Source organism: Muntiacus reevesi, chromosome 1 (genome assembly GCF_963930625.1).
Source record: "Muntiacus reevesi chromosome 1, mMunRee1.1, whole genome shotgun sequence".
Taxonomy (NCBI): Eukaryota; Metazoa; Chordata; class Mammalia; order Artiodactyla; family Cervidae; genus Muntiacus; species Muntiacus reevesi.
This window is the reverse complement of record NC_089249.1, coordinates 203,641,652-203,785,830: the sequence shown is the minus strand read 5'-3', so window position 1 is coordinate 203,785,830 and position 144,179 is coordinate 203,641,652. Positions and strand designations below refer to the sequence as shown.

Genomic DNA, 144,179 nt, shown 5'->3' with positions numbered 1-144,179 from the left:
TAATTTTTGTTCAAATCAACCTAGTATATTTTGAAAGTATTATATCTTTTTATTTTATTTTTATTTCATTTATATTTCTCTAAACAACATAAGTCCATGGGGTCACAAAGAGTCAGACACGACTGAGCGACTTCACTTCTTCACTTAAACAATATAACATCTTAATGTTTTGACTCATGCTTTCATAGTCTGCTTAGCAGTATACTTATACCATTTGCTGTGTTTAAAGCCTTAATTGCGATAGCTTATATTCTCTCATGTCTTATAATTTCAGACTACATGCTTATGTTGGAAAGGATGGTGGAGCTTTATTTAAGGAAGCCTTGTGGGGACTTATTGATTCCCTGGTGGCTCAGACGGTAAAGCGTCTGCCTACAATGTGGGAGACCTGGGTTCGATCCCTGGGTTGGGAAGATCCCCTGGAGAAGGAAATGGCAACCCACTCCAGTATTCTTGCCTGGAAAATCCCATGGACTGAGGAGCCTGGTAGGCTACAGTCCATGGGATCGCAAAAAGTCAGATACAACTGAACGACTTCACTTCCTGGGGACTGGATTGAGGATGTGCCTCCAAAGTTACTTTAGGCTATACTTTCTTCTGCCATGAACATTACTAGATGGGATGATCTGACTGCTTTTGTGCTCAAATACTAGCATCTGTATTCCCAGACCACACAGAAAATGTACATTTTATTTAAAATATGCTTGAGGGTACACCTTTCGTTACAAATTCTCAGAGGCCTTTTACCCAAGTCCTTGTACTTTCTACCTCAGATTAGTATGTATGAGATTTCTCTGCTCATCTCCATAAATTGGCGGATGACTGGCTTTTCCCCGTATAGCTTTCTTCCACCAAGTGTGGGTCTCTTGGGTGGTTCTGGCTTGGCACACGCACTTAGTCTGTTCTTTAACTTTCAAAGTCCCAACATTTGTCTCCTACACCCTACTGAAAATCTAAGCCTCTTTTGTACTCTGCCATCTTGGCTTTTACCTTCTTTCACCTTCTTTGCTTCCTGAGTGCTCAGATAGGGATTTAAAAACATGTTTGTTACAGTTTCCCTTTAGGATGGTCACTATCAAAACATCAGAAAACAACAAGTATGGGTGAGGATGGGAAGAAATTGGAGCCCCTCACCATTTCTGGCAGAAACATAAAATAGTGCAGCCACTGTGGAAAACAGTATGACAGTTCCTCAAAAAATAAAATATTGAAATACCATATGACTCAGCAATTCCACTTCTGGGTATATTCCCCAAAATAATTGAAAGCAGGGACTTGAACAGATATGATCACACCAACATTCATAGCAACATTATCCACAATAGCCCAAAGTAGAAGAAATCCAAGTGCTCCCTGAAAGATGAGTGGCTAGATAAAAATGTACATATGTACATATAATATAATAATATTCAGCCTTAAAAAAGGAAGAAAATTCCGATACATAGTAAAACATGGATGAACCTTGAAGATGTTATACTAAGTGAAATAAAGCCTTGGCAAGAGGACAAATATTGAATAATTCCATTTGTTTGAGGTTTCTCACTAGTGGTAAAGAATCTATCTGCCAGTGCAGGAGATACAAAAGACATAGGTTCAATCCCTGGATCTAGAAGATCCCCTGGAGGAGAAAATGGCAACCCACTCCAGTATTCTTGCCTGAAAAATCCCATGGACAGTGGAGCCTGATGGGCTACAGTCCATGGGGTCACAAAGAGTCAGACATGACTGAGCACAGTGGCGGTGGCCTGAGGTATCTAAAGTAGTCAAATCTTTGGAGACAGAAAGTAGAATAATTGTTGCTAGGGTAGAGGAGGGCAGTGCAGAAAGATCAAGGAGTTGTTTAATGGCTATGGAGTTTCAGTTTTGGAAGATACAGATTTCTGGAAATGGACAGTGGTGATAGTTCCACAATAATGTGACTGTAATTAATGCCAATAAACCATACACTCTAAAGTGATTAAAATAATAAAATTTATTTTATATATATCCATAATGAAAAAAAGTATATTTGACACACATTTTATCCAACATCCAGTATTTCTAGGTATTTTATATCAGAAAAATTTCTAGGTTAGTTGAACTGCTATTGTCCCAAAATAGGGATTCCCTAATTATATTTCTTTTAGGAACTTTGAGTTTTTATTACATGCCAATGTATTGCTGAGACAAATAAGCAAGAGAGCAGAGAAAATAAAACTTGAGGCTTGATTATTAGAGAATTCTTGTTCTCTTTAGTCTTATTTGACTGCTAAGGTAGTTGTATTATATGAATCTAATACGATAACAGGAATCTCAAGACTTCAAAGATGAGAAACAAAGTAGTATCTGACCTCACAAGAAATAGAACTGTTATCAACATGTCCAAGCTCATTCTGCTCGCTGCATGATAGTCCAATAAGTCTGGGAGATGAGGTGTTGAGGCAAGACTTCAACTTTATTCAGAAAATCAGCTGACCAAGAAGGTGACAGACTAACATCTCAACCATCTTATTGGGGCCTGGAGGCCAGGTTTTTATGGATCAGAGATAGGGGGAGGTGAGGAAACAAAGTAAAAATTCTTGCAACTATCTTTTAGAATATCAAGCCTCAGGCAGTGGGATGTGTTCATTTCTTTCTTCCTGCTGTCTACAGGTAGACAGGGTTATGAACAAAGGCACTTAAGTTTAAACAGTCAGGCAGAGAGGGGAAGGGTTCCATGAGGCAGGCCATTACGTATAGTCTAATAACAAAAGCAGCAAAAAACAGGGATTAAAGTTACAAAAATAGATCAGTTTGGAGTCAAAGTTAGTCCTTTCTGGTTACAAACGCAGCTACATGGTCCTTTAGACATAGCTTGTCTTAATCTCTCTGGCTTTTCTATTTTCCCTAATAATTACCCCCTTATTTTCATTTTCTCATGGCATCCATTCCCATCAGCTTGTTGCAACCCATTTGAAGGGACCAAATTCTCTTTACCTCATGAAAATTTTTGATGTAGTATCTTGGCATCTACCTTTCAGAATAAGGGCTATAGATCCTTGACTTAGCATAGGATCCCTTGACTTGATAGGAGTCCGATTTGATGATGATTGTGAGTTCAAACACCTGGTCCAGACATGTTCATTCACTGATAATGAATACACTACTTGGCAATGTGAGGAGCTCCATGGACCCACTCCCCAGCAAAACTGGCAGAAGTTATTTTTAAAAACCCAAATAATTTTAAGTTTCTTGAAATAGTCCTAAAGGCATACAAAAAAGAAACACTCAAGAAAGTCTTCTTAAAATGTAGTAAAAACAGCAAAAATGTGTGTCAGTGGAACCACCACCAGCTCTCTCCAGCCCCCTCCCACCCCATTCAGCTCAGCTTAATGGAAACTGCACTTCCGAAGGGTGCAGCCTCTTCCCCCAGCTCCCAATCAGAGACTATGGTATTTTCCCAGAAGGGCAAGATGTCAGTATTTCTCATACTGCCCCCAACTATGTGGTAAAGGCTAAGGTCTGGCAAAGCACTGCCAAGAGTTGGGGACCCTGTTCTTCCATCTAGCATCCTCTCATGGGACAGGACCTTTACCTTGGATACAGTGAATACTGGAGCCCCATCACACTTGGCCTGTTCACAGACAGAGGTTCCATGTCACAGGTGGCAAGCTGAGACTGGAGCCTACTGTCCTCAGCCTCTACCTCCCTTCCAAATGTCCCAGATCCTGAAGCAGGGGTGTTGCCAAGAGAAAGTAGTGTGTTACTTTCTCTGCTTTGAGCTTCAGAGGAAACCAGAGATTTTGCCCAAGAATAAAGGTAAGTCAAGAAAAGAGCAATTATAGCCCTTCCTAAAGAAACTCACTTTATTTACAACAGTTTGGGGAAGTTCAAGCCTAAGGGCACTCTCAAAAACAATGACAATTGTAGTAAAAAAAAAAAAAAAAAAAAAAAAAACAATTGAGTAGATTTATAGATTCCATTAGAGATATAAGCTAAACCACCATTCAGTTAGTTTACCAGAGAAAACCAGTAAAAGGGACAATTATGAGGAGTCTTTCCAGGGTCAGAACAAATCCTGAAACACTGGCCTCAAAAACTGTCACTAACAACACTCCTGATTTTAATTAGCTCAGTCTGTGAAGCAATTTATGCCCCAGAGCATTATTTAAAGCAATAGAACAGTCAGCTGGCAATCAATGGGGCTTAACAGCTGGTTGTGTTCAGGGAAAGAGACAATCAAAGAGATCTCTGCCAAAATCACTGCCATCCCAGAGTGACTGTGCAGGCTCCACACTCCACAGGCTGCTCCATCTAGCAGCAACATTAGAAGTTTCACAATGTAGGGAGAAAACAGACTTTGTTAAGCTCATCAAGCCAGTCTCTAAACAAATAAGCAAGCAGAAGATCAATAGCAAACCATGGTGTGAAGGGCCAGAGAACCAGTACCTAGTTTTACTATTAATATAGTACCCAAAATGTCTAGTTCCAAAAGGGGAAAAAACGATTGCCAGACTTACAAAGAAAGGAAAACCTACACGTGAGAGAAAATAGCAGGCAACAAAAACTGCCTGTGAGAATAATCAGACACCAGATTTAGCAAGACCTTAAAGAAGCCATTATAAATATGTTCAAAGGAACAAAGGAAACCATGCTTAAAGAAATAAAGGGAGGAGTGTTGAGTGTCTTCTCAAATAGAAAGTATAAAGAAGTTGTTAAAATTAATGACTTTTTCAATAGATTAAAAAACTTTTTTGGGTAAAGATATCATTTGAAAGGACCAAATGGAAATTATAGTTTTTACTGAAAAGTAAAGTAACTGAAATAAAAAATTCACTAGAGGTTTCAACAGCACATTTTAACTGTCAAGCTAAAGAATTATTGAACTTGAATATACTTTTTAGACATTATGCAACCTGAAGAACAGAGAGAAATAGAAATGAAGGAAAATGAACAGAACCTCAGAGAGATGTGGGACACAACTAAGTACATTGATATTTGCAAAATGAGGATACCAGGAGAGGACAGGGAAGAACAAAAGAAATACTTATTGAAAACTCAATGAAAAACATTCATCTACACATCCAAAATCTTGTCTGGTCTGAAAGTGGGGGCCCACACAAACACAAAATGACATCATTTGTCTCCAGGAGCTGTTAGAAAGGGGGAAAAAAAATCCATGTCTGTAGCAAAATTATTAAGTAATCAGCTGTTTTAATTTTTGAGGTAGGTAATAAAAATGTATCTAGTTCACATCAACAAGAATTCTCCTTTAATGTGAATCTTGAGGTTCTATAAAACACTAAACTAACTTCATAATCAAAGATGTATTAAAATCATCAGTGATTTAATGATTAAATACTATCTTAAGTATGAACTTTATTGACTTAAATGTTTGACTAATAGAATATTAATTCATGTTATCTAATAGTAGAGACGATAAGTGTCTAAACTAACTCTTCTACTCCTCTGGGATAGAGCATGCCTTACATGTAGAAATTAAGATTTGAAGGTCTCAGTGACTCCCCTTCCCTAAATTTACTTCTCCTAAGACTTATTACTTCTAGTTAAGCCCCTCTTCCAGATGCAAATGGAAGAAGGACCCTATTTAAAGCTGGATCAATCTTTCACATGAATCCGAGTGAGCTAGTATACCTCCCTAAGGCGAAGCAGAGAAACCGGAAGGACCCTTAGAGTCACTAAGATTGGAAGACAACACAGCTTGGGCAGTGCCTTGATGGTATGAGAGTCAACTTTGATTACTCTTAGACCTTATTTATACCCTGCTCGTGTAGAGGATTTGAAAAGCAAATTACTTTTTCTATTGTTAAGATAATTCAAATTTGTTCAACTTATTTGTCTCTACTTTCACCAACAAAATTTTTAAATGACTGTAATTTTAGGATGACAGAAAAACACATAAAGGAAAAAGTGTTCTGTAGTGAGCCATGTATATTGAAGCTATGTTGTAATTATAGAACATAATACAGTTCTGAGGCTTTTTGATTGAGAGGAAAACAACAGTAGGGATTGGTATGTACGAAGAGAAGTAAATGCTTCAACACTAATGAGTTTAATCATCACATTCTCTCAAGGATTATAAAATTGAGAAGGAAAGGATGCCAGATTATAGAGACCTGTTCTGTTTATGAACAAGCTGTATATCAAGTGGCTTCAAGAATCTGGTATCAGTCAGGCCATAAGAATGTACCCTCTGAATTGCCCTAGTAAAGTGCTGTGGCATTAGCATCTTCACTCCTTTGCATTAATCTCAGCACTCCTACCTTCTGGGGTGCAAGAGTGTGGTCAAAAAGGAAATACACATTATTTGTCAGTAATCCATGAAGTCTGATGGAAAATATGTTTCATTGTAATAAAACCACATTGTGCTAGTTAAAACATCCCGTTTACTTTTGTCTTAAGTTTTCTTTTGGATGAAAGGACACAGAGGAGGGACACCCATGAGACTTGTGGTGGTGGAAAGCACGAGGAAGGCCAAATACTGAGCTCAGCTCTGAAGGAAAAATAAGGACAAGAGGTAGTTAGGGCAGGAGAGGTGTCCAAACAGAAGAAGCAGAACATGTAATGTCCAGAGGGTAAAAGTGAGCATGATTTTTTACTGGGACCTGTCAGTGTATTAGCACTTCTGAAGGATCGAGTGTGAGAGGGAGACATTAGAAAACTCCAGCTATGAAGACATGTGGCTGAAGAAATCACTTAGAGGTTCTCCCCTAATTTAGCACAAGCTGGCAGTGAAGTGAGTTGGGATGATGAGAGAGTTGGGATGATGAGAGAGTCAGAGAGAGCCAGTTGGGATGATGAGAAGTGAAGCAATTCTCGAGAGAGCATGAGGTAGAGATAACAGACCTTGGTATCTTTTGTGAAAGCTCAAAAAATTGGAGTCAAGCATTTATGTCCTGGAATCAAGATTGCTGGGAGAAATATCAACAGCTTCAGAGATGCAGATGACACCAGCCTTATGGCAGAAAGCAAAGAAGAACTAAAGAGCCTCTAGATGAAAGTGAAAGATGAGAGTGAAAAAGTTGGCTTCAAACTCAACATTCAGAAAACTAAGATCATGGCATCTGGTCCCATCACTTCATGGCAAATAAATGGGGAAACAGTGGAAACAGTGACAGACTTTATTTTTTGGGGTTCCAAAATCACTGCAGATGGTGACTACAGCCATGAAATTAAAAGACACTCCTTGGGAGAAAAGTTATGACCAACCTGGAGAGCATATTAAAAAGCAAAGACATTACTTTGCTAACAAAGGTCTGTCTAGTCAAGGCTATGGTTTTTCTAGTAGTCATGTGAGATGTGGATGTGAGAGCTGGACTATAAAGAAAGCTGAGCACCAAAGAATTGATGCTTTTGAACTGTGGTACTGGAGAAGACTCTTGAGAGTCCTTTAAAGGAAATCAGTCCTGAATATACATTGGAAGAACTGATGTTGAAGCTGAAACTCCAATACTTTAGCCACCTGATGTGAAGAACTGACTCATTGGAAAAGAGGGTGAGAAAGGTTGAAGGCAGGAGGAGAAGGGGATGACAGAGGATGAGATGGTTGGATGGCATCACTGACTCAATGGACATGAGTTTGAGTAAACTCTGGGAGTTGATGATGGACAGGGAGGACTGGTGTGCTGCAGTCCATGGGGTTACAAAGAGTTGGACATGATTGAGTGACTGAACTGAACTGATTTATGTCCTGGTGTCTGATTTAAATGGGGAGCTGGTATTCCCATTCCCTGCAAAGGTTGGGGGCTGTGGTTAGAAGGTGCAGTCAAGGTGGGTGCTAGGTGGAGGCAGAGGTCAATATAACTGACATTTCTACAAATGTCTGCTTCATCTTTATAAGGCATAGATTTTGTGACTACTTCTTTCTTTTTTTGGTCTCTTTTGTGCAGAATGGGCCCTTTATCTCTAAATTTTAGCTGAAACATTTGATGAGAACAGCAGAAACAGTCATATTTGCTGCCAGCAAGGCAATTGTCCCACTCTATCAAGGAGTGTCCACAGCTGAGGCATTGTTCAAGCAATTCAGGCCAAAACAAGTTTTCCTGAACTATATAGGTCATCAGAGATTAATAGGGGGAGTAATTTTTCTGTTAAACAGGGGCAAGTATAATTTCTTCACATCTTCTCTTTGTTTGATGCATGTAATCACAGCAAAGCATAAATGATTTTAAATAAGGGAAATATGGATGTTTAAAAATAAGTCTTCTTTAATTGTAAATAAATAGAATTTGTTTTTCATAGTGACTATAGTTAGAATGTGTTTTAGATCTTCAGCCACATCCAGGAACATCTAAGAATGCTGTCTGGGGTCCAGAATTTTTTTTATATATAGCCTTAATGGTAAGTTAATTTGATCTTCATAAGAACTGCCTTGGCTGCTGTCAGAGTGTGACTTAGAATGTCTGAAGTTTGAGAGGAAACAGACCATTTGGGGAAGTAACTTCAGATGATGAGCGAACTACAGCATTCAAACCACATCAATCATGGGGGTGGAGGACTACCGCTAAGCACATATGAAAATAGTTGGGAAGTTTCCAAAGGCATGGGGAAGAGCTATAGCAAGCACTTAATGTTTAGTTTTAAGGGTGTGGTTCTTTCTTTTAAAACATTTGAATTATATTTCCTTATATATTGCACTTTTATTTTTTTAATACTAGCTGAGAACAGCACCACTGGGAAAAGATCTGGGTTGTCTTTGGTTGCTAGAGGATACCTATTCTGTTTGGATAAGAGACACGTGTAATATTGCTTGCTGCCAAAATTATCATCTGCTAGTATACTTTATATAAATGAAAGTCCACCAGTAGAGTTTTTTTTTCCTTAGGAAGGATAACAATTTCTGATATTTACAAATCATCTAATAATATCCTTCACATGCAACAGCAGGGAGAATAAGGTGAAGGAAGCACAAGATGGGAGATGGAGGAAATGAAACTGATGACCTAAAGAATCACAAGATATCCTGATATGAGAAAGGAATGAGAGTAGGGGCAATGGTGGTTGGAAAGGGGAGTGGAAGAACACATTAAAAACTGACAGACTTCACAGTGTGCATGGAGCTAAGTCCAGAGTCAGAAGTTCATTGAAGAAGAGGAGGGGTTGAGTGACGACTGCATATATGATCATGACTCATTTTCCAGTGGGCTCCCCCGGTGACTCAGATGATAGATACAGAATCTGCCTGCAATGCAGGAGCCCCAGGTTCGATCTCTGGGTTGATAAGATCCCCTGGAGAAGAGAATGGCTACCCACTCCAGTATTCTTACCCAGAGAATTCCATGGACAGAGGAGTCTGATGGGCTAGAGTCCATGGGGTTGCAAAGGATCAGACACAACTGAGTAACTAACACTATAATAAATATCATGAGTGACTTCTATTTTAATTTACTCTAAATACATTATTTAAAATTCAGCTTCTGAAATTTTCATAATGTTTTTTTGCTAAAAAGAAAATAACCAGCTTCCACTAACAGATTTATAGATAAAAATGACTAGTTATTTTGACCATTCATTCAACAAAATGTTTATTGGACATCTATATGGACAAGACTCTTCTAGACGCTAGAGATACAACAATAACTAAAATATGGGAAAGAAACCTGTCCTCACAGAGCTTATGAAGTAATGAGCTAAAGTTGTTTTGATATACCACAATGGATCTTCCCAAACCAGGCTTCCCTGATGACTCAGGGGTAAAGAATGTCTGCTGATGCAGGAGACACAGTTTCAATCCCTGGGTCAGGAAAATATCCTGGAGGAGGGAAATGGCAACCCACTCCAGTATTCTTGCCTGAAAAAATCCCATGGACAGAGAAGCCTGGTGGGCTACAGTCTATAGGGTTGGAAAGAGTCAGACATGACTGAGCGACTAAGCATGAGCATGATATAACACAGTATATACATTAAGCAAACTGAATATACTGAATATATAGTATTTTAGATAATGATAAATATTGGAGAGAAAACACCAAACAGGAAATGGAGTTAGGAAAATTATGTGTGTTAGAAATGCACTAATTTTGAAGAGGCCAGCCAGCCAGCCAGCTAAGACATTACTGAGAAGCTGATATTTTTAAAAAGATCATGAAGACTTGAGGAAGTGAACTTTGTGAAGAGCTAAGGGGAAAGCATTCCAGATATATATAAAATAAATATAATATCAAATTGGCAGACATAGTGCCTACCTTATAAGTAAGTACACTAAATGCAAGTGGGTCAAATTCTTCAACTGAAGGCCAGATACTGGAAGAATTTGTATAAAAACATAATCCAATTATATACTGTCTCAAAAGACAGCCTAATTCAAACAGCCAAAAAGTGGAAACCATCCAAATTTCCATCAACTGATGAATGGGTAAGCAAAGTGTGGCACACCCATGCAATGAAATATTGTTCAGTCATGAAGTATAATGAAGCACTCATACATACTACAATATGGATGAACCTTGAAAATATTATGTTAACTGAGAGAAACAATACATAAAAGGCTGCATATTGTATGACTGCATTCTATAAAACATGTGGAATCAACAAATCTATTAAAAGAGAATGTAAAATAGGGTTGACAGGAATTGAGTGGAAAAATAATGGGGTACTGTTTATGATTTGGAGTTTCTTTTGGAGGTGATAAAAGTGTTATGGACTTAGATAGTGGTGATGATCGCACAACCTTATAGTATACAAAAAAACTGAATTGTGTACTTTAAGATCGTGAATTTTATAGTATGCAAATTATGTCTCAAAATAATTACCACTGTTCAAGAGGACAAATAACATAGCAGATTAGACAGAACAAAACCGAAATTCTAGATTTGAAATGAATAATAATTAAAACCCAAACTAATGGATGGTGGGACAGGGAGGGTTGAAGATGATGGAATAGGAAGACTCTGAGCTCACCTCCCGGCCATGATTACATCAAAACTACAAATACATATAGAAACTCTCTCTGAGAATGACCCAAAGACTAGCAGAATGGCTCTTCTACAACCAAGGCTGTAAATAAAGAACCATGTAGAGTCTGATAGAAGGGAAGGAGTGGTTGTTTGCATCTCTAGTGGTTGACCCAAAAAAGGAGGGGAATGTAACAGACTTGGGTATCCTCTCAGGAGAGGAGGGGGTTTAAGCAACATGTTGGGTATTCCCGCCCTGGGACTTGACACCAGGGCGACAAGGCCTCATAGCTGATTTGAAAATCACTGGGGCCTACCAGAAGGCTGTAAGAGATGGACAACAGTTTTATTCTTAAAATGTGTTGTCAATATTTAAGTATACAAAAAAGCGCTTCATAAACAAATAAGTCCAAGTAATGTTCCATTGTTTGTATTACAAGCAGATCTATCTTTTTGACTAAACAAATTCTCATGTCTTTGTCCAGTGAGTCATAATTAAAAGCATTTGACTAAAGATGGTTATATTTATGTATTCTGAATACTGCTACCTCTCCAGCTTTCGCATGCCTTATCATTCTTATCTGTGTCAACCATTGTATGTGTTTTATTCCCTTGCTATCACTAGCTGAAGAAATCATGTGTACTTCTTTATGAAGAGAAATACTGGTTAAAAACTGAGAGAAGATGGTCACGTATTTGTCAAAATGACCTTAGAATTATAATATTGAAGACTAGACTTAGCAGCATACTAGATGAGTAAGGCTAAAGGAAAATGTATCCATTTGTGAGGGGAAGAAAAACCTGAAGACCGTTTTTGAACACTAGTAGTGAGGAACTCGAGTGAGAAAGCTTAGTTAAGGGACATCATAAAAGGGGTATGAACATTTAATGCATTAAAACAGTAAAATTTTACAAAAAAAGGTCTTCATGACAAAGATAACCATGATGGTATGGTCACTCATACCATCACTCATACCAGGCTGGCTTGCTGCAGTCTGTGGAGTTGCAGAGTGGGACATGACTGAACGACTGAACTGAAATGAACTGACAGTTAGCACAGCTAAACCTAGACATTATCATACTAACTGAAGTAAGCCAGATGAAGACAACTATCATATGATATCACTTTGTATGTGGAATCTAAAAAAAAATGTGTTACAAATGTACTCATATACAAAACAGAAATAGACCCACAAACATAGAAAGCAAACTTACGGGTACCAAAGGGGAAGGAGGGATAGATTAGGAGTTTAGGATTAACATATACAAACTACTGTATGTAAAATAGATAACCAACAAGGACCTACTTATAGCAGGAAACTATGCTCAATACTTTCTAGTAACATATAAGAGAAAAGAAGTGGAATACATACATATATATATATGTATAACTGAATCACTTTGTTGTACATCTGAAACTAACACAACATTGTAAATCAATAATATTTCCATTTAAAAGATGAAAAATAAAATAATTCAGATTGGAAATAAGCAAAGTGACCACGTAATTTATCCTTCAAACTGAGACACTGGAAACCAAGGTGAAAATTGTCAGTCATCTTCAGGCTAGACTTGGAACTAACATATTGTCATTTCTTCAATACTCATTAGCCACAGAAGTCAAAGGTTAGCTTGGATTCAAAGGGAAGAAACATCATACCAAGTTAAAATGGAAGAAGCATCAAAGAGCTTGTGGCCATCTTTAATAAGCTACATATGGTCAAAGTGGGCTCAGCGTAACACCAGAATGTCTGTACACAGCCATTCAGTTACTGTTAAACCAAATACTACCAACTGTCCTTACTCAAATCTGGCAACTCAAATTGATATAGTCAGTCTCATGATAATTATCTCATGATAATGTTAATCTCTTGCTATCAGTTAGTCAGAAGAGTAACTACTAGCATCATCCATGCACAAGACATTGGCACTATGTAAACTGCTATGGAATAAAAACATGAACCCAAAGTTCCAACCTTTAAAGGAGCCAAGAATCTATCAGAAGGTAATCATTCTCAAACAGGCACCATAAAGAAAGGGATGTGAATTCATAAGGAATTTGATTCCTAGAGCCCATTCAAGAGTATGTGCAGGCTTACTTATTATTGAAAGAAAAATGTTTATTGAAATTATGTAACATTAGTACATAACTATCAAGTCCATTTAACATTGTGTAATCTTCATTCTTAATATTCCAAGACATTTAGTTATGGTAACACAATTTAGTAAGTAACCACACAGTGTTAGGCCTCTTTTTACTTTTACTCTTAATCAAAGTGAAAGTCACTCAATCGTGTCCAACTCTTTGCGACCCCATGGACTACACAGTCCAAGGAATTCTCCAGGCCAGAATACTGGAATGGGTAGCCTTTCCCTTCTCCAGGGGATGTTCCCAACCCAAGGATTGAACCCAGGTGTCCCTCACTGCAGGTGGATTCTTTACCAGCTGAGCCACAAGGGAAGCCCATTAGGCCTAGGCAATGGTTTTATTTTAAAACATTTTGTTTATCCTTAAAATTAAAGCCTTTGAAAGAGAGAAAATGATGTAATTTGTAAAAGTGAAGTAGCTCAGTGTTGTGCGACCCTTTGCGAACCCATGGACTATAGCCTACCAGGCTCCTCCGTCCATGGGATTCTCCAGGCAAGAACACTGGAGTGGGTTTCCACTTCCTTCTCCAGGGGATCTTACAGACCTGGGGATCAAACCCGGGTCTCCCGCACTGGAGGGAGAGGCTTTAACCTCTGAGCTGTGTGGCACTAATACAAGTGAACTTACAGATCTGGACGTACAAAAGTATTATCTCAAGAGACTGACCCACTTGTGTGCCAGACCCAGGAAGTCCTATAGAGATCATACAGGAGTCATACACACTGTGGAGCAAACTGTGGACATTTCAACAGTTACTTTGACTTATGATTATGGCTATATGAAAAAAAAAAAGATAGGCCCTAAAAATGAATGGTGGAAAAAGCCACTGTTATCTATACTGAGAAAGAACTGGTCTAACCCTGCAGGTAGCAGCTCCAGAGAAGCAATGAATCCTCTCTAAAGAAGCATTAGCTCTAACTCTGTAAAGAATTATGAGTTTCCCCCCTCAAGGAATGCAACAAAAATTAGAAAAACCATGTAGACTGAGACTACAAGGAAGAAGAAAAGACAACCACATGAATTATACCTCAGGAGATTTAAGTTTACAAGCCAGGTTCTCAGAAGTCAGCAAAAAGTAACTATTCATTCTGAAATTTCTAATAATAGCAATGCCATCAGAAACCCCCTCCTCAATAAATCCTCAAACATAATCCATGTTGATTAATCTAAACTAAGATATGTAAATGTGCTACAGTGTGGGCCTCACTGCACGCATTTATCTTGTTCATCCTTTTCTTGACTCAAAGCAGATTACAGCGGAAGCATCACCTGATAGAAATTGTAGAACTAGCTCCTTGTTTGTTTATTCTTTTTGGATGTTGAAATATTCTTATTCAAACTACAAAGTGTATCTCTACTCAACCTGAAATGCAGAAAAAGAGATTAGACTTGGGATAATTTATGTGCTTATCAGTCACTACAAGTGGGATTTGTACGACAAATTCCATCTGATTGATTTCGTATATTTGGTATTCCTGTTTGGTACTTATTGTTATCATTATTATTAGATGTGACAGGTTTGGGGGTTTTGTGTGTGTGTGTATGTGTGTGCTGCTCAGTCACTCAGTTGTGTCCGACTCTTTGCAACCCTATGAACTACAGCCCACCAGGCTCCACTGTCCATGGGATTTCCCAGGCAAGAATACTGGAGTGGATTGCCGTTTCCTTCTCCAGGGGATCTTTCCAACCCAGGGATCGAACCCACGTCTCTTGTGTCTCCTGCATTGGCAGGTGGATTCTTTGCCACTGTGGCATCAAAAACTGTTCTAAAAATAATGAATTTTCTTTTTAGGAAAAATTCAATGAAAAAGAACAGTAAAAGTCAACTACAATCTAGAGATAATTCTGTATGCATTTTGTCACATTTGTTCAGTATTTTAAAAATCTGCACATGTATGTATAGGATCATGTTATGTATTGTGTATTGTATATGTACATGTATATGCATATGCGTGTATGTACTACACCCAAATGGTAAGAGATGGGTTGATTTTAGCATTAAATACACTTAGCAACAGACCCTGTATAGTTCAGAAGACTGTGTAAATCAGATAGGTCTGAATGGAGATGGGGTAGATACTGGAAGATATCTTAGGTTGGGTTCCCTGGAAAAGCACTAAGAAAAAGAATTATGTGTGCAGAAATTTAATTAAGGGGGAGTGGGATGATGCCCCTCTTCCGTCACCTATAAGGAAGTGAGAAAATCAGGATTGGGCAAACAGGGAAATTGAAACAGGGGTCTAAGGCAATCCAGTGGGGAATTTAGAGCTTGAATGTTCCTTCAACAAGGGGGCCAGGCATTGAGAAGTGATAATTTTTCTTTTATTTTGGAGATGTCTTGGCACACTCCATATTACTGGACTTCTAAAACTGATGTGTTGTGCCCTTGAAATTTTGTACAATTTATTTTCCATGTTATAGAATGTGTCTGGAGTCCCCCAACATAAATTCTTCTTGAAACTGAATTAAAAAAAAAAAAGTCACTAATGTCTAGAACACTAGCTGTCTTTCAGAAAATTCCTGGAGAGAGTCACTCAGCACTTAATGGTTCCTTATCATGATCTAGAACTCAGTCTAATAGCCCTGTTGTGTTTGGGAAATAGGGGTTTTCATTCTGGGCAACCAAACATGCAGGGGAAGATCGAGTTTTCTGTTATAATGAGCAAGGTTGGAGGGCCACTGACCATCTCTGCCGTAAAAGTCGAATGCATTTAAATGTGGAACCAAGGATAAAACTGTAGGAGTTAGGAATTACTGCTTTAGAACCAAATGTAAATACCACACATTTTGACAGTGTAAAAATTTTGTCTAATAAATAAACAAATTACACAGAGAAAAGCAAGCAAATACCATATGATATTACTTATACAATGACTCAAAAAAAAAAAAAAAAAAAAACCAAACCCTCACAGATACATAGAGAACAGGCAGGGGTGAGGGGAATGCGTTAAAGGGGGGGAAAAGATAAAAACCTATATGTGTAAAATAAGTCTTGGAGACGTAATGTGCAGTATGGGGACTGTAATTAATAAATAATATTGTATTGCATATTTGAAAGTTGCTAAGAGAGTAAATCATAAAATTCTCATCACAAGAAAAAAGTCTAACTGAATATGGTGGATGTTAACTAGACTTATTGTGGTGGTCATTTCACAATATATACAAATATGAAATCATTATATTGTATATCTGAAACTAATGTAGTGTTTTATGTCAATTATACCTCAATAAAAATATACTGTCTAGTAGGGGAAGTGACTGTATGAATCACAATAAACTGTGGAAAATTCTGAAAGATATGGGAATACCAGACCATCTTACTTGCTTCTTGATAAATCTGTATGCAGGTCAGTAAGCAACAGTTAGAACTGGACATGGAACAACAGACTGGTTCCAAATGGGAAAAGAAGTACATCAAGGCTGTATATTGTCACGATACTTATTTAACATATGCAGTGTACATTATGAGAAATGCTGGAATGGATGAAGCACAAGCTGAAATCAAGATTGCTGGGAGAAATATCAAAAACCTCAGATATGCAGATTACACCACCCTTATGGCAGAAAGTGAAGAAGAACTAAAGAGCCTCTTGATGAAAGTGAAAGAGGAGAATGGAAAAGTTGGCTTAAAGCTCAACATTCAGAAAACTAAGATCATGGCATCTGGTCCCATTACTTCATGGCAAATAGATGGGGAAACAGTGGAAACAGTGACAGACTTTTCTGGGCCCCAAAATCACTGCAGATGGTGACTGCAGCCATGAAATTAAAACATGCTTACTCTTTGGAAGAAAAGTTATGACCAACCTAGACATTACTTTGCCAACAAAGGTCTGTCTAGTCAAAGCTATGGTTTTTCCAGTAGTCATGTATGGATGTGAGAGTTGGACTATAAAGAAAGCTGAGCGCCGAAGAATCGATGCTTTCGAACTGTGGGGTTGGAGAAGACTCTTTGAGAATCCCTTGGGCAGCAAGGAGATCCAACCAATCCATCCTAAAGGAGGTTAGTCCTGAATGGACTAATCATTGGAAGGACTGATGCTAAAGCTGAAACTCCAATACTTTGGCCACCTGATGGGAAGAACTGACTCATTTGAAAAGACCCTGATGTTGGGAAAGATTGAAGGCAGGAGGAGAAGGGGACAGTAGAGGATGAGATGGTTGGATGGCATCACTGACTCAGTGGACAATAGTTTGAGTAAATTCCACGAGTTGGTGATGGACAGGGAGTCCTGGTGTGCTGCGGTTCATGTGGTCGCAGAGTCAGACATGACTGAGCGACTGAACTGTACTGAGGGAAAGTGAGACAGGTCTATGAGACTCACCGGGCAAAAATCCATATTAAGGTAAAAGTGACGGATATGGGATCAGACACATTATATGAACCAGCACTGTAAGCAGGCAACAGTCAAACCTGTGAACCAATGTTACAGTCTGGTTATCTCTCGAACAAGCATGACCTAAGGTAAACGAGGTTAGAGTAACACTGGTGATGTTCCATGTTCTTTAATTGGAGACAGAGAGGCACTCTCCGTGACAGTTCTCTTCTTTAGGCAGCTTCCCAACAGGAATCCTGTTCCTTAAAACACAGTGCTCATAAATACTCTGCAACTGATCTGTTCAGGTGACTTACAGCTAAAAAGTATGAAAGCCAAGGACATGGGGGAAGAATGAATATTACCCTTGTATATATTACCTAGAAAGCAATTCGTCAAAGAGTGTATGGCAAGATCTGTTTAAGATTAGAAAGACATTGACTTGGGATTACAGAATAGTGAAATTAATCTTAAAAGTATGTACTGTATATTGAGAAGAAATTTTATGTGTGGTGAAGTGATTTTGCAATGCAATTAATTATTTTTAAGGAAAATTGATAGCCTCAGTTTTTTTAAATTTTACTTTTTTAATCATTTTATTCAATGTTAATTTTATTCAAAAGTCTTTAATTTCAAGGATCAGTTATAAAGCATACTTTTCTAGGACACATATTTGGTCAGCTAGGTGATCTAGAAGTAGCATCAGTTCAATCATTCAATTCAGTCACTCAGTTGTGTCTGACTCTTTGCAACCCCATGGACTACAGCATGCCAGGCCTGCCTGTCCATCACCCACTCGTGGAATTTACTCAAACTCATGTCCACTGAGTCAGTGATGCCATCCAACCATCTCATCTTCTGTCATCCACTTCTCCTCCCACCGTCAATCTTTCCCAACATCAGGGTCTTTTCAAATGAGTCAGTTCTTCCCATCAGGTGGCCAAAGTATTGGAGTTTCAGCTTCAGCATCAGTCCTTCCAATGATTAGTCCATTCAGGACTAATATCCTTTAGGATGGACTGGTTGGATCTCCTTGCTGTCCAAGGGACTCTCAAGAGACTTCTCCAACACCACAGTTCAAAAGCATTGATTCTTTGGCGCTCAGCTTTCTTTATAGTCCAACTCTCACATCCATACATGACTACTGGAAAAACCAGAACCTTGACTAGATGAACCTTTGTTGGCAAAGTAATATCTCTGCTTTTTAATATGCTGTCCAGGTTGGTCATAACTTTTCTTCCAAGGAGTAAGCATCTTTTAATTTCATGGCTGCGGTCACCATCTGCAGTGATTTTGGAGCCCAGAAAAATAAAGTCAGCCACTGTTTCCACTGTTTCCCCATCTATTTGCCATGAAGTGATGGGACCGGATGCCATGATCTTAGATTTCTGAATGTTGAGTTTTAAACCAACTTTTTCACTCTCATCTTTCACTTTCATCAAGAGGCTTTTTAGTTCCTCTTCACTTTCTGCCATAAGGATGGCGTCATCTGCGTATCTGAGGATTTTGATATTTCTCCCAGCAATCTTGATTCCAGTTTGCGCTTCATCAGTCCAGCATTTCTCATGATGTACTCTTCATATAAGTTAAATGAACAGCGTGACAATATACAGCCTTGACATACTCCTTTCCCGATTTGGAACCAGTCTGTTGTTCCATGTCCAGTTCTAACTGTTGCTTCTTGACCTGCATACAGATTTCTCAGGAGGCAGATCAGGTGGTCTGGTATTCCCATCTCTTTCAGAATTTTCCAGTTTGTTGTGATCCACACAGTCAAAGGCTTTGGCTTAGTCAATAAAGCAGAAGTAGATGCTTTTCTGGAACTTTCTTGCTTTTTTGATGATCCATCATATGTTGGCAATTTGATTTCTGGTTCCTCTGCCTTTTCTAAATCTAACTTGAGCATCTGGAAGTTCACGGTTCATGTACTGTTGAAGCCTGGCTTGGAGAATTTTGAGCATTACTTTCTTAGCGTGTGAGATGAGTACAATTGTGCAGTAATTTGAGCATTCTTTGGCATTGCCTTTCTTTGGGATTGGAGTGAAAATTGACCTTTCCCAGTCCTGTGGCCACTGCTGAGTTTTCCAAATTTGCTGGCATATTGAGTGCAGCACTTTCACAGCATCATCTTTTAGGATTTGAAAAGCTCAGATGGAATTCCATCACTTCCACTAGCTTTGTTCATAGAAGTAGCTATGGTGCTTCCTAAGACCCACTTGACTTCACATTCCAGGATGTCTAGCTCTAGGTGAGTGATCTTACCATCGTGGTTATCTGGGTCATGAAGATCTTTTTTGTACAGCTCTGTGTATTCTTGCCACCTCTTCTTATTATCTTCCACTTCTCTTAGGTCCATGTTTCTGTCCTTTATTGAGCCCATCTTTGCATGAAATATTTCCTTGGTATCTGTAATTTTCTTGAAGAGATCTCTAGTCTTTCCCATTCTGTTGTTTTCCTTTATTTCTTTGCACTGATCACTGAGGAAGACTTTCTTATCTCTCTTGGCTATTCTTTGGAACTCTGCATTCAGTTGGGTATATCTTTCCTTTTCTCCTTTGCCTTTCACTTTTCTTCTTTTCATAACTATTTGTAAGGCCTCCTCAGACAGCCATTTTGCCTTTTTGCATTGCTTTTTCTTGAAAAGTAGTAGCATAAATGTAGTCATTTAGATTGGAGAAGGAAATGGCGCCCCACTCCAGTACTCTTGCCTAGAGAATCCCGTGGACAGAGGAGCCTGGTGGGCTGCTGTCCATGGGGTCGCACAGAGCCGGACACGACTGAAGCGACTTAGTAGCAGTAGTCCTAGTCGTTTAGAAACACATTTCTCTTTGGCCACAAGGTGGCAGCACATGCAAGGATGCCTATTTACAGTAATCCATTTGCATTGTGCTCAGTCCCTAAGTCATGTCTGACTCCTTTGCGACCCCATGGACTGTAGCCCATCAGGTTCCTCTGTCCATGGGATTTCCCAGGCAAGAACACTGGAGTGGGTTGCCATTCCCTTCTCCAGGGAATATTTGTATTTAGTGTATGCTGAAGCTGAAACTCCAGTACTTTGGCCACCTCATGCGAAGAGTTGACTCATTGGAAAAGACCCTGATGCTGGGAGGGGTTGGAGGCAGGCGGAGAAGGGGACGACAGAGGATGAGATGGCTGGATGGCATCACCGACTTGATGGACGTGGGTTTGAGTAGACTCCAGGAGTTGGTGATGCACAGGGAGGCCTGGCGTTCGTGATTCATGGGGTCGCAAAGAGTCAGACATGACTGAGCGACTGAACTGAACTGAACTGATAGTTAATGTATCCTTTGGGGGACATGTAAAGAATGATTTAGAGGTGAATTCCACCTTGTATAATGTAACCAGTTTACATTATTGCTTATTTTATATTTTGTTCATGTTCTTTAGTTCTAGAGCAATGTGTATTTTTTACTCCATAATGCAGGCACTAAACTTGTTTTATAAGTTAAGCTACCTGGTGAAAAATCTATTTACTTTAAGTGCAGTGGGAGAAGACAATATCCTGAATCATGAATCTTATTTGGCCTCTCTTCTGATTTAACTGACTTAGGGAGGGAAACATCTCAAACTGCTGTTCCCTCTGAAACCTTCCCCCTGATTCCACATGGCTCTGTAATTTCCATTGGTCTCTGCTTAGTTTTGGTCAATGAGGTTTTCCATGACTATCTTGTAAAAAATAATGACACAATAAAGTCCCTTCCTCCTGTAAAACACCTTCTCCCCTTACCCTGATTGTTGTTAAAAATCTACATTTATCATCACTCAGTCTACTTGTGAGTTGCTTACTTGTGTTCCCATGTAATGAGATGTGAGCTTCACACAGACAGATTTTGTCAGCTTTGTTCATTGTTGCATCTGCAGCCCCTGGAATAGTTCCTACATATGGAGCACATGTCAAGAAATAGGTGCTGAAGGGGATGCCATGGAGAATGGAGCAAAGAAGTATAGTAAGATGGTAGGTGTACTTAAGGGACTTCCCTGGTAGCTCAGCTGGTAAAGAATCCACCTGCAATGCAGGAGAACTGAATTTGATCCGTGGGTCGGGAAGATCCCCTGGAGGAGGGCATGGCAACCCACTCCAGTATTCTTATCTGGAGAATCCCCATGGACAGATGAGCCTGGTGGGCTGCAGGCCATGGGTTGCAAAGAGTTGGACACGACTAATCACAGCAAAGATGTATTTAAGCAGAACAGGTATTGTAAAAGAGAGTCCTAATCTAAGCTACAAAGGTAGAAGTTTTATTTCTGTTCTGTTCCACTGATGAGGCACTTTTATTATTTTTCAAACTCTGTGGGTCTCGGGTTTCTATTTAATCAATACAGATGATAAAGCCATTTTTACTCACATCTCAACAAAGGTATGAGTCTTCAAACATGTGATGACTTCAAAACTTGTATCTCCAGCCTGGGTACCCTTTTTTCTCTCCACACCTCAGTGTCTACTCCATGTCTCTATTTGATGGTCTCATGGGCTCCTCACATCTAAACACTGAACTCCTGGCAGTTCTGTCTTTCTGGTAATTCAGGTCAAAACCCATGGGTTTGTTCTTGCCTCCTTTCTCCCACATCCTAACTTCTAATTTGTCTGTATACACTTCTAGCTTCGTTGCCTTAAGAGATCCAAACTCTGACCACTTTTCTCATTCTTCACAACGGTCAGCCAGGTCCAAGGTGCTCCCCTACTGGAACAGATGAGTGCAGTAGCTTCCTAACTGGTCTCCTGATTCTTCTCTGTCCCATCAGTTTGTTTTTAACCCAACATCCAAGGTGCCCTTGTTAAATGGTGTGATAACCTTGCCCTTCTGCTCCCAAACACCAGTGGCTTCCCATCTCACTCAAGAATGGTTAAACCAGCAATACCAAGCAGGGATGCCCTCTGACCGAGGCACTTGCTGCTTACTCCTGTGATCTCATCTCATGTCAGTTCTCCTCACCACCCCCACCGCTCACTCTCCTTGTTTATACAAGGTTCCTCTTTGCTCACATAGTAGGTTCTTTGACATTCCTTAAACATGCCAACCAGACTTCTCCAGCAGGCAGCTTAGACCTGCCTGGACCACTCTTTCTCTATGTACCTGCTATGACTATACGCCCACCTCCTTCAAGCTGATGCTCAACTTTTACATTTTCACAGAGGCCTCTCTGATCACCATTACATTTTATGGTCTCCAATAATCACTATCCCCATTTCCTGCTTCATTTTTCTATAATTCAGGCTACTATTACCTAACATGGTGTATTTTCTGTTAATTTTGCCCATTGACTTCCTTTTCCTACTAGAGCGTAAGCTCCATAAAGGGAAACTGACACTTGTGTTTTAACAGAGCACTTGTGATCATGGAAAAGGCTGACAGTCCTCCACTTCCCTCATCTTATCTGCCGAGAGCAACCACAAACAAACATTTGAATTGTCCAGCTATAGTCGTGATGCTTTGTTATAACTCATCATATATGTATACATTTTCCTCATTAGATATGATCCTCTTGTTGTTGTTCAGTCTGTAAGTTTTGTCTGACTCTCTTTGCAACCCCATGGACTGCAGCACACCAGGCTTCCCTGTCCCTCACTATCTCCCATAGTTGGCTCAAATTTGTGTTCATTGAGTCAGTGATGCCATCCAACCATCTCATCCTCTACCACCACCTTCTCCTCCTGCCTTCAATCTTTCCCAACATTGGGATCTTTTCCAATGAGTCGGCTTTTTGCATCGGCCAAAGTATTGGAACTTCAGCTTCAGCATCAGTCCTTCCAATGAATATTCAGGGTCGATGCCCTTTAGGATTGACTGGTTTGATCTCTTTGATACCCAAGGAACTCTCAAGAGTCTTCTTCAGCACCACAGTTTGAAAGCATCAATTTTTCAGCGCTCAACCTTCTTTATGGTCCAACTCTCACATCCATACATGACTACTGGAAAAACCATAACTTTGACTATATAGACCTCTGTCGGCCAAGCCATATCTCTGCTTTTTAATATGCTGTCTAGTTTTATCATAACTTTTCTTTGAAGAAGCAAGCATCTCTTAATTTCATGACTGCAGTCACCATCTACAGTGATTTTGGAGCCCCCAAAATTAAAGTCTGTCACTGTTTCCATTTGAGATATTTTATTTTGTTTCATTTTTATTTCTATCTCCAGCAAGGTGGCTGGATGATGAAAGATATTCAGTAAACATTTTAACTGAAAGGGACTGTATAAAAACATTCATAGTATATAGCTAGAACATAACAGTATATTAAGAAACACACCAGAATTTATAAATATAATGGAATATTTCTTTTTTATTTATCTTCAGAGAAGTTTCACTTTGTTACTGAGTCCAAGCTCATACTTCATGCCACATGACAGGCCAATAAATCAAGAGAGAAGCTGTTAGGGCAAGAAATAGTAACTTTATTCAGAAAGCCAGCAGACTGAGAAGATGATGGACTAGTTTTGCCCAGAGATACCTTGCCTGAGTTAGAATTCAGGCTTCTTTTATGCACAGGGAAGGAAGTTAAATCAAACATTTTTTGTTTCTGGTCAGCCTCTGGAGGGGATGTGTTAATTTCTTCCTCCCTGTAGTCATTCAAAGGTGGGTCTGGTCAGAATGTTTCCTGTGACCTAAACAAAGGTATTTTAGCTTAATGTTCATTACCCAGAAAGCAAGGCTTCCAGAGATGGGCTATTATGCATAAATTAAGCTTATAAGCAGTGTCCCTCTAGTCATTAACTTGTAGTGGTGGTGGTGGTTTACTTGCTAGGTTGTGTGTGTCTGACTCTTGTGACCCCCATGCACTGCATCCTGCCAGGCTCCACTGTCCATGGGATTTCCCAGGCAAGAATTCTGGAGTGGGTTGATTAGCTTGTAATGGAATATAAAGGTTCATCCCTATTACATCTTGGGAGTCAAAAACATACAATTTGCCTTTGTGGGGAGGAACATTTCTTTTGTAATTGCCTTCAATGTCTGAACCAGGTTTTAAAAACCTTATCAATAATGTCACATCATCCTTTGAAGGTAGATTTGTTTTAAGGGCAACTCAATTTGGAGCTAAATTTAGTGAATACAGCACATGTCATCTGGAATCCAAAACAAGTTGTGGTGATAATGTAAGATTTATCTTGTCTCATGTAACTTGTAAACTGGCTCTGATTATAAATTTTTAGAATATATTTTAATGATGATGACTAAAGAATCTGGTGACAAACAGACCATCTAACCTTACTTGGAAGTGTAATGTGTATCTTTGATTTTTTGAAAAATTAGGAACAGTCTTTTCATGCTGCTTGCCCCTTAGACTCTCTAAACTCTTTAGAAACTATTTTTTTCAAAGAGTTAGAGTGAAACAGTGGTAGGCTTAATTACATATTCCACAATGTCAGAGTAAGACATACTAAAAACATACAGACTAGGAAAAAAATAGTCTTGTCAAAATCTTTATTGAGGTCCCGATGATGTTTCTTGACCACATATCCAAGTCATTTCCTGCTGGTAGACATTTCCTGCTGTGGTCACAGACAAGATATTACATATTTTTTGGATTTATGTAACCAAGAGACCTCACATTACTTTCAGTTTTGCTAGATCACTGTACTTGAACTCTCTCAATACTCATTCATTCAATAGACAAAAAGGGAGCAAAAAGGAGCAAAACATAATTGTTAGCTAGAAAACAGCAAGGTATCACATACAGGAGTAATTATTATTTAAATACCTAATTAGAGAAACCTGATTAAAGTTTAAAATAATAATCAACGAGATGCAGAAGTATATAATTAGGTGCTAAAATAAGCAGATGAAAAATTAAGTGCTACAGGAATTCAGATACGTGAGTGCCAAAGATATTGAGATATTTTTAAAAGAAACTGGGCTTGAGCTACAGAGCGGAGAGTTTAAGGGGCAAGCAGCCTGAAAAGCGCAAGATAAGACAAAGGTGGAAGAGCACAGTTTGGGGACACAGAGCGGTATTAAGTATTCATAGAAGACATAGGTGAAGGGTTGAGGGGGAAAGAGTAGTTTAGGAAGCATGTTATAAGCAGGATGGGAGATTTGAGTGCTGTCTTACAAGATAGCTGAGGGCTTTTAAGGAAAAGAATGACCTAGAATTGGTATTTTAAAGATACTAATATGGCTGCTGAGTGAAAAAAATGGATTGAAACAGAGATAAATTGTTTTTAAAAATAATAATATCAAATAAGAAGCTACTGCTGAAATCATCGAATGCCCTCATCTGACTCAACCAGCCAAACATCTGCAACTCTGACTGTGCACGTTTAGGTTTTGTGTCACCATCAGTCAATGCATAGGGCTCCCCTGGTGGTCCAGACGGTAAAGAATATGCCTGTAATGCAGGAGACCCCGGTTTGATCACTGAGTTGGGAAGGCCTCCTTGAGAAGGGAATGGCTACCCACTCTGGTATGCTTGCCTGGAGAATTCCATGGACAGGGGACCTGGCGGGCTACAGTCCTTGGGGTCATAAAGAGCCGGACACAACTGAGCAACTGACACTTTCCCGTTCAGTCAAAGCGTACACGGATGTGTCCTGGATCTATCTACATGAAATGTCTCTAGCACAGACAGTTGTTTTTTATCAAGTGTGGATTCTGACCATCCTCTAACTCTTGGGTCTGTGTTATGGTTAATTCTGTCTACTGCTTGACTATTAAAATGTAAATTAAAAAAAAAAAACTCATCTGTGTTCATTAACTTAGTTGTTTATTAAAAAGAATTCATGGGGATATATCTCCAATGAAATTAATGCACTTATCTTTAATAAGGATATTTTCTAAAATCCTTTGACTTACCATTACTTTTGTGGGACTTAAAAGAAATATTCACAGCCTAAAAGTGACATTTTCAAGTAGATTTTCAATTACTTCATTTTCATGAAGCTATAAATGATTTAAAAGTGGGGAAGTGAGAAACATTTGTGATGTGACCATGAGGAAGGTCAAAATATTCTCTGTTTTATCCAAGCAACTTGTAAACTAGGTCAGTACAGTCCTTGGCTCAGTTATGCCTTTCTTTATACTCAACTTTGACTCCAAATAAATTGAGTTAGCCTATATAAAATACAGGAAGATTACTCAAATGCTCAAAGTAGAAGCAGTAAGAAAAAAATAAAACATGATCCTAGGAAACATAAATCAAGTCAGTAAAACAATGTATGGCAAAAACTACTACAATATTGTAAAGTAATTAGCCTCCAACTAATAGAAATAAATGAAAAAAAATAAAAAGAGCCATAAAATTAACTTGATTATGGTAGTCTTTTCACAGTGGATACATTTATCAAATCATCTTATTGTACAGTAAAATCATACAATTTCATTTGTCAGTTGTACCCCAATAAGACTGGAAAAATAAATAACTAAAGCCACAATACTTCTATATATATACAAAAATAGATGGATGAAGGATCTAAATAGGTATTTCTTCAAAGAAGATGTATAAATACCAATAGCGCATGTTCAGCATAATTACTAATCATGGGAATGCAAATCAAAAGCACAAGGAAATACCACTCACAACTATAGGATGGTAAGTAGTCAAAGAGAATAATAACAAACGTTAGTGAGGAGGTGAAGAAATTTAAACCTTCGCACACTGATGGTGAGAATATGAAATTTGGAAAATATTTTGGAGAACAGTCTGGCGTTTCCTTAAAATGTTACCAAAGAGTTACCAAATTATCCAGCAATTCCAAGAAGACATTTGGAGAGTAATGTGAACATTATGATTAACTTGCTCTTTTTCTGGAGAAATGACAGGATCAGGCCTTCATAGAGTATTTGCTTCTCTCTCTCCACTCTAAAGGGCTTCCCTTGTAGCTCAGTTGGTAAAGAATGTGCCTGCAACGCAGGAGACCTGGGTTTGATCCCTGGGTTGGGAAGATCCCCTAGAGAAGGAAATGGCAACCCATTCTAGTATTCTTGCCTGGAGAATCCCACGGACAGAAAAGTCTTGCGGGCTACAGTCCATGGGGTCGCAAGAGTCGGACACAACTTAGCGACTAAACCACCACCACCACCCACCACTCTAAAGATCTTCCTCAATTCCTGCAAGTATTATAGAGATCTCTATAGGAAATGTTTAATAATTCCACTTGAGTTCTGTTTTCCCCTCTCTTTGAGATTAAGAAATATACATCCATTTAATATAAAGGAGTGAAACTTTACAGATTTTCTTAAAAGGTACATAACATAATCAAACCACCATTTGGCTACCATAGCTATTGGAAATGAATTGCTAAATGAACAGAAAAAAATGTAGGCTAAATAAGGACCTGGTAATATAGTTTCTGTTTCAAGAGACAAAAATTGTAAGCATGTTAACAAAGCTAATAACTTTGTTATTAATAAGGCAGAATAACTGCCTTAGCATTCAAGGCAAGAGAGAAAAATAAAAGAATTATAATTTATAAAGAACAGAACCAAAATCTCTTGCTAAATTTAGAACTTACAGCATTTTGGGCATTTTATATTAATCTCTTGTTTACAATATGGTCTATATAAGTAAGTCTATGATTGGTTCGTTTTTTGGTTTTTTTTTTAAAATTTTTAAAAATTTTTTCAAGGTATAGTTGATCTACAATGTTGTGTTAGTTTCAGGTATAGAGCAAAGTGAATCAATTATGCATATATCCAAAGTGAGTCAATTATACATATATCCAGTTCTTTTTAGATTCTTTCATTATTAAATGAAAGATACTATTCAGGAACTCTATTTCCTTCTAGTAAGATAAACTGTGCCCATTATGAAGAAGGATATTTTAGTACATTTACCATATTGTTAACTTTAACAAAATGACATGTTAATGTCTGTATTCCTAGACCTCTAGGCCTAGGATACACCTTTTTGAGTCTTGCCTCTGCTTCTACATCAAAGTAACTGACAAGCTCTACATACATTCTTTATTTCAGTTCCATCTCCCCTGCACTGCAATATGTCATTGGCATAAAAATAGACACCTAGAACAATAGAACAAAACAGAGAGCCCAAATATAAACCCATGCATACATGGTCAATTAATTTATGACAAGGGAGCCAAGAATATACAATGGGGAAAGGTCAGTCTTTTCAATGAATGGTGTCAGAAATACTGGACAGTTCATTTCAGTCACTCAGTCATGTCTGACTCTTTGCAACCCCATGGACTGCAGCTCGCCAGCCCTTCCTGTCCATCACCAACTCCCAGAGTTTACTCAGACTCATGTCCATTGAGTCAATGATGTAATCCAACTATCTTATCCTCTGTTGTCCCCTTCTCCTCCCGCCTTCAACCCTTCTGAGCATCAGGGTCTTTTCAAATGACTCAGTTCTACCCATCAGGTGGCCAGAGTGTTGGAGTTTCAGCTTCAGCATCAGTCCTTCCAATGAACATTCAGGACTAATCTCCTTTAGGATGGACTGGTTGCAGTCCTTGCAGTCCAAGGGACTCTCAAGAGTCTTCTCCAACACCACAGTTCAAAAAGCATCACCTCTTTGGTGCTCAGCTTTCTTTATATCCAACATCCATTGGATCATTGAAAAAGCAAGAGAGTTCCATACAAACAGCTACTTCTGCTTTATTGACTATGCCAAAGTCTTTGACTGTGTGGACCACAACAAACTGTGGAAAATTCTGAAAGAGATGGGAATACCAGACCACCTGATCTGCCTCTCGAGAAATCTGTATGCAGGTCAAGAAACAACAGTTAGAACTGGACATGGAACAACAGCCTGGTTCCAAATCGGAAGAGTACATCAAGGCTGTATATTGTCACCCTGCTTATTTAACTTATATGCAGAGTACATCATGGAAATGCTGGGCTGGATGAAGCACAAACTGGAATCAGGGTTTCTGTGAGAAATACCAATAACCTCGGATATGCAGATGACACCACCCTTATGGCAGAAAGTGAAGAGGAACTAAAAAGCCTCTTGAAGAAAGTTAAAGAGAAAAGTGAAAAGGCTGGCTTAAAACTCAACATTCAGAAAACTAAGATCATGGCATCAGGTCCCATAACTTCATGGGAAATAGATTGGGAAACAAAGGAAACAGTGAGAGACTTTATTTTGGGGGGCTCCAAAATCACTGCAGATGGTGATTGCAGCCATGAAATTGATAGACGCTTGCTCCTTGGAAGAAAAGTTATGACCAACCTAGACAGCATATTAAAAAGCAGAGACATTACTTTGCCAACAAAGGTCCGACTAGTCAAAGATGTGGTTTTTCCAGTAGTTATGTATGGATGTGAGAGTTGGAATACTGGACAACCACGTGCAAAATGAAACTGGTCTCCACCTGGCATACTCAAAATGGATTAAAGACTTGACCATAAAACCTGAAACCATAAAATTCTTAGAAGAAAAGTGGTAAGCTTTGGGACATTGGTCAGGGCAATGATTTTTTTGATTCATAAAAAGCAAAAGCAAGAAAAGCGAAACTAAACAAGTGAAACTATATCAAAGTAAAAAGCTTCTTTCTATACAGCAAATAAAACTATCAAAAAAATGAAAAAGCAACCTATGGAATGGAAGAAAATATATCCAAAACATTTATGTGATAATGATTTAACATCCAAAAAAAGTCCATAAAGAGCTCATGTATCTCAATAGCAAAAAGCAAGCAATCCAATTTAAAAATGGGCAGAGGATCTAGACATTTTTACAAAGAAGACAAACACATCGCCTAAAAGGACATGAAATGGTGACCAACATTACTAATCATCTATAAAACACAAATTAAAACAAAGTGATATTTCACTTTCACTTTGATTTCTATCTCTGGTTAGAATGGATATTATCAGAAAGACAAGAAACAGCAAGTAGTGGCTGGGAATCCTAGTGCCCTGTTGGTGGAAATGTAAATTGGTGCAGTCACTGGAAAACAGAATGGTTGTTTCTCAAAAAATTAAAACTAGAATTACTCTAAGACCCAGCAATTCTCCTTCTGGGTTTCTATTTGAAGGAAGCAAAAATAAGAGCTCAAATATCTGCAGCCCCTTGTTATTTGCAACATTACTTACAATAACTAAGGCATGCAAACAACCTAAGTGCCTATTGATGGATGAATGGATAAAGAAAATGTGGTATATATATGCACAATGGAATATTATTCAGCCATAAAAAGAATGAAAGCTTGCCATTTGCCACAGTATAAATGAATCTCAAAGGCATTATACTACTGAAATAAGTCAGAGAAGAAGAATATTGTATAATTTCACTTATATGTGAATCAAAAAATGAAAAAAATGACCACATAATTAAAAATACAAAGAACAGTTCAGTGATTGTCAGAGGTGGAGGTGGGAATGGGGTAAAATAAGCAAAGGTGGTCAAAAAATACAAACTTTCAGTTATAAATAAGTTTTGAGATACACTGTACAGTCGAGTGACTATGGGTAATATTACTGAATTGAATAGGTGAAAGTTGCTAAGAGAGTAAATCTTAAAAGTCCTTTTTATCATGAGAGAAAATATTGTTCCCGTGTGTGGTGGTGGATGGTAACTAGACATACTGTGGTGATCACTTTGCTATAAATTATGCAAATATATATATCAAATCACTTATATAGTATAACTAAACCTAGAACAATATTGTACATCAATTATATCTCAGCTTTAAAAATGCACTGTCTTTAGCTCTTACATTTCTTACTCTCCAGCAGTTTACAGTCTGGTGTTTTATTTTCTCATGGATGAGTTCTCTTTGTAGTTCCTGTGGATCGCAGCCCACCAAAACAAGGTAAGTTACCGAAGTGTTTAATCAGCAGATAGATTATGCAGTTCAGTGCACCCTTCACTGTGAAGAATAGACGCTTTGGCGTAGTACACAGGGAGATCAACATGATGGTATCATGAGATACTAGCCCCCCACCATAAAAAGAAAAAAGTAGTCTGGCTCTTAATTTGTTCAAGCTAATGATAACTCCCAGTTTTAGGGAGACCGGAAAACAAATAATGACAGAATATGGCAACATTAAAACTGTCTTAGCATTACTATAATTTGTGAAAATGCCAAATTATAAGCTTATACTTTATAGACCTTTTGAAAAAGAATTTTTACATTGTGAAAGAAATAACAAAGCAATTTCTACATGGTTTCTACTGCCTGTTCCTGTGTTTAAACTGAGATACTTCCTCTACTATCCACGTGATTTTTTACCAGCCCCCAGTGCTACTTAGAACTGTTAGAGGAGCTTATCATATGATCAGAGAATTGAGTCAGTTATTTAGAAATCAAACTTATTTCCTATAAAAATAATATTATGCTTGTAGCCTATCTGACTCACAGTGTGCTCAAATATAGCAGTAATAACACTGTTGACTCCAGCATTGCATTCCAAGCCCTCTCAGGGGATATGCAAAATGAGTTCTAACTTGGGTTGACAGAGACCACATCCCACTGATCTAAGTCTTTTGAACCATTGTTCAATCACAGGATGATTATTAGGACCTGGATAAAGAGTTCAGGGGCTTCCCTGGTGGCTCAGATGGTGAAGAATCTGCCTGTAATGCAGGAGCCCTGGGTTCGATCCCAGAGTTGGGAAGATCCCCTGGAGGCAACCCACTGCAGTACTCTTGCCTGGAGAATCTGCATAGACAGAGGAGCCTGGCAGGCTACAGCCCACAGGGCCGCAAAGAGTCGGACACCACTGAGCGACTCAGCACAGCACCGCAGAGGCTGGGGTGAAGGACAGTGGAGAGTGAGGGTAGTCCTCTGAGGTCCTTCCTGCAAGTCAGCTTCTAAGTGCATTTCTCATAGGGCCCTCTAAGGACATTTCTGAGAAGGGCCCACTGATTCCCAGTTCTACTACACTGACCTGTCCCTCCTTCCCGTTGACTGTCTCCTCCCCCAGGCCACTGCCCTGGAAAACTGAAGTTATTCTCTAGTCTCCACATCTGTGGAAGTTGTTCTTTGGAGCAGAGGTTTTCTTTTTTTTTTTTAAACTAAGACCCACAGCAATAGAAGCATTTTACATCATAAATAAATAGATATATTCTTGTGACTCAGCTGGTAAAGAATCCGCCTTCAATGTGGGAGACTGAGGTTCGATCCCTGGGTTGGGAAGATCCCTGGAGAAGGGAAAGGCTACCTGTTCCAGTAATCTGGCCTGGAGAATTCCATGGACTATATAGTCCATGGGGTCGCAAAGAGTTAGACATGACTGAATGACTTTCACTCTCACTACATGTATTTATAACTGAAAAAAGAGTTCTATGGAACAAAACTCAACATACTATGTGATGTGCTCAATGAGAATTTCTGTTCCATTCTGGTGTATTAAAAAAATGTTAGTCATAGCTCACTAAACTGATTTCATGACTGACTTATAGGTTATATCCCATTGTTTGAATAACTCATTTTAAGGTTTAAAAATATATATATTTTAAAACATCCCACCCTCACCTTCTCCCACGGAGTCCATTATCTATGGTGAATCAGATCACTAGCCCAGGTGGGATGCATGAGACGAGTGCTCGGGCCTGGTGCACTGGGAGGACCCAGAGGAGTCGGGTGGAGAGGGAGGTGGGAGGGGGGATCGGGATGGGGAATACGTGTAACTCAATGGCTGATTCGTGTCAATGTATGACAAAACCCACTGAAATGTTGTGAAGTAATTGGCCTCCAACTAATAAAATAAAATTAAAAAATATATATATATATATATATTTTAATAATAATTTTTTTAAAAGTTTGAACTAACAAGGGAAAATTCACAAAATTTCTAAAAATGTGACTCTGCAGGTTTGACTCTCTAGGTGTTGAAGCTCGTTCCTACTTTTGGAAAATTCTCCACCTCTTGATACCTGAGGAGGCAGGTTTTTCTCCTACTGCAAAATAATCCCTCTCCTCTACCCAAACACAGCCTTTCTCTGCCCGCTAGAAGTGAGGGATAAGTACAGCCTTCCTCCTTGGGCTGAAGCATGAGTTCATCGGGCAGCCTGAATTACTCTTGGCCACAGACACCATGTTCGACAGTGTACACTGTCTAGTGCTGGGTAGACCTGTGTGTGAGATGCTGCATCCAGTGTCTGTCTGGAAGAACAGCAGTGTCTGCATCTGCATGGTGTTTGGTGGTGGATTTTAGCCACAGTCATGCCCAGGCTCCTTCAATTCTTGCCTTGCCTATGTCTTATTCTCCGCTGTACTGACAGTTCTTCTCCTGTTTAAATCTGCACAGTGTAAGTTGATTTCTCTTGTTTGAAATCAGTTGTAATAATTTCCCTAAGGTTTAATTACATTGGGGATTTTAGCTATACTTTATGCAAAAAAAGAAAAAAATTCTGTCTTGGCAATTTTCAGCAAAATCTGCATTAGAAGTCCAGGAAAGATAAGGTTGGGGAATTCTGAGATGAAAGTTTAACGGGGAGATTGAGAATGTGGCTTGCTGATGAGACATTATGTTGAGGAAGAATGCACCTTGGAGGTTTCCACTTTTCCTTTCCATTTAGATTCCTCATTATTTTCCTTCTTATTGAAAAAAACTATGGAGTTACTAAAAGACCAAGATTCAAAGTCATAGGCAAAGAAAAGAAAGGAAGCCTAGTTGCAGCATTGGGGAATAAAAGCAAGCCATCATGGTGACTTCCAGAGACAGACTTTCACATGCAAGAGGCCAGTCCCGGGTACATAAGAATAGAGAACTATACAGGAAGCTAAACTACTACCCATGAGCATTCATCTGGGTATAAATAATAATGATTCTTATTAAATAATATAAATACTTAAATAATTAAAATTATTTTATTGACAGGCTGTGATATCTGGTTTAGTGCTTCCCAATCAAGAGTTAGATTAACAGTATAAATTCTCTGGTTGGTTCATCCAGATGGTACTCAATTTCTGTACAATTTCTAGTCAGTAGGACTGAAACAAGGAGTACCCAGGTATTACAAAGATGCAGGTTGGTTGGGGCAAACACTCATTAAATTCCAGTGCTGCTCTTATTTGAAACATTATGTTTTGGCACTTCAGCCATCCTTACTGCACAAGAGATTTCAGACTAAATGTTTTGTGTACAACTCTAGTACAGATGTGTTGAAAACTTTAATTCACACCCCAGATATCACCAGACTACCAAATCTGCACTGGATTGACACACAAGTGTAAATGTGATGACTCTTTATGCCTCCTCCTAAGATGAGTGAGCACAAATACGTTTTTGTGAGCAAATAAGTTCTTATGAAGTATCTAAGGAAACACACTTGAAATACCAATAGATTCACAAAAACAACAACAAAAAAGGATGATGCAACAAACTTACATTTAAACTTACATTTCATTTAAACTTAGACTAATTTATCTTTGGTAGTGAACATATAGGTATAATTAATATAGATATTCTTTTAATGTCTAAATATCAATTTTAATATTAAAAATTTGGAAAGCTAATTTCACTGCATTGATCTCATGAATTTTCATTAAAAATATGGACTTAGACATATTTTATTTATTTTCTTAGAAAATTTTCTTTTCTGAGGCCTTTTCTTCACCTGCATTGTGATAATGAGTTATAGATATAAGGCAGAGATTTGTTCATATAGACTTATGTGCAGTAGAGATTTTTGAACAGGATGAATAAGTGATCAAAGGGTATTACCTGTCATTTCAGACTTGAGTATGATTAAAGCTGTGCTGCCTTCAGTTGACACAGTTCTGAGATGTGAAGAAAGAGATCTGTAGGGGCATCATCTAGTTTATCCAATAAAGTATTAATGTGTTAGAAAAATAATTCTTGCTCATGAATCAATGCTAAAGGTTGCTTGAGAAACTGACAAATAATGTATCTTCACAAATAGTCACATAATCAAAATAAGAAGGAAAGTACCTAAAACATTTCAAGTAAGAACAAACAGTTTTATAGCTTTAGTCTTTGACCCAACTGATAAAAAATAATTAAGGGCTTATCAAAACTATATGACTATTTAAAAATCATGTTTTTGAATGTTGCCTTCATTAGGAATGGTAAACTCAGAATCTAAACCTATTTAGAGTCAATGAAAATGAAAATGAATTCTGTTTCTCAGTTCAGTCGCTCAGTCATGTCCCACTCTTTGTGACCCCATGAACCACAGCACGCCAGGCCTCTCTGTCCATCACCCGCTCCTGGAGTTTACCCAAACCCATGTCCATTGAGTCGGTGATGCCATCCAACCATTTCATCCTCTGTCGTCCCCTTCTCCTCCTGCCTTCAATCCTTCCCACCATCAGGGTCTTTTCAAATGAGTCAGCTCTTCATATTAGGTGGCCAAAGTATTGGAGTTTCAGCTTCAGCATCAGCCCTTCCAATGAACACCCAGGACTGATCTCCTTTAGGATGGACTGGTTGGATGTCCTCACAGTTCAAGGGACTCTCAAGAGTCTTCTCCAACACCACAGTTCAAAAGCATCAATTTTTTGGTGCTCAGCTTTCTTATTTATAGCCCAACTCTCATATCCATACATGACCACTGGAAAAACCATAGCCTTGACTAGATGGACCTTTGTTGGCAAAGTAATGTCTCTGCTTTTTAATATGCTGTTTAGATTGGTCATAACTTTCCTTCAAAGGAATAAGCATCTTTTAATTTCATGGCTGCAGTCACCATCTGCAGTGATTTTGGAGCCCAGAAAAATAAAGTCAGCCATTGTTTCCACTGTTTCCCCATCTATTTGCCATGAAGTGATGGGACCAGGATGCCATGATCTTAGTTTTCTGAATGTTGAGCTTTAAGCCAACTTTTTCACTCTCCTCTTTCACTTTCATCAAGAGGCTCTTTAGTTCTTCACTGCACTAGGCAGCTATTAATAAGAGCTGTTGGTTTCACTCATGTATTGTTTGGACTGGCAAGTTGGACCATGTAGCAGCACTCTTCACACCAATGCTCAATCCAACTCCTGTCTGCTCTGCTCACCAAAGCAGGGCCAAGTTATTGATACTGGGTAATGGTCTTATTTTAAACATTTTTGTTTTGTATTAGAGTACAGTTGAACTACGTATTTATTTTTGGCTGTGCTGAGTCTTCCTTGCTGCACTGCGGTGAGCAGAGGCTCCCCTATAGCTCCTGTGTGCAGGCTTCTCATGGCAGTGGCTTCTATGTGGAGCGTGTGCTCTAGGGTGCACAGACTTCAGTAGTAATGGTACATGGGCTCAATAGTTGTGGCACATGGGCTTAGTTGCTCTGTGGCATGAGGGGTCTTCCCGGATCATAGATTGAACCCCTGTCCCCTGCATTGGCAGGCAGATTCTTTACCACTGAACCACCAGGGAAGTACTGATTAGAGTTGCTTTATAATGTTTTGTTCATTTCAGGTGTACGGCAAACTGAGTCAGTTCTTTGCCTATGTATTATACAGCTGACCACTGTGGTTATGTGAACACAGGATTATCACATCATATATCCTAATACTTTAGTCTTAGTCCTGAGGCTGGTGAAGGAGAGAGGCAACCAGTTAGGAACCTGTGGGGTAGGGATGATGGAGGCCAGGGTTCAAGTCTTGGAGAAGGGAAAAGAAGGCAGGTTTCCTGGGATGTTAGCTTGGTCCCTGAGCTTAATCCAAGGCATGAAACACTTTGGTAATAGTGTTATAAAACAGAACCAAAAGCTTTTCAATATAAAACATGAACTAACTTGTACATATGTGAACTAATTTGTATAATATGAAAACATTATACACAGTCTCTGATATTTCCAGTTCAATGAAAGTCAATAGTAACTGCTTTTGCACTTCCTAAATACTTTCATACATTGATGGTGAGCATGCCAGTGATACAGCTGGTTTGGAAATTGGCAATATCTGGAAAAATCACAGATACATTTACACTTTCATTCAGCAATCTCATTTCTAGGAAGCTATCGCAAAGTCACACTAGCAAAAGTATATACTGTGTATACAGACTCATTAACTGTAACAATATTTGTAATGGCAAGAGATTAAAAAACAAGTCTATCAGTAGAGAGTGAGTTGAGCAGGTTATGATAATAGCACACAGTGGAGTATATGCAAGCACACAAAAAAATGATTTCTAGATAATGATAGCTTATAACCACAGGGATTATTAGGTGAAGGAAGCAAGGTGGAGATAAGTGTATACAGTATATACAGATACCTTTTATCGTCAGTAGAGATGTGCTATTTCAGGACAACTAGATGTTATGTTTATCTTGATGAACTACAACATAAAGTATATAGCATCACCTAACATTGTTATAACATGTTATGTTATGTTATGTTATAAGTGAAGCTGTATAGGCAGTCTCAGCCAAAAATGTTTAACCTGAATCCCATCACGTCCTTAAATCTAGTTGTCAGCTTATTTTAAATACAGGGGACAAAGAACATGATAAAGGAGATATGGGGAAGCATCATACCAGTGAAGTTAGGACACCCTGCGAGACCACTGGCCTGTTGTCTTTAACTAGGAAATGTCTTGGGCAAAGATACAGAGGTTATGATGAGGTCTATTCAGATTAGAAGAGAACTTGGAGCTTGAGTTGATTCTAGTTTAGACCAATTAACTCTAAAAGACATTTTGGAAGCAATTAAGTATGGAATAAGTATTAGATGGCACTAAAGAATTGTTAATTTTGTCTCATGTAATTAGGGTACAGCAATTAGGTAGGGAAACATTCTTTTATCAGATATGCAGGCATCCAGAGGTATTTATGGCAGAAATAGTCTATGTCATCTGTAATTTAAATATTTCAGGAAAAGAAAAAAACAGTTGAAACAAAATCGGCAGAATGTTAACATATATGAAACCCAGGTGATGAGTATGGAGGCAGGGCGCAGGCAGGCGGCCTTGTGAAATCAAGTACCCCTAAACTGAGGTACCCTGCTGAGTTTGTGATTAATGTCTCAATCAAAAACTTTATTCTCTTTCTTGCTCTGACCTCTGTTCCTCTCAGGATTGAGGAGTCGCAAAGAAAAGGGAAGGCTGAAAAGTAGGACTCTGCAGGGCCTTCCTGGGTACAAAAGCCCCTCCATATCCTCCGTTTCTTGCTTGTAGAGAAAGACTTTGGTCTCCTAGGTCTTCCCCAAGTTCTGAGGAGTAGACTCAAGTAATTACAAATTAGAAAGCTGAGGGAATGCAGAAACAAAGGAAAAGCACTTAAGCAAGAAAAATACGATAGCTTAAAAAATAGTTCAGCAATAAGAGTCCTATTTCCTCCTGAAGGGATATGTATGGCAATCTGATACATATATTTGAGTTTCTGCCAAAATTAATGCCTTGCCCCCCAAATAGAGGATGGGAACTACCATACTGACCAAAGCAGTAGATGCCAGACTGACTGGAACAAGAAGGTTCATTAAAATTCCCAAAATATCACCCTGTTACCTCACTACCAACCGTCAGAGGAAAGCCCTTGAGTTGATCAGATACCCTTCAACCTTCCCCGCTAAGTTTGACATTAAAAACCCTTCCCTTAAAGTCGTCAAGGAGTTTGGGGCTTTTGATCATGTTCTTTTTGCTTGGCTCCCTGCAGTACATACTGAAATTTTCTTTCACCACAACCAGTTGTCCTTAGATTGGCTTTGCTGCGTGTTGGGTGAGCCAAACCAAGTTTGGTTTGGAAACAAATTTTTTTTTTTTTTGCATTATTTCTCTTTTTCTATCTTGATGTATATTTGAAAGCTTTCATTTAATAAAAAGCTAAAAAGTAAAACCTAAACAAAGAAACACCCGCTGAGGTGACTTCCCTGGTCCCCTCTCTCCTCCTCTTGGTGGCTGGGGGTAGGCAAGAGCTGGAGTGGCTGCCTGGCTTTTCTCACGGAAGGCACTGCCTAAAGTCTGTGGAGTCATGCTGGCTCTGGACAACACAGCCACCCAGAGAGAAATCATTACTATAATTAAGCCACTGGGGAATTTTTTTTAAATTTTAAATGTTATAAATTTGCAGATGTGTCAAGAAATTAGATCTACACTCTGAACCTCAGAAGTCCCACTCACCCCTCCCTCACCTACCAGACTAATCTTAGGCTTTATCAGACATGCAAAAAATTGGGGCCCTTGAATAACTCACTGCAATATTCAGAACATTGTTGTTTCTTAATAAAAGTTGCCCAAGAGTTATTTTGATTTATCTCACTAATGATCAATTGACCTGCCTCAATAAAGGTTCAGTTCAGTTCAGTCACTCAGTCGTGTCCGACTCTTTGTGACCCCATGAACCACAGCACGCCAGGCCTCCCTGTCCATCACCAACTCCCGGAGTCCACCCAAACCCATGTCCATTGAGTCAGTGATGCCATCCAACCATCCAATCCTCTGTCATCCCCATCTCCCCCTGCCCTCAGTCTTTCCCAGCATCAGGGTCTTTTCAAATGAGTCAGCTGTTCTCATCAGGTGGCCAAAGTATTGGAGCTTCAGCTTCAACATCAGTCCTATCAATGAACACCCAGGACTGATCTCCTTTAGGGTGGACTGGTTGGATCTCCTTGCAGGCCAAGGGACTCTCAAGAGTCTTCCCCAACACCACAGTTCAAAAACATCAATTCTTTGGTGCTCAGCTTTCTTTATAGTCAAACTCTCACATCCATACATGACCACTGGAAAAACCATAGCTTTGACTAGACAGACCTTTGTTGACAAAGTAATGTCTCTGCTTCTTAATATGCTGTCCAGGTTGGTCATAACTTTCCTTTCAAGGAGTAAGCGTCTTTTAATTTCATGGCTGCAGTCACCATCTGCAGTGATTTTGGAGCCCAGAAAAATAAAGTCAGCCACTGTTTTCACTGTTTCCCCATCTATTTGCCATGAAGTGATGGGACCAGGATGCCATGATCTTAGTTTTCTGAATGTTGAGCTTTAAGCCAACTTTTTCACTCTCCTCTTTCACTTTCATCAAGAGGCTCTTTAGTTCTTTTTCACTTTCTGCCATAAGGGTGGTGTCATCTGCATATCTGAGGATTTTGATATTTCTTCCAGCAATCTTGGTTCCAGCTTGTGCTTCCTCCAACCCACATCATTTCTCATGATGTACTCTGCATATAAGTTAAATAAGCAGGGTGACAATATACAGCCTTGACGTACTCTTTTTCCTATTTGGAACCAGTCAATAAAGATGGTTTATATTAAAATAGAAATGAGGCTACACTGAGGACTCAGTGATAAAACACTATGTAAGTGTTTTATCTTTTCCAAGTAGTGTATTTCACCAACACTGAGGAAGTTATCATAAACAAAAATATCTGGACATATGCAAACTGTTTTTAAAAATCCATGAATAAAATATGAGTGTAAAGTGTCTTCCTGGCCGAATTCTGACTGGCAAGAGTTTCTTGGCATAGCTTATTGTCTGTAGCAGAAATGATAATTAAATATTTAATTTATTTGGGAATTGTTCCCCAGACTATTATTATCGAATCACTTGTTTCCTACTATAAAAATTTTATACTTCGCGAAGTGTTTAGTGTATCTAAGACATGTGATAAAGTTAATGCCTCCCACCTCTCTAACAACAAGACTCATCATCTTTAATGTTGAGTTCACTTCATGTATCCTTGTGAGGAATAATATTGTGGGCAGTAATTGTTCATGAATACAAACAAATAGATTGCAAGCTTCCCATTAAAAAAAAACAAAAACATTTCTGATCAGAGAGTAAAACACTAATTAAAACCTGAGCAAAAGTCTGTTCTTTAACAGCATTTTAAAGGGAATAAATCTTCTCCTCAGCATTTGTCACCCTCCTTTCAGCATCTTTCTTCCTCACACATTCTACTCCATCCCCACCCTTCCCCGTATGCCAGCTGCAGTGTAGGACTCGGTGCTTCTTGGCACAGTGCAAATACCTGCTGTGGTATTTTGGTACCAACGTAGCATCATCTGGTGCCCTTCAAAACCTCTGCCTTTTCCCCCAGACCTCCCGTATTTTAAAATGTAGCTGCTGTACAATTTCATCAGAAAACATGGACACAAGTAATTGATCTGCACAAAGTCAAAACATTTAACTTACATTGGTAAAACCCTATGGGCGTCAAGATGAGCCATGACTCATCATATGGAGCTTTGTTCAGTTTTACTTTGATCTACTCACTAAACAATTCATCCTCAACATAACTAAGGCTACAGAGGTGGGTAGGAGTGGATTAGAGAGGAAAGTCAGATCAGAAATGAGAGAGGGGTAGAGTAGAGCATTTTTAGACTGAAGGTAAGCAGAATTTTTCTTCTACATGGATTTGTATTTAGTCACAATAATTATTTTCAAATTACATTAAAAAATAATTTTTTTTTATATTTCCTGAAGGAGAACCTGAGAAATATTGCATTGTCCTTGATCGAAAGTAATGTTAACAGAAATGTCTGGACTATGTGTGTATGTTTATTTCTCTTTATTTTAATTAAGCAATAAGCTTACTTGTAATTACTGTTACTGTCTTTCCCCCATTTTGTAATAATTAACATTTATAATTAATGACTATATCTATCTTTACTTAGCTGTCTTTGACATTATTTGAAGGTGAATCAACATCCCTAGAAAAAGTGAAGACAGATTCACGGGCTGATGTAGAAATACACACAGCACTTCTAGCTGTCCTGAGATGATCACTGACTCCTTCTTTTGTTGTGGGATTTCAAGCACGGAATTGGCTTTAGCCGATATAAATTTTGGCAACATATGTTTTAAGTTTTCCTAATAAATCAAACTGCCTTACATTTATGGTGCCAAATATTTTCTCAACTCACATATATCAGTAGTTACTAACAGTTTTGTTCCATGCCCTGTGATCATGTTTGGAGATCCATAATATGAAAAATCAGTGTAACACATAAGTTTTTCATGAAGTTAATCTGATTTATTCTCAAAGAATGTCTTTTATTATAATGGTATTCCTTTTCTTTTTAATGCTGAAATAAATTGTTTATGAAACAATGGTGACAGTAGATAGTTGTTTTAGTGTGAGTTTAATGTTTTTAATTTTACATATTAAAAATATGGCACACCTATGTTTCTTTACTCATTTTCCACTAGAGAAGGACAGATTTTACTTGTATTGGAATTCAAAAGTTTGAGACCAACTGTTACATATTCTATTCTCTGCTTCAACTATTGTTTTCTAGGAGGTGTCTGATTCAAACTTGAGTTAGGGAAAAAAAGCATAGAATGTCAAAGATGCTTTTCAAGTTGTAAACTAACTTCTCAGTTGTAAACTACTGGATACTAATACTTTTCTTTAAATGGAAAGGTGTTTCTGAATTGAAAAGAGCACTGTTTCTGAATAAATTTAGAAAGGATTTTCTTGATCTACACAAAAGAGTTTTAAGAACCTCTCATTCTTTTAAGCTCTTCACTGTGACTTCAAAGTAATCATTTTCAGATTAATAAACCAAAGTCTGCCTTGGAGTTATAGTTTTTTCTTTACTAGGAAGTCTGAGGTTATCTAGAACCCAGCTGGAGAACATGACTAAAGAAGGAAAAGCTGACAAAGTGAGGCAATGCTTAATTATTTCAATATGTGCAATTAACCATTTATACACACTTCTGAAAGGCGGAGAGCTGGAATGGTGGTATCTGCAAGGAAAAAAATATGTAATTAAGTACCCTTCAGTTTATCTTCGGAGAAGGTAAAGGCACCGCACTCCAGTACTCTTGCCTGGAGAATCCCAGGGACGGGGGAGTCTGGTGGGCTGCCGTTTATGTGGTCGCACAGAGTAGGACATGACCGAGCAACTTAGCAGCAGCAGCAGTTTATCTTCAGTAAAATTTCACCATTGTATAAAATTGTTATTTTTAACTACCTGTTGCCTCTCCACTTCGCCCTACTCCCTTTTAGAATCTTTAGTTTGATGTTCTGATCATTTTTTAAAGGATCTCACTGGAAAAAAATAATTTTATCCTTTTTTAAAAATGTGGTTGTGAATATGGACTTAGCTCTCACCTCTAACAGTACTTTTGGAAAATTTTGTAAAAAGCACTATCAAGGCACTCTAAGGACTGAACTTTAGTATAAATGTCAATACCAACTTACTAATATACGTTTTCAAAACTACTTTTTGTATAACCGCAAACTCACTTTGTGATGTTTTATGAACAGAGAGTTCAAATATTCCTGCATCTGTGAAATTCATGAATATCTTTTTCGTCGCCTGTTTCCCTGTTCCCTGTCTATCCTCCCGCCCCCTCCCGCCCCCTCCCGCCCCCCTCTGCTGGCGACTTTAGTTTTCCTTTTCTTTAATTCTTCCCCTCGCCTCTGTAGCCTCTAGTTTAATTTCCTTTATTGACCATTTATGGAATGAATGAACTCCCCGACCCGGTTCCAGGAGCCTGGCTGCCCTCTGCCCCATGCCGTGCGGCTTTCCTCCTGGGATTCGGGTCGCTGCACACCAGCCAGGGGAGGACGGGCCGAGGAAGCTGCTCCAGCCACCGCGGTCGGGGCAGGGTTGGCCCGGCGCCTGGAGGCGGGCGGGAGGCGATCCCCTCCGCCGGGGCTTGGAGGAGAGATGCCCCAGCTCAAGAACCTAGAAGGGGAGCTGCGATCCGCGTAGGAGGCAGCTTTTCCAGCGGGCGCGGCGGTCACCTGGGAGAAGCGCGGGGGCTCATCTTGCCCGAGGGGAGCCCAGAGGGCGCGGGGCCGCTGCGTGGGGCACAGCCGGGGCGGCGCTTCGGGCCCTGGGGTCACACAAGACCTGGGGACACCCTGGACGGAGGCGTGGCCCCGACACCCTGCTCGGTTCTGCAGCATCCAAGCGGAAAAACCGCTGCGTATCTCAGTCTTCGCCACCCCAGCTTCTGTCGGCTGGAATTCAGCCTCCAAGTTGCCGGCACCGGAGAGCACCTGCCCCCGAGGGTGGTGGGGTATGCGCAGGAGCTTGAAGGGCACCACGGACTGATCCAGCCAGCCCGAAGAGAACTGGTAGGTGCCGCAGAACTCCGCAGGGCGCCGGCCGCCGTCGGGGTTCAGACGCCAGTGTGTGCCGTGCTGGCTTCCTCGATCCCCGCCGGAGGCCCCTGAGCTTATCTCACGCTCTAACTGCTCCTCCGCCGGGTGGCCTAGGCCTTATCCCCAGCATTCTTTGGAGCAACTTCTGTGCAGAAGACTTTTCACTCAGTTTCGCAAGAGTTCTTCTCCCTGCCATAAAGGTTGGGGCGAACTGCAGGTGCTAGCCCGCACACTGGAGATTGGTCTCCGCAGAGAGGTGCCCCCGAGAGAGCAATGGCAGAACCGGGATCTGGGCTGCCTTCTGGTCTTGCGGCCCCCACGTTCCTGCCCTGGCTAACAGGACTAGGGGCTGGAATGGTCTTCCTGAGCTTCTTGCAGAAACTCCGGTACCCTTACTTCTGGAGTGACCTCTGGTACTTGCTGAAGGTGGTTCGCTGTGGACTTTGGACAGAGAGGCACAGACAGCAAGGGGAGCTAGTCACTGTCCTGGATAAATTCCTGATCCAGGCCAAGAAGCAGCCCCAGAAACCTTTCATCATCTACGAGGGAGACATCTACACCTATGAGGATGTGGACAGGAGAAGTAATAAAGTTGCCCATGTCTTCCGGAACCATTCCCAGCTAAAAAGGGGCGATACTGTAGCTCTGCTGATGAGCAATGAACCAGATTTCATTCACGTGTGGTTTGGCCTGGCCAAGCTGGGCTGCGTGGTGGCCTTCCTCAACTCCAACGTTCGGTCAGTCTCCCTCCTGCATTGCATCCGCAGTTGTGAGCCACGGGCCCTCGTGGCGGGTGCAGGTAGAGTATGCGAAATGGTCTGCTTGAGCAGAATGGCAGCCCCGCCTCCTACCCCTCACCCCGACCCGCACCCCCCTCCCCCATTTCTTTTGTTAGAACCAATTAGCAACTAGTATCCTGGGTATGTGATGAAGTGTGGATGTTAAGGGTACAAGTGGTTTAATTTCCCCTTCCCTCACTTCAATCACTGTTGTAGATGACTTCTTCAGGACAGCTTCTGAAGAGCTTTACTGAAATCTCAGACTTTTCTGAAATATTATTTTAGCAAAGGGATGGGATGAGTCTAAGGGGCATATTTTGCTGTTCTTGATACCTTCAGTGAGTACAAGAACACAGAGAGATAGAGCTTGGTAAGTTCTAAATTTTGTCAGATCTGACAAAATTATCCGATGTGAAGGAAGACGGTTCTGTTTCATTGTTGAATACCTTCTGCCTCTAATAGTAGCACTATCAAGGTTGACTGCCTTTGCAGAAGAAACATGTTTAATTAGAAGTGCATGAATTCCTGTCTTCATGCCTGCTCTTATTCTGCACCGCCTGCAAGCTAGGATTTGCCTGGTAAAGTTGGACTCCCACCTCCCAGCCAGTGGCAAGCTCTTGGCAGACTCTCAGTCTCTTTCTCCCCCATCTCCTTACCCCACTGGTGCATCATTTTATTTTTCTTTCACTAAGTGCTGACCTTCTTCCCCTCCCCTTGGATTTAGGCTTTGGATATGTATACTGACAGTGAACTACAAAGAAAAGTTTTTGGTTGAGTGCCTGACTAATGACGAACCTAGGATGATAAGTTGCATAACAGGGGAAGTGAAATATGGAAATTGATAACTTATTTGGTATAATCTAAGGGGTTTATGCATATGCTTCTTTCATGAGGATAGGAAGGTAGAGGATCATGGCAAAGATCTTAGTGAAAGTATTTAAGTATTTTAGGTTAATAGATACATTATGACACCTCATATGGACTTCTCAGATGACACTAGTGATAAAGAACCTGCCTGCAAGTGCAGGAGACATAAGAGATGAGGTTTCGATCCCCCGATCAAGAAGATCCCCTGCAGGAGGGCATGGCAACTCACTGCAGTCTTCTTTCCTAGAGAATCCCATGGACAGAAGAGCCTGGTGGGCTATAGTCATATGGAATCTTTAGATTAGATTTATCTTTAGATAAATCTTTAGATTCACAGAGAAATATGGGGGGGGGGAGGGAATCTACATTTATATACCAATGATTTATAAAGTATAACACTGTCTGTGTACCCTTTCTTATATAATAATTGTATATCACATGAAAATGAGTTAGCCAATATATAGTTCAAGAAACAAAAAAAGCTATTTATTCAAGGCTTTCACTTTTGCTTGTTTCATTTATCCTTCCAGCTCAATTTGTGACTAGATGAAGAAGCAAAATGTTTGTTCTTTTTAATTTTATGATCATATTTTTAATGGAAAGGCATTTTATTTTAAATATAGCAATGTGTACATGTCAATCCCAGACTCCCAAGTGTGTCTTATTACTCTTAAGGACTGATTTTATCTTAAATTACTGGAGTGGAGAAACTGGAAAGCATCTCTTGTGGTTTCTTTTTTTTTTTTTTTTTTTTAATTCAACAGTCATATCTTCCAAGATTGAAATTCAACTCGTCACCTTGAAAAGACGTTAGCTAGTATGATAACATTTCTTTGAACTGTAGCAATAAGTAAAGTAGTCACACAGAGGTTCCATAACATGGTGAAGCAATGTTTACCTCTTGTGCCATGGGCAGTAATAATATGAATAGAGCAGGGAAAACGATCACAACAGTTCATCTTTGGATATATTCTGACATTTTAGTTGCTCATTCTAATTTAGATTGCAGTTTCTGGAGCAAATCTAAACCTTAAATTGTGCAAAGAAATTAGTAAAGCCATAAATTCTCTCTAGAAGAGCAAACTAGAAGGGCCGCAGTATCTCGGAAAAGATTTCTGTGGCCGTGATGTTGAGGTCAACCTGAGAAGCATCCCATATCCTGTCGCCTGAGGGACTTTTCCTGAGGTGTGTAGGGCTGTTTAACTCTCAAAATAGAGTTTTCAGACTTCGGTGTTGACTGAGCTGTTGCCCATTTAGGACCAATTAATTCTGCAGTTTTACTTGTCCCAGCTTTAGCTTTGCTTGCCAACAACTAATTGCATTGTTTCCTTGTTTTTGTTTTTAACATTACCAGACAAGTTTTGTATATGAAAGTCACATTGGGATGCTGGAATTTTAAGCCAAACATGTTTAATTACTTTGCTCAGTAAGTAGGTACCTGGAGAATTCAACCTTAAATCCTACTAACAGTTCTTTATAGCACACTTCCAAAATATATAAATAGCATATGTTTCTTTCAAAAATGGGACAGTTCCCTTTTAATTAACTACTAGTTTTGTTGTTTTGTTTTGTAAGACAGCATAGCTTCCTTCAAAGTCACTTTTCTGTATTTGAAGCTCTTACCCTAAAAACTGTATTCTTGGCATCTTGAGTCTAATCCATGAACAATATATACATATAGTTTTTAGAACTTTACATTTCAGAGTTCTTAAATTCTCATTGGATGTTTCTAATGGAAATGTACTATTAAATCCTTATATCTCCAGCAAGAGTGTATGGAAGTGGAAAGACCAGACAGTGGTTTAGATAAGCTGGACAGCCCCAGGCCTCACTTCTGACCTGCCACTTCTTAATTGTGTGGTTGAAAAACAATCCTCAGCTGCTTTGAGTGATACTTTGCTTTGCTGTGAACTGGTGATAATACCATCTCCTTCACAGTGTAATTCTGAGGATTAAATGGCAGAGTTTTGGTAAAGTGACTAGCTGAGTCACTAGTGCATACGAACTAAATCCTTGGTGAATTGAAATAATTGCTATTATCATTGTAAAGTCATTGGAGGCTTTTACTAAGGGATTTCATTTGAATTTTGATGCTACATTCTAACTTGGTATTAGCTGCAAAAAAGACTAGTAAATCATCTGTTTGGTCTAGGACCTTTAACACTTTGCTATGTTTTAGCAAAATTCATAAGTTATATAAAACCAGTGTCAAACAAGTGTTATAGGCAGGCCAGATAATGTCCATGGTGGTCCATGGTGGTAGATGACATTACAATCATGACAGTTGCCTGATAGTTCTGTCTCCAGGATAAGAATAAACGTTATTCTTGCTCTAGTTGTTGCTACCAAAGGTCAATGTTGCCATTTACTCAAGGCTGACTATGTAAAAGGTATACCCAGTACCTCTTGAAAGGCAAGCGCATAGCTATATTTTAGAAACTGAGAGGAGAAGAAGTGCTCCTAGGGTCTAGGTGCAGAACAGACCCAAAACCTGGTCTCTCATCTAAGGCTCTGCTGTGTTATACATTATGGCCCAGTGGTTTCTGAGGCTGTTAATCCCCTTTTGCTATAACCATGAAAAAAATTGCATTCCAGTTATATAAATATAGGAAAATAAAAAGTTGCGTTTAGGAGAGGCAGCATAGGAACAGGAACCTGGATTTTCTGATGTTGTGCACACCTCTGTCTTTGTCCTCGTTTCTGCTCCTGCACGTTTCCTCATCTCCATCTTTCCCCTTTCTTGTCCCCTCCCTCCAACTCTCCCTCTGCCCTGCTGCTTTCCCGTAGCTCTCTCTGTCATCTTTCACCTGGTCATCGACTTGGTTTCAATATTTTCCCCACCAATCCTCTTGCCTCAGGCACCATGTGCCATGGCTCTCTCAGTGACTTAGTGGAATGGTAAAGATGTGTTTGCCAGATCACGTAGAGGTACTTGTGCAACTTGGAGGAATTGGCCAAGGGCTCAGATATAAACTCTTTGAGCTGAGGAAGTTTGTTCTCTTTGCTGCTAAATTCTTAGAACTTAGTTTAAAAGAGGTGCTCAATAAGTATTTACTGCCTAGATGAATGGATAGGTGATCGAATGACCTAATGAAAAACTTTAAGGTACACAAGGGGCTTTCAGTAACTCTTCACTTACTTGCCTGTTTTTGCCCGGGAATTGTCCCTGTGCTGTTCTTCTGGTGGCTGATTTTGGCAGTAGATATATCAAAGAGTTACTGGTTATGTTATTTTATATCAGTGTGGCTAAATGTTAGAATCATGACTCCCTGAAAGTCAAACCATTTTAAGCTTTGTAGTCTTTAGTTTCTAGAGTTAGTATCCACAAAATTTCAGATTTACTTGCATTTTTGTATTTTCTGGGCTCAGCAGTAAAGAATCTGCCTGCAGTGTAGGAGACGCAGGAGACATGGGTTCAGTTCCTGGGTTGGGAAGATTCCCTGGAGAACGGCATGGCAAACCACTACAGTGTTCTTGCCAGGTAAACCTCATGGACAGAGGAGCCTGGTGGGCTACGGTCCATGGGGTTGCAAAGAGCCAGACACAGCTGAAGCGATTGAGCACGCATGCATGTGTGCGTGTATTTTGCACTCTCTGCTTTCTCAGTGTATCACATATTAAATCCTTATAATTGTAAGTAAATAACTGAAAAGTATATATTAATATTCCCCTGGACCTTGATACTTTAGATTCAACAGTATGTCGTGTCTCAACCTTCTGGGGAGGATTTTGTTTCTTTTCACAAGAAGCACACTCTTATGTCGGTTCTCTAAGCTTAAAATAATGCGTGCAACATTGCCCTGTCCGTATTTGTGATCTGTTGCATTCACAATGTGCAGGGACAAATGTTCCAGTTAACCATCAAACCATTGTAATTCTCCAAATGACTTTCAACCGTAAAGATATCTCCTTTTCAAAGACCAAGAGAAATAGTTGGAGGAAAAAATAAAAACCCTTTAAGTTCTATAGAAAGTAAGATGTATTCAGATAGATGAGATGTGACTCATGTGAACCTGTATTATTTTATCCATGTACTATGCTAGCCTCAACATATCTATTTTCATTTTCAAGGCATTTCTATACTTTTATGTAGAGTAGAATGAATGGCTGTTTTGCCTTTTTTTTTTTCCTCCCATTTTAGACTCAGCTAGGTCAAGGATTACCTCCATTCCGAAAATATTTATATATATATATATATATATATATATATATATATATAACTAATTTTGATTGTTTATGATTTACTAGTTGGAAAAGTTAGTGTTCTAAGCATGATTATTTTCTTCACTGATCGTTAGGATACCGACCCTGGAGTTCTTATGTACAGTTTATGTTGAACACATGTTTGCTATAAGGGAATGAAACTTGAATACTGACAGGAGCAAAAACAATTTAAAGAGGGACTGTGCCTCCTCAGAGAAGTAGCAAGGCTGAACTGGAAAAACACACATCTGAGTAATAATTATTTATTGGAAATACGATGTGTTGAAATAACAATAAATGAAGTATTCTACATTTTACTTTCTTGCACAATTTTGCCTATGATAAATATACTGTCCATACCCTAAAAGATGTGGGGACAGCTGAAAATGAAACCCAGAAACCCATTTACAAACTTGTGTGTACCCATTCAAAGCAGTTAATAAAATTGCTTCAGGGAAGAATATGTTATCATGAATGATACACTTATGCACTTCCTAGGGCTATTATTATCCGTAAACTATTATTTGTAAAAATAACTGACACATTGTTCATGATGAGATGAGTGTCTGGCCTGATGAGAACTATTGTTATCTACATCATTATATATGTTGCTTTAGGACACAGCTTACTTAACTACCTGCCCAGGTGTTCTGTGAGAAACCCATTGACCTGCTGTCAAGCAGCAGATTGGTAGTTAAGAGCGTGTGATGAGATCTACAATTTCATTTTGGTTTCTGTGTAAATATTGCTTTGCACTATGGAAACCTCATGTTAACCCTTTGTAGTTGAATTGCATAATAGTTTTTAGTAATGCATAAAATTTTAAAGTTAAATGTTTGCCAGTGTTTTAAGAGCTATGAGCAATTACCTTTGAAAATATCAGTTCGTTTTATGTAGAATAAAGTAATTTATGGAGTCGGAAACAGCAACCCACTCCAGTATTCTTGCCTGGAAAATCCCATGGACAGAGGGGCCTGGCAGGCTACAGTCCACGGGCTCACAAAGAGTCGGACACAACTGAGCCACGGAGCCAGCACAGGATAATTTAAAAATAATGTCTGTAAGTCAGACAGAGAAACACAGACGTCGTATGGTGTCACTTATATGTGGAATCTAAAAAGTGATTCAAATAGATTCAAATGGACTTATTTACAAAACAGAAACAAGCTCAGAGACATAGAAAAGAAACTTACGGTTGCCAAAGGGGAAAGGAGGGAAGGGATATATTAGGACAGTACTATATACGAAGCAGCTGATCAGCAAAGTCCTGCTAGCACAGGAAACTACACTCAGTATCTTATAATAAGCTATCATGAAAAAGAATATGTATGTATGTATGTATGACTGAATCACTTACTGTACACCAGAAACTAACACAGCGATGTAAATCAACTATACCTCAATTAAAAAAAAAGTTTTTAATGCAGAATGAGTAACATAATTCACACTAATGGTATAGTCAGGGGATATATTACATTTTTACTCTTTGATTTCAGGGTCTCAGAAATGTGAATGAAACGTAGCAATGGTATAGCAACAAGAAATTAATTTGTACAAACAGTCCTAAATGTTTATAAGCAGAGATCATAATTTACCTCTTTTTATGCTTGCAACCCCACATAAACCTGTGCATGCGAGAAACAGTGTGTATTTCTTGGAAGAATCTATTGCTTTGAAAAGAGAGATTCAGTTTTCTCCTGTGTTGTAGACTTTGTTAAATCTCATAGAATTTTCATCTGTCTCAAATCTTTATGGTAATTTGCTGTTAATACCTGCACCTACAGTGAATCCCATGCGTCGCATTCCATGTCCAGCACCTATGGGTTTCTGCCCGGTGCAGCTGGTGAAGGGGTCGAGCAGGACAGCCTTTACTCTTCCGAGGTGCTTACAGTTCTGTGGCTCTCAATGGTGGGACACTTCACTAAGAGTAAATCTTCATGAAACACAGCCAAGTCTTCATGAAGTATTTAAACAAAAGCTATATTTTTTGGCAGGAATAAATATTTTAAATTTACTTTCAAAGTGACACTAAAATTTGCCATTTTATCAAGAAAGCCTGACAATGACAAGTAAATAATGATCCATTATCCCCTACAAGATTTTTCGTTTCTATCTCAATTTTCACTCTCCTCATCCATATTTCCTACCACTATTAAAGAAATAACTTGTTTAGATAAAATTCTGTTTGTTAATTCTAAATGTCTCATGTAAGTCAATTTCATTATAATGTATGAAGATTAAATTGTATCTCCTCTGATTCCTAGGAATCCACTCACTTCCTTTTTCTTGTAAAGGTCATCACTCTTAGTAAATACTATTCCTTTTTCTTGTAAAGGTCATCACTCTTAATAAATACTATGATTTTTTAGACTTTACAGTTCCAACAAAGATTTTGATCCACAGTTAATCATATTGTAGCTTTCTTGGCACCTATTTTGCCAATTTATTACACATATTATTAAGAACATATAAAATTTGTCTTGTTAATTTACAGTTCCAGGTGACATATTTGAAGTTAAGGGAATGAAATGAGTCAGTTCAGGCTTGTACTTATACATTCAAAATGCCAGAAAGAATCATTTAAGCAAAATCTAGTGCTAAAAATTAAGAGAAAATACAAAGTACAAATCATTTGCTTGTCTTGCTTTTTCATTTATTTATGACTCATCCTTCCCCCAGCATTCCTTATGATTTTTTCACTTCTCTTTCTTACCAAAGCAATCAGTATACAGCAATATGCTGTGTATGCTCAGTAGAAAAAGATTTTCCTCTGGAATCTGACATCTTATTTTATTTTGATTTGTTAAAAAAGTAAAAATTAACTCAAAAAATTTCAATCACCAATTTGCCTCCCCAATCCTAACATATAAACTCCTTACCATTTTTCTGTGTTTCCTTAGTTTTCTTATGAGTTTCCTAGTCCAATTTGATGTGTTTATCTTGCTGCTTCTTTGTAATCAATCTGGATTATAGATTTTGAGGATGTAAATCATGAGTTTTTTTCCAAATGTTTTGTATTTATAGTAGAACTAAGTCAGGGCTGGCAGATGGCTTTTTGAAAGAACCAAACACTGCTTTACATTTCCAGAAATGTTTAATGCAGCACCCTGAATTTAACTTTAAAATAGAATATATCTAGTGATTATTTTTTAATTCTTGTTTAAAAATTATTTTGAAAATACTTAGATGGACAGGTCCATAATTATGTGGACTTTACCATTCTGACCAGGGTATATTTTACATTTAGTTGTATTTTTTATCATTGGCTTCATTTATGAGGTAATATATAGACTTTAGAGTTAGTTAGACTTAGGTTAGACTAACAGGTCTATTCACCAACTTGTGACCTTGGTTGAGTTAGCTTCCCAGGGCTGCTGTGATAACATGACACAATCTGGGTAAGCTTAAAATACAAAAATTCATTCCCTTTCAGACATGGGGACTAAAAGTACACAATCACAGTGTCTGCAGGTCCATGTCCCCTCTGAAGGGTCTAAGGAAAAAAATCTTCCTTATCCTCTTCATAACTTCTTGTGGTTGCTGGTGATCTCAGGCATTCCTCACGTTAACTCCAAAAGGCCACTGCTTAATGTCCCTGTGGATGTTGACATAGATTTTAAGATAAATAATGTAGCACTCAGAAATCCCATTTATCTCAAAAAGTATGATGTGTTGTAGGACCATGAAAATAAAGCTGCAGCACCCATGTAGAACAGGAAAGTGGTTAAAGATCCATCTTAAAGGAAGGGAGCATTACATTTTAAAAGAACTTAAAGAATATTGAGAACTGTTTGTCTGTCTACTCTGGGGGGAAAAAAAAAATGATGCCTGACTCGCTTATACATCATCCAGGAATGATGATGCCCTGCTTATTTTGTGTCCCATAGAGTGCCAGGTACCCTCACACTAAATATTTTCTCCTCAAGGATTTGCACCCACCTTCCAACTCCCTCCTTTTCTACCAGTATTGTCCTCCTGGAGAGATGACAGGTTCTCCTACATTGAAGATCAGATTAAGAAGGTCTAGTTCAGTCTCCCAGAGTACCTCAACACAGTCTCCCTGCACAATCACTCTTTGGTTATCTGTACAGTAGCTGATTCCTGAGATGAGTATCCCTTTGCCTTTCTCAAGCCTGGATTTCAACCCAGACCCTTGAGATTGTGAAGACCCCTAAGATCTTCAGGCCGAAGACACCCGCGTTTGCAGTCTTCTAGTCTTTTATCTTCTTGTTTTGCTTGATGCTGGTTCTAATGAGGCCTTGGATCCCACTGCTACTGTGCACTGTGAATCCTGCCACCTTTTCTGGAAAGCATTCTTTTGCTTTCAAAGACCTTTTACCTTTAATAATTCTGATCCAGAGGAAAGAGCATCTCTAATCTCCTCCTTTAACTTTTCACTCTGCAATGGCATCCAAGGCAGCCTCTTGTGAATCCATAATCTGGAATCTTGTGCTTCCGGAGCAGTCAGATGTTTCTCCTGGATTGTTGCATTACAGTGGAACTGAGGAGTGACAGACAGATGGCTTTTTAGAATAATGAGATACTGAGTTGTATTTCAGAAAGAATGTTCAGGGCAGTGTCCAGAATTTAAATTTAAGGCAAATTACAGAAACAGAGTTTTATTTAAAAATTGGGGGGGGGGGGGGAAACACAGCCTGGATAATGGGATCTCCAAATTGCAGTTTGAATTGGGTTTTTTGCATTGATGAAATCAGGTAATAACTAGATTTTCCTTTAAATTGGTCATGTTGAAACAGAATCATAAAATGGCTAGGATGTTACTTATCCACTGTGAAAAGGAAGTTGGCATTGTATTTGCATTTCATCCCTGTTCCAACAGGCAAAAGAATGCACAAGGCGAGTGGTTTGAGATTTATGTCTTATTTACTTATTCCTAATCCTTTGGTTTTTAGATTTTCTAGAAACTGTAGAAGACATCCTTCCAAGCCTCCCAGAAGGTATCAGCGTTTGGGCAATGAAAAACTCTGTTCCACAAGGCATAACTTCACTCAAAGAAAAACTGAGCGCAGCATCTGACTGTCGGGTGCCACGCAGCCACCATGCCGTCTCAAACCCCAAGACTCCTTATCTTTATATTTTTACTTCTGGAACAACAGGTATGATCCATTTGTTCTTTAAACTTGAAAAGAACACAGTGTATTATATTTGAAAAGCAACCGGTTTGGACAAATCTGTGCCATGTGTAGCTGTAACTGAGCAAAGGACTTGAGTACCCAAGGTACAGAAGGCCAAACTCTGATAGCAGGAGATTGCAGAAAAATAAGGGTTTATTGCAGCCCACCAAGCCTCAGATCCACTTCAACTTGACCTTTGAGTTGGGGGTTTCTTAAAGGAGAAGAATAAAGAAGCTAGGGTTAGTCATCATCTTGTAACAGTTCTGTTGACAGTTTGGGGAGTCAGGATGTCTCTGGTTTACAACTCTGGCCAGGTGGTCCATGGCTTGAGGGTCTGTGAGCTCATCTTGCCCTGGAGAAACAATCTGTTGACAATATCTATGATAACCACTTTAGTGCTTTAACTATGTCATCAGCTACAGCAATTTTAGTCATCTGACTCTGGTTGATTGCTGTTCAGTTCCCCAGGGATTGAGGTCAAAGGGGACAAGAAAGGGAACAAAGCTTTAGATAGAGAGTTGGTAAAAGAATTTGGTTTTAGTGGGGCTCAGTTTCATAGCTACCAAAAATCTGAGAAAGCATGTATCCAAGAAGACCTGGGTTTCTTTAGGTCTTTGAACTCTCAAACTTGGATGGAAAATGTAATTACTTTACCTTTAGCTTGGCAAGTCACCATGTTCACTTGGCCGTTGTTGCAAGTGGAAAGATTTTGAAGTTTGGTAGTACAAATGGCACTGGAATATCTGAAAACTTGATCCAGCCCAGTTACTCAGAGTGTGAAATTTGGACTGCTTCTTTGGCAGGATCTTTGCTAGCTTCCCTTAGATGCCTGATATATAAATGAAAAGATGTTTAAATGTTTGTAATCATCCTTCTGAATTAAAAAAGCCATTAGTCTACTTTAAAACAGGTTTCTGTATTCTTGTATAAAATGTTGGTTCCTAAACACAATCCAAGTATAGAGCTGCCATTTAAATACCTGTAGTAAGCTCTCTTGGTTTTCCTTGGGTTGACTGGAACATGTGAGAAACAAGAAATCTTGAGGTCTTTGTATGTTTGGGGGAGGTTACAAATCAGAATCAAGAAACTTTTATCAGGTAAACAACACACACACACACACACACACACAAAGAGTAATGAAACTACCTGGGAATTCAAAAGAAATGTTAAACTTAATTGATTCTGAGAAAAATTGAATGGTATTTATGGTAGTTTGAATAACCTTTGGTAATTGATTTGAAGATGACCAGGAGTTTAAATTGAGGTGTGTTAAAAGCAGGGTACAGTCCATGGGGTTGCAGAGTCGGGCATGACTGAGTGACTTTCACTTCACTTCAAAAGTATTGGTACTTATTTCTTATGCACAGGTAGTATTGTAAGCAAAACTACTATTGCCTAAGTAAAGTTTTCTTACTTTGTTCTTTCCTTTTTTCTCTTTGGAGGCTAACAATAATCTCTTTTATACTGGAGATGTGTTGTGCTTGTTGTTGTTGTTGTTGTTACTTTGTTTAAAACAACTCTGATAAATGAACTGGGAAATGCTAATATGTATCAAGTTGTCAGCACAAAGATGACCTGACTTGGCTTTGAAAGAAACAATGAAATTTTGGAAATTATATCTTTGAAAACTTCCAACAGAAGTTACTTGACAATTTGTCTTTATGCTGTTTTCTTATAAAAAGTGACTCTGATCTTCAAAACAGTCTTTACCACTCTCCTCTCCCCGTAACCCTCCTCACCCCAAAGAGAATAGTGTGGAGCAGACTATTAGCAGCTCCTGTTCTTGAAGATTAAAACCAGTGTTTGATACATTTGCACAACAGGCTGAAAGCAAAAGCACTATTAATTTTTTACTTGATATTTATTCATATTAAAGTAATACGGTACAGAGATGAAAATGCTCATAGTTTTAGAAATATTAGAGAAAAGTACCCTGCTTACCATTCCCAAACCAATTGCATTTGTTTTTTTTGTTTTTTTTTTTTTGTCATTCAGTCGCTAAAGTCGTGTCCAACTCTGCAACCCCATGGACTGCAGCGTGCCAGGCTTCCGTGTCCTTTACCATCTTCCGCAGTTTGCTCAAACTCAAGTCCATTGAGTCAGTGATGCCATCCAACCATCTCATCCTCTGTCACCCCTTCTCATCCTGCCTTCAATCTTTCCCAGCATCAGAGTCTTTTCCAGTGAGTCGGTTCTTTGCATCAGGTGACCAAAGTATTGGAGTTTCAGCTTCAGCATCAGTCCTTGCAGTCAATATTTGGGGTTGAGTTCCTTTAGGATTGACTGGTATGATATCTTGCTGTACGAGGGACTCTCAATAGTCTTCACCAGCACAGATCTTTCTGTAGTCATCTCCATATATCTAAATAGCCTGAGAATTTTATTGGGTACTTAATAGGTGCCCCCCAAATATAGGTGCTGCTTGTCCACAATGGAAGATGAAAATTTTATCTTCTTTCTTTACCACTCTCTCCCTCCAACTCAGACTTTTTCCTCTGGTACAGATACTGTCTTTCTCTGACATTACTCTATCTATTTTTTCATCATAAATATTGGTTTGATAGTTATCAGTATCATAACTATTTCTAGCTTCCCTCCATAGTATAATAAAATTATATTTATTTCCTTTCAGGTAAAACCCTCCCCAATCTGGAATTGATCATTTGTTGTTTCATTTGCTTGCTTGGCTTTCTCTACATCTATGACCAGTCTATACCCATCCTTCTATCAAAAAGTAACTCACCTTTAGACATTGAAAAGCTTGTCTGTATTTTGTCAAGCCTATGTTCTTTTTGTTGTTGTTATATTTTCTTTTGATTGGGGTATTGTTGCTTTAGTTCCTCTTTAGTTCTTTACTGTAGAGGAACGAAAGAGCCTATTGATGAGGGTAAAGGAGAAGAGTGAAAGCCGGATTAAAACTAAATATTAAAAAACTAAAATCTTGGCATTCAGCCCCTTTACTTCATGGCAAATGGAAGGGGGAAAGGTGGAGATAGTGACAGATTTCCTCTACTTGGGCTTTAAAATTACTGAGGATGGTGATTGCAGTCATGAAATTAAAAGAAACTTGCTCCTTGGCAGGAAAGCTGTGACAAAGCTAGACAATGTGTTGAAACAGACATTACTCTGCTGACAAAGGTTCATATAGTCAAGGCTGTGGTCTTCCCATTGGTCACATACAGTTGTGAGAGCTGGACCATAAAGGAGGCGGAATGCCAGAGAATTGATGCCTTAGAACTGTGGTGCTGGAGAAGACTCCTGAGAGTCCCCTGGACAGCAAGGAGATCAAACCAGTCAATCTTAAGGGAAATCAACCCTGAATATTTTTAGGAAGGATGGATGCTGAAGCTGAAGCTCCAGTATTTTGGTCTTTTGATGCAAACAGCCAACTCATTGAAAAAATCCCTGATGCTGGGAAAGATTGAGGGCAGAAGGAGAAGGATCAGAGGATAAGATGACTGGATGGCATCACCCATGCAATGTACATGAACTTGGGCAAACTTTGGGAGATGGTGAAGGACAGGGAGGCCTGGCATGCTCCAGTCCATGGGGCTGCACAGAGTCCAACACAAGGAGCAACTGAGCAACAATAACTACATAGTTGCTTTATATTGTTGTGTTCATTTCTGTTACACAGTGAAGTGAATCAGCTGGATGTATACATATATCCCCTCATGTTTGGATTTCCTCCCCATTTAGGTCACCACAGAGCATTGAGTAGAGTTCCCTGGGCTATACAGCAGGTTCTCATGAGTTTTCTGTTTCATACATATTAGCATATATATGTCAGTTCTTGATCACATCTTTCCTAAAGCTTTCCTCCCTATGATTTCAATCTTGACATGTCCTGGGGTTTGTTTCTCACATCACCCTGAGAATTCCCTTCAGACCTTCTTGCCAATCCCCTGATTCTTAGATTCTAAATTTATTTCCTTTATTTACTTTTCATTTTATCACTGCACTTTTTTTAGCAGCTGCTTATTAGTAGGTAAGTTGAAGTTCTCACATGCCTGAATGTCTTTTTGTTTCTACCCTTACCCTTGTATAGAATTCTAGGTAAGAAATGATACTGGTGCAGGGGTTTGAAGGCATTGCTTTTTTACCTTCTATCTTCCAGTATATGTATTGAGAAGTCTTTTTTTTTTTTTTTCTGCTTTCATGTCCTTTACGTCAACCTGGTGGTGTTTTTCTTTCTTTTGGTGGGGGAAGGTGGGGGCAAGGGGGAGGAACTTTTAGAATTTCATGAACCTTCACTAGTCTATGATTTCAGGATTATTTGTACTGGGACTAGTCTTACTTATCCATTTTGCTGATAAATCTGTCAGCCTTTTAAATCTAGAAACTCATGTCTTGCAAGTCTAGGTATTTGAAATATTTTTTAAAGATGTCTGCATATTCTCTTTATTTCTATTTTTTTCTGACCATTCTCTCCTTCTATTATTTTGTTTGTTTGTTCATTCTTTTATCTTTGGGTCTCTAACATTTTAAAACTTGGCCTCCTTGAACTGTTATTAATTTTCTAATCTTTTCTATCCTATTTTCCTTCTCTTACCTTTTGGTTTACTTTTTGAGAGATTTATATTTTCACCCTATGTTCTCTGAATATTTCTCATTTTGTAGCATGTTATTTTTGTATTATTGATACTTCATTGTCTCATACCTCTCAGAATATTAATATTTTTTAAAAAATTTCTCCTCTCTACTTTGTCTCTATGTTCTCTAATGCCCTTTTACCTTTTATTTTACAGTGCCCTCTGTTCTTTACTCTAGAGAATTTCCTTAAGTATCTGTTGACCTTTGGCTGCTCATGTTTAAAGTGTAGCTACCAAAACAAACAAAATCCTAACTAAAAGCTCTGTGTGACCAAGCAGGATTGTGAGCTGGTTAGTTTCAGTGTCCAGGACATTTTGTTGGCAGATGCATGACTACCAGTTTTACTTCTAGGTGCTTTAGATTCCTCAGACCAGAATCTTAAAGGGAAAACTAGTAACCTGCCAAAAGGGAGCTGGAGGAGGATGCCCACTTTCTCTTATTCCCACGATATGTTCAGTCTCTCTTCTTCCTGGTGTTTCCAGAGGCTCATCTTTTTCCAGAGAATACATATCAGATCTTTGCCATTGTGGGGGAAGCAATCTGGTGCTGTAATTTCATTTTATTTTTTACATTTTAAAATGTCAAAAGCATTTATTGGCATTCTTTCAAATTTGGATTGTGAATGATCCTATACAGGAAAGGTTACACAAATATCATCTCTCTTTAGCTTAAAGTTCTAAGCAACTTAAGGTCTTATAGAGAGCAAAGCAACATACAGAATTGGGCATACAGTAGATGTCATGCTTTATAAATACAAAACTGTCAGAAAATGTAGCAAAATCACATTTGCTACAGACTAGGGTCCTTGGACTCTTTAATCAATAGAAAATGGAAAGGGATCAGATGAGGAATTCGGGAAAGGCTTGATTGGGACTCATGCCACAGCACAGAGAAGTGAAAACAAGTGACAAGCGCTTCTGCTGGCTCCCTGACTAGGGAGGGCAGGCTGGTTCCTAAAATGGGGTGATTGGTGGGTGGGGCTGGAGGGGTGGCGTAAGTGGTCTGCCCACCCTCTTGGAGGTGCTGTTTACAGGCGTCATGTACAGTAACCTCCTTTTGCTCCTGGCACCTCAGAAATGGCAGTTGACTTGTGCCCCTTTTGAATGTTTTTCATAATTGCCTCAACTGTACATGCATGCAGTTACATTTAGTCCCTTATAGTTTCTTCTATTCTGTCACTTGAGGTGCAGGCAGCCCACGTAAAGGGTCACAGGCCCCAGATCCCAGCCTGTCTCACACTGAACCTCATTAAAGGTTGTTTTTTATTAAAAGAATCTCTCTCTCTCTCTCTCTCTCTCTCTCTCTCTCTCTAAGCTGATGTTTTGCAGCTAGAAACCCAGAGCTGGATTAAGTGATAGTAGTTGTAATGATCATGAGAATTTATGTTAGTGTTGCCTATTAGCATAAAAATCAAACAGATTTTCTCAAACAAAAAATCTTATAATGTTGATAATGAAGTAAGTGTTATACAAGTTAGGGAGTGATGTAAAGAAGTGAGAGTTAGAAAAGTTAAAAATGATGGGAGCAGAGTCCGCTCACAGGCCCTTTCAAGCAGGTTGTATGGGAGCCCTTTGGATGACATCAGACCTTTCCTAATCATTTTACTAATGTGAAGCTCACCAAAATATATCCATCAACCTAGGGACAAACTTAGAATGTCTTTGAGTAAGGAAAGGACTGAGGTCGATTTTTATACCATTCATGTGTCATTGACCTGAGAGATTCTGTGAGATCTTGATGAACAAGAGAGGCTTCCCTTATTTATGACTGGTGGAATTGCTTCTTAAACAGAACTCCCATTTAGCTCCCTCTTTATAGTTCCCTATTGATACTCCACTCTGGGAGGTACCTATTCTCCAAGTTTCTGAGCCTCCTGGGATTTTGTGGGAGCAAATCAGCTTTCTCCAAGGCTGTGTCAGTTGTCCACGACTTTCTAAAGTCATGTTGCGGTCACCTCCAATTCCATTCTTTTTGGCCTTGAGGGCCTATGTATGTATTCAGTCTGCCCATATCCACTTCTGAGGTGGCTCATTGAGTCTAGCTAGGTGCCACACGATCTCCAGGAAAGGCTTTTTAACCCTGGAAACGGCAGCCTTGCGGTCAGTCACTCCTGCAAGCAGTGGAAGGAGGAAAAGGATGGAACTGCCTTTCAGGCTGCATTGGGACCAGTTGCAATCACCATTAAGTTTATTTCCTTTTGTCTTGCCTGCTTAATATTAGGGATTCTTTCCCTTTTCCAAAATTATCCCCAAATTCCCGAGATTTTTTCCATCCCTATCCATAAATTGGTTTTCTCTTAATAGCATCTCTTCTTCCTTCTTCCTGCTAATCCCCAATTCATTGGACAGAACCTCACTCCCACCTTTATGCCTGGACCTCATCACAGTGGTCTCCCCACATCTGTGGATGTGTGAAGAGTTTTAATGCCAGGGATCCACAGAAGGTTAGAAAAGCAGAGGGTTTCAGAGACCACCTAAGGTAGCATTTTCCCAAGCTTGTGACACCTGTATCCCTTCATGTCTACAAAGAAAAAAAATTAAACTTGAAGAGGTGCTTTATGACCACAGGACTTTGACAAACACATCTGAAAAAAACAGTAACATTTTTGTACAGTTGGGCCCCTCAGAGGCTTTAGTATGGTAATGAACCAACTCTTCCAAGAGAGACTCTAAGTTGCAGTTTTAACAAGCTTATTTATTCTGTTGGTTCATCTTTCTTTCTTTAAAACTTTTTTTTTCTTTCTTTAAAACTTTAAGTTGCATTAACCTTTGATCACTTTCATTGTTGGATAAGCTCCTATCTGTTATCTCCTTTATCAAAAAGTCTGAGTACCTTAAATAATTTATAATAACTTTTATAACAAGTTAATGAGATCATTATTCACTTAAAACTAACCAAATTAGGAACCAAAACATGAGTAATTTGTTTGTCACTAAAGTGCTTTACCGGAGTGACAGAAGCACACAGGTGAAAAATAACTAGATAAAGCATCCTTCATTTTTTGACAAACCTCCAACTGAAAAATTATTTTTAAAGCTGGGTTGCCATGAGATCAGGAACAATATGGAAAGTAGGGAATATGATAACTGAAGAACAGCAGGTAGGAACTTCGCAGAGGCAGAAAATGCATTAATATTTGATTCTCCGGATGAAGATGAGAAAAGCAATTATAGTATCAAGAATCAAGGATGCTAGTCTCACTGAAAATCTTTATAATGGCTTTGACAAGAAATTTTGGAGGGATTCTCTATCCATGTGGAGGACAATAAACTCAGGTTGTGAGATGCCTAGCTATCAGAAAGAGCCACAGAAATTTCTTTTGAGAAAGCTTAATAAATGAATTTTAGATAGGATTGTAGGCAAGACCATGCCAATTTTGTGTATAAGATCACGTCTCTTCCAGTTAATGAAACTGAAGCCCAAAGTCTATCAGAAAATGTCTAAGCAGGTGCAGCAACTATGCAGGCACGAAGCTCACTCTGAAAGAGTGTCTGGAAGTCACTGTAGACTGGGGTTTGCAGTCACATGTGCTGCTCTCACTAAAAATCCCATGACAACTTTAGTTTTATTCAGTAAATAGGTCGAACCAGAGAAAAAACTGTGTATTGGGGGCATTTTTATAGCAAATATGGCTCTTTGAAGCTTCCTAGATTTCAAACTCTTATATAATTTTATAGTTTTAATCCTCTGGGTAGATCCAAGATTCTAGAGATTAATTTAAGTCACAGCCAACATTTGCATGGCCCTTTTTACCAAGCATATAGACTATTTTGATGTATTTTTGCCTCAGATGCTGTTGTAGTTGATACCAACACAGTATCTTTTCTGTTACATTTTTTTTTCCTTTTATTCCAGGCCTACCAAAAGCAGCTGTGATTTGTCATCTGGCAGCTACAAAGTGTTCTTCTGGATTATGGGCTTTTGGTTGTACTTCTGATGACATCATTTATATAACTCTTCCTCTGTATCATAGTGCAGCATCTCTTCTGGGAATTGGTGGATGTATTGAATTAGGTATGCTTTTATTGTCTGAATAAGTTTTCACAATGTCTAATAATTAGAACTTGTCTTCATTAAAGTTTGAAATGCTATTTGTAGAATTCAGAGTAATTGTGTGCATGTTATACAATTATAAAATGTTTACTAAAAGGACACAGCTTCATCACCCACTTCAGTGTATGCCTGAAGTGGAAAGAGCAGTGCCCTGGGAATTTGGCCTTGTGGATGAAACTGGCTATTGACAGGACTTCCTTCTCCATGTGATCACTCACTGTTTAGTGGCCAAGCCCTGCCTCCTTAAGTGGAGGTAGGAGCTTTCCCAATCAGAAGCCTAGTATCTCTTAAGTCTTAGCTTTGGAAGTCACATGGATCATTTTATCTATATTTTGCTCATCAAAACAAGTCACAAGCCAGCTCAGAATCAAGATTTGATGAGTGGGGAAATAGACCCTACTTCTTGAAAGAAAGGGTGTCAAATCCACATTGTAAAGGTAAGTGCAGAGGAGGAGTTATTGAGGCTATCTTTGCAAACATTGTACTCCAGATACCCAAGAAGTCATTTGGTGGAACTGACAGCTCAGTAGATTCCATTGATAATCATGTTGAGATTATGTGTCTGTTACTAGCTCACTCAGAAATAATATTTAGAGATCACTTACCATGATTTATATGTATATATATATATATATCTAAAATACTATAAAGTAATGTTATAGAATGGTATGTTTAGAATGTGATAAATGTCTACAGTAAATAAAGATGAAGGTTGAGACATTAGCATTTTCCTTGGAACATATTCCTATGACTTAAAATTGTTATTAAAATTAGGTTGTTAAAATTAGGTTCTGCAGTCATCAATGAACCTTTTCGTTGGTGCTTTCTTACAAATTCTGCCTTGCTAACTCAACCTCAAAATATATTGAGGCTGCTTTAAAAGTTTTTAAAATAAATACTATGTATGTATTCAAGGTCAAAAGTAAGTGAATATTCTTGGTCTCTGTGAAGAAGGATGACCTTTATCTATATTCATTCTCTACTACTTATAACTGTCCTATTTATTTTGAGTGCGTCTTTCATCCCATGTATTGTAAGAAGCGTACCTACAGTCAAAATGTAGAATTACAGCATGAATATTTTTAAAAGACTTTTTTGACTGTAAGATTAATGTTTTCAAATGAGCTTGATATAAATGGCTGCTGATAGATTATAAAAGCCTTGAAAGTGAGCAAAACTCTTCTGGACAGAGCACCATCATTTGTGTTTTATGTTAATTCTGCCCTTGAATTTTTTCCCTTGTGCCTTTTTATGCTTTTTTCATAGGTGCCACTTGTGTGTTAAGGAAAAAATTCTCAGCAAGCCAGTTTTGGAATGACTGCAGAAAATATAATGTGACTGTGTTCCAGTACATTGGAGAACTTTGTCGCTACCTTTGCAAACAACCTAAGGTAAGAGTAATCTTTGCTGGAGAGAAAAAGTAATTTCAGAAAGAAAATGTATTGAGAGATAATAATTTTTGTTTACTTATACTCCATTTTTTTCCGGAACATAGTTTAACTGACTTACAAGGGTATATGCAAAACCCCAAAATAAAATAAATATGAAACAATCAAAGAAAATAAAAGAAGAGCTATTTACGAATGTACTGATTTGCTTTTTATTGAGGCAAGGGAAGAGAGACTCGCAATTCGGTCCACTTCATGCTTATACTGATTAAAATTTCCATAAACAACAAAAAAAAATTTCTGTAAACATAACATGCATCTGATTATGAAATAATTTCTGTTTACAGAGAGCAGTTATTCCAAGGGTTGAATTAGATCATCTTTTAAAATGTTGGTCTTTTAAAAAAACACAAAAACTAATGACACTGATTATACTTGTTTTTCTATTTTTTTTTCTTTTGAACAAGTGATTACATTAGAATATTTCTTTGGTTTTGCTGTAAACTTAAAAAAAGTGTTGCTTTGCACTTTGCACTTATCTTCCACTAAGGTGGTCATTTTCACGACCTTTTGATAAATCACCCCTTCTGAAAGCAGACAGGTAGGGACAGTTGCATAAGCCTGAAGGCTGTCTTTATGTTAGTTGGTTTGCTTTTGTGCCCTCAGGAGTTATTGTCCTTTTCCTGGTCTCGTTTGTGTTTCAAGATGCTTATTTTTCAACTATCTGATGATCTAAACATACTTGAGGCTACAAAGAAGGGACTGTCTGTAATCAAATCTACACCAGCCCCCTGAAGGGTGCTAATAGAGGATGCCTCCCTATGCAAGGTGGAGCAACAGAGCCTGACTGATGACCTGCCCTTGACCTTTGAGAGAAACACATTTTCTAAGACATCTCTCACTCGTTACCTTTCCCCAGCTTCACCCTGGCTTAAGGCTTGGATGGTAGACTGGAATGCCTTCTCTGGCAGCTAAAATATGGACATGTAATCCTTCCTTACCCACAGCACAGCTGAGGCTAGACTAGAGGCATTTAAATAAGACCGTATTAAAGATACAGAATTACACAGGAGAGAGAATACAGAGAAGAATCTAGAACTAGAAAATCTTGTTTACAAAATGCTTGTCAATTTAAGCTTGGAGTTTACCATCCTTAGACCTCCCATCTGACTCCTGACTTGCCTCCTTGTAGGAGAGGCCATCCTACCCTTTTGTTTGGTCAAGAGTGCTTCAAATCCCTAGGGATTCCCCACATTCATAGCTTAGACAAGGAGTCTCATAAACATGTTTCAGCTTTTTGACTTTTATTCTTCTCTAGGAGAGTTTGCCAAAATCAGAATTGTGGTCTTACCTGAAGATTCCCAGTAGAATAATTTTAGTGCTACAGACTGATTTATTTCTTCTTGCAGATTTTATTGTATTTTTTGATGATGTGCTAAGTGAACTATTTGAGGAATTAATGTCATCCAGTAAAATGAAAGGCTTTTTCAGTGCAGGTCATCATAAGCACTACCTAACAAACGTCTTCATAGCCTTTCTAGACCTTGGCCCCAGCCTTTCCCATTTCCTCTCATCCTTTCTTAGCAACATGAACTTTTGCAAGATCATTTGCTCCGTAAGTCTTTATTAAATGGTTGGATATGTTCATCAGTTTTTTCCTATAAGTTTTGCCATCTTAAATGATGCTATATTTAGTATCTTCATGGAATATAGTCAATGTAGGGCCTCAGAAGTGAAGGTAGTCAGAGATGGACATTTTGGTGATTTTTATGGCATGTTTCCAGATTGCTGTTCAGAGTGGTAGATGTGATTTAGAATCTCATTGACAATTTGGAGTATGCCGACTGCACAATCTCTCATTGATACTGAGTGGCATTAAAAATAATGGTCTTCCAGTGTCCTTCACGGAAAACTAGATGCTAGTTGTTTTTGTCATTGTTGTTGTTAGTAACGCTTACATTTTATTTACGTGGGTAGCGCTTAAAATACGTTATGCTTTGTAAGTTTCCTCAAAAGTCCCTGTAAGATGGAGAATAGGGAGAAAAGACCAGTCTCCCTGGCTCACTCTTTCAGATATCATGGCTGAAACCCAACTTGCTTGGACTTCGTAGTAATATTGTTTGAACAAAGAATGTTGTTTCTTAAAAAAAAAAATGAGGAAAAGAGTTCTAATTTTATTTCTACTTTTATAAACTAGAAGCTAACATATTTTTAATTTCTTTGTTAAGATTACTGGCAAGATGGGGTAGTTTTTTTAACTGTATTTCCCTTTTAAAATACCTCTTTTACTTATTTATCTCTTTGGCACATGTTTTATCTTATTCACTTGAGCTCCCGTTTCATATAATAAAGGAATTAACAGTTTGTTGTATTTACTATAAGCCTTTTTTCAAGGTATTTTCCTTTGATGTTTTTAAGTGAGGTGAAATATTCTTTTCTCTTCCCTAAACTTGTACTGCACTGATTTGGGGGAAATACTGTAGCTGCAGAAAATTTGAGAGAACTGAATTGAAAGCAGAACTCCTGGTTGCTTTTAGTTAATTAAGTATTTTAATTCTTTAGTTCTTAATTCTTTAATTCTTTAGTTCTTTGAGGAAAGACTCGTGTTTGTGAAATAATCTCTAAGCACTTACCTAAAGACAAGTTGATGAGGAGAGAGGGAAATAAACATATTTGCTGAAAGGAAAATATAATGATTTTTTTTTTGAACAGAGATACATTGTATTACCTAATCTTCTTTGTTGATTTCTCACAGAAAGAGTACAAACAGTTCTTGGCATTAAAGATTGGGAACAGAAGAAAGTCATTTTGTTATGACATCTTATCCCTTCAAGGGGATCTTGTTCTCTTGCTGTCCAATGTTCATTCCTTTCAATGAACTTCCCCTGAAAGGAAGTGGCAGTGAGTGTGTGCAGCCAGCGAAGCAGTGGATTCAAGTAGGGCCATAGAGTTAATAAGTGACAGTCCACACACCCTCAGAGAAAGTAAATTGCGTGTCTCCTGAGACGTGGTTTTAAGCCCCATAGATATTTAATAGGCATATTTAAAAGAAAGCAAAGCCACGTATTCTCTATATCTAGAGTTGTTGTCAATCGCAGGGTAAGTAATATATTCTGGACATTTACCTGAAGCCAGAAGCCACAGTCTGAGTTGAGTGTTTGTATGTGGTTGTATAGAAACCTCTTAGAGTTGACTATCCCTAGCTGGAAGCGCTTATCCACCCCCCGACTCAACCCCATCACTTTTATTTTTGAAAACTTCAGTTACAAAATTTCCTTTGGCATAAACATTTGGATGTGCCTCAGACTGCTGGCAGCAGCACTGTCCTTAAAGAAAATCTAAAAACAATAGCTGAGGTACTCGCTCCTCTTGGTCATGGAGTGTTAGGGAATTTATCCTCTTCCCCTGAGACTAGAAAAGCAGCTCTTTCCCCATCTTCCAATCTTGCATATTTTCTACATTACTGAAGGCCATCATACATTTTATCATTAGATCTAGCTCTATATTTGCTTAACATTAGGGCTTCTCAGGTGGCACAGTATAAAGAATCTGCCTGCCAATACAAGAGACACAAGAGACACTCAGGTTCAATCCCTGGGTCAGGAAGATCCCTTGGAGGAGGAAATGACAACCCACTCCAGTATTACAAAAGTGATCACAGATAATGATTAATATTATGAAGAAACGAAACCTTTTGAGGTGATGGAGACCAATGAGTGGTAGGAGTGAGGCATTGCTGATTAGATTGAGCACTCAGGAAAGGCTTCACTGACATGGTAACCTGTGAGCTGAGGAATCATCATGATGGTGTGGGTGGGATACCGCCATGGCAAAGCTAGGGGACTGCAGTCATGATGGAATAAACTGAAAACAACGCAGCCCACAGAGGACACACTACTGAGTGTTTAATGAGATGGAAACTGTGGCTGGGCCACCCATGGACCAGATCTTATGAGGCCTAGTAGACCCTGGAGGCCAAATTTGGATTTTGTGCCCTTCAGAGTATTTGCAAAAAGATGAAGGTAAACTGGAAAATATACCAATTCAGGAATCCATTTTGAAGGAAAGATAACAAGATAATAAGATTCCTCTTAGTTCAGGAATAGGGAGTGAAGAGTGAAGAAATGGATAGAATCAAGGAAGAGTCTGTCCCAGGATTGCAGTTCAAATGTCTAGGCAAATTGTGAACTATTTGTTGAGATAAGGAAAACTGAGATTCGAGAAGTGAAAATTAAATGTCTTTTGGACATGTTAAGTTTGGCATGTTAGACATCCAGTTTAAGTAGTAAAATAGGCAGTTGAATGCAGGAGTCTGGAGCCCAAAATGTACAGGGAATGGGGCCTAATTAACAAAGCCCTATGTTATGATGCATATGTAAGATGCCTCTTTTTCAAGTTAACATTATAGTTTATCATTTACAGTATATAGTTTGTCTATAGCTCTCAATGTGAAACACCCATATTTTGACATTCTCAAAGCATAGCTTATATTCTTTAGTATATGTACATTTGTATATATGTTTTCTATTAATTATGTCCTGTTTCCTTTATATTATTTTCTTAAAATTTAAGAAATTTATTGGGAACTAGAAAATGTACTATGATTCTGAATATTATAGTGAATATTAATGTCAAATATTAAACTTTGACAATATTAGAACTTTGACAAAATAGTTTATGCTCAACTGTCATCATGAAGAGAGACATTTTTAAGCACCTGAATATTTGATAAATATTTATTGACTTTTTCATTAAATATTAAATATTCTTCATTCAATTCCATATGGATTATACTAAACTTTCATTAGTAATGTTTAGACAGTCCTTCGGTGGACCCTCAGGTGTTTGCTGTGTTTTTTTGAAGGTAACAAAATGAAAATTTTGACATTGATGATGTGAGATTTTTTTAAGACTTCGTTATGAAAGGGAACCTGCTTTACTTTCTCCAAAGAGAATCCATCATTTCTTTCAAGCTTTATGAGGTTTCCTTCCATGGACAGAGAAACCTGGATGCTACAGTCCATAGTGTCACAAAGAGTCAAACACAACTGAGCAAGTAACACTTTCACTTTGTCATATTTAGATAGGATGTAAGGATAAAGACAATTCAATAGTACCAGAGAATAAAATTCCAATTCTTGTTGTTTAGTCCCTGAGTCCTTTCCAACTCTTTTGCCACACACCAGGCTTCTCTGCCCAAAGTGTTCTCCAGGCAAGAATATATAGGTGGGTTGTCATTTTCTTCTCCACGGGATCTTCCCAACCCAGGGTTCGAACCCCCCCTCTCATGCATAGTGGGCAGATTCTTTACCACTCAGTGACTAAATGATGCTGACTTAACCTAAATCTCTTCAACTTGTATGTTTGTTTTACCAGTTTTTAATCAGTCTGAAGACAGTTACAGGCTTTCATTGGCATTACCTTGTCCCTGATTCAGGGCATTACCATTTATTCTTTTCTAATTGAGAAATGTTTTAAAAGCATTTGTTCTTTTGTCATGTTTTCATTTTCTTAGTCTCTGTATAACTTCAAGTGTTTTACCATTAGGTTTTCCCCATTTCACCTCTTGTGAAAGATATAGTTTCTCAAAGCATTAAGCTTTGGAAACTTTTATTATCACATGTAGTAACTTCCAAAGAATGACACTTTAAAATTAAGGTGAATTTTAGTTGTTATCAAGATGTTCTGATTTAGTTTCATTGCCATTGTCTTCTTGATAGCACTCAGAATAATTGATTTTATCTCCAAGACCTAGTTGTTTAAAAATACTTAGGACTTTTTAAATTTTTTCTTTTCCTCAGATATTTGAAGCATATTTTTATATGGTTGAGAAAATCAGCTCTCTTTTAAAACCCAGTTTTTCTTTAATAAATTAGAGATGTGTTTACGATTCTCATACTAAATATGAAAGCTTTAGAAAAGTTTGCAAGGAACCAGAGCTTTCTTTTCTGCTGAGAAACTACAAATATAGAAATATGAGGGACTAATATCTTAAAAATAGCTATTAGCAACCTAAATATGGGAAGAATTAAAAGGGAATTAATGTTTTGGAAAGTTTTAGAACTGTGTATATATTAAAGGCTTTTTATAAATGCATTTTTAATCCTTAGTGATTCATAGTTCATGGGTAGTGGTACATATAAAGCATACATATCTTTTTCTATCTGCTTATACCTTTCCTGCTGTCATTTCCACTAGAATACATATATCCTTTTTTACTAGATTTCCCCACAAATTTGCTTTATATGGAAAGCTATCAGGTAGTGTGTTAGCTGTGGAATCAAAGACACAGGCTCAGTTCAAGCTCTTATTGTATGACTCTCTACTGCTCTCTTCTCTTGGAGCCACAGGGCCTGTCTTTATATTTATTATTGTTGTTCAGTTTCTCAGTAATGTCTGACTCTTTGCAACCTCATGGACTACAGCACACCAGGCTTCCCTGTCCTTCACAATCTCCCTGAGTTTTCTCAGACTCATGTCCATTGAGTCAGTGATGCCATCCAACCATCTTGTCCTCTTGCGTCCCCTTCTCTTCCTGCCTTCAACCTTTCCCAGCATCAGGGTTTTTTCCAATGAGTCAGCTCTTCGCACCAGGTGGCCAAAGTATTGGAGCTTCAGCTTCAGCATCAGTCCTTCCAATGAATATTCAGGGTTGATATCCTTTGGGACTGACTGTTTTGATCTCCTTGCTGTCCCTGGGACTCCTAAGAGACTTCTCCAGCACCACAGTTCAAGGCATCAATTTTTCAGTGCTCAGCCTTCCTTATGGCCCACATCCATACACGACTACTTGGAAAAACCACAGCTTTGACTTTTGCCAACAGACCTTTGTTGGCAAAGTAATATCTTTGCATTTTAATATGCTGTCTAGGTTTGTCACAGCTTTTTTTCCAAGGAGCAAGTGTCTTTTAATTTTATGGCTTCAGTCACCATCTGCAGTGATTTTGGAACCCAAGAAAGTAATGTCTGTCACTCTTTCCATTGTTTCCCCACCTATTTGCCATGAAGTGATGGGACCAGATGCCATGATTTTTGTTTTTTGAATGTTGAGTTTTAAGCCAGTTTTTTCACTCTCCTCTTTCACCTTCATCAAGGATTTCTTTAATTCCTCTTTGCTTTCTGCCATAAGGGTGGTTATTGTCTACATATCTGAGGTTATTGATATTTCTCCCAGCAATCTTGATTCCAGCTTGTGCTTCATCCATCCCACCATTACATGATGTACTCTGCATATAAGTGAAATGAGGGGGAAGGCAATATACAGTCTTGACTTACTCCTTTCCCAATTTGCGATTAGTCTGTTATTCCATGTCCAGTTTCTAACTGTTGCTTCTTGATCTACATACAGGTTTTGCAGGAGACAATTAGGTCGCCTGGTATCCCCATCTCTTTAAGACTTTCCTGGAGTTTGTTGTGATCCACACTGTCAAAGGCTTTAGTGTAGTCAAAAGTTAATTCATGTTTTTTGTAACATCTTATGGAAAAACCTGAATGAACTTTATGGCTAACCCAATATAAAATAGATAACAGTACCTACCTCTCCTAATTTGGCCGTTGATTCTAATCATCCAGTTATGAGATATATGTGAAAAAACGTGAAGTGATAAGCCAAACACAAATGGAAGGACATTATTTTTAAGCAGAATGTGGTAATGCTTTCCATGAATGTCATTGTAAGATTGATGTTTTAGTGTTAAAAAATATTTGGCCTTTAACTAATAAAAACCATGCAACATTGATTGTAAAAATCAATTTAGATCATGATTATTTTAAAATAAAGCTTTACTAATGTTAAAATGTTAACAGGTTTATATTGCACTTGTCACACAAAAACATTAGAAATAAAAATACAAAATCAGAAACCCTGAAAATATTATACCTGTTTATACTCTATATGTACTATATATACCTATATATACTCTTGGGGTATATCCTGCTGTTACTATAAACATGGTGTATTAGTCAGGTTTTCCTACCCTCCATATTGATTTAATATTTTAAAACTTATATTCAAGATTATATATTTTACTATTTATTTGCTATTTTCCACATTGCCTCTTCCTTTAATAGTCTGTTTCTAATGTCCATGCTATGGACATATGAAGTCAAGGTCAGAAATGGTGGATCTCTGCCTTTCCAGTAAGGCTTACCAAAAATTACAAGATTCTTTAGCAAATTATTAGCAGCCTGAATTTTCCAGCAGATGATTTTATTCCCAATGAAAGAAAGACAATGAATTTAAATAAGAAAGAGAGTTCTAAGTCCATCTTTTCCATTAATTCATCATGTGGCATCAGGCAAATCATTTAATTTCTTTGCACCTCGGAGTTGGGGAGCTTCACATTAAAGCCTGTCTTCCTGTCTTATAAGCTCTGTGATCATGGACAAATTGTTCAGCTTCTCTGAGCAGCCCCCACACCAGTTTTTTTCATCTACAGGATGAATATAATAACAATTACATCCAAAGCTGACATAAGTATTAATGAGACAGATATTGAAATACAAATGGAGACAGATGGGCTGTAATGATGGGGTCTCCTGGAAGGGGAGACAGCCTTCTCCCAAGAGGCCTCATGAGATGTATTTGTTATTGTAACAAATGTGCCAAAGTTGTTCTAGTCTCCAGCCTGACAGGTTCCCAATGGCATCTGTCAACCCCTGATAGATATAAATAGGCATGCCAGTTTATAGCTTTAAATTGGCTCTACTGCTGGGGTCTTCCTCAGTCTTCCTGACCTCTAAATGTTAGCATGTCCAGAACTCTCAGTCAAGCCTTTCCCTTCTCTCTCTCTGGACGTGTTCCCAGCTGCAACTACCATCTACAACTTAACTCTCAAACGTGTATTTGCAGCCCTGTCATTAATCTTCCTTGCAGCTTCTCTTTTTCTCACACCTCCATGGTCACATCCTGCAGTTTCAACATTTAAATAGATCCAAACTCAAACCTCGTCTTACTGCCCTGCTGCTCTCATCTGCATTGGCACAACTTCTGCCCCCAAATCCCAGAAAGGGCGTCTTCTGAACTCCACTTTGCCCTTCTAACTTTGATCCTTACGGAGCAGTTGGACTGATTCTGTTAAAGTGTAAATCAGATTATGTTACTTCACTACTCAAATCCCTCTGATAGTTTGCCTGGAGGAAAATTCAGATCCCCTTAGCATGGGGCCATAGAGCTCTGTGGGGTCTGCTTGCCCTGCTAGGATCCCCCCACCCCCACCCCGACACACACTCTGCTTGTTCCATCCACCCCAGCCTCAATGGCCTCCTAGGTTTTTCTTCAATGCACCAGAACTCTCAGTTCCTTCCATTGAATGCTCCCCCAGATATTTGCATGTCTCACTCCCTGGCTATTCTGATCCCCTCCTCCTTCTCCTCAGAGAGGGCTTCTCTGGCCACAACCCACATTTGTGTCCGGTACGGTCACCTTCCCAGCTCACATGGACCCCACACCCAAAATCGGGTTCTAGTGTTGAGACAGATGATGTCACACGTGCACTAAGAGAATGTGAATGGATTTATTATTCACGTAATGAGACTTTCTGGGGAGAGGAGGACAGGGGCCCAAGCAGGTCAAAAACTGGCCTGAGATAGCAGAGGAAAGAGACCAGTTCAGCTTTTATTGTGCTAAGAGGCTGGGACTAGGGTGAGGGACCTTGTGCACGTAGGGTTGCTCATGTGCTTTGAACTTCCTGTTGCTGCCAAGGGAAGGAGCCCTGGCCATTCTCAATAGTTTGCCCAGATATAGGGCAGAAGAGGAAGGGGGATGGGAGTGGTTTGAAAGCTCTCCACCGTCAAACATAAAGAACGGAGTCAGGCTCTTCACTACAGTCTCCTAGTTCTCTTTCACTGCCTTATTTTCTTCATAAAACTTATCACCTCATTATGTATTTCATAGATAATTTTTATTTGTTGTCAGTTAATCTCCCCACCCTATTATATAAGTTCCAGGAAACCAGGAGGTTTATCATTTTTATCTGTAGTTATATCCTCAGTACTCAAAATGGTGCCTGACATCGTAGCGCTCAATAAAAATTTGTCGTATTATTTTTAAAAATAAAGTAACAAATATGAGAAGACCAGTTGCTGGGACACACAAGTGTTCATTATTGGCACAGTTTTTGCCTTGCCCAGACCTGAAAGGGAAGCTCAATTGCAATGAGAAAGTCAGAATTCCTGGGGAGGACAGAGTCCAGGGAGAGTTCAGAAAGATCAAAGTTGGCATTCTTGCCTAAAGGGCCTGAGGCCATTGCTGCACTCAGCACTCAGCAGAAATTATCCTGCATTTTTCAGAACATTCATTAGTGACTTATGGCAGCTGTGGCTCAGGTAAACTTTTTCTGGGTCTCCAGGGAAGATAATCCTCCCTTTTAGGTGAGTGAACTCAGTCATTTGGGTTAGAGGTGAGTCTTGTCAACTCCTGGAGCTGGTCTTTCTCTACAAGACCACTTTGCAGCGCCGCTGATCTGAGGCATTGCTTTCCTCCCATTTTCAGTTCTCCCAGTGCTGCCAGAATAGAGAACACCTGTGCAGAGTGGTCTACAAATGGTAATCTTGATTATTTATTATTTTCTAGAAAATGAGTGGAAATAAGCCCACTAGGTGTCACAGTGTGATTGGAAGGACTGATGCTAAAACTGAAGTTCCCTTGATGCAAAGAGCTGATTTATTGGAAAAAACTCTGATGCTGGGAAAGATCAAGGGCAGGAGGAGAAGGGGGTGACAGAGGATGAGATAGTTGGATGGCATCACCGACTCAATGGACAGGAGTTTAAGCAAACTCCAGGAGATAGTGAAGGACAGGGAAGCCTGGCCTGCTGCAGTCCATGGAGTTGCAAACAGTAGGACTTAGGGACCGAACAACAATGTGTTACAGCTTTTTGTGGTAACACTTGCAGTCACAGAGGTCTTTTCTTACTGTTATTTATGACTTAGATTGGTTTGTTGAACTGATGACTGTCATCTCTGATATCGTGGCTTGCCCATACCCAGACCTTTCCAAGACAGCTTGACCATGACTTTTAGGGGCAACTGAGCCTATACTGTCTTAAGGGACTCCTAAGCAATAGGGGACTCCTCTTTCAAATCCTCTTAGGTCCATTCTTGAAAAAGTCCCCTGGCCTCTCCCCTCCACCATTCCTTTCCTGCTTCAGTATAAAATCTGCTCTTTTGTGCCTGTTTTCTTGTCAACAGGATTCTTTCATACCCCGTTTGAATTTAAGTTTCTTTGTCCCTGTTCTGTGACACCCACTGGGCTTGCTGTCTGTATTTTTCCAGTGTGTAGTAGTAGAGTGTCCATGAAAGAAGCAAACTATTGGAATGTTATGGTCATTTTCTTATTACAGGACTGTGTGGGTGTGGTACTTGTACATGTGTGATTACAGTGGGTTTCAGAGAAAAGAGGTCTTCTGTTAAATAGAATCAAGATGGAAAAATCGTAATCCCTAACACATGTCATTGTATGTTCTTGATGATCCTTTACGAATTACAACATACTTTTGTTTTGTGCCTTAAGTCACTGCTTATCCAGGGCTAAAAGGCAGAAAAGATTTGCCCCTTTGTTTTCACTGTGAGTTGTTGGGGTTTGTTTTTTTTTTTTCCCTCTCCATCTATCAACAGTCTTTGTTTCCTGTTGATACACAAAATTACCTATATTAAAGCAGAACCTCCAGAGTTTCACTTTTCACAGGTATATAAAGAGGCTATTCAGCCTGGCTGTGTTGTAGATTCACTGAATAGGAATAAGCACATGATCTGGAAGAAGGAGGCTTTGTTTCTAAGAGGCATTGTTAGAGACCTGCATATTTCAGCACAGGTATAAATCTGTGACTGGGTAGGAGGTAACTGCAGTTCAGCCACTCCCTCAAATACAGAAGCTCAACAGACCCTCCTGGAAAACAGCTCCCAGAGGATATTTTGAAGAAACAAGAGCCTTGGTGCAAATTACTGTGACTCCTCCACTGCTATGGGCACATCGTTGTGATGTGTGGCACTGAAAGCCAGAGGGAAACCATCTGCTGAAAACTGTGAACCTGGAATGTTGGCATGGAAAGTTCTGACACATTGAGCAAGTTCTCTCTTAAATTTCAAATGGGATAAAATGTGTCTGTTCTGTGTACAACGAAGTGGTTTATTCTGTGTATGCACCAGTGTGTAAACACTTGAGGCCTTAATGCTAAATTAGAGTTTTCTTTTTTCATTACTACTAGTTTTCAGTTCAGTTCAGTTCAGTCACTCAGTCATGTCCGACTCTTTGTGACCCCATGAATCGCAGCACACCAGGCCTCCCTGTCCATCACCAACTCCCAGAGTCTACCCAAATCCATGCCCATCGAGTTGGTGATGCCATCCAGCCAGCTCATCCTCTGTCGTCCCCTCCTCCTCCTGCCCCCAATCCCTCCCAGCATCAGGGTCTTTTCCAATGAGTCAACTCTTCGCATGAGGTGGCCAAAGTACTGGAGTCTCAGCTTTAGCATCAGTCCTTCCAATGAACACCCAAGACAGATCTCCTTTAGGATGGACTGGTTGGATCTCCTTGCAGTTCAAGGGACTCTCAAGAGTCTTCTCCAACACCACAGTTCGAAAGCATCAATTTTTTGGTGCTCAGCTTTCTTCACAGTCCATGCATGACTACTGCAAAAACCATAGCCTTGGCCAGACAGATCTTTGTTGGCAAAGTAATGTCTCTGCTTTTTAATATGCTGTCTAGGTTGATCATAACTTTCCTTCCAAGGAGTAAGCATCTTTTAATTTCATGGCTGCAATCACCATCTGCAGTGATTTTGGAGCCCCCAAAAATAAAGTCTGACACTGTTTCCCCATCTATTTCCCATGAGGTGATGGGACCAGATGCCATGATCTTAGTTTTCTGAATGTTAAGCTTTAAGCCAGCTTTTTCACTCTCATCTTTCACTTTCATCAAGAGGATCGGGATGGGGAATACGTGTAACTCTATGGCTGATTCATATCAATGTATGACAAAACCCACTGAAATGTTGTGAAGTAATTAGCCTCCAACTAATAAAAAAAAAAAAGAGGCTTTTTAATCCCTCTTCACTTTCTGCCATAAGAGTGGTGTCATCTGCATATCTGAGGTTATTGATATTTCTCTCGGCAATCTTGATTCCAGCTTGTGCTTCATCCAGCCCAGCATTTCTCATGATGTACTCTGCATATAAGTTAAATAAGCAGGGTGACAATAAGCCTTAAATAAGCCTTGACGGACTCCTTTTCCTATTTGGAACCAGTCTGTTGTTCCATGTCCAGTTCTAGCTGTTGCTTCCTGACCTGCATACAGGTTTCTCAAGAGGCAGATCAGGTGGTCTGGTATTCCCATCTCTTTCAGAATTTCCCACAGTTTATTGTGATCCACACAGTCGAAGACTTTGGTGTACACAATAAAACAGAAATAGATATTTTTCTGGAACTCTCTTGCTTTTTCGATGATCCAGCAGATATTGGCAATTTGATCTCTGGTTCCTCTGCCTTTTCTAAAACCAGCTTGAACATCTTGAAGTTCACGGTTCACGTATTGCTGAAGCCTGGCTTGGAGAATTTTGAGCATTACTTTACTAGCGTGGGAGATGAGTGCAATTGTGCAGTGGTTTGAGCATTCTTTGGGATTGCCTTTCTTATGGATTGGAATGAAAACAGACCTTTTCCAGTCCTGTGGCCACTGCTGAGTTTTCCAGATTTGCTGGCATATTGAGTGCAGCACTTTCACAGCATCATCTTTCAGGATTTGAAATAGCTCAACTGGAATTCCATCACATCCACTAGCTTTGTTCATAGTGATGCTTTCTAAGGCCTACTTGACTTCACATTCCAGGATGTCTGGTTCTAGGTGAGTGATCACACCGTTGTGACTATCTGGGTCGTGAAGATCTTTTTTGTAGTTTTTCTGTGTATTTATATTGCTAAATAGTTTTGTGTGTTTATTTATTTTTGGCTGTGCTTGGTCTTTGTTGAGGCGAGGGCTATTCTCTAGTTGTGGAGAGCGGGGCCTAGTCTCTAGTTGTGGTAAGAGGGCTTCTCGCTGCAGTGGCTTCTCTTGCTGCGGACCACAGGCTGCTGCAGGCTTCAGCAGTTTGGGCTCCCAGGCTCTAGAGCACAGTCTCAATAGTGGTGGCACATGGGCATAGTTTCTCCACGGCATGTGGGATCTTCCAGATCAGGGATCAAACTCGTGTCTCCTGCATTGGCAGGCAGATTCTTTACCACTAAGCCACCTGGGAAGCCCAGACACCCAGGTTTCAACTGTTTTCTATTACTAAAATCATGGGGAAAGGCTTAGGAAAATAGAGCAGGAGATATTGAGGTGTTTTGAGCTGGTTTTCTCCCTGCTCCCCTTCTTTCTTTCTTTCTGTCCATTCCTCCTTCCTTCCTTCCCTTTCTGCCCACAGAGCACCTAGGCTTTGATGAGTTCACATTCTATCTCTGTTTATTTGATGTTTGACTTTGGACCTGAACTTCATTCTTCCAATGTGCCAAATGGGGATAATGCTTATTTCATAGAGTTGTCATGGTGATTAAAATGAGATAATAAAATAACCTGGTCACAGGGTACAGACACACTCCCTTGCTTCTTCTGACATGACTGCAGGCTTGTCTTTTGTTCCCGTCCCATACCGTCCAGATTTCTGCTTTGCTCTCTTTCTTGGACTCTCTCTGTCTTGGTTTCTGATCGTAAGTCTCTTTGTTTGAATGTGTCTCGTTCTGTGTGCCTCCACATTGATGCCTCTGTGTGCAGCTGTGCGTCTCTGTGTACGTGCTTTTCTCTGTCTTCCAGGATATCTGTGTCTCGTTTATATCTTTTTTTTTTTTTTGGCTTTGTGTGTGTGTGCATGTGTGTGTGTGAGAAAGAAAACATCCCTCTGTGCGCATGCGTCTCTGTCACTCTCTCTCACTCTCTTTGTGTTGTGGATCTCTGTGCTCTGTGAGTGTGTCTCACTTTACATCCCTGCATGCACACGTGTGTGTATGTGTGTGTCTTCAACTCTCTGAGTGTCTCTGTGTTTCTCTCACATGCAGATGGGTCTCTTTCTGCCTCTGCATATGTCACTGAGTCTGTGTTTCTGTATTGCTCTATTTCACTCTGTTTCTTTCTTTTTTTTTAAATTCTCTCTCTCTCTCTAACTTTTACTCTCTGCCTTTCCTCTTTCCATCTGTCTCTTGGTCTCTGCCACTCTGTGTCTTTCTTTTGTGTATGTGCCTATGTAGGTGCTATATGTTCATTTGTTCATTTAACTGTGCTTATATTTACACATGCTCTCCTCATCCTGTTCCCAACACAGCCTAGATATCCAGTGACATTTAGGTAGTAACCTCATAACTCAGGAAGAAGTGAAAGGAATTGTAATTTTTCCTAAAAGAAATCTTTAAGAGACTTTCAGACAGAGAGGAACTTCTTTAAATTACAGATGGGTGTTAGGAAGATTGAGACTTCCCAGGTGATGCTAGTGGTAAAGAACCTGCCTGCCAGATGTGAAGGACAAGGGTTCAACCCCTGGGTCGGGAAGATCCCTTGGAGGAGGGCATGGCAGCCCATTCCTGTATTCTTTCCTGGAGAATCCCATGGATAGAAGAGCCTGGTGGGCTATAGTCATGGGGTTGCAACAAAGAGTCAGACACAACTGAAGCGACTTGGCACGCATGCATTATGAAGATTTGGTTGCATTTTAGATGATTTACCACTGATTTCACAAATCACCTTCAAAAAGGACACACAAGAGATTAGGTGTAATTCACAACCTCAGACCCTGCTCTCAATTTCCATATCAGTTCAGTTCAGTCACTCAGTTGTGTCTGACTCTTTGTGACCCTATGGACTGCAGCATGCCAGGCTTCCCTATCCCTCACCAACTCCCAGAGCTTGCTCAAACTCATGTCCATCGAGTTGGTGATGCCATCCAACCATCTCGTCCTCTGTCATCCCCTTCTCCTCCTGCCTTCAATCTTTCCCAGCATCAGGGTCGTTTCCAATAAGTCAGTTCTTAGCATCAGGTGGCCAAAGTATTGGAGCTTAAGCTTCAGCATCAGTCCTTCCAATGAATATTCACGGCTGATTTCCTTTAGGATTGACTGATTTGATCTCCTTACAGTCCAAGGGACTCTCAAGAGTCTCAATTTTCATATATGCCAGGGTATGCTTGAAGTCTCCCTTTACCAATCTTGATAATTTTTTCTTCCGCACATTTGTCTTTTTGCTGACCCTCCTTTATCATTTCTCTGACCATATAGTGGGTTCCTCCTCTTAGCGTCTTTTATCTGGACCTCAGCTGCTATCTGCTGCAAAACTCTCAGGCCATCATGCCAGTGGTGACAGCTTACTGTTGTTATTACCTCAGGCTTTGCTTGATACCTTCCCTTGGTTTCTAGTCATCTTGCAGGGTCACCAGGAGAGCTTCCTAACATCACTAGGTGGGTAGGTTTTTTTTAAGGCTCATCTGAACAACCTTTTGCCCACCAACCAATGTGCTTGTATACATAAGAAACTCTTCACCTGCTTTACAATAAAACCAACTCCCCTTTATTTCCGATAAGATAAAGCCCTTCTTTTAGGAAGAAAACACAAAATGAATCTGGATGAAAAAACTTGAACTAATTTGTAGCACCAGTGTGTTGTCCAGTTTACCAGGTGGTGTCTGCTATGTGTTAATATTAAATTGTTGCTTTTCTCATTTTGTGTATAATTTAGGGCAGAGGTCAATAAGCTTTTTGCATAAAGCACCAGATTAGTAATTATTTTAGGATTTGTGGATTATGCTGTCTGGCACAACTACTTAGTTCTGCATCTGTATTGCAAAAGCAGAGTAGACAATTCAAATAAATGGGTATAATTCTGTCCTAATAAAACTTTATTGACTAAAAGAGGAAGTAGGCTGGAATTAGCCCCAGGTAACCCTTGATAACATCTTGATGGCATTTATGATAACATCTCCCTGGGTATTATGTATCTTTCAAGTAAAGTCTCCACTCCTGTGTAAACTAGTCTTTTAAAAGCCTCTGTTTCTCTTCTCCCCTCACCTCTCCATATAGATGTATATATGTGATTTTGTGTGGGTGTATGTCAAATATAATTATATAGTTTGGTCTTGCTCCAGAGCTTCATGTATTTTTATATCATTATTATAAATAAGAGAATCATATTATTTTTATTTGTATATTTCCATGCTCATGATTTTCATCAGATAAACAAAATCTGAATAATGTCATTGAAACTTTAGATTATATCTCAATAAACTGTAAAATAACTCTAATTTATATACCTTATATTAATTATGTCATTTGTATTTTACTCTTAGGAGTATATGCGTACCAACAACAGAAGAAATATTCATTCTCTTTTTCCCCACAACACTAAATAATGAATCTGTTGACCTTTCTTCATACCCCTCAAAGCATGATCTTCTGGGTTTTCTTTTAAAGGAAAGAAAAATAGAATAAATATTTAAACACTTTAAATAAATACATATCTGAAGAGTTAAATACATGAATTTAATATTTCTAGACAAAAGCCTTATCCTAGTTTTGGTGATTTTATTTTCTATATCATTGAATGACTCTGAATGAATATTCTTATTTATTAATAGTAAGCTTATATAGGTATAGACCACACAGGTTAAAATCTGTGTAATTGGGTTTGCAGACAACCTTCTTACAGGTTTTCCAGAGTGTGCCTGTTCATTTTATAATTAATGATACTTGCTAAAACTCGTCTCTTACCTGAAAAGCAGCCAGGAGTCATGCCGTACAAAAGATCCTTCTCTGTTAAAGCAGAATAAATCCTAAGATTTGCAGGACTACTATTTTATATATGAAGATGGCAGTGAAAAATCCTTGAGCTGGTTCCATGCCAGGTGGGCAGTATTGGACATGCCCATGGGAGGAGGAACCAGGACAGAATTGCTCCTCGTTGTATTTAGTGGTAGAGAAGAATCCTCTGTCTTGGAAGAAGCTACTGTGATTGAGTGACAATTTTGTTTGTTTATTCATTTTGTTTTGTTTCTCTCTCAGTGGAATATTTACCGTAAGAGTTTAAAGGCCTAAGGAAATCAGCAAGTCAGATTCTGATGTATCCACAGCCCTTGGCTCTTATTTTATTTTTTTAATTTGATTTTTATTTTATTAAACTAGTCCTTTTACAATTTTTTAAAAAATCAGATAGTACTCTCAAGAGAAAATGGTACCCAATGCTGTCAATACTTGATCTCTAGAGGTAAATATATTTAATTATTTTAAGATAATTTGGTTATTATTTACTTCCATATTTCTTCTTCTTTTTTTTAATAATTTTATTTATTTATTTATTTTTGGCTGTGCTGGGTCTCCATTGCTGCACAGGCTTTTCTCTAGTTGTGGCAAGCAGGGGATGCTCTCTAGTTGTGGTAGATGGGCTTCTCATCTCAGCGGCTTCTCTTGTGGAACACGGGCTCTCGGGCACCTGGGGTTCAGTAGTTGCAGCACGTGGTCTCAGTAGTTGCAACTCCCAGGCCCTAGAGCACAGGCTCAATAACCATGGCCCAGGGGCTCAGCTGCCCTGCGGCACGTGGGATCCTCCTGAATCAGGGATCTAGCCCAGTTCCCTGCATTGGCAGGAGGACTCTTTACCACTGAGTCACCAGGGAGGCCCCCACTTCTATATTTCTTAATAAAACATGTATGTTACTATTTCTTGATTTTTCAGTTTTATCTATCATCTGCTGCCCTTCCTACTCATATAGTCACTCACGCACATGTATGTTTCTTCTCCCTCTGTGGCACCAATCTAATTATATTAATATTTTAAAATATTTTGTTTTAAATATGTTTTAAAATATGTTGATGATTAGTTGCTTTCATTTTAAAAGTCATATATATAGTTTATTCATAGCTAACACACAATGTAATTAAAATATAATAATTTTAAGCTTCTTATTCCTGATACTAATTGACTTCTAAAGTTTTGTTTTCTAAATGCCTGTTACTAATTCATCTCAAAACTTTCCAGTATAGCTGAAATTTCTGAACATGATTTAATAACACTTCAAGTATTTTTAATCAATTTTATTCATTTTCTTCTTGAAGATATTCCCCTAGGTATCATCAAAAATCAGTCATTGTCCTACCAGATGTAAATAATATTCTGATTTCTGCCTCTGCAGATTAGTTTGGCTCTGAGATCTCACCACTTAATATTCAGGCTTGCATTGAATCTACTGTTTTCAATAGATTCCTACACTTGAAATGGTGTCTGGTTGGGCTTCTCCAGAGAGTAAGTCTCAAGTATTTGACCAATGTGCAGAGGGCAGACTCCCAGATACATTGTCTGTATTAGGATGTCTAGGAGTGCAGCTGCTTCCTAAACAAATTTGCAACCAAGATTTCTGCCTTCCTCATGTTTTTTTGTTTGTTTTGATGCTCTGTTGACACACTCTGGAGTGTGTATTGTGTTCCCAAATTCAGGCTTAGAGTTCAAAATTATCCACTCTGCTTAGTCACATGCCTCTTATCTCTTCACTTTTCAGGTTGAGAAATTACCTTTCCCATTCTCTGTGTTCTTTAAAGTTAATAGATTAAAATCTCCTTTAAGACTTAGAAGGAACTGGGATAAAGAATGTTCATTGGGCCATTTTTAATTGTGTCAGGGACATTGTGTTCTCTATCTTATTATTATTGCTGACATTATTATTTCTTGTTATTTCATATTACTTTTGTAAGGATGATGGTACATCAAAGGGAATCATGGTTTTACCATGACTAAGCTGATATTATATCCTTACTATAGCTTTTTAATTGAGGTATAATTAACATAAACATATTAGTTTTAGGTATGCAATATTATGATTCAGTATATTGTATGTATTGCAAATTGATCACCAGTGTAAGTCTAATTAACATTCAAGAGCGTACATAGTTTCAAATTTTCCTTTCCTTGTGATAAGAACTTTTAAGATTTACAGTGACCCTTGAATAGCATGGATTTGAACTACAAAGGTCCACTTATCGCAGATTTTTTTCAATGGTAAATATCATAGTATTACATGATCTGCTGTTGTTGAATCTGGGAATGTAGAACTGATGATACTAAGGACCCAGTTAGAAGTTATGTTTGGACTTCCTTCTGCATGGCGGGTCCTTGTCCTTAACCCCTAGTTGTTTCAGAGTCAACTCTGGTGGCTCAGACAGTAAAGCGTCTGCCTACAATGTGGGCACTCCGGGTTCAATCCCTGGGTCGGGAAGATCTCCTGGAGAAGGAAATGGCAACCCACTCCAGTATTTTTGCTTGGAAAATCCCATGGACGGAGGAACCTGGTAGGCTGCAGTCCATGGGATCACAAAGAGTCGGACACGACTGAGCAACTTCACTTTCTATTCTCTTAGCAACTTCCAAATATGCAATTCAGTATTGTTAATTATAGTCACTATGCTGTGTTGTGCATCCTCAGGACTTGCTTATTTTATGACTAGAGATTTGTACATTTTGACCCCCTTCACCCATTTTTGTCCAGTCCTTATCCTGCCCCTGGCAACCACCAATATGTTTTCTATTTAGGGTTTTGTTTTTGCTGCTGTTTGTTTGTTTTTCAGATGCCACATATATGTGAGATCATACAGTATTTATCTTTCTTTGTCTGACTTACTTCACTTAGCATAATGCTCTCAAAGTCCATCTATGTTAGTAAGATTTCATTCTTCTTTATGATGGAATAATATTCATGTGTATCTATATCACATTTTCTTCATCTATCTGTTGATGGGTATTAGGATCTTCCATGTCTTGGCTTTTGTAAATAATGCCACAGTGAATATTTGTTATTGCTGTTGAGTGGCTCATTCACGTCTGACTCTTTGCGACCCTGTGGACTGGGGCTTTCTTGTCCTTCGCTCTCTCCTCGAATTGTGTCCATTGAGTCAGTGATGCCATCCAACCATCTCATCCTGTGTCGCCCCCTTATCCTCTTGCCTTCAACCTTTCCTAGCATCAGTGTCTTTTCTAATGAGTTGGCTCTTCTTATCAGGTGGCCAAAGTATTGGAGCTTCAGCTTCAGCATCAGTCTTTCCAATGAATATTCAGAGTTGATTTCCTTTAGGATTTACTGGTTTGATCTCCTTGCTGTCCAAGGGACTCTCAGGAGTCTTCTTCAGCACCACAGTTTGAAAGTATCAATTCTTCGATGCTCAGCCTTCTTTATGTTCCACCTCTCACATCCATACATGATTACTGGAAAAATCATAGCTTTGACTATATAGACCGTTGTCAGCAAAGTGTCTTTGTCTCTGCTTTTTAAAATGCTGTCCAGGTTTGTCAAAGCTTTCCTTCCAAGGAGCAAGCATCTTTTAATTTCATGGCTGCAGTCACTGTCTGCAGTGATTTTGAAGCCCAAGAAAATAAAGTCTGTCACTGTTTCCATTTTTTCCCCATCTTCATGGGGTGCATTATATTGGATCACATGGTAGTTCTGTTTTTAAATTTTTGAGAAACCTCCATTCTGGTAAGGAAGAAAATATATATCAGGGAAAATAAGACTTCAGCATCTCAAATTTAGGAAGAGATTTTCCCAGATATAGGAACATAATAGCTGTATTACTCTGGGCCAGTGTTAGCTCATTAGCTATGGGACACAGTTATGCCACAGACTTACATGAATTTTTTTACTCTTTTCCATATCCAACTTACTTCTGGATGGTTGCCATTTAAGTAATAGCAATGAAAGAAAGAATTGGGAATTTGAATTAATAAATTAAGCGGAAAATGTTTTCTTCTAACAGAGGGAAGGAGAAAAGGATCATCGGGTGCGTGTGGCAGTTGGAAATGGAGCACGCAGTGATGTGTGGAGAGAATTCTTAGACAGATTTGGAAATATTAAGATCTGTGAGTTTTATGGAGCTACTGAAGGAAACATTAGCTTCATGAATCACACTGGGAAAATTGGATCAGTCGGGAGGGCGAGTTTCGTCCACAAAGTAAGTACAATATTTTCTTTTAAAAAGAGATATATTAAGATCTGCTAGTCTCTCTTCTAGACTTTATACTGTAACTTATAGTAAATATTATCACTTTTAAAAAAAATATTAAGAACTCCTATAAATACCATAGTCGCCTTTGGGTAAACCATGGTGCCATAGATTATGAAAACCTTGCCTATCTCCCATCTTTTCCCTCTGTAATATGGGGATAATGATAGTTAGTTCTTTTGTTCAGCTTTCAAATTTAATGATAAAATGTATAAACAGCAAGCATAACTCCTGATATATATTAATTTGATTCTTTTCATTTTCTGTGAAAATGAAGAAATTCCCTCCACAATTTCTACTGTCATTCATTTTTATATCACTCAAAAATTATATGTAGGCTTCTAATATATAGTTTCCTTAAAAACTATGCCAAGATATTACTAACATTTTAAAAGTAGCCAAGAAATTACCTTCTTAGGAGTAAAATACAGCTGATTTCTCAACAGCAACCATGGAAGACAAAATATAGTGGACAGATACCTTCAACTTGCTTGGAGAAAATAATTATCAAATAGAATTTATATTCAAGAATAATATTTTTAAAGAATAAAAATGAAAATTTGAAATAAGCAAATCCAGAATCACAGTAGAATATTTTATCTCTTTGATAAAATATGCAAAAATTTTTTTCAATGATATAATGTATTAAATAATACAATAAAGAAACTACTTGCACTGATGAACATATATAGGACACTGCATTTCAGTTCAGTTCAGTCACTCAGTCAAGTCCGACTCTTTGCAATCCCATGAACTGCAGCATGCCAGGCCTCCCTGTCCATCACCAGCTCCCAGAGTCCACCCAAACCCGTGTCCATTGAGTCGGTGATGCCATCCAACCATCTTATCCTCTGTCGTCCCCTTCTCCTCCTGCCCTCAATCTTTCCCAGCATCAGGGTCTTTTCAAATGACACTGCATTTAAAAACTGCTGAATATCCATTATTTTTAAGCATTTACAAAACATTCACAAAGATTACAGGACCACTTAGTGAACTCCAGCAAATTTCATAGGATCAAATATATATGGATTATGTTCTCTGATAACAGTTTAATTAAGACAGAAATGTTTAAAATAACAGCTAAATCTTTTCCTGAATATTTGAAAATGAAGCATCTCTAAATATCTATGAGTCAAAGAAAAAATTATAATAGAAAAATAAAAATAGAAAATAATTTAAGCAGAATGATAATGAAAATGTTAAACTGCAAAACTTGTGTACTCAGAGAAGAATAACTGAAAATTAATGAGCTAAATATCCATTTCCATAAGTTAATTTTTAAAAACAGTTAAAACAAACTCAAAGAATATAAAAGGAAGGAAATGATAAAGAGAATAATTTAAAGAAGTAGAAAAGAAGCATTTAGTATCAAAAGAGATAAAAGTGTAATTTTTAAAAGTAAAGAAATAGATTCAAAGTTGGTATTAATTGCTCTGATATCTGAAACTTAAAGAAGGTACAAACCATTTTTATAAGTATGTTCTTTGGGATTGTGAAGATCTTATTGACATTTAAGAAATTCATGTGAATTGTGAACAAAATAATTGGTGGAATAATAAGTGCTGATATTATCAAGTACTGCATTCTTTATGGTTAGTTTTCTTAGTGGATTGCACTGGTTCCATTAAAAATTTGCTATTATTATTAAACATTTTTGGTGAAGCTGAATCATTCCTAAGTAATTATGTAATAGGAATACAATGAAGCTTGACTTCATTGTGATTTTCTAATATATTAAAGTCCCTGTCAGACTGTTATAATGTCCATAATACTGAAAGTTATGATTGTCTCCAGTTATATTTGGAAAAACTTCAATTTTTTTTTTTTGGCAGTTTGGAAATGGAAGAAAAAAGTTCCTAATGTCATGTGAATTCTAGTCTTTTATCATTTCATTTGTGTGTTGTTTCATTACATAACAGGTAATGAGAAAAAAATTAGACCAGTAATTGTTTCATAATTATGTCAGGAAATTTGATAAGTGTGTCTCTCAAAAATTTAAACCTATCGGAGGATTACAGTTACTCTCTCAGAAAGGAGTCAGCGTCTAAAGAGAGGTAAGATGTTATAACCAAAAGAAAAAGATGAGGCAGCAGCACAAAGTTCCTGTGACCCAAATGTCCTTCTTGTGTGCTGCGTTTCCTGTTTATTTAAATGCATGAAGAGAGGTGTGTCCCATAAATGCCTTCACAGCAAATAATATAAAAAATTTGATGACAGCTCAATTGAGAGGCAGCCACATAAAAGTTGTAGACTGCCTTCTCCTTTTCTATGCCCAGTAGTTATAACTCAACCATGAGTAGCCATGCTCAACCCAAAGGAGAAGAATATAAGGGAAAAATGAAAATGTTACAGACCTAAACATCACATTGAAGAACTTAAAAATAAATAAGGCTGTAAACACTACTAGTGAGCAAGATGGATGGGATTAAGGAGTCACACAAACAATATAAAGAATAAGCAAATAATAATGTAAAATAAATGAAAGAGATAAAATGAAAACATAGACAACGATCTGACACGTGCTTAATTTGTGTTCTTACAGAAAAAAAACTCAAAGTGAAAAAAACTACTTGAAACCTAATAGAACAAAGCTTCCTGAAAAGAAAGATTTGAATGTTTAGCAAAAAGAGCTCATATTTCAGGGGTGGAATATATGGTACAGAATGATTATCAGAAAATATTTTCTGGTGAAATTACTGAATGTAAATTGAAGAACCATAAGCAGATACTAAGGCAGAAAAAGCAAAAGATGTACAAAGTAGAGGGTGAAGATGGGAAATGGCTCAAGCATCTTTCAAAATGAAAACATCACACCCAGTTCCCCCCAAAGGGAAAGTAATGTTTTCAGCTAAGAATGCTAGTTTAACGAAGTTGTCCTGAAAGTCCAAATGCAAAAAAGTGGCATCCTCAAACTTTTAAGAAATCAGATAATGTAATTCCTATGTACTTACAGGAATATACTACTGCTTTATATTCACTAAATGAAAAATTCTGGTGAATATGAAGATAAAGCAGTCTTTAGAAATGAAGGAACCACCTTCTAGTAAAAGGTTTGATTGAATCCATTTAAATGTAGAAGATTTAAAACTCTTGAATTATGTTTGTAAATGGAATGTAAATATAAATCCTGACAACATAGAAATATCTATAACTAACAAAAATGGGGATTGGGTGGGAAGAAAGAAGAAGGTATAAGTGCTAATTATCTCATCTTTCATGGTGGTAAATTCGTAGATACAAAAAGTAAAGTTTGAGATTTGGTAAAAAGACTTCTTTCCTTCACATTTGTATAAACATTTTTATTGTCTTAAAGTAAACATCTTTTGAGCTTCCCTGGTGGCTCAGACAGTAAAGAATCTGCCTGCAATGCAGAAGACCCAAATTCTATCCCTGGGTTGGCATGATCCCCTGGAGAAGGGCATGGCAACCCACTCCAGTATTCTTGCCTGGAGAATCGCATGGGAGAAAGGAGCCTGGAGGGCTGCAGTCCATAGGGTTGCAAAGAGTCTGACAAGACTGAGCAACTAACACTTTTACTTTAAAGCATCTTTTAGAGACTAGGAAATTTAGCCAACTGTGAAGTTAGAAAAAAATTCACTCAGGACCATCTTCACACCTGACTTCAGTTGCAGTTGGAGGTCCCTAAGACCACCTTGCTTGGAAAATCCCATGGACGGAGGAGCCTGGTAGGCTGCAGTCCATGCGGTCACACAGAGTCAGACACGATTGAGAGACTTCACTTTCACTTTTCACTTTCATGCATTGGAGAAGGAAATGGCAACCCACTCCAGTGTTCTTGCCTGGAGAATCCCAGGGATGGGGGAGCCTGGTGGGCTGCCGTCTATGAGGTCGCACAGAGTCAGACACGACTGAAGTGACTTAGCAGCAGCAGCAAGACCACCTTTAATAATTTTTGATAATTCACTACAGAAAACTCATGAAAAGTTGATATAATAGTTACATGTATTTCCAGGTCAGGAAGCTTACCCAGTCTTGATGTCCAGAGTTTTTTGGGGGAGTGGGGGTGCTCAATCATTTAAATCTAGTTGGCTGCCTCTATGGTTAGCGTCCATCACTTGTCCTTCAGGAGGTCAAGATGTGTGAATACAAACCTCTATCCTACAAAACATTATTGACCTGGCTCAGAGACCCACTCTCAACAGTGTAGTTACAATCTGGCTACCCAAGGCCCTTAGGCAAATAACAATAGTACTAACCTTCATGATATTGCAGGAGCTTAAGAGATTATCCCATCCCTCTGGGTTGTCCCAGTGAACTGACTTTGAGTGTCCTGTTTCATGCATCAAACTTGGATAGGTGATCTATTTCACATATGGTAATATACCTGTTTCAGTGCTATTCTCTCAAATCATCCCATCCTCGCCTTCTCCCACAAGTCCAAAAGTCTGTTCTTTATATCTGTGTCTCTCTTGCTGTCTTGCATATAGGGTCATCATTACCATCTTTCTAAATTCCATATATATGCATTAATATACTGTATTGGTGTTTTTCTTTCTGACTTAATTCACTCTGTATAATAGGCTTCAGTTTCATCCACTTCATTAGAACTGATTCAAATGTGTTCTTTTTAATAACTGAATAATATTCCATTGTGTATGTACCACTACTTTCTTATCCATTCATCTGCTGATGGACACCTAGGTTGCTTCCATGTCCTAGCTATTGTCAGCAGGGCTGTAAGGAACACCAGGATACATGAGTCTCTTTCAATTCTAGTTTCCTCAGTGTGTATGCCCAGCAGTGGGATTGCTGGGTCTTATGGCAGTTCTATTTTCAGTTTTTTTTAAGGAATCTCCACATTGTTCTCCATCATGGCTTATTAGTTTGTATTCCCATCAACAGTGTAAGAGTGTTCCCTTTCCTCCACACCCTCTCCAGCATTTACTGTTTGTAGACTTTTTGATAGCAGACATTCTGAAATGGTACTGGCGTGAGATGGTACCTCATTGTGGTTTTGATTTGCATTTCTCTGTTGATCAGTGATGTTGAGCATTTTTTCATGTATTTGTTAGTCATCTGTACGTCTTCTTTGGAGAAATGTCTCTTTAGTTCTTTAGTCCATTTTTGGATTGGGCCATTTATTTTTCTGGTATTCAGTTGCATGAGCTGCTTGTATATTTTTGAGATTAACTCTTTGTCAGTTGCTTCATTTGTTATTATCTTCTCCCACTCTGAAGTTGTCTTTTCACCTTGCTTATAGTTTCTTACATTGTGCAAAAGTTTTTAAGTTTAATTAGGTCCCATTTGTTTATTTTTGCTTTTATTTCAATCACTCTGGGAGGTGGGTCATCGAGGATCCTGCTGTGATTTATGTCGGAGAGTGTTTTGCCTATGTTTTCCTCTAGGAGTTTTATAGTTTCTGGTCTTACATTTAGATCTTTAATTCATTTTGAGTTTATTTTTGTGTATGGTGTTAGAAAGTGTTCTAGTTTCATTCTTTTACAGGCAGTTGACCAGTTTTCCCAGCACCACTTGTTAAAGAGATTGTCTTTTCTCCATTGTATAGTTTTGCCTCCTTTGTCAAAGATAAGCTGTCCATAGGTGCGTGGATTTATCTCTGGGCTTTCTATTTTGTTCCACTGATCCATATTTCTGTCTTTGTGCCAGTACCATACTGTCTTGATGACTGTAGCTTTGTAGTATAGCTTCAAGTCAGACAGATAGATTCCTCCAGCTCCATTCTTCTCACTCAAGATTGCTTTGGCTATTTGAGAATTTTTGTATTTCCATACAAATTGTGAAATTATTTATTCTAGTTTGTGAAAAATGCCAGTGGTAGCTTGATATGGGTTGCATTGAATCTATAGATTGCTTTAGGTAGTATACTCATTTGCACTATATTGATTCTTCCAATCCATGAACATGATATATTTCTCCATCTCTTTGTGACATCTTTGATTTATTTCATCAGTGTTTTATAGTTTTCTATATATGTCTTTTGTTTTTTAGGTAGATTTATTCATAAGTATTTTATTCTTTTCATCGCATTGGTGAATGTGATTGTTTCTTTAATTTCTCTTTATGTTTTCTCATTGTTAGTGTTTAGGAATGCAAGGGATTTCTGTGTATTAATTTTATATCCTGAAAATTTACTATATTCATTGATTAGCTCTAGTAATTTTCTGGTGGTGTCTTTAGGGTCTTCTATGTAAAGGATCATGTCATCTTCAAAAAGTGAGAGTTTTACTTCTTCTTTTCCAATATGGATTCCTTTTTATTTCGTTAACTTCTCTGATTGCTGTGGCTAAAACTTCCAAAATTATGTTAAATGTAGTGGTGAGAGTGGACACCCTTGTCTTGTTCCTGATTTTAGGGGAAATGCTTTCAATTTTTTTGCCATTGAGGATAATGTTTGCTGTGGGTTTATCATATATGTCTTTTATTATGTTGAGATATGTTCCTTCTATGCCTGCTTTCTGGAGAGTTTTTATCATAAATGAATTATGTCAAAGGCTTTCTCTGCATCTACTGAGATAATCACATGGTTTTTATCCTTAAATTTGTTAATGTGGTGTATCACATTGATTGATTTGTGAATACTGAAGAATCCTTGAATCTCTGAGATAAAGCCCAGTTGGTCATGATGTATGATCTTTTTAGTATATAGTTGGATTCTGTTTGCTAGAATTTTGTTGAGGACTTTTGCATCTATGTTCATCAGTGATATTGACCTGTAGTTTTCTTTTTTGTGTGGCATCTTTGTCTGGTTATGGTATTTGGGTGATGGTGGCCTCATTGAATGAGTTTGGGAGTTTACCTTCCTCTGCAATTTTCTGGAAGAGTTTGAGTAGCATAGGTGTTAACTCTTCTCTAACTCCATCTGGCTCTGGATTTTTATTTGTTGGGTGATTTTTTATTACAGTTTCTATTTCCATGCTTGTGATGGATCTTGTAAGATTTTCTGTTTCTTTCTGACGCAGTTTTGGAAGGTTATTCTTTTCTAAGAATTTGTCCATCTCTTCCAGGTTGTCCATTTTATTGGCATTATAGCTGCTGATAGTAGTCTTTTCTGATCCTTTGTATTTCTGCATTGTCTGTTGTGATTTCTCCATTTTCATTTCTAATTTTGTTGATTTGGTTCTTCTCTCTTTTTTCTTGTTGAATCTGGCTAATGGTTTGTCTATTTTATACATCTTTTCAAAGAACCAGCTTTTAGTTTTGTTGATTTTTGTTATAGTCTCCTTTGTTTCTTTTTCATTTATTTCTGCCCTAATTTTTATGATTTCTTTCCTTCTACTAACCCTGGGGTTCTTCATTTCTTCTTTTTCTAATTGCTTTAGGTGTAAATTTAGGTTATTTATTTGATTTTTCTCTTGTTTCTTGAGGTAAGCTTGTAATGCTATGAACCTTCCCCTTAGCACTGTTTTTACTGAATCCCATAGGTTTTGGGTTGTTATGTTTTCCTTTTCATTTGTTTCTATGCATATTTTGATTTCCTTTTTGGTTTCTTCCATGATTTGTTGGTTATTCAGAAGCATGTTATTTAGCCTCCATATGTTTTTATTTTTAATAGTTTTTTCCTGTAGCTGACATGTAGTCTTACCACATTGTGATCAGAAAAGATGCTTGAAATGATTTCAGTTTTTTTGAATTTAACAAGGTTAGATTTATGGCCCAGGATGTGATCTATCCTAGAGAATATTCTGTGTGCATTTGAGAAAAAGATGCAATTCATTGTTTTGGGGTGAAATGTCCTATAGATATCAATTAGGTCTAACTGATCCATTGTATCATTTAAAGTTTGTGTTTCCTTGCTAATTTTCTATTTGGTTGTTCTATTGGGGTATTAAAGTCTCCCATTATTATTGTGTTACTGTTAATTTCCCCTTTTATACTTTTAAGCATTTGCCTTTCGTATTGAGGTGCTCCTATGTTGGGTGCATATATATTTATAATTGTTACATTTTCTTCTTGGATTGATCCTTTGATCATTATGTAGTGTCCTTCTTTGTCTCTTTTCACAGCCTTTATTTCAAAGTCTATTTTATCTGATACGAGTACTGCTACTTCTCCTTTCTTTTGATCTCTGTCTGCGTGAAATATCTTTTTCCAGCCCTTCACTTTCAGTTTGTATGTGTCCCTTGGTTTGAGGTGGGTCTCTTGTAGGCAACATATATAAGGGTCTTGCTTTTATATCCATTCAGCCAGTCTTTGTCTTTTGGTTGGGGCATTCAACCCATTTTAAGGTAATTATTGATAAGTATGATCTCATTGCCATTTACTTTGTTGTTTTGAGTTTGAGTTTATAAACCTTTTCTGTGTTTCCTATCTAGAGAAGATCATTTAGCATTTGTTGAAGAGCTGGTTTGGTGGTGCTGAATTCTCTCAGCATTTGCCTGTCTGGAAAGCTTTTGATTTCTCCTTCATATTTGAATGAGATCCTTGCTGGGTATAGTAATCTGGGTTGTAGGTTTTTCTCTTCCATGACTTTAAGTATGTCCTGACATTCCCTTCTGGCCTGAAGAGTTTCTATTGAAAGATCAGCTGTTATCCTTATGGGGATCCCCGTGTGTGTTGTTTGTTGCTTTTCCCTTGCTGCTTTTAATATTTTCTCTTTGTGTTTGATCTTCATTAGTTTAATATGTGTCTTGGGGTGTTTTGCCTTGGGCTTAACCTGTTTGGGACTCTCTGGATTTCTTGGACTTGGGTGGCTATTTTCCTCCCCATTTTAGGGAAAGTGAAATGAAGTGAAAGTGAAAGTCACTCAGTCGTGTCTGACTGTTTGCGAACCCATGGACTGTAGAGACCATGGAATTCTCCAAGCCAGAATACTGGAGTGGGTAACCTTTCCCTTCTCCAGGGGATCTTCCCAACCCAGGGATCAAACCCAGGTCTCCCGCATTGCAGGTGGATTCTTTACCAACTGAGCCACAAGGGAAGCCCAAGAATACTGGAGTGGGTAGCCTATCCCTTCTCAATTGGATCTTCCTGACCAGGAAATGAACCAGGTTCTCCTGCATTGCAGGCAGATTCTTTACCAACTGATCTTTGATTCTTTACCAACTGATCTATTTTAGAGAAAATACTTGATGAGATAATTTCATACTTGATGAAAAAAAAGTCTTAGGGAACTTTTTAACTATTACCACTTAAAGTATTTTCTTATGCCTTTTCTCTTTATCTTCTTCTTCTGGGACTCCTATGATTCGAATGTTGGGGTGTTTAACATTGTCCCAGAGGTCTCTGAGGTTGTCCTTATTTCTTTTCATTCTTTTTTCTGTTTTCCTCTCTGCTTCATTTATTTACACCATTCTACTTTCCACCTCACTTATCCTATCTTCTGCCTCAGTTATTCTACTATTGATTCCCTAGTGTTTTTGATCCCAGTTATTGCATTATTCATTATTGATTGACTCTTCATTATTTCTTCTAGGTCCTTGTTAAACATTTCTTGCATCTTCCCAATCCTGTCTCTAATCTATTTATCTGTAACTCCATTTTGTTTTCAAGACTTTGGGTCATCCTTACAATCATTATTCTGAATTCTTTTTCAGGTAGACTCACTATCTCCTCCTCTTTTGTTTGGTTTGGTGGGCATTTATCATGTTCCTTTCTCTGCTGAATATTTCTCTGCCTTTTCATTTTGTTTAGATTGCTGTGTTTGGGGTGCCCTTTCTGTAGGCTGGAGGTTTGTGGTTCCTCTTTACTGTGGAGCCTGCTCCTTGTGGGTGGGGTTGGATTAGTGGCTTGTCAAGGTTTCCTGGTTAGGGGAGCTTGCATCTGTGTTCTGGTGGGTGGAGCTGGATCTCTTCTCTCTGGAGTGCAATGAAGTGTCCAGTAGTGAATTTTGGGTGTCTGGGTTTGATATGGCCTTGAGCAGCCTGTCTTTTAATGCTCAGGGCTGTATTCCAGCTTTGCTGGAGAATTAGCATGGTATGTCTTGCTCTGGAACTTGTTGGCTCTTGGGTGGAACTTGGTTTCAGTGTAGGTATGGAGGCTTTTGGATGTGCTCTTGTCTATTAATATTCCCTGGAATCAGGAGTTCTCTGATGTTCTCAAGTTTTGAGGTTAGGCCTCCTGCCTCTGGATTTCAGTCTTATTCTTACAGTAGCCTCAAGACTTCTGCACCCATACAATACAGATGATAAAACATCTAGGTTAATGGTGAAACAATTCTATTCTCCACAGTGAGGGACACCCAGAGATTCACGGAGGACCAGGAGAAGAGGGGGAGTCAAAAGGAGAGAGAGCAATCTAGCCAATAATCAATTCCCTATATGCTCTCCACAGTCTGGAACACCGAGAGAGATTCACAGAGTTACATAGAGAAGAGAAGAGGAAGGAGAGAGATAGAAGTGACCAGGAGGAGAAAAGGGGGGAATCAAAAGGGGAGAGACCAATCTAACCAGCAATCAGTTCCCTAAGTGTTCTCCACAGCCCAGAACACCAGAGAGATTCACAGAGTTAAGTAGAGAAGAGAAGGGGGAGGGAGGAGATAGAGGTGACCTAGGGGAGAAAAGGGAGTCAAAAGGGGAGAGAGCAATCAAGCCAGTAATGACACTCCTAAGTGAAAATGGATACTGAAGATAAGATTCTTAAAGGTACAAAATTGGTAACAAATACCAAAAAACAAAAATTAATAGAGTTTAGACTCTCAAGAATGCAATATTAAAAATACAAAACAAAATCAATCACAAAATCAATAATCTAAAAATTATAAAAAATATATATATGAAATTTGCTTTAAAAATAGGGTCTTTTTTTTTTTGTAAGGTAATAGTAGGTTATAAAAATGAAAATTAAAGAAGTAATAAAGAACTTAAATTTTAAAAAATTTAAAAAGTGGTAATAGTAAAAATATATCTAGGAATTCTTTGGAGCTGTTGTGGGCAGTGTTGGGTCAATTCGGTTTCAGATAGTTCCTTGTTCTAGCTTGTACTTGTTCTCAAGGTCTATAGGCCCCCTCCAATGCTTAATGGCAATGTAGTCAATGTTAACTGCAAGGTTTTAATCTGTACCTGTCACTTCCAGAGTGGTTCCCACTTCTTTGTTTATTTTGGCCTCCTCTGTTTGCAAATCTCTTTGGTGTCTAATTTCCAGTGTCTGAGGGGGCGAGGGTGGTCACTTATTTAGGCTCACTTGTTCAGTTGTATTGTGGGGAGGGAGGAATACTGCAGACAAACATCACTGGCGTGTGTGGGGAGTGCCCACAGTGAATGGACCACACTGGGTTTGCCCCAGCTTACACCGGCGTATGCTTTCTGGGTCTACACTGATCAGGCTCCAGGGTGCTCTGCAGGGCGCTGTCCACAGCGGGCCCTGCATTTCACGCACTTCCCAGGTCAAAGCCGCTCAGGTTCTTGTTCTCAGGTGTTCCGCAAGGGCACAGACTCAGTTGGGCGTGCATTTTGTGCCCTTCCCAGGTCTGAGCAGCTCAGACTGAGTGCTTGGAGAGCGCACTGTCCCAGGTGGGCCGTGCGTCTTAACCACCTCCCCAGTCCTGGCCGCTTGGATTCCCGGGTGCGCTGCGAGAGCATCATCTCAAGTGTGCCGTGTATCTCCTCTGGGGAGTTGATATAGGGCTGTGACCCTTCTGGCAGATGTCAACCATCCAAGATCCCAGGAAGACATGGTTAGCGACTGAGAGCCTGCTCACAGTTTGGTGGAGGGTGCTGGTCTCTGGTCTCTGGAGCTGAGATTGGAGCAGCCCCTTGCCTTCAGGCTCTGGCTGCCGCCCGCCTGCCTCTCTGCCTCAGGCGCGAGGGAGGGACCTGGACGCAGCCGGCTTGCTCCCCTCTGTTTTTCGCTCAATCCTTTGTGAGTGGGCCAGGCTGTGAGTTAGAGCCTTTTTAAGGTCAAGTCCTCTCTCTCTCTCTCTCTCTTTTTTTCCTCTCTGGCACTCCCGCAGTTTGGGCTGCTATCTCACATTAGCTCCCTCAGATTGTCCGCAGGGCATTCAGGCCTGGTCCTTACCCTAAGAATTGATGATGCCACCCACGCCTCCCTGTCCAGTCCCTGCTGGCTGGTGGCAGATGCGAGCGTCTGGGCTACTTCTCTGTTGGGAGTTGCGGTTAGGTGCCTATTCTGTGGGCTTTTTTTTTTTTTTTATTCCTCCCAGTTATGTTGTCCTCTGAGATTCCAAAACTCCCCACAGACCTGCCTGTGAGAGGGTCGCCTACTGTTTGGAAACTTCTCCTTCACGACTCCTTCCCCAGGTCGGGTCTCCGTCCCTAACTCTGTTGTCTCTCTGTTGTCGTTTATATTTTGTCCTTCCTCCTTTCAAAGAGAATGGGCTGCCTTTCTGGGTGCCTGGTGTCCTCCGCCAGCATTCAGAAGTTGTTTTGTGGAAGTTGCTCAGCATTCAAATGATCTTTTGATGAATTTGTGGGGGAGAAAGTAAACTCCCATCCTATTCCTCTGCCCTCTTAGGACCTTCCCTCACAAATGATTATTTTTTAAATATAACTCTGTGAACCAATCAGAACTATGCTGTTGCACCTAGAAATATGTATTCATAATGGCCCAACTCTATATAATATTACATGCTACTATATATAAATATGTATTTATAACAGATGAGAAGTTTACATTTGTGTATGTAGGATAAATGAGCTTGTAATGTACAGGTTTAGGCAATGTGGTATAATGTTGAGGCCAAACATCCCAAATTGGAATCACTGTACCTAGGGACTTAATTCTAGCTCTGCCACTTACATGACTTTTTGATTTTGACAAGTCACTTTCTCTGGATTCAAAGTATACTCATGTATTAATAGAGGAAATAATTTTTGTGTTCCCTTTCCAACTTCTGAATTTACAAATTTGAATATGCAGAAGCCTACAGGTGTAGGAACTCTAAGAGCCAGTGTGCACAGCCACACAGGTGAGCACCACACAGTTCTGGGTACCCATTTGCCTAGACAGTTACAAATGAGACCCCCTGCGGCTGTGTTCTAGACATGCATACCTCTTCCTATACCTACACCTCTATGTATACATTCACGAGATATTAAAATGCAGCATCTACTTTTTATTTGTGTTGTTATGACACAACCAGTTTTGTAACCTTGTGGGATCTCTTGAAGGTAAAGAAAAAAAAGTAGAAATCCTTATAGCTGAGACTTAATACTCTGATCCAGGCTACTTCTAGAAGATGCTATGATATATTTAAATTTCATTTGTATTATAAAATTACTTGATTTCTGACCATAAAGTCCCCTGTATCCAATAAACAGTGCACTGACAGTGATTTGATGCAGAATGAATCTTACTCATGCATGTGGTTGCCAAATTAATCTCAAAGAAATAAAGTTAAAGCTGATATTACCAGTTGCTGGGCAAATTTTTCAAGATATAAAGCATGCTAAAACAGGTAAAACAGGAGAGAGAAAGATGAGTAATAAACAGAGTTCTGTTCTTGTTTGGCCAAAATGACAAATGCAGTTCTGGAGTTTCTGGAATCTTTCTTCTTACCAGTTATTAGGAAGTGGCCAGTCTCTTGTTATGCCAATTAAAGACAAAAACCAACAAGATAAAATGCAAGCTTGCATTGTAACAAGAATCTTTATGTCTAGAGTAACAATATATTTTGCTTTGCTGTCTCTTTCATTGGTCCCCATCTTAAAACAGGATAATATTAACTTCTACCTCATAGTGTGTTTAATGATTAAAAGCTCTTTGCACAGTGACTGGAAAACAGTAAGTACTCAGTTGCTATTAGTTGCTCTCATTTGTATTTACTTGAGATTCATTAGCTCATTTGAATTGTGATTGTGGTCACATGTTGATTATCCAGAGATAGTGGTGTTTAGTCTTTGATAGCAAATAGTATTGTTACATTTATCTCATTGATCTTATCCATCTTTTCTCCTTTGTTCTATGTTTGTTCATTTCTCTGTTCTTCCTCATGCTCCTCCTCCTTCTCTCTTGCTCTCTTTTATTTGTCCTTCCTAATTTTTTTTTTTTTTTTACTTTATTACTTTCGTTTTAGTTTACTGTGTGCTGGTTCAGCTTAATAAGATTGCTTTTTTAGTTGATTGGGAAAACCTCAATTTCTTATGTATGACATGAGGGAGCTGGATTGAACCAACCTGCAGTTCTCGCCCAGGGTCAGATTTTGAGGCTCTGTGAATCTGTATGATACAGTAATATGAATGTTTCAGGAACAGAGGAGAAGGCAATATGGAGAGTCAAGGAGAGATGTTCAACTAGCTTGTTTCCTGGTGTGATAAGTGTGTTCCAAAAAATTCCCATCTTACACAATAATGTGCAGAAGTGCTGAGGGTTACTTTAAAGACATTAAAGTGAAAGACTGGGGAAAAGGTCTAGGTAAATGACAAAAACAGTACTTTCAAGGCATCTAATCCCTTCTCAGAGGATGATAAGTTAAAATATACAGCAAAATCCTTGCATTCACATAGTATCTATTTTGTTGTTGTTTAGTCATTAAGTTGTGTCCGACTTTTTGCAACCCTATGGACTATAGCCTGCCAGGTTCCTCTGTCCATGGAATTTCCCAGGCAAGAATACTAGAGTGAGTTGCCATTTCCTTCTCCAGGGGATCTTCCCAGTTTACATTTTAGTTCTATTAAAATTTCCATTTCAAAGGATGTTTTGAAAGATTGCAAAAAAGAGAAGGCAAGAAAGTGGTCCTCTTAACTATAGTTAGCAAAGTATGTGATTTAGTGCATGGATTGCTTCCTGGTATTCATTCAAGATTAAAAGTAGTAAAACTTTTCTAAGGTAACCTGCAACATAAAATCAGTGAAAGTGAAAGCCAGTACAGGAGTGCTGGTCACTAACAACGTCAGTTTTGATTTTGAAATATTCATTTAATTTTTTTTTTTTTACCAGGAAAGCTTGCTTGTTTTTAGTAAATCCACATTCTGATTCTGTATTTCAATTGTTCTTGTTGTTGTTCAGTCGCTCAGTAATGACGAACTGTCTGCCACCCTATGGACTGCAGCATGCCAGGCTTCCCTGTCTTTCACTGTCTCCTGGAGCTTGCTCAAACTCATGTCCATTGAATCGGTGATGCCACTGAACCATCTTGTCCTCTGTCATCCCTTTCTTCTGCTTTCAATCTTTCCCGGCATCAGGGTTTAAAGTTCAGCCAATTGAAACAAACAGTATTTCAACTGACTGAGCTTTAAATCTCCTACCAGTGGATGTTACTGCACAAATATATTACTAAATTTTGTTTTTGTTTAATTTTTCTTTTGCAGCTTTTTTTCACTTTTCACTTGATAAAGTATGATTTTCAGAAAGATGAACCCATTAGAGATGAGCAGGGCTGGTGCAGTGATGTGAAAAAAGGTAAGATTATTGTATTTGAAGATGCCTTTTCAGGTAAATTTTCTGAATTTCTCTTTAGTTGCTGAATTTAGAAAAGAAAGAATGGTTACTTCTGATATGTATTTGGATTTTTAGTGCAAGTAGAATGGTTTAATTGTTAAAAGTTACAGGCCCCATGTGGGTCACTCAGATAGATAATTACAAAAATTTCCAAGTGATTACTATTGGCCTTAAAGTTTTCTTAATCCACCACTCCTACAGGGGCATATGTCTAATGTCCTATGTCATCAAGATATGAAAACGAATGGCAGTTTATGAGTCTATGTACAGAGGAAAGTGAGACAGACTTGGATTTAAATCTGGGCTTTCACACTTAGAAACTGTCCAATTTGGGGCAAATCACTTAACCCATCAAAGTCTCATTTTCTTTATATGTAGGGTAGCAGTGACAATATTTTTCATTAGGTTGCTGTTGACAGCTAAATGAAATGATGTTTGCAGAGCCCCGTGGAAGGCCTGGCATGTAACTTGTTACCTCCCTCCCTTTCTCTTTGTTGTCCAGCTCCTCCTTCTCCAAGCTAGTCTTTCTTATAGTTTGGGGTTAGAAAATTTTTAATCAAAGCAAGTGCCCCAATTAACTAGCAGCTGCATATAATCAAGGTAGAAAATTAAATGTAGAGATGTGCCCTTAAAATTGCTTTGAGATCCAATCTGAGAAAATCAGGCCAAAGTTACTTTTTACTGCCTCATAATGTTTCAACTGCATTTCAGATGACTTCAAATATGGAGATAAAGTTCATAGACCTGTTCCCCGCCTCCCCTCTGCCCCATACTACCTGAAAGATTGGACAAAAAGATGAGCCTTATCTATTAAAAAGCAAATACTCCAATCCTCTGAATTTCAAGCCTCAGAGCATTTATCAAATGTTTTTTTTCTAATCCAACTCCATAGACAGTGACTAAGAGAAAAGTCATTTCTAAGGAGATTGAAAAGACCTTTGTTTATCCCCTCTTGTAGTGTGTTTTATTTATTATATTTATCATAATATTTGATATTGGAACTTGGATCCCCAAACTGCTTATGCAACCTCAGGGTTTTTCAGAAGCAGATTGTCCCCAAATATCTACTTTATAATTTTGCAATTCTCGAAGAGGATTGCTCAGTTTTGTTTTGTTTTGTTTTTCCCATTAAAGCATTGTGTCTTTCTCTGTGCTTTCACTGCAGTGAGGCATGGGTTTGATCACTCCCTAGTTGGGGAACCAAGATCCCACATGCCATGCAATGTGACCCCTCCAAAAAAAAATCATTGTGTCTTTCATAAATTATTCCTAAGAGGGAAAGATAAGAATACACTCTAACATTTTTAAGCATTTGTAATAATTAATTTGTCAGGTAAGGAACTATTACCTGTGTCCTGAAGAAGAAAAAGAAAGAATGTAAATTTTAAGGAAAATATAAGAGGCTTACAAAATTATGAAATGTATATAGGGAGTGTAGATTGATGGAATAAGCAAGGGAGGAGAACCTTTGGAGTCAGATGAAAGTGAGAATAAAAGTCGCTCAGTCGTACCTGACTCTGCGACCGCATGGACTTTATTTTTTTATTTTTTATTTTTTTCATTTATTTTTATTAGCTGAAGGCTAATTACTTTACAATATTGTAGTGGTTTTTGTCATACATTGACATGAATCAGCCATGGAGTTACAAGTATTCCCCATCCCGCTCCCCGCTCCCACCTCCCTCTTTACCCAATCGCTCTGGGTCCTCCCAGTGCACCAGGCCCGAGCACTTGTCTCATGCATACAACCTGGGCTGGATCTGTTTCACCATAGATAATATACATGTTTCGATGCTGTTCTCTTGAAACATCCCACCCTCGCCTTCTCCCACAGAGTCCAAAAGTCTGTTCTGTACATCTGTGTCTCTTTTTCTGTTTTGCATATAAGGTTATTGTTACCATCTTTCTAAATTCCACATATATGTGGTAGTATGCTGTAATGTTCTTTATCTTTCTGGCTTACTTCACTCTGTATAATGGGCTCCAGTCTCATCCATCTCATCAGAACTGATTCAAATGAATTCTTTTTAATGACTGAGTAATACTCCATGGTGTATATGTACCACAGCTTCCTTATCCATTCGTCTGCTGATGGGCATCTAGGTTGCTTCCATGTCCTGGCTATTATAAACAGTGCTGCGATGAACATTGGGGTGCACGTGTCTCTTTCAGATCTGGTTTCCTCAGTGTGTATGCCCAGAAGTGGGATTGCTGGGTCATATGGCAGTTCTATGGCACAAAGACAGAAATATAGATCAATGGAACAGAATAGAAAGCCCAGAGATAAATCCATGAACCTATGGACACCTTATCTTTGACAAAGGAGGCAAAACTATACAATGGAGAAAAGACAATCTCTTTAACAAGTGGTGCTGGGAAAACTGGTCAACCACTTGTAAAAGAATGAAACTAGAATGCTTTCTAACACCATACACAAAAATAAACTCAAAATGGATTAAAGATCTAAATGTAAGACCAGAAACTATAAAACTCCTAGAGGAGAACATAGGCAAAACACTCTCCGACATAAATCACAGCAGGATCCTCTATGACCCATCTCCTAGAATATTGGAAATAAAAGCAAAAATAAATGGTACCTAATGAAACTTAAAAGCTTTTGCACAACAATGGAAACTATAAGCAAGGTGAAAAGACAGCCCTCAGATTGGGAGAAAATAATAGCAAATGAAGCAACAGACAAAGGATTAATCTCATAAATATACAAGCAACTCCTGCAGCTCAATTCGAGAAAAATAAATGACCCAGTCAAAAAATGGGCCAAAGAACTAAACAGACATTTCTCCAAAGAAGACATACAGATGGCTAACAAACACATGAAAAGATGCTCAGCATCACTCATTATCAGAGAAATGCAAATCAAAACCACAATGAGGTACCATTACACGCCAGTCAGGATGGCTGCTATCCAAAAGTCTACAAGCAATAAATGCTGGAGAGGGTGTGGAGAAAAGGGAACCCTCTTACACTGTTGGTGGGAATGCAAACTAGTACAGCCACTATGGAAAACAGTGTGGAAATTTCTTTAAAAACTGGAAATAGAGCTGCCATATGACCTGCATGGACTTTACAGTGGAATTCTCCAGGCCAGAATACTGGAGTAGGTAGCCTTTCCCTTCTCCAGGGAATCTTCCCAACCCAGGGATAGAACCCAGGTCTCCCGCATTGCAGGCAGATTCTTTACCAGCTGAGCTACCAGGGAAGCCCAAGGATACTGAAGTGGGTAGCCTATCCCTTCTCCAGAGGATCTTCCCAACACAGGAATTGAACTGGGGTCTCCTGCATTGCAGGTGGATTCTTTACCAACTGAGCTGTCCGGGAAGCCCTGGAGTCAGCTGGAGGCAGGCATGGAGTCAGATGGAGGTGGTTAAAAAAATTCCAACATTTGGCAGCTATGTGAAAGTGAAAGTCACTCAGTTGTGTCTAACTCTTTGGGACGCCATCAACTATACAGTCCATGGAATTCTCCAGGCCAGAATACTGGCGTGGGTAGCCTTTCCCTTCTCCAGGGGATCTTCCCAACCCAGGATCAAACCCAGGTCTCCAGCATTGCATGTGGATTTTTTTACCAACTGAGTCACAATGGAAGCCCAAGAATACTGGAGTGGGTAGCCTATCCCTTCTCTGGCAGATCTTCCCAACCCAGAAATTGAACGGGGGTGTCCTGCATTGCAGGCAGATTCTTTACCAACTGAGCTATTTTTAACCCCTCAAGCTTCTTCACCTGTAAAATGAAGATAATATGAGGGCCTGACTCAATAGGTTTCTGATGAGACTGAGATGGAATACATATGTAAAGTGCTCAGAATAGAGATACCCAGAAAGTGCTCCTAAAGTGTAACAATGGTAGTGATGATGATGATGATGATGATGATGATGATGGTATTGGTGATGAGAGTGACAGTGAGGGGTCTCTGCTGAAGCAGGGCAGGTGAGTTTTGGCAGATGGCTTGTGTGCCCTGGGAACCCACGATGTCCAGAAGAAGTGGGAACATTAAGAGTTGGAGTTGGAAAGTGTGTTAAAATAACAGAAACTTCTTTAGAGTTTGCTGGAATAGCCTCATCAGACTCGTCACATAGATGTTAACTGTCTTTACAGTGACCAAAATAAGTCATTGGCCTTGAAATTGTCTGGGGAAGTGATTGCTGGACCCCTTTGTCTTCTACTTTTAGAAGTAGTTTTTTACCTTGCTGACTGCTGAGCAATATCGTGATTAATTTGAATATACCTGATTAAAAATTATTTTAGATTATATATCTAAATATAAGTAAAACCAAAAAAATTCATGGCTTATCTCCTGTCTATTGAGGATTTCCAGAGGAATAAGCATCTTCTTAAACTTGTAATAACATATTAATTAAATCTAATATTATACAGAAAGATCATAGAGACTTGAGTTTGAGTTCTAGGCCCCTTCCTTTCTATCTGTTGAGCTTTACTAACATACTTCACTCTTTTGGGCCCTAGCACCTTCCCTGTGAAATAGGGATTATATTGATCAACTTCAAAGAATCTCTCTGAAAAAGTAATGACAGTTGCATTTCTCATGGGGCTTGCTCCATAGTAAGTACTCAATAAATCAATATTGCCACCATCATAATCTTATTTAAAATGATCATTTTTGTTGTTATTTATATTAGGGCCATTATTATTGGTGTTAGAATCTATGTAATCCAAAAACATAGCCATTAGTGTATCAACTCAGGATATAAAATAAATTTAAAATTACGTTTTACATTCTATTTCCTTTTTGTTAGCTTTTCCAGAGTTATTTATACTTTGGTAGCCTGTAAAAGGGTGTGCTAGACTTGTGCACCCAGAGTCACTGATGTCAAATATAATAAAAATAAGTTCAGAGGAAAGAAGGACAAGCTACACTGGATGTATTGGTCAGATGTAACAAGGTACACACATAGTGTGTGTAATAATAGTTTTAATCAAATCACTGAAAATGCCTCTCTTTCAGGGGAACCCGGACTTCTCATTTCTCAAGTGAGTGAAAAGAATCCCTTCTTTGGCTATGCTGGGAATAAGAAGCACACAGAGAAGAAATTGCTTTGTGATGTTTTTAAGAAGGGAGATGTTTACTTTAACACAGGAGATTTAATGGTCCAAGACCAGGAGGATTTCCTTTATTTTTGGGACCGGATTGGAGACACTTTCAGGTATGGAATAGCATTGGTTGCAAAGCTTTTTTTTCGATTGTGAACACTGCTCTGAGGGAAGCTCTGTGGAAACATTATACACCACCTGCTCTGTACCTTCAGGGCACAGAGTGCTTTTATCTCAGTAACGGCTCCCAATTTAAAAATTCACTTCCCATCTGTTTCTAGATTGAAACATAAGTTACATTTTTATGTCATTTTTATAATTATCTTAATGAATCACTTGGATCACTTTGGTCCAAATCAGTGACTTCTTTTTTTTTTTTTTTTTGCTTCTTTTAAGAATATGATACAGGGAGACTAATGTGAAGTCTCAATTGTAGGGTTAAAACAGAAAAACAATTTAGTCAAATACTGCCCAATTCTTGACTTCATGGCAAAAATAAAGAAACAGCAAAATTTACCTTTCTTATGTGTATTTTTAATTCTTTATCTTAGGCTTATGAATTTATTTTGTTTTCTAATCAATGATTATTGAACAGTGGAGGACCAGACCATAGACAGTCCAGAAACATCCTTTTTCCTCACCTTCTTTGTGTCATGTTAGAAGGGCACCTTATGTAAAATCATTTTTTAAAAATATTCATTAATATGCATTAAAAGAGCCAAAGAGGTTAATCCCTAGAAATTAAACAGACTCAATCAACTGAAAGACAATATAACTTTCCTTTCAGGTTTTCTATCATTGTAGATAGAGAATGCTTTGTACTTAACTGTTATTATCAATATATAGAAAGCAAAGAGATCTGTAGTTATTTTTATGACATTTAAAAAGACATTTTACAGTAAGCAATTTATACCAATAAGATAACAGATAAAGTAATTTTAACTGAAAAACAGATACTGATTTTGTTGACTTACAAAGTTCTTCCTTAGAAATATCTTTCATTTTGAAAACTGCCATTATTTTTGGTTATTAGGTGTCTGCACAGAGCCAAATACAGGGCACTAAAACTTAGAACTGGGTACCTCATTCTTAACATATAAGTGTACTAACTGGAACTTGTTTTTTGTTTAGATGGAAAGGGGAAAATGTAGCAACCACAGAGGTTGGTGATATCATTGGAATGCTGGATTTCATACAGGAAGCAAATGTCTATGGTGTGACTGTGCCTGGTATGAACAGATTTCAGGTTTGGGAGGGATTCTTAGAATGAAATGAAACTTTTCTTTCATTTTCAACAATCTTACTAATTGAACATTTCGTTTTTCACATATTAAGATGTCTTAGTTTTGGCTTGGCAAAGTGATGTTGTAACCCCAAGCTAGCAAACTTCACAGTCACACCTGGGGAACGGTACCAATTGCATTTTAATGTATGTGTGTATTTTTAAGCAAATCTTTTGAAAACTATAGTCAAGTTATTTAGTGCTAGAAATAGTTATAGATTTTCAGTGGCCTATTATTTTTCTCTTGATGATGAGAAAAATGACTAGAATTTATACACACCACTATGTGTAATGACTAGATGACTGGAGTTTATACGTACCACTAAACAGGAACATGTTCTAATTTAAATGTTTAATAACATTGACTTGTAGTTAAGTTGAATCTTTTTCAGAAGTTATTTTAAAATCTGTTTGGCCTCATCTTTATAAATATGTATATGAGTATTGTCTCATGTTGGTGAAAATGGCAAAGAGAAGTAACCAACTTGAAATCACAGTATAGCTATTCCCCTTCACTTAGTTTGTGTGTGTGTGTGTGTGTGTGTGTGTGTTTTAAACAAACAACAGTATTTTCCAACTGATGTTTGCATGTGCAGGGGATACTGTTGGTGGGGATAAGGCAGCAAAGCATGTGCAGGGGATACTGTTGTTTGGATAAGGCAGCAAAGAAAAAGTCTGTTTAATAGACAGTCTCTGGGTCCTGGGGAAATGCTATAAGAGATTCCGAACCCCTGGGAAAAAAGATGGGATGTTAAGCAGTAAGTAATCTGTGGATTTAGTCATGGAAATATCAGTCTCTAGTTTCTTATTTTTTTCATTGATACTTAATGTGGCATTTTAAAAAATATATTTGTCTTTAAAATGTTTCCTCTTAATATTTCATATTAATAGTAATGGCATGCAAGTTAAGGGTAATTTATGGTTTTTTCTATTCCATCTATTTTATTTTTGTAGTATAGGTAATTAAACATAGATTCTGCACTTTTTCTTTCCTAAATCATTTCTAGAGAGTAAATCAAGCTCAAGGAAAGACCCACTCATTCATGCTACTGTTGCATTGTTACTACTGCAATAGATGTAATGCCTATATTTGTAACAGTGTATAATGAACAGGAATTTTTTAAAACAATTCACCTACAGTTTGTAAAACTAACTCTATTACAAACTTTTTATTTTCAGGTTATGAAGGAAAAGCAGGAATGGCTTCTATTACTTTAAAACCAAACAAGTCTTTAGACTTGGAAAAAGTTTATGAGCAAGTTGTTACATTTTTACCAGCTTACGCCTGTCCACAATTTTTAAGAATTCAGGTAATTTTACCTACCCCTAAAATTTAAGACCAGGAATTTACAAGATAGTTTAATTACAAAATAATACTTACCACTTAGACAATATGTTCATTTTGTTTTTATTAGAAAATTTCGAGAACAATGAAAAGTATTAGGATGCTAATTTATGCCACATTTGAAGCCTAATTATAGACAAGAGCACAATAAAATGCTAGAGTCTTTGCCCTTGTCCTATTTGTTGCCCTCCTCTTCAATCTGGATAAATGATAGTCCCTGTGATGGTGGCAAGACAAACCCACATCTTACACATGCCTTTGTGCTTTGTGAAAATAATTGATGCTGTATTCCTAAAATTAGATCCCACCAGGCCGCCTCAGAGCATCTGCAGAATGTGTGTAGACCCTCGAGGCAATTGACTTTAAGCAATTTTGCTTTTAATTTTTATCCTCATTCTTTCCAGTCTCCCTCAGCGACTTTATATCTTGGGGGAATTCTGAACTCATTTGTTTTGAGAGGTGCGTGTGTGTGTTAACCACTTACTCGTGTTCAGCTCTTTGTGACCCCGTGGACTGTAGCCTACCAGGCTTCTCTGTCCATGGAATTCTCCAGGCAAAAGTACTGGAGTGGGTTGCCATTTCCTTCTCCAGGGGATCTTCCTGACCCAGTGATCGAACCCGGCTCTTCTGCATTGCAGGAGGATTCTTTACCAGCTGAGATATAGGGAAGTCTTTTGTGAGGTGGGCCCTCTCTTGTTAGGTTGCTGGAGAAAAGTCCAGTAAAAAGAAAGCAAATTTACTCAGCTACTAGGTAACTTTGCATGCTCATTTATTCAGCCATTTATTCATATAATACTGTGCCTCAAAAATAATTTCCCAAAACTAGTCCTCCATATCTCTTAACATCAGTCACTCAGCCGTATACGACTCTATGCAACCCCATGGACTGCAGCACACGAGGCTTCTCTATCCATCACCAACTCCCGGAGCCTACTCAAATTCGTGTCCGTTGCATTGGTGATGCCATCCAACTATCTCATCCTCTGTCGTCCCCCTCTCCTCCCACCTCAATCTTTCCCAGCATCTGGGTCTTTTCAAATAAGTCAAATCTCCGCATCAGGTGGCCAAAGTATTGGAGTTTCAGCTTCAGCATCAGTCCTCCCAGTGAATATTCAGGACTGATTTTCTTTAGGATGAACTGGTTGGCTCTCCTTGCAGAGACTTGCAAGAGTCTTCTCCAGCACCACAGTTCAAAAGGATCAATTCTTTGCACTTAGCTTTCTTTATAACCCAACTCTCACATCCACACATGACTACTGGAAAAACCATAGCTTTGACTAGATGGACCTCTGTTGGTAAAGTAATGTCTCTGCTTTATAATAAACTGTCTAGGTTGTTTACAGCTTTTCTTCCAAGGAGCAAGCATCTTTTATTTCGTGGCTGCAGTCACCATCTGCAGTGGAGCCCCCCCAAAATAAAGTCTGTCACTGTTTACATTGTTTCCCCATCTATTTGCCATGAAGTGATGGGACCAGATGCCATGATCTTGGTTTTCTGAATGTTGAGTTTTAAGCCAACATTTTCACTCTCTTCTTTCACTTTCATCAAGAGGCTCTTCAGTTCTTCTTTGCTTTCTGCCATAAGGGCGGTGTCATCTGCATATCTGAGGTTATCGATAGTTCTCCCGGCGATCGTGATTTCAGCTTGTGCTTCATCCAGCCTGGCATTTCACATGCTGTACTCTGTATATAAGTTAAATAAGCAGCATGACAATATACAGCCTTGGCGTACTCATTTCCCAATTTGGAGCCAGTCTGTTGTTCCATGTCCAGTTCTAACTGTTACTTCTTGACCTGCATACAGATTTCTCAGGTGGAGGGTCAGGTGGTCTGGTATTTCCGTCTCTTTAAGAATTTTCCATGGTTTGTTGTGATCCGCACAATCAAAGGCTTTGGTGTAGTCAGTAATGCAAAAGTAGATGTTTTTCTGGAACTCTTGCTTTTTTGATGATCCAGCAGATGTTGGCAATTTGATCTCTGGTTCCTCTGCCTTTTCTGAATCCAGCTTGAACATCTGGAAGTTCATGGTTCATGTACTGTTGGAGCTTGGCTTGGAGAGTTTTGAGCATTACTTTGCTAGCGTGTGAAATGAGTGCAATTGTGCAGTAGTTTGAGCATTCTTGGAAATTGCCTTTCTTTGGGATTGGAATGAAAACTGACCTTTTCCAGTGCTGTGGCCACTGCTGAGTTGTCCAGATTTGCTGGCATATTGAGTATAGCACTTCACTGAGTCATCTTTTAGGATTTGAAATAGCTCAACTATTTCTTATCTTAACATAATTATGTAGAATTTTTCTGGGTATATGAGTCATATCACTGTTAGATCCTTAATAGAGCAACAGCTGACTTAATATTCTTTATTAAAATATTTGCTGAGTAATTGCTGTGGTCAAGTCACTGCTTGGCCAGTGAGATGGATCATCTAAACTGTCACAAATACATATCCATTTACATCATATTTTAAGAGCTTTTACATATATCATCTCAGATTATTTTTATAGCAATGCTCTGAAATGATAAATGTAGTGCAAAGTGTAAGTCGCTCAGTTGTGTCTGATTCTTTGCAACCCCATGGACTTTACAGTCCATGGAATTCTCCAGTAATTATGAAAAAGAAGTAACACATTTTTAATTGAAATTTTTGAAATAATTGTAGGTTCACATGCATTTGTAAAAATCAATACAGAAAAGTCATCTGTGCCTTTTACATTAGCTTCCTCTAATGGTACCATTTTTCACAAAGATTATTAAATATTGACAATGATACAGTCCACTCATCTTATTAAAATTTCCTCTGTTTTTACTTGTACTCATTTGTGTGTGTGTATTAGTCCATACATTTTTATAACCTGTATGGCTTCTATCAATTACCATAGTCAAGATGTGAAAAATTCCACCACCACAATGCTCCCTCTTGTTACCCTTTTCTAACTCCACCCAGCTCTTTTCTGTCCCTCCCATCTTGCCCCAGAAGAATATATTTTAATGGAGTAGAAAGTTGATGGATCAAATAATATTTTAAACATGTACCTCCAAGGGCAACTTAAAATTCACGATCATTAATCAAAAGAAGTATTTTGGGCACAGGACTCCTCCAAAGATTAAATCAGTCTTGTACAAATTTAGAAGATATTTTAGAATCTTTCAGTTCAGTTCAGTCGCTCACTTGTGTCTGACTCTTTGCGACCCCATGAATTGCATCACACCAGGCCTCCCTGTCCATCACCAATTCCCGGAGTCTACCCAAGCCCATGCCCATTGAGTCAGTGATGCTATCCAGCCATCTCATCCTCTGTTGTCCCCTTCTCCTCCTTCCCCCAATCCCTCCCAGCATCAGGGTCTTTTCCAATGAGTCAGCTCTTCGAATGAGGTGGCCAAAGTATTGAAGCTTCAGCTTCAACATCAGTCCTTCCAATGAACACCCAGGACTGATCTCCTTTAGCATGGATTGGTTGGATCTCCTTACAGTCCAAGGGACTGTCAAGAGTCTTCTCCAACACCACAGTTCAAAAGCATCAGTTCTTTGGCACTCAGCTTTCTTCACTGTCCAACTCTCACATCCATACATGACTACTGGAAAACCCATAGCCTTAGAATCGTTAAACACCTAAAAAACATGATCCATGAGTGTTATGTTTATTACAGTATTTGTTATAATGTCATGCATAGTGCAGGACAGTTGGCAGCACAATTATTTAATAAATAAATTAATAAATAATTTAATAAATGATCTAAGAAACGCAAAAGTATAAGTTACTTCTGACAAAGGGAATAGGATGATTATCTTATTAAAATTTTGTTTAGCACATATTTTAAAAGGATTCTTTTTGCCAATAAATTTACAAAAAAATTTTAAATGTGATATTACTTAATATGGCCGAGATGCAGTTAAACCAGTCCTTTCAGTCTGCTTGTGGAAGCACAAATTGCTGTCATCACTCTAGGAAACAATTTGGTAAATGTGTGATCACACTCTTAGAATCTGCATATATTTTGATTTTGTAATTTCAGTTTCAAAAATTTACTCTTAGGACATAACTAAATATGCACAAATGTTATGTATAAAATGTTATTTTTTTTCTGTTCTCTATAAGTTCAAGAACAAGTGTAAGGTTAATTAGCATATTATAATTAGAGGAACCCTTATTAAACCATTAAATTGTGGTATTTTGATGAAAATTACCTAATCTGGAGAAAAATACTTAGTATGATATTTTTGTTATTTTTTAAAAAAAGGCAGAACATCAAATTTTATGTAGTGAACTTCTAGTTTTCCAAAAGAGAAAAAATAATATATGCTTCTACACAGTTATATCTAATTCTGTGATGACAGTGTAGGATAGGGGATGAGATTAGAGAAGAAGGTTCAAAAAGAAGTAGATTTAGTTGAATTAGCTCATAAGGATGTATAAAAATGGCCAAACTACTCATAGAACCTACAAGTTATATGGACCCTACATGTCATCTGAGTTAAAACAATGTTGCTTCTTTATGCCTGAAACTACCACACAGATCCTTTAAATTCCTTGTCTCCTTTAAATTCCTTAAAGCAAAGATGTGTAAGTTTTCTAGATCCATAGCATCTTTAGTGTCTTTGTAATTATGTCATGGCACTCTTGGGTCAAAACCTACTGCTTCCCTGTGGCATCTGTCTGCAATGTGGAAGACCCAAGTTCGATCCCTGGGTTGGGAAGATCCCCTGGAGAAGGAAATGGCAACCCACTGCAGTATTCTTGCCTGGAAAATCCCATGGACAGAGGAGCCTGGTGGGCTACAGTCTATAGGGTCGCAAAGAGTCAGACACAACTGAGCAACTTTACTTGGGTCAATACAAGTACCTAAGCATTCATTTATTCAGTAGTTAGGACAAAGTAAAATAAATATTTACATCTAATAAATTAGTTGCTATTTGTAAAGATGATGCATATACGTGGAAAGAAAATGCTTTTATTTCATATTTAAATAATCACATGTATTAAGGAGATGTTACATTGGGTATTACACAGCTCCTCAAATTTTGGAGTTGCATTGTATTGAACAGGACCAGACTAATTCCATAGTCCACATTGATTTTGGGTATGCTTGCTTTTTATGATAGCAACCACTGAAAACCCTGTTTCCCAGAGACATGACATCATGGAAAAGAATGTATCACAAACTGATATTGAAACTGTGAACTGTTCAGTACCTTGAGCCAGACGTTTTCTCATGTGACATCAGATGTCACTGGATTTACCTTGAAACATTTAAATATCCCATGGAGACCCTGGCAACTCACTGAGGTACCATGAAGCAGTGTATTGTTTGGGAACCCAAGTTTTAGATCATTCCTTATCCTCTCTGGTTCTTGCAGTGTTCTGCCTTGTGGAATAGTTTGCTGTCTTTTATAACTTTTATCTCCTTACAGTCTAGTAGCGTTCTTTGTACATGATATCATATTGATGTTGGAGTGGAGAGATAAATCTATATGTTTTAGACATATTTGTAGTCAGTTGTAATCAGTTATTAACTATATTTGTATTTCTTATGAAGTTTACAGGAAAATCACGGTAAAGATTTAAGTGTTCTAAAGGGCACTTAGAATTTAAAAATCTAAACATTTTTAATGTTAAATTATTAGTAGTAAAAATAGAGATACTTACTGGATATAAAAATGTTATAATTAAATATTATGGTCTATATTATTGAATATTTTATTTGTATATTATAGGTAATGTTAAATGATTCCACTAATCCAGGTCATTTCTTTATAGGAAAAGATGGAAGCAACAGGGACATTCAAACTACAGAAGTTTCAGTTGGTGGAAGAAGGATTTAGTCTATTGAAAATTTCTGACCCACTTTACTTCATGGATAACTTGAAAAAATCATATATTCCTTTGACCAAAGAAATTTATGATCAGATTATATTAGGGAAGATTAAACTTTAAGATATTTTTATATATGGGATTTTCATATGCTGCTTAGGAGGAATGAGAGGGCAGTGATTCTTTAATATAAGGGAGTGGGAACTGACATTAATTAAGCATGTACCGTATTTCCTTAATATGAAACAATTTTTCCTTAATTAAGTAATAATTTTAATTTGTCTCAATTGATAACAAACTTTAGTTGATTATTCTTTTTACCTATTTGGGGATCCAGTGCATAAGTAAATATCTGCCTTTAAGTTTTTAAATAATAAATAAGTAGTTAACAATTTAGACGCATGCTAAAAATGTACATATTAATATTTAAAATTTCTAGTTTTGAGTGAAGAGTTGAATTTTACTAAATATTTGATTTTTATGTGCCTTGTCTTACAAGTCAATAAAACTATCCTTATTAATGTGAGTTTTGAGGTTTTGTTTTGATGTTTTTAATTGTAAATTTTCATTTAAAGGAAGGTAACTGACTAAATGCATGCACTCCTATATCCCTTTTCCTAAATTCACATGAAGATGCTAGAAGAAATGTAAAAATATGAAACAATGAAGTTGGAAAACTGGAAAGCCCCAAGCATTTAGGAATTTTGGGAAGATATATAAGTGGGATCAAGTTGATGCTAAAATCCAACAGACCTGTGCTGGTGGTGGTTTAGTGACTGTCATGTACGGCTCATGTGACCCCATGGACTGAGCCTATTAGGCTTCTCAGTCCATGGGATTCTCCAGGCAGCAGTACTGGAGTGGGTGCCATTTCCTTCTCCAGGTGATCTTCCAGAATCAAACCCAGGTCTCCTACAGTGCATGTGGACTCTACTGACTGAGTTACGAGGTAAGCCCTAATAGAGCTACAGAGACCACTAGCAATACAGGGAAATAATAGACTAGAATAGGACCAATGTGTTAACACCAAGATCAGATGCACAAAGGCTTTGAATGTGAACAGTCTTCTGAGAGTTAACCAGGAAATGTATCCAAAGAATTGTGCAATAATTACAGTGGTACTTATCTCCGTCTGGAAGCACCAGGCTCCAGTGTTTGGCTGAAGCCAAAAGCAGGTGAAAGCCTCTCTTACCAAAGTAAGCTAACTTCCTCAGGAGTGGGTGGTAGGGCTGGTCTTAAAGTCCTGTATAGCACGGGGAACTCCGCTCAGTGTTATGCGGCGGCTTGTATGGGGGGTGTTGGGGGGAGAATGAATACTTGTGTGTGTGTGACCAGCTTGTATGGGGGGGTGTTAGGGGGAGAATGAATACTTGTGTATGTGTGGCCAGCTTGTATGGGGGGGTGTTAGGGGGAGAATGAATACTTGGGTATGTGTGTGGCCAGCTTGTATGGGGGGGGGTGTTGGGGGGAGAATGAATACTTGGGTATGTATGGCCAGCTTGTATGGGGGGGTGTTAGGGGGAGAATGATACTTGTGTATGTGTGGCCAGCTTGTATGGGGGGTGTTAGGGGGAGAATGAATACTTGTGTGTGTGTGGCCAGCTTGTATGGGGGGGTGTTAGGGGGAGAATGAATACTTGTGTGTGTGTGGCCAGCTTGTATGGGGGGGTGTTAGGGGGAGAATGAATACTTGGGTATGTGTGTGGCCAGCTTGTATGGGGGGGTTGTTAGGGGGAGAATGAATACTTGGGTATGTATGGCCAGCTTGTATGGGGGGGTGTTAGGGGGAGAATGAATACTTGTGTATGTGTGGCCAGCTTGTATGGGGGGGCGGTGTTAGGGGGAGAATGAATACTTGTGTGTGTGTGGCCAGCTTGTATGGGGGGGTGTTAGGGGGACAATGAATACTTGGGTATGTGTGTGGCCAGCTTGTATGGGGGGTGGTTAGGGGGAGAATGAATACTTGGGTATGTGTGTGGCCAGCTTGTATGGGAGGGGTGTTGAGGGAGAATGAATACTTGTGTATGTGTGGCCAGCTTGTATGGGAGGGGTGTTGAGGGAGAATGAATACTTGTGTGTGTGTGGCCAGCTTGTATGGGAGGGGTGTTGAGGGAGAATGAATACTTGTGTATGTGTGGCCAGCTTGTATGGGAGGGGTGTTGAGGGAGAATGAATACTTGTGTGTGTGTGGCCAGCTTGTATGGGAGGGGTGTTGAGGGAGAATGAATACTTGTGTATGTGTGGCCAGCTTGTATGGGGGGTGTTAGGGGGAGAATGAATACTTGTGTGTGTGTGGCCAGCTTGTATGGGAGGGGTGTTAGGGGGAGAATGAATACTTGTGTATATGTGGCCAGCTTGTATGGGGGGGTTGTTAGGGGGAGAATGAATACTTGTGTGTGTGTGACCAGCTTGTATGGGGGGGGTGTTGGGGGGAGAATGAATACTTGTGTGTGTGTGGCCAGCTTGTATGGGGGGGGGTGTTAGGGGGAGAATGAATACTTGTGTGTGTGGCCAGCTTGTATGGGGGGGTTGTTAGGGGGAGAATGAATACTTGTGTGTGTGTGGCCAGCTTGTATGCGAGGGGTGTTGAGGGAGAATGAATACTTGTGTGTGTGTGGCCAGCTTGTATGGGAGGGGTGTTGGGGGGAGAATGAATACTTGGGTATGTATGGCCAGCTTGTATGGGGGGGTTGTTAGGGGGAGAATGAATACTTGTGTATGTGTGGCCAGCTTGTATGGCGGGGTTGTTAGGGGAGAATGAATACTTGTGTGTGTCTGACCAGCTTGTATGGGAGGGGTGTTGAGGGAGAATGAATGCTTGTGTATGTGTGGCCAGCTTGTATGGGGTGGGCTGTTGGGGGAGAATGAATACTTGTGTGTGTGTGGCCAGCTTGTATGGGAGGGGTGTTGGGGGACAATGAATACTTGTGTGTGTGTGGCCAGCTTGTATGGGGGGTATTAGGGGGAGAATGAATGCTTGTGTGTGTGTGGCCAGCTTGTATGGGAGGGGTGTTGAGGGAGAATGAATACTTGTGTGTGTGTGGCCAGCTTGTATGGGGTGGGCTGTTGGGGGAGAATGAATACTTGTGTGTGTGTGGCCAGCTTGTATGGGAGGGGTGTTGGGGGACAATGAATACTTGTGTGTGTGTGGCCAGCTTGTATGGGGGGTATTAGGGGGAGAATGAATACTTGTGTGTGTGTGTGGCCAGCTTGTATGGGGTGGGCTGTTGGGGGAGAATGAATACTTGTGTGTGTGTGGCCAGCTTGTATGGGAGGGGTGTTGGGGGACAATGAATACTTGTGAGTGTGTGGCCAGCTTGTATGGGGGGTATTAGGGGGAGAATGAATACTTGTGTGTGTGTGGCCAGCTTGTATGGGGGCGGTGTTAGGGGGAGAATGAATACTTGTGTGTGTGTGGCCAGCTTGTATGGGGGGCTGTTGGGGGAGAATGAATACTTGTGTGTGTGTGGCTGAGTCCCTTTGCTGTCCACCTGAAACTCTCGCAACGTTGTTAATCAGCTAAACTCCAATACCAAATTGGAAGTTAAAAAAGAAGAAGAAGAAGAAGAAAAGCAGGCCCAGCAGGCAACTCCTTTGCCCATAAACCTAATTCTCTGTACAATCAGAAGGAAAGTTGGCTTTGCCTCCTGTTGCTTCCCCTTGCTAAAACTTTTATTTTGACTAGAAGAGAAGTTACAGATAGTTCCTTTTTGTCATTGTTAGAAAAATGTATATTATAAAGGTAAAATATTTTTTAAATGTAAAGATTAATCATAAGTAGCATGTAAACAAAAGGTTACACTTTCTAATGAAGAAAATGAAAGAGAAAATAATGTCAATTTTGAAAAAAATCCATAATTTTAAGAGAAAATTTGTAAATGAATAGGAATAGAAAAAGTTAAATAAATCTAAGGGTATCCATGCTCTTACTATGTAAATGAAAATGGATAATTGTCTTTATTAAAAATTTATTAAGTAAATGAAAGTTTTATTTAATTTTTGTATTGGTTATCTGACTGTTATTTACCTTTCCCAGTAAAAAACTGTTTTGCTTTTATGTTTATATTTTTAATTTAGATTAAAATGCTATAAATTTGAATGAACTTTTTTTTTTAATACTAATTCATAGATGCTTAAAATCATTGGAGACTAGATTGAGAGACAAGATGGTGGAGTAGAAGAACGTGAACTCACCTCTTCTTGTAGCAACACCAAAATACAATTAACTGCTGAATAACCATCAACAAAAAAACAGTGGGATCTACCAAAAAAGATGCCATGCATCCAAAGACAAAGAATACGCCACAAGAAGATGGTAGGAGGGGTGCAATCATGATAAAATCGAATCCCATACATGCCATGTGAGCAACGCACAAACTGGAAAATAATTATAACACAAGGTTAAAAGCTCTGATCCCCACATCAGGCTTCCTATACTGGGGCCGGCGGGGGGCAGGGAGTGGTCTGTCAGTGGGAGGAGGAACCCCCGGAGGATCTGGCTCTGGGGGCCAGGGGGTTGGAACTCAGGAATTCCACAGGACTGGGGGAAACAAACCACTCTTGGAAGACGCATATGAAGTCTCATGCACACCAAAGCCCGGGGAAAAAGCAGGGCCTCATGAGAAACTGGACCAGACCTCTCCGCTAGTCTTGGAGGGTCTTCTGAGAAGGCGCAGGTGGGAGGGCGGCATGGTGCGGGGGGGGGTACAGTTCACTGCTGGGACAAAGACAGTGGCAGTAATAATTCTGGAGAGTACTCATTGGTGTGAATCCTTTTGAAGATCACCGTTTTCTTATCAAGATCTAACTCCACACAACAGTTTGTAGGATCCAGTGTTGGGACTCGTCAGGTTAAATAACCAATAGGGAGAGGACACAGCCCTACCCATCAGCAAGCAGGCTGCTTAAAGTCTTCATCAGCATTCAGCTACTCAATAAATGAGCTCCCTGACACAGCCCTGCCCACCAGTGGGACAAGACCCAACTTTACCCACCCCTGGGCAGGAACCAGTCCCTCCCACCAGGAAGCTTGCATCAGCCTCTTAGACAGCCTCATCCAGCAGAGGGCAAGGAAAACTACAACTGCAGCCTGCAGAACAAAAACCTCAGTCATAGAATGTCACATAAAATGAGACAGCAGAGGAAGATGTCCTAGATGAAGGAGCAAGGTAAAACCGCAGAGCAACTAAATGAAGTAGAGGTAAGCAATCTACTGGAAAAAGAATGAAGCATAATGATAATGAAGATGATGCCCCAGAATTTCAGAAGAATGGAGGAGCAGATTGAGAAGATACAAGATTTAACAAAGACCTGAAGAACAAACAGAGAAGAACAATACAAAAACTGAAATGAAAAATACACTAGAACAAATCAACAGCAAAGTAACAGAGGCAGGAGAATGGATAAGGAAGCTATAAGACAGAATGGTAGAATTTGCTGCTGTGGAACAGAATAAAGCAAAAAGAATGATTAGAAGCAAAGACAGTCTAAGAGACCTTTAGGACAACATTAAATTTGCATTAAAAGGGGTCCCAGAAGGAAAAGAGAGAGAAAGGACCTGAGGAGGTATTTGAAGGATAGTAGCTGAAAACTTCCCCAACATGGGAATTAAACAGTCACCCACGTCCACAAAGCACAGACAGTCCCAGGAAGGATAAACCCAAGGAGGAGCATGCAAGACACATAGTAATCAAGTTGACAAAAATTAAAGATGAAGAAAAAAACATTAAAAGCAATGTATAATGTATGAAAGAATTCCCATAAGGTTACCAGCTGATTTCTTAGCTGAAGCTCTGTAGGCTGTAAGGGAATGGCACAATATATTTAAAGTGATGAAAAGATAAAACAACCAAAAATAATCTACCAAGTAAGGCTCTCATTCAGACTTGACAAAGAAATAAAAAGGTTATAGACAAGCAAAAGCTAAGAGAATTCAGCATCACTAGACCAGTTTTGCAACAGGTACTAAAAGAACTTCTCTACGGTGAAAAGAAAATGCACAACTAGAAACAAGAAAATTATGAATAGGAAAGCTCACTGGTGAAGATAACCATATAGTAAAGGTAGGAAATAATTCATACACAAGTATGATATCAAAACCAGCAATTGTTAGGAGAGCACAAATGCAGAATATTGGAAATGCACTTGAAATGAAAAGACCAGCAACTTAAAACAATCTCGGCTATATATAGACTGCTTTATCAAAATCCCATGGTAACAACAAACCGAAAATCTACAATGGATACACACAGAAAATAAAAAAGAATCCAAACATAACACTAAAGTTAGTCATGAGATCACAAGAGAAGAGAACGAAGGAGGAAGGGAAGAAAAAAGACCTATATAAAACACATCCAAAACAATCAGCTAAATGGCAATAAGAAAATACATATCAATAATTGTCTTAAACATAAAGAGATTAAGTGCTCCAACCAGGCGAGACAGACTGACGTAGTGGATACATAAATAAGACCTGTATGTATGCTACCTACAGGAGACCCAGTTTAGATCTAGGAAGACATACAGACTGAAAGTGAGGAGATGCAAAAAAGTATTCCATGAAAATGAAAATCAAAAGAAAACTGGACTAGTAATGCTCACATTCAACAAAATATATTTGGAAATAAAGACTTATGAGAGACAAAGAAGGAAACTATATAATGATCAAGGGATCAACCCAAGAAGATGATATAACAATTATTAATAAATAATAGCACATAGCATTTCAATATTTAAGGCAGATACAAACAGCCATAAAAGGACAAATCAACAGTAACACAGTTAAGTGTGGGGAACTTAAACACTTTCATTGATGTGCGGATCATCTGGACAGAAAATCAATAAGGAAACACAGGCTTTAAATGACACATTAGGCCAGATGGAAGTAATTGAAATTTAAAGAGCATTCCATCCAAAAGCATCAGAATACACATTCTTCTCAAGTGCACATGAAACATTCTCCTGACTTGATCACATGTTGCACAACAAAGTGAACCTTCTTAAAGTTAAGAAAATTGAAATCATATGAGACATCCTTTCCTACCATGACTCTGTGAGATTAGAAATCAACTACAAGAAAAAAAAACAACAACAACAACTAAGAAACACAAACATGTGGCAGCTAAATAATATGGAAGAACTGATGCTGAAGCTCCAATACTTTGACCACCTGATTCAAAGAACTCACTCACTGGAAAAGACCCCGATGCTAGGAAAGGTTGAAGGCAGGAGGAGAAGGGGATGACAACCAGATGGTTGGATGACATCACTGACTAGTTAGACATGAGTTTGAGCAAGCTCTGGGAGTTAGTGATGGACAGGGAAGCTTGGTGTGCTGCAGTCCATGGGGTCACAAAGGATCAGACATGACTCAACGAATGAACTGAGCTGAACTAAACAACCAATGGATTACTGAAGAAATCAAAGAAGAAATCAAAAAATACCTAGAGACAGATGAAAGTGAAAACACATGATATAAAACCTGTGGGACAGAAGCAAAAGCCGTTCTAAGAGGGAAGATTAAAGCAATACAATCTTAAATTATTTACTTAATAATTTACTTGAATTATTTATGTAAATCTAGTAAATAAAAATCTCAAATCAATAACCTAACCTTACACCTAAAGCAACTAGAGAAAAATAACAAACAAAACCCAAAATTAGTAGAAGGAAAGGAATTATAAAGATCAGAGCAGAAATGATTGAAATAGAGATGAAGAAAACAATACAAAATATCAATGAAACTGAAAGCTGGTTCTTTGAAAAGATAAATAAAATTGATAAACCTTTAGCCAGACTCATCAAAAAAAAGAGATAAAGAGCTCATGTAAATAAAATTAGAAATTAAAAAGAAATTACAGTGGACACCATGGAAATACAAAGGATCAAAAGAGACTACTTAAGTGGCACAGTGGTAAAGAATCCACCTGCCAATGCAGGAAACACAGTAGATGCAGGTTTGATCCTTGGATCGGGAAGATCCCATGGAGAAGGAAAAGGCAACTCACTCCAATATTCTTGCCTGGGAAGTGGACAGAGGAGCCTGGTGGGCTGCAATCCATGGGTCAGAAAGAGTTGGACACAGTGACTAAACAACAGCAAAATGCAAATAATAATTATAGCATAGACAATGTGAAATTCAGTGGAAAAATTATAGATGTCTATGAAGCACTGGGGAAAGAAATCTTAAAGTTCTTTACAAATTAGGAAACTACAACTTAAAATAAGGATGAGATACTTTTACCAATGAGAGTTGAACAATTATGACTAGATGGGTCTAGAGCTGGCAACATACTAAAAATAGAACTCTTGTAAGTATTGTTGGTAGGCCTATAAACAAGTACAACTCTCTGGAGAACAGTACCTGTCAGAATATAAAATGCATATAACTTTGACCCAGCTATTCTACTCCTAGGAATAAAAAGTTATTGATAGTGAGCCAATATTTATGTTAGATTAGATTGAATTCAGGGCAATATTATTAATTGAAGACAACCTAAAAGTAGAGAAAACTAAATAAATATTGGTAGAATCTATATTTTGTGATGCTCTGCAGTGATTGCAAAATGTGACTAAAATGTCAGTATGTGCTAATGTGGAATCATTTCCATGTTATATGAGTAAGTATAGAGTTTGCAGAGAGTATCATTTGTTAAAAATACATTGAGAAATACAAATATTTGCAAGTACCTTTTCAAATAGTCATAATTAATTAAGAAGTATAGAATTGGATGGGCAATGGGTGGGTTTTTACTTTTTACTCTATACCCCCTGTGTCATTTGAATTGAAAAACTCTGCTGATGTAAACTTTTAAAACAGCTTAAAAGTTAACTATCTTGACATCTGTAAGGAAATCATAAGATGGATAGCAGAGAATTGAATTGTGTTATTACAAGAGAAAATGTAATATACTCAACCTTTCTCAGTAGAAATAATTTTTAGGTTGTCATCTTCTCCTTCAATATATTTTACTTCCCTGTAGATTCTACCACTTCTTGACATATAGAAGATGAATTAAGACAGTTCAAGAAAGAATAAAAAACAGTGATATTTTTTATAAACTTCAACTTGAGTGTTATCTTCTTGAGGAAACACACTCTGGCTATTAATTCTGCCTACATTTCAGTTACTTTGCACGTCAATTTTAAAATATATAACAGAAACCAAGTTTGAACCACATTCTTGATGATCTTTCATGATTTGTTACACCTGGTTTCTTTTTTTTGTACTGGTGAAAGGATTTATCATTGGGGCTGTAGTTTTCAGACCGGAAAGCTCTGGGTATCATCTTCACCAAATTAAAAGTCAAACTTAATATACAACATTAAAAATGTCTGTGGAGTTTACTGACCTCTTGCAGTGCTCTCATTGTCTTTTCCTTAGAATTTTGGTTTCCTGATTTAAACTGACATTTCATCCATGTAGACTATTTGACTCACTTCCTTCTGAAGGGACATGGCTGCACGGTTCCCATCTGCATACTCTGTCATATTTCAACAACAAGTTAAAAGGGTGAAAGTGTGATTGCATTTCCCAGTCAGCACAGCCTGACCTTGTGAAGAGAGATGATTTCTCCTCTTCGTCTGATTACTACAAGAAGCCCTCATTGCCACAGTCCTTAGCCTCCAACAAGAGGCCATGATTCTCAGGGTCAGAGTGAGCAACAATCATTTGTGCATCTTTTAATATGTAGATACTCAGGTGCTCCCCCAACTGCAAATCAGCAATTCTGTTGGATATAGGTCCTGGGAACTTGCATTTTAAATATCTTCTCTAAGATTCAGTCCCAATCTTCATTAAACCAACTTGGTTGCTCATGTTTTCTTTATTATATCATACTTCTCCATGCTTTCCCAATCTTCCAGTCCACATCCACCCCATTGCATTCAGTTGATAGCCTGCCTCACACTTATTGAGAATCTACAAGTCACCATCTGGGAACACCGTCATTTTCATAGCACTTGAAAAATTGTAAGTCCACATGCCAATTACTTTCATTTTTCTTGCTGTGGAATGAATGTTCCTTTTACTATCAAAAGTTCTTACCTTCTATGTTCTGGAAGTCATCTTCTCCACCCCCCCGCCAGCTTAAGAATTCTTCCTGATTATCTTCCCTTCTCTTCTGAATTTAATCTCTCTTTTCTATTCAATTATTTTCCTCAGTATATAAATATGACCTGTTGTTTTACACATTTAAAAAGACGTCCTGTTTCTAGAACTAGACTAAACTAGAACTAGGTGATTTTAAAGTATGTGTGGAGAAATAAACAGGCAAAAATATCTAAGATAATTTTGCAGAAGGATGAGCCATGAGGGCTAATGAGTCATATCTCATATTAAAACATTTCATAAACACTCAGCAGTTAAAGCACTGTGTTCCTGGCTCATGGATAGACAGGTCGGCCAATGGAAAATGATCAAAAGGTTGAAACACAGACAAGAATTTTAATGATGTGGATAACCATGATGGTGTGGTTACTCACCTACAGCCAGCAGTACTGGAGTATGAAGTGAAGTGGGCCTTAGGAAGCATTACTATGAACAAAGCTAGTGGAGGTGATGGAATTCCAGCTGAGCTATTTCAAATCCTAAAAGATGACGCTGTTAAAGTGTTACTCTCAATATGCAAACAAATTTGGAAAACTCAGCAGTGGCCACAAAACTGGAACATCATTCCAGTCTTTTCCATTCCATTCCATTTCCATTTCCATTCCATTTTCATTCCAATCCCAAAGAAAGGCAATGTAGACTTACATTTTTCAAGTACTATGAAAATGACTTTGTTCCCAGATGGTGACTTGTATTTTCATAAATTACCATACAATTGCAATCATTTCACATGCTAGAAAAATTATGCTCAAAATTCTTCAAGTGCTCAAAATTCAATAAAAAATATGCTCAAAATTCAAGCTAGGCTTTAGCAGCATGTGAACTGAGAACGTCGAGATGTACAAACTGGATTTAGAAAAGGCAGAGGAACCAGAGATCAAATTGCCAACATCCATTGGATCATAGAAAAAGCAAGGGAATTCCAGAAAAATATCTACTTCTGCTTCATTGACTACACTAAAGCCTTTGACTGTGTGGATCACAACAAACTATGGAAAATTCTTAAAGAGATGGGGATGCCAAACCACCTTACCTGCCTCTTGAGAAATCTGTATGCAGGACAAGAAGCAACAGTTAGAACTGGACACCTAACAACAGACTGGTTCAAAATTGGGAAAGGAGTACATCAAGGCTATATATTGTCACCCTGTTTATTTAACTTCTATGCAGAGTACATCATGTGAAATGCTAACTGGATGACTCACAAACTGGAATCAAGCTTGCTGGGAGAAATATCAACAATCTCAGATATGCAGATGATACCATTTTAATGGCAGAAAGTGAAGTGGAACTAAAGAGCCTATTGATGAAGGTGAAAGAAGAAAATGAAAAACCTGGCTTAAAACATTCAGAAAATTAAGATCATGGTACCTGGTCCCATCACTTCACGACAAATAGATGAGGAAAAAGTGGAAATAGTGACAGATTTCATTTTCTCAGGCTTCAAAATCACTGCAGACAGTGACTGAAGCCACAATGCTCGCTCCTTGGAAGAAAGCTATGACCATCCTAGACAGCATATTAAAAAGTGGAAACATTGCTTTGCCGATAAAGATCCATATAGTCGAAATGATTTTTTTTTTTTCAGTAGTCATGTACGGGTGTGAGAGTTGGACCATAAAGAACATTGAGAGCCAAAGAATTGATGCTTTTGAACTGTGGTGTTGAAGACCCTTGAGAGTCCCTTGGACAGCAAGGCAATCAAACCAGTCAATCCTAAAGGAAATCAATCCTGAATATTCATTAGAAGGACTGATGCTGAAGCTTAAGCTCTAATACTTTCACCACCTGATGCAAAGAGGTGACTCATTGGAAAAGACCCTGATGCTGGGAAAGGTTGAAGACAGAAGGAGTAGGGGGCGACAGAGGATGAGATAGTTGGATGGCATCATTGACTCAATTGACATGAGTTTGAGCAAACTCAGGGAGATAGTGAAGGACTGGGAGGCCTGGCTTGCTGCAGTTCATAGGGTCACAAAGAGCTGGACATGACTTAGGAACTGAACAACAACAAATGACAGCAATAGAACAAAGATACATTTTTAAATAAATAGTCTTGAGACAAAAAGATTACCATCTGGAAAAGATAAATTCATACCACACACTGTATATGAGAATAACCTCTAAACACATGAAATATTTAAATGTGAAACATTGAAAGAAAATATGAGCCAATTTCTCTATAACACTGGAGAGGCAAAGGCCTTTCAAATATAACTCAAAATTCACAAACCAAAATGGAAAGATAAAAATATTTGTTAACATAAAAGGAAAGAAGGAAAAATGAGGAGACAGCAGAGGGAGATGATGGGGAGAAAATATGAAAGAGAGAGAAGAAGAGAAGTTGGAAGAGGAAGAAAGAAAAGAGTAACTTCAGTTTGGGGAAAAAATACCACAAAATCAAATGACAAATGAAAAACTAAGGAAATAGCTGCCAACTCACATCACAGATAAGGGATAATCCCTTAAAGATCTCTTAGAAAAGGTAAGTAGTGTGGTACATATACACAGTGGAATATTACTCAGCTATTAAAAAGAACACATTTAAGCCAGTTCTAATGAGGTGGATGAAACTGGAGCCTATTATACAGAGTAAAGTAAGTCAGAAAGAAAAGCACCAATACATTTTATTAACACATATATATGGAATTTTGAAAGATGGCAATGATGACCCTACATGCAAGACAGGAAAGGAGACACAGATGTAAAGAACAGACTTTTGGACTCTGTGGGAGAAGATGAGGGTGGGAAGATTTGAGAAAATAGCATTGAAACATGTATATTACCATATGTGAAATAGATCACCTGTCCAAGTTCGATGAATGAAACAGGGCAGTCAGTCAGTGCCCTGGGAAAACCCAGAGGGATGGGATGGAGAAGGAGATGGGAGGGGGGTTTGGGATCAGGGGGACACATGTACATCCATGGCTGATTCATGTCAATGTATGGCAAAAGCCACCACAATATTGTATAGTAATTAGCCTCCAATTAAAATAAATAAATTTTTTAAAAAAAGAAAAGATAAGTAGTACAGTTAACAAAAACAACAACAAAAAATAGATGAAGGTTATAAACATAAATAGTTTGGAGGATGTAATTTTCTCAAGTGTATAAAAAATGTCCTTGCTTATTCATAATAAGAGAAACACAAACATTCTGGAAGTACACTTCGCTTCTATTTTGCACTCATATTGTCAAAAATCAAAAGTCTCCCAACAGTTGGCAAGGGAAAAGAAAACAGGCCTTCATATATTGCTGATGGAAGTGTAAAATTATATAATCCCGTAGAAATCACTAGCAATATCTATAACTTTATAAAGTAGGTATCTTTGGTCTAGTGATAATTTCTAGGAATTTATTCTGTGAGTTGCACCTATTTATTCTAAAGAGTTGCACCTGGACATATACAGAAAAATATTTACAAGGTCCCTGACTTGGGCGTTGTCTGTAGTAGTACAATGCTGGGAACAATCCAAGTGTACTTTTTCCACCAGTTTAGATGTCAGTGGATTATCTGAGTTAGAGAAGAAATTTGAAATTGCCACAGAAATAAGATATTTAGAATTAAGGAGCTCAAGGACCCTCAAGGAGCTCAAGTAGCAGAATGAAATGTGACACAAGACCAAGCTCGGAGAGCCTAGGACCAAAGTATAAAGAGAACCAACAGCTCAGGTGGAGGTGGAAATACAGGCGTGATCAGAGAAGTAAGAGGTGAGTGAGTGCTACACTGTCACAGACCCATGAAGGTAAAGTTCAACAGTGTAGAATGATTCTGATTGATCTAAAAAGACAAGGCTAGAAAGAAAACTGTTACTTGGGTTTGGCAAAATAGGTATCATTAATGACTTCAGCAAGAGTAGTTTTTAACTGGTGGGGAGGCAATAAGACAGATTCAAATACGTTGAAGAGTGAATGGTAGGAGAGAAAGTGGAGATAATTTTATGAAATTTGCATCAAATGGGGACAGAGATGAAGAACTTGAAGATGTATGTGATATCAAGAGAGAACTTAGATATTTATATTTTCTTTTAAATAGACCATATTGTTTTAAATAAAGCAAAACATAAAGCAAGATGAAAAAATACACAGTAAGTCTTGCTTTCATCCTCATTTGTCTCTCACCCATGGTAGGGAATCATTTTTATTTATTTCTTGTGATAACTTTCAGTATGTCTTTATGACAGTATAATAAATATAAATACATATCCTTATTTCTGTGCCCATTTCAAACATACAAAATGCTATTCTGCTTTCCATTTAATAATGTATATGGGAGATCTTTGCAAATTAGTATGCAAGGAACTTTCTCATTTTTTATAGTAGTTTTTGATGCAAATATCATTGTTTATTTAAGTAGCCCAATGCCCCCCTCCTCCCCGAGTGTCCTTAGCACACTCTCAAAAACTTAGACCCAGCATTGAGAGAAATTATAGATGTAAGAAAAATCAAAATTGCCTGAAATTAAGTGCTGCAATCTTGCCTTTTAAAATGGAAATTAATTCTGGCTTGAACTGAAATTTAAATTCCCTAACTTTTAATTCTTGACATAGAATTACAAAGAAGCCTCTCTATAAAAAGACATTCAGAGGACTGTTTACTGACTGTGCTTCTTGGGGTCTTCTAGTATGATTCATGGAGCAGATCTCTTAGGATTGACAGCTATTTTACTTCTTTCCAGTTGTCTGTGAATTAGGTCTGGAACAGGAAGAACAGCCAAGGGATTACTATGGCCTCTGTGCATGATGAATTTGAACAAGGAAGCCATTATCAGTAACGGGTGTGTCAAAGAAAGACCTGCTGACACGGAGCTGCCAAGTGTGGAAATGGAAACAGGTAAGTCATTGGCTATCTTTATTATCATAGCTCTTTGTGCTACTCCTTGAATGTACTGTTATCTGTAAGTGGACAGCTGAGCCAAAAAAATGACATTTTCTATAGATATATGTTTTATAAATTGTCAATAACTTAATGGAAAGTTAAAGCAATTCTTCATATATTAAGAACTCCAACCAAAAGACAAAGATTGGCTGAATGGATACAAAAACAAGACCCCTATATATGCTGTCTACAAGAGACCCACCTCAAAACAAGGGACACATACAGACTGAAAGTGAAGGGCTGGAAAAAAATATTTCACGCAAACGGAGACCAAAAGAAAGCAGGAGTCGCAATACTCATATCAGATAAAATAGACTTCCAAATAAAGGATGTGAAAAGAGACAAAGAAGGACACTACATAATGATCAAAGGATCAATCCAAGAAGAAGATATAACAATTATAAATATATATGCACCCAACATAGGAGCACCGCAATATGTACGGCAAACACTAACGAGTATGAAAGAGGAAATTAATAGTAACACAATAATAGTGGGAGACTTTAATACCCCACTCACAACCATGGATAGATCAACTAAACAGAAAATCAACAAGGAAACACAAACCTTAAATGATACAATGGACCAGCTAGACCTAATTGATATCTATAGGACATTTCACCCCAAAACAATCAACTTCACCTTTTTCTCAAGTGCACACGGAACCTTCTCCAGAATAGATCACATCCTGGGCCATAAATCTGGTCTTGGAAAATTCAAAAAAATTGACATCATTCCAGTCATCTTTTCTGACCACAGTGCAGTAAGATTAGATCTCAATTACAGGAAAAAAATTGTTAAAAATTCCAACATATGGAGGCTAAATAACACGCTTCTGAATAACCAACAAATCATAGAAGAAATCAAAAAAGAAATCAAAGTATGTATAGAAATAAATGAAAATGAAAACACAACAACCCAAAACCTATGGGACACTGTAAAAGCAGTGCTAAGGGGAAGGTTCATAGCATTATAGGCACACATCAAGAAACAAGAAAAAAGCCAAATAAATAACCTAACTCTACACCTAAAGCAATTAGAGAAGGAAGAAATGAAGAACCCCAGGGTTAGCAGAAGGAAAGAAATCTTAAAAATTAGGGCAGAAATAAATGCGAAAGAAACTAAAGAGACCATAGCAAAAATCAACAAAGCTAAAAGCTGGTTTTTTGAAAAAATAAACAAAATTGACAAACCATTAGCAAGACTCATTAAGAAACAAAGAGAGAAGAACCAAATTAACAAAATAAGAAATGAAAAGGGTGAGATCACAACAGACAACACTGAAATCCAAAGGATCATAAGAGACTACTACCAGCAGCTCTATGCCAATAAAATGGACAACTTGGATGAAATGGACAAATTCTTAGAAAAGTATAACTTTCCAAAACTGAACCAGGAAGAAATAGAAGATCTTAACAGAGTCATCACAAGCAAGGAAATCGAAACTGTAATCAGAAATCTTCCAGCAAACAAAAGCCCAGGACCAGATGGCTTCACAGCTGAATTCTACCAAAAATTTAGAGAAGAGCTAACACCTATCTTACTCAAACTCTTCCAGAAAATTGCAGAAGAAGGTAAACTTCCAAACTCATTCTATGAGGCCACCATCACCCTAATTCCAAAACCAGACAAAGATGCCACAAAAAAAGAAAACTACAGGCCAATATCACTGATGAACATAGATGCAAAAATCCTTAACAAAATTCTAGCAAACAGAATCCAACAACATATTAAAAAAATCATACACCATGACCAAGTGGGCTTTATCCCAGGAATGCAAGGATTCTTTAATATCCGCAAATCAATCAACGTAATACACCACATTAACAAATTGAAAGATAAAAACCATATGATTATCTCAATAGATGCAGAGAAAGCCTTTGACAAAATTCAACACTCATTTATGATTAAAACTCTCCAGAAAGCAGGAATAGAAGGAACATACCTCAACATAATAAAAGCTATATATGACAAACCCACAGCAAGCATCACCCTCAATGGTGAAAAATTGAAAGCATTTCCTCTGAAATCAGGAACAAGACAAGGATGCCCACTCTAACCACTACTATTCAACATAGTGTTGGAAGTTTTGGCCACAGCAATCAGAGCAGAAAAAGACATAAAAGGAATCCATATAGGAAAAGAAGAAGTGAAACTCTCGCTGTTTGCAGATGACATGATCCTCTACATAGAAAACCCTAAAGACTCTTCCAGAAAATTATTAGAGCTAATCAATGAATATAGTAAAGTTGCAGGATATAAAATTAACACACAGAAATCCCTTGCATTCCTATACACTAACAATGAAAAAACAGAAAGACGAATTAAGGAAACAATACCATTCACCATTGCAACAAAAAGAATAAAATACTTAGGAGTATATCTACCTAAAGAAACAAAAGACCTATACATAGAAAACTATAAAACACTGATGAAAGAAATCAAAGAGGACACAAACAGATGGAGAAACATACCGTGCTCATGGATTGGAAGAATCAATATTATCAAAATGGCTATTCTACCCAAAGCAATCTATAGATTCAATGCAATCCCTATCAAGTTACCAACGGTATTTTTCACAGAACTAGAACAAATAATTTCACAATTTGTATGGAAATACAAAAAGCCTCGAATAGCCAAAGTAATCTTGAGAAAGAAGAATGGAACTGGAGGAATCAACCTGCCTGACTTCAGACTCTACTACAAAGCCACAGTCATCAAGACAGTATGGTACTGGCACAAAGACAGAAATATAGATCAATGGAATAGAATAGAAAGCCCAGAGATAAATCCACGAACATATGGACACCTCATCTTTGACAAAGGAGGCAAGGATATACAATGGAAAAAAGACAATCTCTTTAACAAGTGGTGCTGGGAAAACTGGTCAACCACTTGTAAAAGAATGAAACTAGAATGCTTTCTAACACCATACACAAAAATAAACTCAAAATGGATTAAAGATCTAAATGTAAGACCAGAAACTATAAAACTCCTAGAGGAGAACATAGGCAAAACACTCTCCGACATAAATCACAGCAAGATCTTCTATGACCCACCTCCCAGAATATTGGAAATAAAAGCAAAAATAAACAAATGGGACCTAATGAAAATTAAAAGCTTTTGCACAACAAAGGAAACTGTAAGTAAGGTGAAAAGACAGCCCTCAGATTGGGAGAAAATAATAACAAATGAGGAAACAGACAAAGGATTAATCTCAAAAATATACAAGCAACTCCTGAAGCTCAATTCCAGAAAAATAAACGACCCAATCAAAAAATGGGCCAAAGAACTAAACAGACATTTCTCCAAAGAAGACATACAGATGGCTAACAAACACATGAAAAGATGCTCAACATCACTCATCATCAGAGAAATGCAAATCAAAACCACAATGAGGTACCATTACACGCCAGTCAGGATGGCTGCTATCCAAAAGTCTACAAGCAATAAATGCTGGAGAGGGTGTGGAGAAAAGGGAACCCTCTTACACTGTTGGTGGGAATGCAAACTAGTACAGCCACTATGGAAAACAGTGTGGAGATTTCTTAAAAAACTGGAAATAGAACTGCCATATGACCCAGCAATACCACTTCTAGGCATACACACTGAGGAATCCAGATCTGAAAGAGACACGTGCACCCCAATGTTCATTGCAGCACTGTTTATAATAGCCAGGACATGGAAGCAACCCAGATGCCCATCAGCAGATGAATGGATAAGGAAGCTGTGGTACATATACACCATGGAATATTACTCAGCCGTTAAAAAGAATTCATTTGAATCAGTTCTAATGAGATGGATGAAACTGGAGCCCATTATACAGAGTGAAGTAAGCCAGAAAGATAAAGAACATTACAGTATACTAACACATATATACGGAATTTAGATAGATGGTGGCGATAACCCTATATGCAAAACAGAAAAAGAGACACAGAAGTACAGAACAGACTTTTGAACTCTGGGGGAGAACGTGAGGGTGGGATGTTTTGAAAGAACAGCATGTATATTATCTATGGTGAAACGGACCACCAGCCCAGGTGGGATACATGAGTCAGGTGCTCGGGCCTGGTGCATTGGGAGGACCCTGAGGAGTCGGGTGGGGAGGGAGGTGGGAGGGGGGATCGGGATGGGGAATACGTGTAACTATATGGCTGATTCATGTCAATGTATGACAAAACCCACTGAAATGTTGTAAAGTGATTGGCCTCCAACTAATAAAATAATATTTAAAAAAAAAAAAAAAAAAAAAAAAAGAACTGCAGCATGGAGACCAGATATTATATTCTCATACAGACATCTTAAAATTATTGAAGATGATACATGAAAGCTTATGCCAAAGAGGCAATAACATAATGAAAAATTTCTATCAGACTGAGTTTAGTAAACAAAAGGGAAATTCTTTTTTGACATTGCCAAGAAAGTCAATAAGGGAGAAATATGAAGTAATTGGTTTATATCAAAGCTAATGATCAAACCTATGCCTGTAAATCCTGTGTCAAACATTTTGGTAACTGGTAAGCAAGCCAAACTATTAAGCTCAAAAAGGAAATCTATGAATGTTCAACTGTTTTTCATCTTCATCACAATACCCGATTTTACTATTTAGTTGCTTTCAAAACCTATTTAAATAAAAAAAATGTTATTTGACTCTTTTAAGATTTAATTGTGTGCATTTAATTGTGAAAGCATGAAAGACATTTAGCTCAAATTGAGTTTTGTAGTAAAATGAATGAAATTTTTATAAGCTATGTGGGAAAGTTCTATATGTAAGGAGAGCAAAGCAATAATACAGACTTCTTATATGCTTTCCTTAGACATTAGTTACTGACACAGAACTTAAAAAAAAAAAAAGAAAAAAGAAAACATGTAGACAATAACCTATAGATAACCCTACTCTTATTGTTAAAAAAAATTAAGAACTTTTTACAAAATACCTGTCTTGTACTCCTTAAAACTCCCATGGTCAATAAAATCAAGGAGTTTAATTAAATAGCAATTAAATGAATGGATAATATATGGTATATTTATTTACTTTTATTTAGCAGATCCCTAAAGAGAGAGAATGTGCTTGATTGGGGAGATTTGCAGGAGGGGCATGGGAAGAAAAGAACCAGATATAAGAGATTTAGAAAAAGCCTGCTTGAAGCTCCTTGCTGAGGGAATAAGCCCCCAGAGTATAACTGGCAAGAAGCAGAAGTGGGGGGGGTCTCAACTAGAAAAAAGAAGTTCATAAATGACCAATCTGTTTAATTTCCTAAATCTGTCTGAAATGCTGATGATAGTGATGATAATGATAATTTTCTCCTTCTAGTTATAAGATCTGTGTGATTCATCTCGTGGGGTAGGTAGAAGTGGTTGGTCTTGCTATTGCCTTTACTAATGACTTGTTAGGAACAGAAGTGAGCTTCATATTCTAATTAATGAAATACCAGGGCAGGTTTTCTGAGAAAGTCCTTCCTTACTTTTAATGGAGAACAACGGAAAGCCAGACTCTTCAACCAGACATGAATGAATGAGGATGCAGGATGCCATGACAGTTGATGGCAACATTGTTGATGACGTTCTGTTACCATGGTGAGGGTAATCAAGCTAAAACAAACAGGCAAAAGAACCTGATACCTATGGAAGAACAGGGCTTCCTTGGTAGATAGATGCTGGTAAAGAATCCACCTGCAATGCACTAGACTCTGGTTCGATTCCTGAGTGGAGAAGATCTGCTGGAGAAGGGATAGGCTACCGACTTCAGTGTTCTTGGGGTTTCCTGGTGGTTCTGATGGTAAAGAATCCACCTGCAATGCCAGAGACCTTGGTTCAAACCCTGGGTTGGAAAGATCCCCAGGAGAAGGTAACGGCTACCCACTCCGGTAATCTGGCCTGGAGAATTCCATGGACAGAGGAGTCTGGCAGACTACAGTCCATGGGGTCACAAAGTGGGACTGAGCGACTTTCACATGGAAGAACAGAGTTTGACAACTGCAGAGGAGTTGAGCTAAAGCCCTAATTGGACCACTCTACAATTTGTTCTTCTTCTGGACTGTTACTTATAGAAGGAAATAAATTCCTGTTAGTTTGGGCAGAGTTCCTGTTACCTGTCATTGAAAGAATCCTGAAGTGATCACTGTCTACTAGGAATCACATCAGGGACTTCCAGGAGAGCAGCTAAGTCAGGTTCACGTGGAAGTCTAGCACAGAGTCTAACAGTATTAGCAGCAGTAGTGAACCATAACCAGAAGGAAAAAAAGGAGAATAAAATTAGAAGTGGCCATTATTATGGAAAAAAAATCACTTACAAGAGCACATTTTGCCACATGTTGCCTTATATAAATCGTACTTTAAAGATGGATTAAATAAGCTTTCAAATGCCAAAGTAAATTACACGAGTGAAGATATTGGTGTACTGCTTTGCTGCTCGCTGGTGTTAGTAGCTGGCACTAGTTCCTGAGCACCCAGAACAGCTGGGGATGGCCTGTGTGGCCCAGACAAGCATGCCCATGTTGCCAGCTTCAGACTGTCCCCTTTACAGAACCGTAGCATTACATTAATCATAGGGATGAGCAGATTGTGTACTTATAACAGGAGACTATAAGGCTTTTATGTACTGGTGCCTGGATCCTTTTCCTGTTACTATGTAGAGTAAAACTTACATTGTGCGTTGAAAAATACAATCCTCTAGCAAGAACACAAGTATTACTTTAGCAACCATTTGTTTGTTGTTTAGTTGCTAAGTTATATCTGACTCTTTTCGACCCCATGGACTACAGCTCTCCAGGCTCCTCTGTCCTTGGGATTTCCCAGGCAAGAATACTGGAGTGGAATGCTGTTTCCTACTCCAGGGGATCTTCCTGACCAAACCCAGGTTTTCTGAATTGGCAGGTGAATACTTTGCCACTGAGCCACCAGGGAAGCCCCTTAGTGATAATATAAAAATATAAGTTTAATAAAAAGAAAGAGAACTCCAGTCCATAAGATTTGATAGGTTATAAAAATGAGTGGATTTTCCACCCCAGCACTTTCCATTCCTCAGAGAATTAAAAAAAAAAAAAAAAAAAAATTAACATTTAACTCATTTTAAGAAAAATGTTAACTTCTAACTTCTACCAAATGTTAGAAGTGAGTTTAAAATCTTAACTGACATTCAGAGTTATTATTCATTTTATTTTACTGATCTTGAAAGTAAAGGTAATCTACCAAGAGCTAGTGCATGTTCAGTTCAGTTCAGTTCAGTCGCTCAGTCGTGTCTGACTCTTTGCGACCCCATGAGTCGCAGCACGCCAGGCCTCCCTGTCCATCACCAACTCCCAGAGTTTACTCAAACTCATGTCCATCGAGTCGGTGATGCCATCCAGCCATCTCATCCTCTGTCGTCCCCTTCTTCTCCTGCCCCCAATCCCTCCCAGCATCAGGGTCTTTTCCAATGAGTCAGTTCTTCGAATGAGGTGGACAAAGTACTGGAGTTTCAGCTTCAGCATCAGTCCTTCCAATGAACACCCAGGACTGATCTCCTTTAGGATGGACTGGTTGGATCTCCTTGCAGTCCAAGGGACTCTCAAGAGTCTTCTCCAACACCACAGTTCAAAAGCAACAATTCTTCAGCACTCAGCTTTCTTCACAGTCCAGCTCTCACCACCATAGTGCATGCTAGAAAGATGTAAATAAAATTAAGTCTGTGGTGGACAGAATAATGTCTCCCCCATGTACACCCTAAGGTGTCTATGTCCTAATTTCCAGAACCAGTGAATATGCTACCTTAAATGCAAAAGGTTCTGAATTTGGAAAACATAGATCCCTCAGTTGATCATTGTTTCCACAACAAATTGGTTGCACTGACCTGGGAAAGGGGTCAGTGCAAAAGTTTTTTGCTTTTGCAAAAAACTTTTCTCAGTTTCTCAAAGTAAGTCTTGAACCTAAAAAAATTTCGGAAAGAAGCACTACATTAGAACTGTGGTTTATTGTTCAATTTAATAAAGGGTCTTTAAATCTCCAGTTATTATTAAAACTGCAGCTGTATGAAGATGTGAAGTAACTGAAGCTTCAATGACTGCTCATGAGTTCTTTCTGACCTGCTGAGATGTCTGAGTTGTACATGCTTACCACACAAGTACACTCTCATGGATGCTCTGGATCTCCTATCAGCATAGTGTTGGTAACTAATGGACTCTGGGATTTGTGGTTAGACCCCTTGGTAGCCATTTAACTTAACACGTTCTAGTTTAATTCTTGGAGCTTCCTGGGTCTCTCCTGAAACGCATGACTATTCAGAAGTGATCTGGGATTTCAATGCACACCAGAATTTTCACTGACTCTAGGAAGTTAACGGTGATGGCATTGGGTGGGTGGCTGGGGAATGAATGGGGGTTTCTCAAGTACCATACAAGGAAGAGGATATTTTGAGCAGCTAGGTCGAGCTGGGCAGTGATTCTCAGGAGTGGTTCTGGAGTAGTGGCAGCAGCACATGAGAAGTTGTTAGAAATGCAGTTACCTGGTTCTTCTCCAAACCTACTGACTCAAACTCTGGAGGCAGGCCCAGCAGTCTGTTTTAACAACCCTCCAGGTGTTCATATGGTGAAAGTTGGAGAATCACTGAGCTAAAGCATAAAATCCCTAACCTGTCTGTTGAATATTTTGCATTGATTTTTGTATTCAAGAAACAATATTCAAATTATTGGTTTTTCAGGATAGGAAGGAAAAGAAGGAAGGCAACATAAGTTAACAGAAGAGGGAGAAATTAATTTGATTTCCTTTTTATCACTGCTTTTCTCTCCTTGTGTGTGTGCATGCTAAGTCGTTTCAGTCGTGTCTGACTCTTTGCAACCCTGTGGACTATAGCCCGCCAGGCTCCTCTGTCCATGGGATTCTCCAGGCAAGAATACTGGAGTGGGTTGCCATGCCTGCCTGCAGGGGATCTTCCCCGTCCAGGAACCGAACCCGCATCCCTTATGTCTCCTGAATTGACAGGCAGGTTCTTTATCACTGGTGCCACCTGGAAAACCCCTTTTCTCTCCTTAAAAAAATGTTAATACAACCCTTTCCTAATCACTTGTGGCTGCAAATAAATGCTTCTTTCTAGGGCACTGGGTTTCAACCTAGGAGCTAGGAGACTGTGAGAAAGCTTCCAGGGCCTTATGAGCCTCTTAGACACTTTTCCTGGGATAGATTTTTATCATCAGGTCAATAGTTCAGTCTTAGCTAATTTCTCGTAGTCTGAATAACTAAACTTATATTACCCAGAATAACAAGGTAAAATTAGATTAAAGCAAATTACATTGGGAGTGGCTTAGGACAAATTCCAATAGACATCACCATCTGATTTAAGATTCTTGGCTATGCTAACTTGACATATTCACTCAGCTCCAGCGTGACCTTTCTTAGTGTTAACATTCCACTGCTGCTGCTAAGTTGCTTCAGTTGTGTCTGACTCTTTGCGACCCCATGGACTGTAGCCTGCCAGGGTCCTCTCTCCGTGGGATTCTCCAGGCAAAAATATTGGAGTGGGTTGCCATGCCCTCCTCCAGGGGATCTTCCCAACCCAGGGATCTAACCCACATCTCTGATGTCTCCTGCATTGGTAGGCAGGTTATTTACCACTGGTGCCACCTGGGAAGCCCTTCACATTCAACTAAAAGTAAAGCAAAAAAAAGTAAAGTCAAGTCACTCAGTCGTGTCTGACTCTTTGCGACCCCATAGACTATAGCCTACCAGGCTTCTCCGTCCATGGGATTTTCCAGTCAAGAATACTGGAGTGGTTTGCCAAGCTCACCATATGACAAATGCTAAATAGAAAAGGAGGCTGGGATAACACTTGTAGATCGACAGGGATGTGTGATCTCTGACTAAATTACAAAGGTTAATATGAATGGAAAATTCCTAGGTGCTGTGAGTTATAGTGAAAGCGTGAAAAGCCCCTTTCTTAGCTCTTATGTTGTATCATATCTTTAGTCATGTCCTCTTCTTTGACTTCTGCTATCTCAAATATTCACCCTATCCTGAGGGACTGTATGTACTTAAAGTCTCAGGGTAGTCTAACTGATGAGAATATATCCTTTGTGCAACAGTAGCAACTCCCTTATATCCCATAATTGTCATTCAACCTCAATCTTGTGTGCAAGATTTTTATTAAAATCCAATTATTGGATTTGTTCACAGTATAATTTATCTTATTTAGATACTTTATTATGTGGATGACTATTATAAATTGTCATTCCTCGTAATTATAACATTTACATTAAAATCAACTTCTACTGCGTTTTCAGAGTGCAGCTTAATTATCAATGTATCTTGCTCAGCTTAGGGTCTGGGTCATGCATCATCTACACAACTCAACTTTTATAAACATATTCACATCTATATCTTCCTTAAGCAATTTCACCTATCCTCAGTTGTTAAACATGTCCTTCTACTTTATAGCCAACCAGTTTCTGTTACTTTCTGTTAAGACCCCTTTTCTCACTTGCCATTTTCTCCAGCAGATATGAACATTTTCCCCTGTATGTATCCTATCAGTCTCTTGAGCCTTCCTCAGTGTCTAAGTTTATTCCTTCTGGAGGAAGGAAAAGAACCCCCCCTCCCCAATCTTGCATCTCTTTACAGCTGCCATCCCATCTCACTGTAACTGAGACAGTGAAAGTCTTGAAAGTCTACTCCGACCTTATTTCCAGTTACTTACTGCCTTTGCATCTTAACTCAGTGATATCTTATTTTTGATGCCAAAACTGCTCTCTAAAAGTCCTTACTGATCAACATATTGTTAAATCCAATGACTTTGCAATATTTTCTTTTTATATACACAGACTTTATTTGACATCTCTGAGTGCTTATTTCTTCTTGAAACTCTCAAATCTCTCAACTTCTAAGACACTACTTTCTCTGGCTTTTCTGTGTTATCTCAAAGTGCTTTGCCCCTCTTTCTCAACTTAGTTCTTAAATATTGATGCATCACAGGGTTTCAACCTACTACATTTCTGGTAACAGTAAATGGTGCCATTATCCATCCACACGATTACTGAAGTCAGAACCTTGTGTCTTTTTAGAGTTAGAAATTGCTCCTTTGGTGGTCACATAATAATATCTTAAAATATATCTCTTAGATGTCTCCCTGAATCAGTTATCCACCCCCTGTGCCCTTCTCAACCTTTCTAATTCATTCCCATTATTCAAAAGTTAAAGATTTTTTCTTTATCAGGAAATCTTCCTTAATCCATAAACAGTTTCTGAACAAAACTGTATTAAGCAAAATTTGAAGTATTAAAGTAACCGAGTCCATCTCTTGCCAACTGACTGCACATTGCTCATTCACACTAAGAAAAGCAACTGAAAGCCTTTGAGTTATTCAAGACTAACTTCTATTTATTTAAGTTCTGGTAGCTGTCTCATCCAGCCTGTTAACTGGCTATACCATCTGGCTTTGTTTTCATTATCAAGAATAGCCAAGCATAAAGTTGTGAAACTGAGATGGGAGAAATATTCACATGCGCCCCCAACTCAACATTATTTGCATACTAGGAAAACTGCCAGCTATTCTAGAACAGCTGCAAAGAGCCATAACAGATCCTGGGAATACTGAGAGAGAGTGGAATTTGACTTCTACATATATCTACCTTTACTTCTATCCTTCCTTTTAGCTTCACAGCATTTCTATCTTGTGTCTTCTAAACTATAAATATTTGGAGTCCACTTTCCCCATTTCCCCAATATTTTATTTGTGGTCCTTATGCTTTTCCTTAGTGTTAGTTCAGGTAAAGGAAGTTGATGTTAAACATGTTTGCATAAAACTTATGCCCGTTTTAATATTGATAGAATTGGGTATGAGGCATTGCATACCATGAATCTGTTAAACTCTTGACTTATAAATATTAAATAAAATATTAATGATTGAATTCAGAGATTCTGACTTTCAATGAGAACTTATGCTATTTTATTAAAACTCTTAGTTTTAATAAGTTTAAGAAATAAACCATTTAAACTAGATTAAAAAGAGATGAAATGATAGTTCTTATGCACATGAAAAGCACGAGGGGAATTATCTTTGCGGTAGTAGGAAATTAGGTAATTAAGACCACTCTTCCCATTGAGAACAGCTAGAAAACTTGCATAAAATTTGTTATAAAACATTTATTTGAAAATATCACTATCTTAACAAGACAATAAAACAATTAGTGGCTGAGAATTCAGAAATTCTGAGAATTAAGTCTTGACACAAATGCAGAGGCATGCAGCACCTCTTTGGGATTTTGGTCCAGGGGTCTTTGATCAGCCCCGAAGTGTGGTAGGGAAGCTGAGCAACACTATGGAAGAAACTGGGAGGATATGGGACAGAAGTTACCCTCCAGAGACCGCCAATGGTGGGGAACCTTATACACCCCCAATGCTATAAATTAAGGCACAAAAACTGCATTCTAGAAATTAGGGTAAACGGAGTAAATCGGCTCCTGCAGAGACTATAGAATAGCTTTAAGACACCTGAGATGTTCTGAAAAGTCCCAACCCTGGCACTTAGTAATTCACATTTAATGTAATTAGTATTTGAAATTATAACTAGTATCAATAGCATTTGAATTAAAATTCACCATCTTGCTACTTTCTTTCTACATAGTGTGTCTCTTTGCTTTTCCTTTCTCAACTGTTATGACTTCTTTAAACATCTTCCTATTTATCTGCCACTCGCTTAAATTTATCTTAATTAATATTTGAGTTTCTTGAATCTAGCGATTGAAGCCCTTTGTCAGTTTTAGAAAATTCTTAGTTGTTATCTCTTTAAATATTCCTTTGTCCCATTCTTTCTCTCTCTCTCCTTTTTCCTTTCTAGGACTTTAGCTAAATGTGTGTTAGATCTTCAGAAAAATACAACTTACTTAAGCTGATGCAAAAGAAAATGGTAAATCTGAATATCCTTCTATTAAGTAAATACAATTTTTAATTAAAGGTTTATCACACAGTTAAATTACTTATGATATTATCATAGCATCACAAGCAGAAAAATAAAAGAAAAAGTAAAATAGGGAAATCATAAACATACCTGTATGCATGTAGATTTCTGGCTTATGAGCAAAATAGCACTAGAGAGTGCTGGGAAAATTATATTGATTTCAAAATATTATGTTATGAAAATTGGATATTCATGTCGGAAGATAATGAAACTTGTTTTGACATCATGCCACAACCAAAAA

The 144,179-nt window shown here is 38.5% G+C and overlaps 1 protein-coding gene across 1 annotated transcript; it reads left to right on the top strand.

The window, feature by feature from the left end:
• The first annotated feature begins 43,955 nt into the window (after positions 1-43,955).
• SLC27A6 (solute carrier family 27 member 6) lies at positions 43,956-116,553 on the top strand. Its single transcript, XM_065918174.1, has 10 exons — positions 43,956-44,996; positions 54,960-55,163; positions 63,630-63,788; positions 65,094-65,218; positions 86,963-87,157; positions 102,394-102,484; positions 107,509-107,707; positions 108,726-108,823; positions 110,056-110,186; positions 115,974-116,553. The coding sequence occupies exons 1-10, from the start codon at positions 44,471-44,473 to the stop codon at positions 116,148-116,150; spliced, it is 1,905 nt and encodes a 634-aa protein (XP_065774246.1). The 5' UTR covers positions 43,956-44,470; the 3' UTR covers positions 116,151-116,553.
• The last annotated feature ends 27,626 nt before the right edge of the window (positions 116,554-144,179 follow it).

What these genes read in the sequence shown, in the direction of transcription:
- SLC27A6 (XM_065918174.1), top strand. Translation starts at nt 44,471, where the DNA reads ATGGCAGAACCGGGATCTGGGCTGCCTTCTGGTCTTGCGGCCCCCACG. An exon ending in GGCCCTCGTGGCGGGTGCAG is followed by an intron (nt 44,997 to 54,959) that starts GTAGAGTATGCG and finishes TTTGGTTTTTAG; the next exon opens with ATTTTCTAGAAACTGTAGAA. An exon ending in GGGCGAGTTTCGTCCACAAA is followed by an intron (nt 87,158 to 102,393) that starts GTAAGTACAATA and finishes TTTCTTTTGCAG; the next exon opens with CTTTTTTTCACTTTTCACTT.